The sequence below is a fragment of the Aquarana catesbeiana genome, linkage group LG04 (genome assembly GCF_042186555.1).
Source record: "Aquarana catesbeiana isolate 2022-GZ linkage group LG04, ASM4218655v1, whole genome shotgun sequence".
NCBI lineage: Eukaryota > Metazoa > Chordata > Amphibia > Anura > Ranidae > Aquarana > Aquarana catesbeiana.
Window position 1 is genome coordinate 421,127,991 of NC_133327.1, and position 144,179 is coordinate 421,272,169.

The following is a 144,179-nucleotide window of genomic DNA, read 5'->3' on the forward strand; positions in this document are numbered from 1 at the left end:
CTGAAGGCAAATTTCACATATCACTGGAAAACCACTTCCTTGAAATATCTAGGGGTACATATCACTACAAAATTCAACACTTTATACCAGGAAAACTTTCCCCCCATATACCGTTCCGTCAGAGCCCTGCTTACATCTTGGAAAAAACACCACATTTCCCTGCTAGGTCGGATCGCGTCGATTAAGATGACAATCCTCCTGAAACTGCTCTACCTTTTCCAAACACTACCCATCCCGGTCCCCCGCAGCCACCTGAGTAAACTGCAATCTGACCTTTTTAAATTCACCTGGAACTACAAAAGACATAGGGTTCCTCAATCGGTAATGATGGCGGCGCGCTCAGATGGCGGTCTCGCGTTCCCCAACCTCATTAAATATTACCAAGCCACCCAACTACGAGCTATAGCCTCCTGGTTCACTCAGAGGTCCTATAATAGGTGGACAGAGATTGAAAAAATATGGTTAGCCCCAACCCACCCAAATAACCTACTATTGAACGCGAGGGCGGAGGTCCCCCCTGAGCGCTTACTGGGAGCCATGTCCCATCTTCGCCAATTGTGGAACAAACTATCACACTTACATGAGTTGTCCTCAGAAAAATCGGTCCTAACGTCCTTTATCTGCAACCCCAAAATCCCAGATAGCCTCACTCGCCAGATGTCTCATCCATGGTCGTCACGGAACCTTTTCCACTACGGACACATAGTAGAACCTAGAACCCGCAGGCTACTGCCCTATTCTGATCTCCAGACCAAATATGACCTTCCGCATCAAGCCTTCTATAGCTACCTGCAAATACGCCATTATGCCCTGTCCATAGCGTCTGACCTACAGTTCTCCCCTCCAACGCCTTTTGAAAACCTAATTATGGGGGGCACGGCCCAGAAGGGCCTAATCTCTGATATTTACAAAATAATAAATGCCCACCCATTAGAAACTAAAGGTAAACATGCTTACATGATCAAGTGGGAAAAAGCCCTCGAGGAGGAACTTCCCATGGAGCAGTGGCAGACGATATGGACCCAGGCGGCAAAAAGCTCCCTCTGTACCCTATACAAAGAAAACACTTATAAAATCCTCCTATACTGGTATATGACTCCGAACACCCTCCACGCCATATACCCCTCCAGCTCCGACCGCTGCTGGCGCTGTCAGAAAGAAAGAGGCACACTCCTCCATATATATTGGAGCTGTCCATTGATTACTCCTTACTGGGCTGCGGTCCACCAATTGCTGACCGGTCTTTTGGAAGTACAGATCCCCGTGATTCCCAAGTCCTTTCTTCTAGGAGTCCTACAACTAAAAATCCCTAAGCCATACAAAAAATTAATGCGTCATATTCTCACAGCGGCACGCTGTCTTATTGCCCTACATTGGAAAAAAACTTCCCCCCCCACTCCTGAAGCCCTATACGCCAGGATTAAAGATGTGGAGTTGATGGAGAAGATGACGGCCAGAATACAGGATAGGCTGGAAGCGCATAATAAAGTATGGGAGCTGTGGCATCTTTGGGAGGACCCACCTTGAACAAGTAAACAAGTTACTATAACAACCACCTCCCCCCCCTCCTTCTCTTTCTTTATTCTCTTCTCCCCCCTCTTTCTTTCTCTTTGCATTGAATGTTTTAATGACCTGTATGGTTTTGAACAGTGACATGGGAGGGATGAGGAGAAGTATTAAATACATGTCTTTTGTTGCATGCTTCCCTTCCTCCCTTTTTCCTCCCCTTTTTCATTTATGTTATTCACTGCATATTATGTACTCTTGTAATACAAATATTACAATAAAATGTTATTTGAAGAAAAAAAAAAAATTGTAATTACACGCCCCTGTTAAACAGAAGCTGAAAAATTGGGCCTTGGGCACTGGTGCCACAACACTGCAACCCCTCACAGATACTCTACTTAGAACGCAGGAACGAGCCCTGCTGCAAAGAATTGCATCAAAAATTATAATTACATGCCCCTGTTAAACAGGGGCTTAAAAATTGGGCCTTAGGCACTGGTGCCACAACACTGCAACCCCTCACAGATACTCTAGTTGGAGCGCAGGAACGAGCCCTGCTGCAAAGAATTGCATCAAAAATTGTAATTACACGCCCCTGTTAAACAGGGGCTGAAAAATTGGGCCTTAGCCACTTGTGGCGGCGCCCAGAAACAAAAATATTCTTACAAGCTATCAGCATGATCATTGAGAACGAAGAGGATAGTCACTCAGCATAACAGGATAGTCACCCAGCATCAGCATAGGCAGTCTTGAAGGGATCTGACATTTCAAAAAAAAAATTATTCGGGTACATCAGCATCAAGTGCTTGGTATCTGGTGTTGATCCAAGACTGATTCATTTTTATAAAGGTCAGTCAATCGACCGAGTCAGGCGCACCTTGTGATTGGTTACAAAGCCTGCAGCAGCACTAAATGTGCGTTCCAAAAGAACGCTGGATGCAGGACAGGCCAGTAGCTCAATTGCATACTGTGCAAGCTCTGGCCAGTGATCCATCCTCAAGACTCAGTAACCCAGAGGATTTTCGGTGGGAAAGGTGTCCAAGTCAGATCTTGCCCCTAGGTATTCCTGCACCATGTAAAACAGACGCTGGCGATGGCTGCTGGAACCGATCATACCTGGGGCTGCGGACTAAAAAATTGTCTGAACGCATCAGTCAGACGGCCACCTTCTCCATCGCTTCTTCTTTGACTGACCGAAGCCTCGGCAACACGTTGTCCAGGAACAGGAGTTTGTAACCTCGCAGTCTCTGGGAACGCATTGCACAGACCTTTCTGCAAGGCCTCCTGAAGATGTTTCATCCTCTGCTCCCTCTGCGATGGCAAGATAAGGTCTGCAACCTTACTCTTGTAAGGTGGATCAAGGAGGGTTGCCAGCCAGTATTGATCCCTCTCCTTGATACCACGAATATGAGGATCCACAGGCTTTGCAGGATCAGGGAGGCCATGCAGCGTAGGTTTGCTGAGGCATTTGGTCCGGAGTCCTCTGGGTCACTAAGGACGGCATGATCCGCAGCCACCTCCTCCCAGCCACGTACAAGTCCATGGGTTTCTTGGGACTGTAAATGATCCCTTAAAGACTGCTGCTGATGCTGAGTGCCAGGCTCCACCTCCATGCTGACACAATCCTCCTCCTCCTCCTCCTCTTCCTGTGTGATCGGCAAGCACCCAGGAACACTGTCTGGATAAAGGGGGCCTTGAGAGCTAAGGAAGTCCTCCTCTTCCTGCCTCTGTTCTGCCTCAAGTGCCCTGTCCATTATTCCATGCAGCATGTGCTCCAACAGGTGGACAAAGGGGACAGTGTCACTGATGCATGCACTGTCACTGCTCACCATCCTCGTGGCCTCCTCAAATGGTGACAGGACAGTGCATGCATCCCTGATCATAGCCCACTGGTGTGGGGGAAAAAAACAAGCTCTCCTGACCCTGTCCTGGTGCCATAGTTGCACAGGTACTCATTGATGGCCCTGTGCTGCGTGTGCAGCTGCTGCAGCATGGCCAACGTTGAGTTCCACCTGGCGGGCATGTCACAAATTAGGCGGTTCTTGGGCAGGTTAAATTCCTTTTGGAAGTCTGCCAGCTGATCACTGGCATTATATGACCGGCGGAAATGCACACAGACTTTCCTGGCCTGCCTCAGGACATCCTGTAAGCCCGGGTACCTGCCCAAGAACTGCTGCACCACCAAGTTAAGGACGTGAGCCAAACAGGGCACATGGGTCCGTTGTCCCTGTCAGAGGGCGGAGAGGAGGTTGGTGCCATTTACGCATGTGTGGCTTCTTTCCCCCAAGCACACCAGCTCAAGCACTGCATGGCATCTTTTGGCCTGCGTACTTGCGTAGCCCTTTGAACGCCTACAGAGCACTGCTGGTTCTGAGGACAAAGCACAGGAAGAGGCCATGGAGGAAGAAGAAGAGGAGGGGGTGGAGGAGAGAGATGTGTCAGAATCACCAGCAGTGACATTTTGGAGGCGTGGTGGTGGAACAACCTCCAACACTACGGCACCTTGTCCTGCATCCTTCCCAGCTGCCAGCAGAGTCACCCAATGTGCCATGAAACTTAGGTAACTTTCCTGTCCATGCCTGCTGGACCATGAGTCAGCGGTAATGTGCACCTTAACACTGACCGCCCTGTCCAGCGAGGCCAAGACATTGCCTTCCACATGCCGGTAGAGAGCCAGAAACGCCTACCGTGAGAAAAAGTGGCGTTTGGGACCCTGCCACTGAGGAACCGCACAATCCACAAACTCACGGAAGGGGGCAGAGTCTACCAACTGAAAAGGTAGCAGTTGAAGTGCTAGCAATTTTGCCAAGCTAGCATTCAACCGCTGGGCATGTGGATGGCTGGGAGCGAACTTCTTTGTGCGGTGCAGCAGCCGGGGCAGGGAAATTTGCCTGGTACAATCTGACGTCGGTGTACCGATAGCAGATTGCCCACAAGTACTTGGCTGTGACACACCTAATTCTACACCTTCATTCCTCTCAGTGCAGGTCTCAGAGAGGACTTAAGGTATAGTGGGGTTGGAGATCCCAGCTGATGAGGAGCAAGGAGAGGTCCTCTTTGTTCTTTGGTATGGGTCTTTTAGGTATGCTTGCCAACGAACTGCATGGCAGGTCAACATATGTCTGGTCAAGCATGTGGTGCCCAAATAGGAGGTGTTTTGGCCACGCGAGATACGCTTGAGACATATGTTGCAAATAGCAGCGGTGGGATCTGATGCACTCATCTCAAAAAAGGCCCACACCAAACAACTTTTGGAATAACACGCAGAGACAGCAGCGCCCTGCACATGCGGAGCTCTGCGGTGTGATGCAGTCAGTGTGCTGCCCTTAGGCTGACCCCTGGAGGGCATCCTGCCTCATTGGTGATGTGCCTCCTCCTCCTCTCTCCTATCAGGCACCCACGTGGAGTCAGTGACCTCATCATCCCCTCCCTCCTCATCACTGGAGAAAACCTGGCAGTATGCTGCAGCATTGGGAACATGACTGCCAGATTGCTGTCCTTCTTGGGCACCCCCTCTGTCTGGGCTCACGTTACTGCCTTCCTCTAGCTGAGTACCATCATCGGAGCCCTCAAAATGCTGGGCATCCTCCTGGAGCATGTACCCAACACTGTGGTCAAACAGTTCGGGGGACTCCTCAGGAGGACATGGTGGGGCTAGGGAAGGAGTCACTGATGCCATTGAGCCGAGGGAAGAGGCCGAGTTGGCAGCTGCACTTGCCAGACCCTGAGCCTGGGTGAGAGAGGATGAGGAGGATGAGGACGGCTTGGTTATCCACACGACCAAGTCTTCCACATGTTGCGACTCAACACGGCCAACTGCCGAAAAAAAGGCCAAGCATGTCCCACGGCCACGTGCTGATGAGGATGCACCGTGTCCACGACCAGCACTGTTGCCTCTAGACACAGAGCCTGCTTGCCCTCTTTTATTGGCTTGTGACTGTCTGCCTCTCCTTGTTGGCCTTCAAGACATACTAATGGCCTGCAGTGAGATGTAACTGCACAAAACTGAGATGTATATATATACCAATTATACTGCAGCTAGCAGAATCAACTGCCTGCCTGTAGTATTATTAGTATGAAAACACCTGCACTTGTCTTCAGGTAGCTACACTGTAGGTGCAACTGTGCGGGGTACACAGTACAGTAACTGGAAATACGTCAAGAGTCTACACAAGCACCTGGCGTCAGGTAGTTATACTGTGGTGGCAAACTGTGCAGGGTACACAGTGCAGTAACTGGAAATACGTCAAGAGCCCACACAAGCACCTGGATTCAGGTAGTTATACTGTACGTGCAACTGTGCAGGGTACACAGTACAGTAACTGGAAATACGTCAAGAGCCTACACAAGCACCTGGCATCAGGTAGTTATACTGTAGGTGCAACTGTGCAGGGTACACAGTACAGTAACTGGAAATACATCAAGAGCCTACACAAGCACCTGGCTTCAGGTAGCTATACTGTAGGTGCAACTGTGCAGGGTACACAGTACAGTAACTGGAAATACGTCAAGAGCCTACACAAGCACCTGGCTTCAGGTAGCTATACTGTAGGTGCAACTGTGCAGGGTACACAGTACAGTAACTGGAAATACGTCAAGAGCCTACACAAGCGCCTGGCTTCAGGTAGCTATACTGTAGGTGCAACTGTGCAGGGTACACAGTACAGTAACTGGAAATACTTCAAGAGCCTACACAAGCAACTGGCTTCAGGTAGCTATACTGTAGGTGAAACTGTGCAGGATACACAGTACAGTAACTGGAAATACGTCAAGAGCCTACACAAGCGCCTGGCTTCAGGTAGCTATACTGTAGGTGCAACTGTGCAGGGTACACAGTACAGTAACTGGAAATACTTCAAGAGCCTACACAAGCAACTGGCTTCAGGTAGCTATACTGTAGGTGCAACTGTGCAGGGTACACAGTACAGTAACTGGAAATACGTCAAGAGCCTACACAAGCACCTGGCTTCAGGTAGTTATACTGTAGGTGCAACTGTGCAGGGTACACAGTACAGCAACTGGAAATACGTCAAGGTAGCTTCAGGTAGCTATACTGTAGGTGCAACTGTGCAGGGTACACAGTACAGTAACCGGAAATACTGTAAAAACACCTGCCTGCCTGTCAGTATATTAGGAAGAGAAGAACAGGATCTAGCTAAACTGAATACAGTGTGTGTATATATATATATATACACACACACACACACACACACACACACACAACACCTGGGATGCATATATATACACAATACACTGCAAGTACAGCTAACTGACTCAACCTGCCTACTCTATCTAACTTAAATCAAATGACACTGTCTCTCTGTCTATCTATCTCTCTCCACCGCAACACACTACACAGGGCCGACGTGCAGGTGGCCTTATATAGTGTGGGGCGTGTACTAAACCCCCTGAGCCATAATTGGCCAAAGCCTTCCTGGCTTTGGCCAATTACGGCTCTCCGTACACACGGCGCTGTAATTGGCCAAGCATGCGGGTCATAGTGCATGCTTGGCCAATCAGCCAGCAATGCACTGCGATACCGCAGTGAATTATGGGCCGTGATGCACCACTCGAACTTGGCGCGAACGGCCCATAACGTTCGTAATTCGGCGAACAACTGAACACATGATGTTCGAGTCGAACATGCATTCGACTCGAACACGAAGCTCATCCCCAGTGTTGAGGACAAAGTCAATCCAGACTTGGAAAAAGTTTTCAGGCATTATTCTCACCCTGAATAAAAGGGTGAGGAGAAAAAAATTTAGGATAGATGTGAGTTATGTACCACCGCATCAGGGTGGCAAATTATCCTTGACTCTCTTGGGTTTGGCCATACCCCATAGTGGGGAAGTGGGACTTGGTGGGGTATGGCGTTTAGCAGATCCCTGCTGTGTATTAGACGTATCCATCGCTGATTCTTGGGTGATGAGCTTAGGGTCCAGCAGCAGATGCTCACCCTCTGGGGCCCACCCTTTGTAGGAGAATTTCAGGGCAAATGGGAATGCCCAGCGGTATTTGATGTCCTTCCTGGTGAGAACAAGGAGGGGTTTCAATGATCTCCTATTTTGAATGGTGAACGGGGAAATGTCTGCAAATATTTGGATGGCTTGTCCCTGAAACTGTATCTGGTCTTGTTGGCAGGAGCGTTTCATCACTTCTTCCTTAATGGAGTAATAGTGTGGTTTCACTACAATGTCCCTTGGAGATCCATCTTTTCTGGGAGGGCCAAGGGACCTGTGGGCCCTATCCAGTTCCAATTTATGTACCGGGACCGATGGGATTAGGGATTTGATAACGTCCTGTACCACAGACTGGACATCATTAATGGATTCTGGTAACCCTCTGATCCGAAAGTTGTCCCTCCTCGAACGATTCTCGAGATCATCGATCCGGGCCTGAGCAGTGTCAAGCTGCTCCTACATGAAGTGTAAATGGTCAGTGTTCTGATTCGCCCTGGAGATGGTGATGTCCAGCTTATGCTCTATATGTTTAATTCTGGTGCTCAAATTCTGAAAATCTGCTCTGATTTCCCCTGTGATCCTGTCAGCAGCTTGGGTCAAACCTTTGTCCAGCAGCTCTGAGATTTTGGAGAATAAGTCAAATACATTGAAGGTTACATCAAGAGCCTGTGCAGATTGTGCTGGTATGGAGTCTGAGTGAGTGGGGGTAACTTCCAGTGAGGACAGTCCAAAAGACCCCATAGAGCGCTCTATTAGGGACACGGTGGATGCTGGAGAAGGGGTGGCAAGAGTGGGGTCAAGGCCCAGTATCTGAGGGGCGTATGCGAGGGTTGCAGGGTGCAAGACTTGCCTGGCTGCTGTGGATGTATCCTCCGTGGCCTGGTCTCGTGGCTGAGACGCGGCCGCCATCTTGGAAATGACCCGACCTTCCATGATCTCCAACTGTGGCCCCAGGGCTCGTCTGGCGTGTCTGCCCGGCATATACCGGTGCCTGTTTGTGTCCCGTGGCCTAGGGAGCTCCTGGTAGCCGGTTCCCACGGCTATCTGTGCTGTGTGGCCAGCACTGTGCGGAGCTTCGGGCTTATGCCACCATCTTGGGAGACTCAGCGCATGCGCTCCCTGTCTTTATATTTATTAGCTTGACTTCTATCTGGGTTTGCTAGCTTGACTTGGAACAGCAGAGTGCGTTATATACATATAAAAATAAATGAACCAATTCGGGTAAAATGTTTAAAGTGAGATAGCATACCAACAGTGATGAGAGGGATAAAATGACTCAAAGAACACCGTCTACACACACACACACACACACACTCACATATAAAGATATAATGACTGTGATTACATAAACTCAAAAGATAGAATGGGGTAGCATTTAAAACAGTGTATTTTAGCACAATTCTTTACCTTACCTTCTTTACCTTGTAGTGACATTTGACATCCCTTAATGATTTCCACTTGACAGCAAAATAATCATTGATTAATCAAATTTTTGATAACCTATGTTACCATAGTGCACAATGAAATCAATGAAGATTGCTGCCCTCTTAGCGCCCCATAATCTGTTACTTTATTTATATAATGCAAAGCATCATATTTTCCTTTGATTGCAGACATTAGTTTCAGTCGATTTAACAGCGTTTATTAAAATTGGCTGTCGGTAGGTGTGATAAAGGAACACAGCACAACACTTCTACAGCATGGTGACATAGGATCATAGTAAGAGTGCACAGCTTTAGGCTATACAGTTAGACTAATATAATGAAAGCATGCTAATGTGTATACTCTGGGTTCTGCAGCATGTTAATATCATTAATAATGAATCAAGGCTTGTGCACCGGTGTGTGTCAGAATGTACTTAATTTGGGATTAATATTTGTTCTGCAACACTGATACATTCAAATAAAATAATTACTGTATACAATAAGCAATGTAAAAGTGAAACTCTTGTCAAACAACTATAAATACACATATGAAATAAATACTGGAAAGTTGTTTTACTTGCCAAAGGTACTGTATGTGTACTGTATTGAGACCTGATATTTACACAATTCTGCCACACAAGCACAGTCCTGTTTGACAGGGGAAGGGATCTAATTTATCTCTGCTGCAGTTTTATTTTCACTTACAGGTCTCTCCACTACCATGTGATTTGACTAGGGGGAAAGCAGAAGATGCAGAAATACTCACTCATCTCTCTGCCGCTCTCCTCTCTTCTTCAGTGAACATGCTCCTTCCATTGCAGCACACCTGATTGTCTTCTTGTGTTGCTTCTCCTGCCCTCTCTCTGAGCTCTGGTGTAGAGGGACTGCAAGAGGCCGATACCAGGTTAAAGCTTAACCCCTGCTCTAGCAGGATCTGGCACTGCCCTCTTCTCTCCAAAGCTATGGGCTGTGAGGAGTCTCTTAGAATAGTCACATAATTACTACAAGGCTAATAATCCTGCACCATACCTAGCAACCCTGCACTGTATGTGGAGGAGGCCGGAGAGTGCCTTAGAGAGGGCTCAGTGATAGGGTGACCACATTTCCAAACTGCCATTCAGGGAGGACACCCCGCCCACCTAAAAAAGATGGTTTTTGATTGCTTTTTTCCCCAAAAATTGGCAAAAAAAGTAACAGTAGTAACCAGTTTAGACAGGTGGTATGCAATGTGCGGGGGACAGGAGCAGAACGGAGAGGGAGTGTGGGGGACAGCAGCAGAATGGAGGGGGGTGGGGAACAGCAGCAGAACGGAGGGGGAGTGTGGGGGACAGCAGCAGAACGGAGGGGGGAGGGGGACAGCAGCAGATCTGAGGGGGAGTGTGGGGGACAGCAGCAGAATGGAGGGGGGTGGGGAACAGCAGCAGAACGGAGGGGGAGTGTGGGGGACAGCAGCAGAACGGAGGGGGAGTGTGGGGGACAGCAGCAGAACGGGGGGGAGCATGGGGGACAGCAGCAGAACGGAGGTGGGTGGGGGACAGCAGCAGATCTGAGGGGGAGTGTGGGGGACAGCAGCAGAACAGAGGGGGAGTGTGCGGGACAGCAGCAGAATGGAGGGGGGTGGGGGACAGCAGCAGAACGGAGGGGGGTGGGGGACAGCAGCAGAACGGAGGGGGAGTGTGGGGGACAGCAGCAGAACGGAGGGGGAGTGTGGGGGATAGCAGCAGAACGGAGGGGGGTGGGGGACAGCAGCAGAACGGAGGGGGGTGGGGGACAGCAGCAGAACGGAGGGGGAGTGTGGGGGACAGCAGCAGAACGGAGGGGGAGTGTGGGGGACAGCAGCAGAACGGAGGGGGAGTGTGGGGGACAGCAGCAGAACGGAGGGGGAGTGTGGGGGACAGCAGCAGAACGGAGGGGGAGTGTGGGGGACAGCAGCAGAACGGAGGGGGGTGGGGGACAGCAGCAGATCTGAAGGGAAGTGTGGGGGACAGCAGCAGAACGGAGGGGGAGTGTGGGGGACAGCAGCAAAACGGAGGGGGAGTGTGGGGGACAGCAGCAGAACGGAGGAGAAGTGTGGGGGACAGCAGCAGAACGGAGGAGGAGTGTGGGGGACAGCAGCAGAATGGAGGGGGAGTGTGGGGGACAGCAGCAGAACGGAGGGGGGTGGGGGACAGCAGCAGAACGAAGAGGGAGTGTGCATTGCTCACTGTAATAAAGAAGTGTAAAGTTACACTAACCTGGAAGTTTGTCAAGTTTGTCTGGCGGCGGCAAACTCACGGACCTCGTGGGTGGGAGGGAGGGAGGACTCGGACGATCTGATCGGAGAGAAGTTGAACTGTGGACTGGAGAAGTCGAAGTCGGAGTCGGGTTGCGCAGCGCTGCTGGCAATGTGCTGCTGCTCTCTGCTGCACCGTCTCCGGCTGCTGGAGTAGTCGGCGGCCCTGGGACTGGCACTGACTGGGCACAGGCTAGTAAGTGTGGCTGGCTGCCTGGGCCAGGCTGGCGGCTGCTCTCTCTATCTCTCGGAGCAGAGGACAGAGGCGCGCTGCTCAGCTGTAGCCATAGGTGCGGGTGCCCAGTGCCCACAATGTGCCTGACTGCCTACGTGACGACGTACGGTGTCAGCTGACGTCACTAGTTGCTAGACGCGGGGCGGGCGGCCCTAGCCTAGCAACCAGTTAAGCATATGATGTGTGTGTTTTACGGTTACACAGTGTATGATTATAAGGGTGGCGGAGTCGGATTGGTGCCGGCGGTGTTTTTTTTTTTTTCATTCCGGGACACTGTATTGTCCCTAATGAAGGTGCCCGGGACACGGGACAAAAATCTGAAATAAGGGACAATCCCGGGCAATCCAGGACACGTGGGCACCCTAGTCAGTGACGGATCAGTCCCCTGTATGGAAGGAGCCTGCTGGAGCGGGCAGTAAGGTAAGTATTAGTCCTGATACCAGCACCCCTAGACTCATTGAGCAGAAAACCTAATCAGTGGCCCTACTGCAAGGATACATTTTGCTAAATTCCTGGAGTCCAGATTTAAACTTAGGTGCTTACGCTGCTCGAATTAAAAAATACATTTAATGATGTATGATGATCACAGAGCTGCATTAATGTGTGCATTTTATAGCTACCTGGAGTATAGCTTTAATAGTTTTTGTACAGCTCTTGTAAATTTCCAGCACATTTTAGGTTTAAGTGTCTTTGATAAAAATTGATTGATTGATAAAAATTTACACAGCACTTATTTGAATCGCCTGAGGAACATTTTGATAAAAAAATTTCAGCTTTACTAAACTCCTTTACAGGCAAATACAAAGTCTGGTTGGAGCTGATTCTGAAACAAACGCTAAAGGTAGAATAGCTAATTACATGTATTTGAGTCAACCAGTCTCTGTTCACAGGATAAATTCCAACAGTGTAGCCAGATTCCAGGAAACACAGTGTCACTCAGTAGTAGTCTTCCCAAGACTGCATTTAAGTTGCGATAGAGCATAGTTGCACTCTCCTTTTTCTTGTATAACCAACAATCCATTTTCAGGCATTATGGCACATTCTTTACTAATATAGAAACACAGTTCTTGCTATAGAACTGGACATTTCTCTGATAAGAACAGAGCAAAACTGTAGCACAAACTAGGTAACACGACCACATTAGGGATACCATGCAGAGCTCTTAAAAGGGTAAAGCCCACTTCACATTTTAGAAGCCTGATTTCTTTAATAATGCATATTAAGTACTCTTTTTTTTTAATCTTTTCTTAAATCTGTGATGGGTGCACAAAAATGAAACAACAGTAAGTGAGCCAAAAAAGTGCAAAAAGGGTGTGTCGCTGGTCAGGGCCGTCTTTAAGGCAGAGCAAAAGGGACAGCCGCCCTGGGCCCCATCATTGTTGTGTGGCCCAAAGCATCTGCCTTATACTTGCCAACTATCCCAGTTTATATACTCTTGTCCCTTGAAGTTTTAGTCCTGTGCTGTGTCCCGATATCTCACTGTGAAGTTCTGTCACTAATGCTGCCCAGCTCTGGCCTATTGCTGTGTACAGATGACTCACCTGCAGACCCTGTGTTTACATGTAAATAACCTGCATTGATATGTAAATAGCCACGGCCCGACGCCATTGATATGTAAATAGAGGGAGCATTCATATGTATATCATGCCCCCCTGAGGTCGTATCCACCAACTCTTCTGTTGAATGCTGCCCATTGGGGAGGAAAAGGGTCATGCTTGAAAGTCCTGCCTACAACTGTGGTCATTAAGCCTAACATCAGCCTGTTCTGGAAAGGTAGGCAAATTGGAGGCGGAACCCTTTTTCAAAATAGCATGGTGCCACAGCACCCTGAATTTTGGTGCATGTGAATACACACATCTCAGCAGATGCACGAGGGTGTCATTAACAGATAATGGCACTGATGTGTATCTGCTAAAGGGTAGCATGTTTCTGTGGTGTCAGGAAAGCAATTTTGCATGCGTTCACACAAAGAAATGTGAACGCAGACTAAATGTCTCAGTTACATTGGTGGTCAGTGTAAATCTTCTCATTACATTGGGGCTTGGTGTACTATCCTTTCATTCACACTAATGGCCAGCGTGATGGTCCCCCTTACCATGGTTGTCAGTGTACATTTCCCTTTACATTGGTGGTAAGTGCAGAATTGCCCTTACATTGATAGTCAGTGTAAATCCCCCTAACATGGGTGGTCAGTGTAGAAGTGTCACTTTACATTGGTGGTCAGTACAAATCTCCTCGACAATGGTTGTCAGTGTAAATTCCCCCCTACATGGAGGTCATTGTATATTCCCCCCTTACACTCGTGGTTGGTGTAAATGCTCTTATTACATAGGTGTCAGTGTAGAAATCCCTCTTTATATTGGTGGGTGGCGTAAAATCCCCCGGTACATGGTAGTCAGTGCAAATTCCCTTGCACATTGGTGGTCAGTACAAATCCCCCCTCACATTGGTGGTCAGTGTAAATCCCCCCTCACATTGGTGGTCAGTGTAAATCCTCCCTAACATTGGTGGTCAGTGTAGAATCCCCCATTATATACTTTCCAAAGATTTCCAGATTTGCTCTAAAGGATTCAGAATTTGCCACAGTGTACTGCCTCCTAAATAATCCCATCCCCCCACTACTGCCACTGATGCCATCAACCCCACCAGCATTGCTACTGATCACACTCCTCTTCCCCCAGCATTGCCACTGATCCCAGGAGTCCTAGGAGTTTTCTATCTATTGATGGGTCCCCTCACCTCCCCAGTCCATGGTGTACAGGCAATGAGGAGATGATGTGCTATAACCTTTAGCAACCAATCCATGAGCAGTAATGATGTGCAATCATTGACCAGTAAGGTTATGCAGCAACCTCTAGCAACCAATCAGTGAGCATTAGGGATGGGCTATATGTTCGAGTTGAACATGAGTTCGACTTGAACATTGGCTGTTCGCCCGTTCGCCGAACAATTTGGGGTGTTCGCGGCAAATTCGAAAAGCCGTGGAACAACCTTTAAAATTCTATGGGAGAAATCAAAAGTGCTAATTTTAAAGGTTAATATGCAAGTTATTGTCATAAAAAGTGTTTGGGGACCTGGGTCCTGCCCCAGGGGACATGTATCAATGCAAAAAAAAGTTTTAAAAACGGCAGTTTTTTCGGGAGCAGTGATTTTAATAATGCTTAAAGTGAAACAATAAAAGTGAAATATTCCTTTAAATTTCGTAAAGTAGCGCGGGTTTCCCATGTTTATAACAGTCCGAGAGCAAAATTACATTTCTAAAGGAAAAAAAAAGTCATTTAAAAGTGCTAGCACTAGTTCCGGCTATTAATAAATTTTCGGTCCCGACAATACACATAAAAGTCATTGAAAGTCATTGAAAACTAAAAAAAAAAAAATGCGTGGGGGTTCCCCAAAATTCCATTACCAGGCCCTTCAGGTCTGGTATGGATTTTAAGGGGAACTCCGTGGCAAAATTTTTTAAAAAATTGCGTGGGGTTCCCCCAAAAATACACACCAGATCCTTATCCGAAAACGCAACCTGGCAGGCCGCAGGAAAAGAGGGGGGACGAGAGAGCGTTCCCCCCCCTGAACCGTACCAGGCCACATGCCCTCAACATGGGGAGGATGTCCCCATGTTGATGGGAACAAGGGCCTCATCCCCAGAACCCTTGTCCGGTGGTTGTGGGGGTCTGCGGGGGGGGTTATCAGAATCTGGAAGCCCCCTTTAACAAAGATGACACCCAGATCCCGGCCCCCCCTATGTGAATTGGTAAGGGGTACATCGTACCCCTACCATTTCACAAAAAGAAAGTGTCAAAATGTTAAAAAACCACAGGAGAAGGCTTGGGACAAGTCCTTTATTAAAAATAAAAAATAAAAAAGAGATACCAGCGATATAATCTAATAAATCCCATGCTCCTACTCCAGCGATGTAATCCAATTCTCGATCTCCAGCGATGGATGATCTCCAGCGACTCCAGCGAGGAACATGCACAGGATCCTGCCTCCACCGGATGCACCCAGCCAATGACACGGCGCTAGCTTGACAGCTCAGCTTATGTAGCTGAGGGCGGGGCCACCCGTCACGTGACCCCATTCCCCTCTGACAAGGGAAAACGCTGGGGTTTCCCAGTGAGGTGTACGGGTGACCCTGCCCCCCTCTGATGCAATGGGAATCCTGCGTTGCATCAGAGGGGGCGGGGTCACCCGTACACGTCACTGGGAAACCCCGGCGTTTCCCCTTGTCAGAGGGGGGCGGGGTCACGTGACGGGTGGCCCCGCCCTCAGCTACATAAGAGCTGTCAAGCTAGCGCCGCATCATTGGTTTGGTGCCTCCGGTGGTGGCAGGATCCTGTGCATATTCCTCGCTGGAGTCGCTGGAGATCATCCATCGCTGGAGATCATCCATCGCTGGAGATCGAGAATTGGATTACATCTCTGGAGTAGGAGCATGGATTTGTTGGATTACATCGCTGGAATCTCTTTTTTATCTTTTTATTTTTAATAAAGGACTTGTCCCAAGCCGTCTCCTGTGGTTTTTTAACATTTTGACACTTTCTTTTTGTGAAATGGTAGGGGTACAATGTACCCCTTACCAATTCACATGGGGGGGGCCGGGATCTGTGTGTCCCCTTTGTTAAAGGGGGCTTCCAGATTCCGATAAGCCCCCCGCATGCAGACCCCCACAACCACCGGGCAAGGGTTGTGGGGATGAAGCCCTTGTCCCCATCAACATGGGGACATCCTCCCCACGTTGAGGGCATTTGGCCTGGCACGGTTCAGGAGGGGGGGCGCTCTCTCGTCCCCCCTCTTTTCCTGTGGCTTGCCAGGTTGCGTGCTCGGATAAGGGTCTGGTGTGGATTTTTGGGGGAAACCCACGCCATTTAAAAAAAAAAATTTGGCGCGGAGTTCCCCTTAATATCCATACCAGACCTGAAGGGCCTGGTAATGGAATTTTGAGGGACTCCCCACGCATTTTTTTTTGTTTAATTTTTCAATGACTTTCAATGACTTTTATGTGTATTGTCGGAACCGACAATTCATTAATAGCCGGCACTAGCGCTAATGCCCCATACACACGGTCGGATTTTCCGATGGAAAATGTCCGATCGGAGCGTGTTGTCGGAAATTCCGACCGTGTGTGGGCTCCATCGGACATTTTCCATCGGATTTTCCGACACACAAAGTTGGAGAGCAGGAGATAAAATTTTCCGACAACAAAATCCGTTGTCGGAAATTCCGATCGTGTGTATACAAATCCGACGGACAAAGTGCCACGCATGCTCAGAATAAATAAAGAGATGAAAGCTATTGGCCACTGCCCCGTTTATAGTCCCGACGTACATGTTTTACGTCACCGCGTTTAAAACGATCAGATTTTCCGACAACTTTGTGTGACCGTGTGTATGCAAGACAAGTTTGAGCCAACATCCGTCAGAAAATATCCTAGGATTTTGTTGTCGGAATGTCAGAACAAAGTCCGACCGTGTGTACGGGGCATCACACTTTTAAATGACTTTTTTTTCCTTTAGAAATGTAATTTTGCTCTCGGACTGTTATAAACATGGGAAACATGCGCTACTTTACAGGGATACTATAGGCACCCCCCAGTTACGAAATTTAAAGGAATATTTCATTTTTATTGTTTCATTTTAAGCATTATTAAAATCACTGCTCCCGAAAAAACTGCCGTTTTTAACACTTTTTTTTGCATTGATATATGTCCCCTGGGGCAGGACCCAGGTCCCCAAACACTTTTTATGACAATAACTTGCATATTAACCTTTAAAATTAGCACTTTTGATTTTTCATGTTCGTGTCCCATAGACTTTAACGGTGTTTGTGTGTTTGAACAAATTTTTTGCCTGTTCGCATGTTCTGGATGCGAACTGAACAGGGGGGTGTTCGGCCCATCCCTAGTGAGCAGTAATAATATTCAGTGATCTCTAGCAACCAATTCGTAAGGATGTCCAGTAACCTCTAGCAACCAATCAGTGAGCAGTATTGATGTACATTAATCTCTAACAACCAATCAACAAGCAGAAGTCATGTGCTGTAACCTCAAATAATCAGTGAGCCATAATGTGTGCTGTAACCTCTAGCAGCCAGTCAGTGAGGGGTAATGATACACTGTAGCCTCTGGCAATCAATCACAATCGCATCCTGATCTAATTTAATAAACTAATTTTGAGTCTAGCTGCTATTTATTGGTTTATTGTATGTCTCAAAGCATGTGGAGAGCGAAATTGCATAGAAGAGGGGGCCCAAGAATATATTTGCCCAGGGTCCAATCGTTATTAAAGATGGCTCCCGAAGAAGTAGGACCTCTCCCTGACCCTTTGGGGCATAAGGCTTCTGATGGGGGTGCATGCTATATTCGATTTCCTTGCCCATTGGGAAGATACCTCAGGACCCTTATCATACCAGCATGAGGAATATACAAAGAGCCATCTCATCCCTACCCTGAGGACAGAATAACGATGAAGCACCCCTACTGGAGATTGATATGAACAGATACTACACTTGATCTTAGCCAAGTAATTGCATAGGGTTCCCTCCCACTTATCGGAAAAGTAGTAGGATTACTTTGTAGTACTGAACCAAACTCCTGAACAGGTCCCAGCTCGTAGCGATGAGTTAAATTTGAAGGAACACCATGGAAAACTTTTCTCAAATGAATGAATTTCTAACAGTGTATGTGTTTCTTTGTTTAGTAAAGTCCATCAATTCCAAAATCAAATGCTAAAAAATGCTAGGAAATTTTGAACTACTTTAAAATGACATTCATCAATGTTCATTCAAAAATCAACTAGTGTATACCTGGCCTATTTCACAATGTCTCTATACTGATGGGTTTCCTACTAAAAACTGTCCTTTTCCCAACTGTGTTGATTGTTGTGCAGCAGCAAACCAATGGATAGCTTTTAGCTTGGTTGGATGTATGCCCAGCCATGGGTTCTGGAGCCATCTGGAGTGATTTTAACTCTATGGTATGATTACTTTCCACTCAACATTATCACACATCAAACTAATGGATTCCAGGTATTTCCAGTTGTACTTGTGACTTGTAGAGATAAGGTGTCCGATCTGTCCGAAACCAGGTTCAGACTAATTTTGCTTGTTCAACTTCCCTTCAGGCTGGTTGTTAGGAAGCCAATCTGTGTTCCAACAGCCATGAGTCATCTTAACTCAGCCCATTCAGCTGTCAGCTTGGAATTCTAGATCTGTTATGAATTTCAATAAGGGAACCCATGCAAAATCAAAAAAAGGTATGTGATCCAGCAGTAAGGGGACCCCAGATACCAGCTCTTCCTCAGGTTAATGAGTAAAGGGGTACCCCTAGAAAAAGGAAACATAATTTTTTATGTATCCATCACCAATTACATCATCCAGCAATGCAAATCCATGTCAAACATGAAAAATGGCAGCTGCAGAAATAAAACTGTCGCTGGTTTCACGTATTCAAACCGAACAAAATCTCCCATGGCTAAAAATAAACAAAGAGGGAGGATCTGTTAGGTGATACCATTAACCAAAAAGGACATATTTAGTCAGTCATGGCATGGGGATCTCTGGCAAGGTACCTTCCCATGTAGAGGGTATGTGGCCTGGTATGGTTGGGGGGACACACCCTTTCTTTGTAAATGTCAGTTTTGCTGTAGTAGCTTGTATACATTGTACAGATGTGCCAGGTTACGGGCATCTACCGGGCATGTTATTTAAAGAAATTTAGCATTCATTTTTTTTTTGCTTTGGTACATGTTAGAGAGGGGCAGTGCCTAACCACCCATGCCAGTTGTTAGACAATCCTTTCTCTACTGGCCTAGAAAACGGCCATTCATTTTTAACTTTTAACTCCCACTGACTTCAATGGTGTTTGGATCTGGCTCCCAAAAGTAAGTGATGTTCACCAACCCATCTTGAACGGAACACAGGTACACTTGGCTCTTCCCTAGTGACTAGCTTTCCCACTATCTCATGAGTCTGTGGCTATTTAAACTGTATGCAAATATCCCCTTCTCACTGAGAAGATGATGGTGTGAACTGCATGCTAAAAGAGGTTCTTCAGCAGACCTACCATTCTGACCCACTCTAATAGGTACAGTACATAACACACTGCTCCTGATCATCCTTCTGTGTTTCTGTTTTTCACTCAATTGACGTTTAAGCAAACAAAAATGTATTGACTAAGCTCAAGAGGTTAGCAATTGGTAAAGTACAAAAATGGTTAGGAAAGAAACAGATAATGATCATCAGCAGGATTTGTACCTCCTGGAGTGCATTTTGTTACAAGGTCTATGAAATCTGCTAAAAATGTAAAAATAAACAAAATTGTATTGGGGTTTATTGTCAATGTCACTATTCCACTGCTACTGATTACAGTTCTGTATTAGCTGCTATTGTGTCCCATCTTTTATTTATTTTGCTGTGAATACATTGAACCACATTATGTTATTGATGTTCTGATGTATACTGTCATCTAGTGCTATTTCCTAATTCACCACCACTACAACTTGTTTATCTCCTGTATTTGATATCTCCTTCTGTTCACCCTTCCTGTTCAATGCTAGTTAGTTCAGTCGCAGCTAGATCTTCCCTGCCTCTTCCATGTAGGAGAAGGTATTTAAAGTAATTGTCTTCTTACACTTTAAAATACTGTAAAAGCATCCCCTGTACTGCACTTATCTGCAGTAAAACTAAATTGTATTCAACTTCTGTGTCTTATTGAGGAGTTAAGCTGCCTGTAGATTGTGGCAAGTGAGCACGTGACCATATTGTCTTCACAGACTGCATCTAAGGAGGTATGTCAATGCATACTGTATATTAGCATTTGAAACAGAACAGCTATTGTTTATCTTACTTACTGGGCCTATAGAATATGATTTTGTGTCTTTTGACTGTGTTTTTTGTATGGTTTACTGCATTGTCCTACCCATATGTAATTTCCCTGTGCTAGTTTGAAATGAATTTGTGTGACTGTAATTTTTTCCCTTTGTGACTGTGTTTGTGGTTGACTTCCAGGGAAAAAAAGTGTCAATAAAAAAAAACACACTACACAGGTTTTTAAAGTAATTTATTGGGCAGCTCCGGGTATCTTCTTCCAACTTCGGGGGTCTCTTCCAACTTCTCCGCTCTCTCCGGCCTCTTCTCCTGGTGTCCGGTTCTTCTCCCGCTCTCCAGTTCTTCTGCCGGGCTACTCCGCTATCTTCTGCTCTTTTGCCGCTCTTTTGCTAGCGGTGGCCCGGTCTTCTCAGTCGTCTTTTTCCCTCTTCTCACACGAGAAGACTGGGCCACTGTTAGCAAAAGAGCGGCAAAAGAGCAGAAGATAGCGGAGGAGCCCGGCAGAAGAACCGGAGAGCGGGAGAAGAACCGGACACTGGGAGAAGAGGCTGGAGAGAGCGGAGAAGAGGCCGGAAAGAGAGTGAAGTCGGAAGAGACCTCCGAAGTCGGAAGAAGACCCCCGGAGCTGCCTAAAAAATTACTTTAAAAACCTGTGTAGTGTGTATTTTTTATTGACACTTTTTCCCCCCAGGTGAATGGGTAGGGGTACGATGTACCCCATACTCATTCACATAGGGTGGGGGTCCGGATTCCGATAAGCCCCCCGCCCGCAGACCCCAACAACCAATGGCTAGGGTTGTCGGGAAGAGCCCCTTGTCCTCATCAACATGGGGACAAGGTGCTTTGGGGCGCCCCCCTTCCCCAAAGCACCAACCCCCCATGTTGAGGGACTGCGGCCTGGTACGGTTCAGGAGGGGGGGCGCTCTCTCATCCCCACCCCCCTTTCTGACCAGCCAGGCTGCGTGCTCGGATAAGGGTCTGGTATGGATTTTGGGGGGACCCCCATGCCGTTTTTTCGGCATAGGGGGTTCCCCTTAAAATCCATACCAGACCAAAGGGCCTGGTATGCTCTTGAAGGGGAACCCATGCTGGTTTTTTATTTAAAATTTGGAGTGGAGTTCCCCCTCATGATTCATACCAAACACATGTCACTATTGCTTGTTGCTCATTGGGAAAGGAAAAAACAAATTTTTCCTTTCCCAATGAGCGAGCCAGCTCGGCGCTGGCTTATTGCGGTCACTCTTCCTGGGTAAATTCTTTTCTTTTTCCTGTAAAGTTGCCTCACTATGAACGGGGATCCGACTTGGAGGCGACTTCCATTGAAATCAATGGGTACAAGTCCCCTAGAAGTCTGATTGAAGTAGTACTGGAACCTTTTCGGAGCGACTGCAGTAGTGTGCATTAAGACGGATCCATCCACTTGCATTGATTTTTTCATGTAGCGCGACTTGAGGGGACTAGGGGCGGCTTGGGGCGACTTGAAGTCGGATCCAAAGTTGCCCCTGTGTGAATGGAGTCTAACTGTAACTATGCTATGAATACTTTCAATAATCATGTTATTAGACCTATAGCAGCTTTGAAAACAAACATGTATTTGCATAATTTTCAGATAACGAGGAGAGTAGTACCTTGTTAAGTTGCTCCTTAGTGACGGCTTTCATACAGTGGCCACATTTATACAATCCAAGACAATAAATGCAAAGTTTCACATCAGCCAGCTCTGTTGTCTTTGTGTCTGATTAGGTTAGAATAACAGATATTAATGTCATTGCTGTCTGTATTTTTGGCAGTGCTGCCCACACTTTTACTTCAGCATTTAGGCTTCATGCACACAGGGCGTTTGCCCAGCTCTACTAAATGCTTTTCCTGTTGGCATCAGTGTTTTAGCAGAAAAAACATTTGACATGTGTAAACCCATCTAGATGCATTTAGGTGCCTCAACTGCTTGGGCATTTATTCATTTCATTGGCCGTAAAAAATAATTTTTTCTGGGCGTTGAAATTAATTAATGATCAATCGCTTGACATGCCTAGTGTTAGCGTGCATTTCAACGTGTTTACACATTACAAGAGTTTTTTCTGCTAAGACACTGCTGCTCCTGGATGGGCTGGCAGTGGGGGTTTTTCTGCATCTAAACAGCTCTTAACACCTATGTGTGCATGGACACATAGGCTAAAATAGAGGGGCGTTTAGAGGCAGAAAATAAAAATGCCAAATGTCCCTAAAAGTAGCATTTTTGATGCTCAGTATTCATGAGGCCTTAAAGCGGCGTTCCAGTCATTTTTGTGTTTATTAAAAGTCAGCAGCTACAAAAAGTGTGTGATGCTGCCGCCTGAACCCTCGGTCCTCTCCCTCGTCTCTCCCCCGCGCCAGCGTCACAAGTGTGGTGGGCACCTGGCTGTGACAGCTTACGGCTTCACAGCCGGGTGCGCACTGCGCATGTCACGCTGCGCCTCCTCAGTGGCCAGGCAATCTTCTGGGACCTGTGAGGTGTCCCAGAAGATTGCAGCGAGGGAGGGGGAGAGGAGAAATTCCACTTAAGTCGTCTAGGTGGCCCAAGCGGACGTGGGAGCTGGGTACTTGTCAAAACTAGGTACCCACTCCCCCCCAAAAAAATTACATGCCAAATGTGGCATGTAAGGGGCTGAGGAGTCCTTAAAGTGGAAGTTCCACTTTTGGGTGGAACTCCACTTTAACACTGAGAATTACAAACAGGTATTAACATTCCTGGTGACAGGGGCTCTTTAACAGAGGACAAAGAAGAGACCTGTATTACAAGTAATTTGCTCAGTTTTCCTAGTTCTATACTACTTCAGCAAACTCTTTTTGAGAAATGTAAATTCCTCCACTTATACATGTTATGCATTTTAATAATGGTTACATTTAAATGTGCTAAACTGTGCTAAACAAGCTTTTTGTATTGAAGTATGAAACAAAAGAAAAAGAGAAGAAAAAAAAAACAGCAACAATATCTCCAATTGGGCAAACTCTCTTTAAAGCTGGCCTGAAACCTGTAGATTTTCATTCAAAGGTTTGGATGAGAAAGAATCTAAATCATTTGCCTGAACGTTTGATGGTGCTTTCATGGACTCACCTAATTTCGAGCAATTTTCTATTCAAGTACCACGGCAATGTCTTGATTTTTGGTTGACATTATGGATTAACTTTAATAAATACATGCAAAACACACTAAAGGAATTTTTTGGATCTTTTGTTGGGAGTGCAGCCATTCGAGTTTCTTGCTCTTTTGGATTACTACAGCTGCCACGGGGTGTGCACCCCACTCCAGAGACCATACAGCTATGCCGGCTCACCTTTGAGCAGTGGGACTATGTCTACATGCAAAAAACACTAGTTATGTTTTCTCCTCTTTTGAAAGTGATTCTCAAATTGTCCACTTTAACTTTTAGATAATCAAAAGATGTCATGGTTATGCAATAGAGTTTGTCAGCTTACCTATCACCATGTGTTCATCTCTAGAGACCAGCTGACTCTCACCTGACTGCTTTTATAATCTCTCCTCTAGCATGGATCCACCCCATCTTCTATCAGAGAACTCTATATTAACCTGTGCACTGCAGGCCAGCCCTGCTGATCAACCTTTGTGTGTTTGGCTTCCTGTTTCCTGCTTGCCGTGTGCTCTACGTTTGTTTTCTGTTACCGACCTTGGCGTGTTCTCAACTATTCCTGTCTGCTCGTGACCCTGACCTTTTAGCGTGTCCCCGACTATTCCTTTTTGCCTGTGACCCTGAACCTTTGGCATGTCTCTGTTGTCCTTGTCTGCTTGTGGCCCCGACCTTGGCTTATTCCCTTACTATCTCTATCCTCCTGTTTCCTACTGTGGGCATGAGCTAGGGGACCCTAGGGGTCATGACCTGGAGCCAGTTGCAGCCCAGTCCATTCTCATCACTAGAGGCTCTGGTGAACACCTGCTGGCTCTTAGGCTCCGTGCCCTAGGGAATCTTACGCTCTAACCCCGGTAAGATCTGTGTTGGTATTCCAGTGGCCCTGCCTTCCTTACCACTCTGACTTTCATCCGCAGCAGTTAGCCGTAGGGTCCATTACCTTGCGGTGCACCCCTGATCCCAACGGTGTGCATCTGTCACCTAGCCTCAGGTGACCTGACAAAAGAATGTTCCAAAAAATGGAAATGCCCAATTAACGCTTCCTTATTTTTTTAAATACCATTGTTATTGTACAGTTTCCAGTTTGATATGTTAAAGGAAATCAATGGTCACACTATGCACTTTCATTTTCTAACATCAGCATTAATACATACAATAGTTATTTTCTTTCATGTTGTGAGTTTTACCTGTCTGCTGGCTATCTCTTTCCACAACTTCCTGAACTCCCTGAATGCTTTGCAGCTTCTCTTCTGCTGTTTACTTTCCACATATCCAATGGTACCTTGCTGCCTGCAAGCAGTGATACCTGTACCGATGCCGACATCCTGAAACTCCCTCTTCCCAGCACGAATCTTTGCCCCCAATTTCCCCTCCCAGCTCAAATCCCCCCCCCCCAACCTCCATCCTAGCACAAATCCCTCCTCCCCTCAAAAATCATCACTCCTAGCACAACCTCTCTACCTCTCAAATTACCGCTCCAAGCTCAAACCCCTCCTCTCCAAATCCCCCCTCCAAGTACAAATCCCCCCTCCCAGTACAAATCCCTCCCCTTAAATCCTTCCTCCTAAAACAAATCCCCCCCAAAATCTCCCCTTCTAGCACAATCCCCCCCAATCTCCTCCATTAGCACAAATCTTCTCTCTCCCCAAAATCTCGTCTATTAGCACAAATTCACCTCCCCAAATCCAAATCCCATATCCTAGCACAGATCTTCTCCCTCCTCCCCAATTTTCCTCTCCTGGCACAACCCCCTCAATCCCCCCTCCTAGCACAAATCCTCTTCCCCATCCCCGCTTCCAGTATAAATCTCCACAAATCACCCTTCCTAGCACATTCTCCTCCAAAGATGAATCTTTACGGCCATCGCCCCCCAAATTGCCCCCTCCCAGTACAAATCCTCTACCTTACAATCCCCCCCTCCTAGCACAAATACTCTCATCCCTAGCACAAAGGTTTGTTACTCTGCCCCCCCTATTTGTGTCCCCAGTATAATTTCCCCCTCCCTCAGACACACAAACCTCAGATGCAGCACAGCAAATGGCTGTGGAATGTGTTTCCTCCCAGGCTCCTCCTAATCTTGGCACGTCAAAGCTGAGAAGGAGCCTAGGGGAACTTTCCCTCAGCTTTGACTTTTTAACACTTTTGACAAGCTTCTGCAGGGGTATGGTATTGTGCTGTCGAAGACACCACTGACTGTCAGATTAGGACTTTTAGGGTTTGCTTATTCCCCCCTAGGCAGCTTAGAAAGAAGATAGGAGGTGTCAAGAAAACCCTGCACAGCCCGGATCTGAGAGTCCCGATACAGGAGCTCAGCAGTGGCAGGAGGTAGATGGGGGGGGGCATAGCTTGCACAGCCTCCCAGCTCCTTCCTCTTCTAGTAGTAATACTGCTGTAATTACTTCTGTCAGCTTGTAGCGTCAAGAACTTGCCAAGGGGTGCCTGCCCTCACATGATTCCACTGCACCTGGGGCAGCTGCCCCTCCTGCCCCCCCCCCTTCCCTTATGCATTAGGTAAAAAAATCTTCCAGTTACTGTTCCTCCCCCCTCCCTAAATACTTAACTGAGTCCTTTATTGATTCAGCGCTGTGTCCGTCTCCCCTCCCTCTGCTCTTACAAACTTAGCTGATAGCAGTGGGAGTAATTGTCGCCTGCTGCAGTCAGTAAAATCCTGTGAGAAAAGAGGTATAAATACCACAGTGCAAACAAGCCTAAAAGGATATAATAAAGTGCAAATCCTGTGCATAGAATACAAGTGCAAAAAAAAAACTCAAATAGTGCAAATATACAAATTGCTATCAAACATGTAGCCAGTGAAAGTTCAAACTATTGTGCAAATAAACATATATGAAGTTCAAATTGAAAAGTTCCTTTCACTAGTGTTGCTGTGCTGAAAAATCATAAGATGCTGCAAACAGGTGAAAACAGGATCCACCCCCCCACCCCCCCCCCCCATGGTGGAACTCACCAGATCCAATGGACCCTCAAGCAGTACTGCATTGCGGGTCAAACAAGCTTAGTATGGTAAGCAGGGTGATGAGATGCCAACTCCGGGGTGCGATCCTTCCTGGGGTGTTTCAGCCTCGGATATAAGGAGAAAGAGTCCGCATAGTAAAGTATGTCTTGTTTATTCAATAAAAGTGAAGTTTACAATGTTCCATAGTAGAGGGAAAACAGATAAGACATCAAATAACAGTCCAATCGTTCCAGGAAGCAACAGGTTCTCTCACAACCTAATCTGCGTTTCAGCTTGCATCGGATGTGATGTCACTGCGGTGCCGTAGTCTGCGACTGACGCATTTCGCCCTTCCCACAGGACGTTATCAAAGACAAAATACTCACGGCATCACTGTCATTTATATAGCCAAGTACGTGCCTCACCCACTCACATGACCATGACATAATTTTCTCCTGGGTTTACACGGCCTTGTGTACACCCAAGCAGGAACACTTCCTCATTGACATAAAATGCCATGCGCGGGCTTAACCCGCTCAAATAACCATACCTCATTTCCTCTGGCTGTACTCGGCTTCAAATACACCCATAAAGGAAACTTCCTCTCATAAAAAAACACTCCCAAGCATGAATGTCTGAATTCCCTGACGGGTCCATAGTTCGAAGACACTAATCTACTAAAAACACATGGACATTGAATGCTTAAGAATAAAAAGGAAGAAAATAAAAATAATATAGAAATTAAATAAAAAAATAAAAATAAATGAAAATAAATAAGAAATAAAAATAAAAATAAGAAATAAAAAAAAAATAAAAATGAAATTGAAAATAATAAAAATAAAATTCGAAATTAAATAAAATAAAAAAAAAATTAAAATGAAGAATAAACACTAAACCTATAAAAACTAGAATACACATAATAAATTAAATCACCAGCTGGATAAGAAACAATTAAAGTCTAATTCTACGTTTAACCCCTTTGGGTTCAAGGTAATAAAGGGGTTGTATGGGTTCATTTTTTTCTTTTTTTAAAAATAACAAACATGTTATACTTACCTCCACTATGCAGTTCGTTTTGCACAGAGTGGCCCCGATCCTCCTGTTCCGGGGTCCCTCAACGGCTGTCTCGGCTCCCTCTGGGAAGCTCTATCCCGAGGGGGTTAGCTTGCGGGCGTGCTCCCTGTCATACACGCTGCGTCCATAGACACAGCGTGTATGACTCGGTCCCACCCCCCGGTGGGCCGTGTCATTGGATGTGATTGACAGCAGCGCGAGCCAATGGCTGCGCTGCTAACAATCTATCCAATGAAGAGACGAGAAGACCGGAGAAGCTCGGGCAACGATTGAGAGCGGGATCGAGCGAATGACTTTCGAGGGCTCAGGTAAGTAAACCAGGGGGCTGGGGGGCTGGTAATCATCAGATGTTTTTTCACCTTAATGCATAGGATGCATTAGGGGGAAAAAACATGAACATTTACAACCCCTTTAAGCCAATAAATCCATTTGGTTTCATTTTGTGAAATGCCCTTAGTAAGGTTACCCCCCTCCAATGGGTGAGCACCCTATCTATACTGTAAAACTTCAAAGATGTGGGGTCTCGATTATGAACCAATCTATAGTGCCTGGATAAAATGTGGTTGACAAACCCCTTTTTTATGTTGTTGACATGTTCACATAGCCTAATCCAAAGCTTCCTAGTGGTTCTCCCTACATATTGGAGCTTGCATGGGCATTCCAATAGGTAGGTCACATGTGTATTATCACACAAGATGAACTTGTCTACCTCAAATGATGTACCTCTAGAAGTTGACTCAAAGTGGGTGGTTTTCCTGGGTCTATGTTTGATAGTTCAACATTGCACATATCTTCCACATGTGAAGAAACCGACCTGATCCAGAAAGGTGCCTGCCCTTTGCAGAGGGTCGACAACATTCCTGGCAAGTTTGTTCCTCAAAGAGGGAGGCTTGGTGTAAGTGAATTGGGGTTTGCTAAGTAAAATTGTAGTTAGTACGTGATCCTTCAGAAGTAATGGCTAATGTTTGGATATTATGCTGTCAACCCTGCTTATATTGTCTTGTAAACCAGTCATGAAGGCCAACCCATAGTTGTTAGTCCTTTTTTCCTTATCTTGTAACATTACATCTATATTCGGTTGTAGAACTTCCTGTTGTGTCCTAACTAATTCTTTGGGCCTATACCCTTTCTCTTGGAATCTGTTTATAATTATTTGTGCTTGGCTATTGCACTCTGCAATATTATCACAATTTCTACGTATTCTCATATCCTGACTCTTAGGTACGCCATTAAGCCATCTAGGGTGATGGCAACTTCCTTTCGGAATGTAGCCATTCCGATCTACCTCCTTAAAAAAAAAGAATGTGTGTTTAATTTGCCATTGTTCTTGAAAATAACCAAATCTAGGTAGTTGACAGCCAATTTGTACTATGTTTCCGTAAATGAAATTCCGTAGGAAATATTATTGATATCATGTAAGAATTCCAGAAAAGACTCTTGTGTTCCCGCCCACACAATGAGAATATTATCGATATTCAATTCTGGTCTTAATTCCCCATGTATGGCCTCGTGTTCCCATTTACTCATAAAAATGTTTGGCACTAAGGGTGCTTATTTGGCCCCCATGGCTACTCCCTTCCTCTGCCTATAATGACCACCATCATGCCAGAAGAAGTTTTCTCTCATGGCCAGATCCAGTGCTTTAATCAAAAATTCTTTGTTTCCTTTTTAAATTGGTGTAGATTTGTGATCTACCATCTGATAGGTAAATTTAGTATATTGCTCGTTAGGGGAAGTTAGTTTTGCCTCTGTTCCAGCTTGGTTGACGTTGCATGTGTTTCCATACTGGGCCGGTGGGTGTCGTTGTTACTATCGGCTAGTGTTGGAAAGGCAACGTGTCAAAGCGTATGGATGCTCTTCTGTCCCGGAGACAACTCGGTGGAGGTGGTCCTCCAAGTGGGATTCTGGGAGAGGGTATTTATGGGACAGATGCCATGTTTTAGGTAGGATGGAAGGATCATGCAGAGTGCTGGTCTGGAGAGGGGCCTGGTGACTCGGTTGGAGGACGTATCCTAAAGTAAATTTACAGCATAGTGTTGCCGGGTTTGGCTTAAAGGTTCAAGCACTGTGACTGACATTCACCACAAAACCAATACATCCTGTGGCAGAGGATCGTACAGGTTTATCCCAAGCAAGTCTGTGGCAGAGACTTTTGTTGGTGCTACGTACTGGCTGCTAGGCAAGTGAGAGAGGCCTATCCAGGCGAGCAAAGAGTGTTTCCCACGAGGGGAGCGCATTCTATTGTAATATTCAACTCTAAAGGACATTTGTCAAGAATCCTACAGAAAGGTATTTGAGCTTTCCCTGCAGTTTCCCTTCTGCCTCTTTCCTGCTACTTCCTTCGTTAATTGTTCAATAAAGCATTGAAAATGTACTCAAGTGTTGGCGCTTGTATCGTCCGGAGGTAAACTCAACGGAACCCTAGAACTGGTGCCGGTGAAACAGAGGGAAGGAGAGTGAAGGTAACAAGCCCACTTAAACCAGCAGATCCACTGAGAGTTATTGCTACATGTGGGGGCGTCGTCCGGGATTTGTTGACCGTCAATTCTTGCAACCCAGAGAAGTGTTGCACCGGGAGTTTACGGTGAGAGCTGGACTTTGTCAAAATTTTGCAGGAAGAGAAGGGGTTAAAACTGCAGGACTTTATTTCTGAGTGCGTAGGCGGCGGGCGCCAGTGAAAGCCCGGGAGCTACGTGATCATAGGAACAAGTGGGAGGAGCCTACCCTACTTGATACCGCGTGGGACGCGTGTATGTGTTTGGCGTCAGAGGAAAAGAGAAGCCTCGTGATCGTCCCGAGAAGATCAGAGTGTGGCTATGTCTTTTCCGGCGATGCAGCCAATTATGGGACCGAGAATGTTCCCTGCAAACACCGTGTTGAATACTGTGCTGACCGAAACCCTGCTTACGGATACTGGAGTTCGTTTGAAGCCGCAGGGGAGGTTTGTTCTGTATACCTCAGGAGATATTGAGGGACTAGGCATGATCTGCCATCGATGTGAAGGACCGGCCGTGCATCTTCGTCCGTTTGGCCGATGTCCGCAATGTGGAGAGTACTTGTTTGTGGTGGAGCAACCTACCACGTCGCCCCGTGCTTATCGGATGGATTGGGCAACAGGTATCGCCACAGTAGAAGCTGCTACTACTACAGAGAGAGAATGGCAGGCCACCACTTTGCCTGTTGTTGCTGAGAATGTTCCGGAGAGAGACACTGCTGTTGCCGTTTCATCAGGGGACATTACTGTGATTTCTGCGTCCACTACACCTACTCCTGTTGTGCCTGTTCAGAGGAAGGTGGGATATGTGAAGGCTTCCCGCGGCCGTGGTCGAGGCCTACCTCAGAGGTTGCCTGAACCGGAGCTACCAAGGTCCACGTCAGGAATGGGTAAGCCACTGATGGGGAATGTATCTGGGACTGTAAATAAGTATCTGCCAGCGGAAGAGTTGGGAGATTCGGAAATAGAATCCATGTCGGATCTTTCTGGTGATGATGACCTATTTGAGACTATGTCGCAAGAACTGTTGTGGTCACAAGGCGAAGACGTCACCTCTGCTATGACTTTCCCTGAATGGACAGCCCTGAGTTCTGGGAAGACGTCACCCTGTGTGGAGCCGCACAGTACTGTTACTGAAACTTTATCGAAAGTTGCTAGTTCACTACAGACACTGGCTGGGTCTATGGTGAGCAAATCATTGGATTCCTGTGTGCCTCCTGGTATAGGGAAAGACAGATCTTTGCCCAAACTTGCACGTTTGCAGAGAATGTTAAACAAGCGTGTGGCTGCAGAGTATGGTTTGGAATTCCCCTATGTGCCCCAGGACATAATGCAAGTGATTGAACTTAACCGGGAACTTTGGTACAGTGAAGCTGTTTGGGACTATTTGTCTGTGCCTAAGCCTTTACCAAAGACTGGATGTTCTGTTAAAATGGATGAACGTCTTAGTGGATGTTTTATGCACTGGAACTTTGGTCGGCACATCCATGCTGACAAAGTGGTCATCTGCAGGCCCGGAAAAGATGACGTTGTCTATTTCATTACCACAGTGGATAAAACGGGAAAGACACTGACCTTGCCAGATCCCCGGTTTTATTGGTGATTATGGACAAAAGAACTTTGAAGTTAGATAGTTAGTTAGTGTCAGTATAAAGAGATCTTCGTGGTCAAGATCTGCATATTCTGTTCAGTGTTTCAAATCCAAGGACTTCTTTTTTGCTAGCCGGATTTCCTTCAAAGAAATTATTATGCAGGGATGGACTCCTTAAGATTATTTTGATATAGGTAAAAAGGAAGAGAGGCTCATTTAAAAAAAAAAAATGAGGCTTTGCTCCTGATATTGTACAGTATATGTGTGTGTTTAATATGTTTTCCTTTTCAGGAACTATTGGATCTCCTATCAAGCTGGGAGGCTTTTCAGCTAGATTATAGATTATAGATATGTACAGTCATAGGATGGTTTTGTTTACGGACGTGAACATAATGTTTTGTAGATGTAAGTCTTATAATGTCTTTCCACTGTCTTTCTCTCTTCTCTGACTATCCAAGTTATTTTAAAGCTCAAATACCCACTCCAGGCTTGGGAGTTACTGTCATTGTTTTTGGACAGACGTTGGGGACAACGTCTACTGTAGTGGGGGGAGTATGTAGCGCTGGTAGATTTGCGATCTACCATCTGATAGGTAAATTTAGTAAATTGCTCGTTAGGGGAAGTTAGATTTGCCTCTGTTCCAGCTTGGTTGACGTTGCATGTGTTTCCATACTGGGCCGGTGGGTGTCGTTGTTACTATCGGCTAGTGTTGGAAAGGCAACGTGTCAAAGCGTATGGATGCTCTTCTGTCCCGGAGACAACTCGGCGGAGGTGGTCCTCCTAGTGGGATTCTGGGAGAGGGTATTTATGGGACAGACGCCATGTTTTAGGGTTGTTTTACAACCACCTGCTGGCCCTCCTGGCTGACAGGTATGCGTTAGAGTGCTACCTCTTGGTCCTCCGTTCCGGAGGCCCGTGCCGCTGCGGCGCATGGGTGGGCCCAGAAGCTTGTCTGGGGCCTACCACAGCAGCCGAGGAATGGTCCTGAGCTGTCTATCCAGAGTGAAGAAGCTGGACAACCGAGGAGATCCCAGGGGGGGACCCGTCATGGAAGGATCATGCAGAGTGCTGGTCTGGAGAGGGGCCTGGTGACTCGGTTGGAGGACGTATCCTAAAGTAAATTTACAGCATAGTGTTGCCGGGTTTGGCTTAAAGGTTCAAGCACTGTGACTGACATTCACCACAAAACCAATACATCCTGTGGCAGAGGATCGTACGGGTTTATCCCAAGCAAGTCTGTGGCAGAGACTTTTGTTCGTGCTACATACTGGCTGCTAGGCAAGTGAGAGAGGCCTATCCAGGTGAGCAAAGAGTGTGTCCCATGAGGGGAGCGCATTCTATTGTAATATTCAACTCTAAAGGACATTTGTCAAGAATCCTACAGAAAGGTATTTGAGCTTTCCCTGCAGTTTCCCTTCTGCCTCTTTCCTGCTACTTCCTTCGTTAATTGTTCAATAAAGCATTGAAAACGTACTCAAGTGTTGGCGCTTGTATCGTCCGGAGGTAAACTCAACGGAACCCTAGAACTGGTGCCGGTGAAACAGAGGGAAGGAGAGTGAAGGTAACAAGCCCGCTTAAACCAGCAGCTCCACCGAGAGTTATTGCTACATTGGTCTTTTGTAAGGCCCATGATACTGCCTCCAAGGCGAAACTTTGTTTAATGTTAGTGTAAAGCGAATTAACATTGATACTTGCCAAAATGAAATCATCTGATACTTCCACCTCTTTAAGCATGTTGATCAGCTCCTTGCTATCTCTCAAGTAGGCTGGTAAATCCTGGGCCAACGGTTAAAGAAAACAATCCAAATATTCTCCCAGCCTACTAAAGAGAGAGTCAATACCACTTATTATTGGTCTCCCCAAGGGTTTGGTCATACACTTGTGGATTTTAGGTATTTGATAAATAACCGGCATACAAGGGGCATCATCTATTAGATATCTTGCTTCTTTTTTATTAATAAGATCTTCTCTGTATGATTTATTAACCACTCCCGGACCACCCGCTGCAGTTTTACTGCGGCAGGTTGGCTCGGCTGGGCAAATCGATGTTACTTTACGTCACTTTTCCTTTTGGCCACTAGGGGCTCGCAGGCGCGATCGCTCGTGACAGAGTGAGAACCAGGATCTGTGTGTGTAAACACACAAATTCCGGTTCTTTCAGGGGGGTAGAGACAGATCGTGTGTTCATACTAAGCATAAACACCAATCTCTCTCTCCTCCTAGACAGCCCCATCCCCCCTACAGTTAGAACACACCTAGGGGAACACAGTTAACCCCTTGATCGCCCCCTAGTGTTAACCTCTTCCCTGCCCATGACATTTACACAGTAATCAGTGCATTTTTATAGCACTGATCGCTGTATAATTGTCAAGGGTCCCAAAAATATGTCAAAAGTGTCTAAATTGTCCGCCGCAATATCGAAGTCCCGATAAAAATTGCAGATCGCCGCCATTACTAGTAAAAAAGAAAATAATAATAAAAATAATAATATTTTATTTGTTTAATATTTGTTTGTGGGTTCCCCTTTAGTTTTTCATAAGTCTCTTGGTCATCTATCAGTCTATTGAGTTCTGCCATATACTGTCCTTTGTTTAAGATCACCAGTCCCACTCCTTTATCGGCTGGTCTTATGACCACCTCTTTGTTTTTTTCTAACAATCTAAGACCTTGTTCTATGTCATTTTTATGCTTTCCTGGTGCAATATTACGTTTATAAAGATCCTGCTCGACCAGGGTCCTAAAAACCTCACTAAAATGGTTGTTGGGTACTTTGGGGTTAAACACAGACCTATTTCCTTGTCCTACGTCTCTCTTTTTCTTTTTCCTCTGCCCTCCTCTACATCCTCTGGTCCTCGGTTTCTTTCTTCTCTGCCATTGTTTTGGGGTGGCGTATTGTAATTGTCCATTCCTTCTATATTCTCACTGGTGGAACATATTCTCCCCCTCTCCCCCTGAAGTGGGCTTTCTCCTCCCTCTCCAAGGGGGACCTCCATAACCTCTCTTTGGAAAACCCCCTCTGGAGTTATTGGAATTTCCAGGGTGATGGTTATGATTCCAGGGTGGTCTCCCTCACCCTCTTCCTCCTACTCTATTCCCAGGATGATAGTCATTCCTCAAAGGTTCAAATTTATTGTGAACAGGAACCTGGTACTGAGGATAGCTGAGCATAGCTGTCCTCATATTGCGGACAAGGTGATTCCCTAACGCCTCTCTCCTCGTAACTGATAGGTTGGGGGTTCCTAATAGGTCTGGGGGTGACAGCTCCTCTGGTCTGAGCTAGTTCTCTCTCCTCTGTAGAGGCCTTAGACTGACTTGCTCCATTTTCATTGTCCTTCTGCCATTTATAGACTTTATATATTTATAGTCAAATCCTGTGAGAAGGTAGCAGTGGGCGAGGCCGAGGCACACTGTATGCGTTTATGGAGGTGTGTCCCCATAAGAATCAGCTTCCTATGGTGGCGCACAGAGTAGAGGCACTATGGAGACCACCAGCGGGTGACCCCAGAAGAGGAGGTTTAGGGCTGCTTTTTGCAATACGCTTACACAGAGCAGGCAAGTATCACTTTTTATTTTAGTTAAAAAAAATACAACCACTTTAGGTGCCCAATGACTGACAGATATTTTTCAGTATACTAGAAAATCTTCAGTATTGTTGCTACAAATCTTCCTAAAGATTAACCATGGTGGAAAAGCTGTCACATAAACACTAGGGGGTCGATTTATAAATGTTTTCACACAAGATTCATACATTGTTCATCCAAGTTTCACACATTTTTAGTTTGATTCAAATTGAAAAATCTGTGAATCCTGGATGAAAGTTGTGTGAATCTTTTATAAACAGATCCCTTTATATTGATAGCACAGATTATGTAGATAACATAAATGACAACAATAACAAAACAACCAGCATTGCATAAAATATTTATTAAGGGTATATTTCATTACAAAATAGTGAACAAAAAAAATACATTTTTTCGTAAAAACGCGTCCCTTTTTTTTTTCAGCTAAGAAATCTAATTTGATAAACTTTTTACACAATTACAATCGACTTACACATAAGGGTCTTTTTATCAAATATTTTGGATAGATGTCAAATATATTGCTGCACGAGTTGTGGCTGTAATTTCTCTAATAGAGTAAACCCCCGGACTGTTAGCTTCATCTAGTGGCCAAAATGCATTATATTTTCTCATTGAGGTATTTGAAAAAAAATATCTATACCGCATTTTGGCCACTAGATGAAGCTAACAATCAAAATTACAGCCTCAAGTCGCGCAGCATGGAAAAACATGTGTGACATTACATGCTCATTCTTCCAAAGTCTTCAGCGCTAGCAGCCCCCCCCCCCCCCCATGATTTTGGTCTTTCCAGCCCCCAGGACCAGTAGCGTCAGCAGGGTGGGCCCTGTAATAAGGGAATGAAGCCCAGCCCAACCACTGCAGTGCACATAGCCACAAGATTAAAATTAAAATATGTTGAACCCCCAGATCAGACAAAATACATCAGGCCCTGCCTCAGGCAGTAATCACTGAAGAGAACATCAGAAGCTGCATACAGTAAGCTGTCTTCATACAAATTTATATTTACACCTATCGCATATGATTTCAGGTAACCCACTGCAGAAAATACATCTCATTGCTGTTAAGCTGGCCATACACTAGTAGATTTGCGCACAAACATTTGTACGAACATGTGTAAGAAAATTCTCAATACATTCAATCATTGGATGAATGCCATTCAAAAGTATTTACATTTTGTTTGCTTTTAACATTTAACTTTGGAATGAAAGAAAACCACATTCATTGTTATGCCCCGTACACACGGTCGGATTTTCCAACGGAAAATGTGTGATAGGACCTTGTTGTCGGAAATTCCGACCGTGTGTAGGCTCTATCACACATTTTCCATCGGATTTTCTGACACACAAAGTTTGAGAGCAGGATATAAAATTTTCCTTCAACAAAATCCATTGTCGGAAATTCCGATCGTGTGTACACAAATCCGTCGGACAAAGTGCCACGCATGCTCAGAATAAATAAAGAGATGAAAGCTATTGGCCACTGCCCCGTTTATAGTCCCGACGTACGTGATTTTTACGTCACCGCATTTAGAACAATAGGATTTTCCGACAACTTTGTGTGACCGTGTGTATGCAAGACAAGTTTGAGCCAATATCCGTCGGAAAAAAATCCTAGGATTTTGTTGTCGGAATGTCCGAACAAAGTCCGACCGTGTGTACGGGGCATTAGAATAGAAATTTGTTCTCATCACTGCGGTCAAAAACGGCCACCAATTTGAACCTACTAACAATTAGAAAATTTAACGAAACATCTTAAAATGAATAATTTCAAACAAAACTCAAATAGAGTATATGCCCAGCTCTGGTCCTGCTGTGCATAATGCTGAATAGACTGCGGCGCAGACAGACAGGATGTAAACAAAGTGATGTTTTTACTAGCTTGAGTCAGTTGTCTGCCAATTCTGACAGCTCTCAGAGCCAGAAATGGCAGACATGAGAGGTTATATTTGCAGACTTGCTTGGTTGTTCCTTAAATGTGCATGCTTTTTAGTAATTTTTTTTTTGTGCAAGTGGACCATTCTCAAACAGCCTAATGGTTTGTATATTAAAGTGGTTGTAAACCCTTTACAACCACTTTTTGCTACAGGTAAGCCTATAATATTGCCCCATACACACGGTCGATGTGAGCTTGTAGTCGGAAATTCCGACCGTGTGTAGGCTCCATCGGACATTTTCCATCGGAATTTCCGTCACACAAAATTTGAGATCTGGATCTCAAATCTTCCGACAACAAAATCCGTCGTAAATTCCGATCATGTGTACACAATTCCGACGCACAAAATTCCACGCATGCTCGGAATCAAGCAGAAGAGCCGCACTGGCTATTGAACTTCATTTTTCTCGGCTCGTCATACGTGTTGTACGTCACCGCGTTCTTGACGTTCGAAATTTCCGACAAGATTTGTGTGACCGTGTGTATGCAAGACAAGTTTGAGCCAACGTCCGGTGGAAAAAATCCATAAATTTTGTTGTCGGAATGTCCGATCGTGTGTACACGGTATAAGGCTTACCTGTAGCTACCCCGGATATCTCCTGTATCAGCATGTGCCGACGTCATTGGCACATGCGCACTGAAGCAATGGCACGTCCGTGCCGTTGCTTCAGCTAGTGTGCCGTTATCGGTGGCTCCCGTGCGGGAGTGACGTCATCGCAGCTACGGCCAATCACAGCACCGGACCCCATGATACCCGGAAGTAACTCCCGTGAGCGATGTACGAGGACTGCTGCGACACTATGCATACTAGCTCATTATGCCTTTGTCTTGCAGTTTTTTTTGTTTTTGTTTTTTAAGTGGGTTTACAGCACAGTGTGTAGTCAACAGCCATAAACCTGGTGCATTTCACACTCAAAGTGCTAAGTCACAGAATATATCCAATATACTGATTAATTTACAGCTATGGTATCTGAGATACCCTGGTGGTTAATCAGAGCAGCTCCCAGAGACAGAGTACTCTGATTGGGCAGAGAAGCCATCCAACCCAGTAGTGTACATAAAACACGTGGTCTCTAGCACTGCATCCCTCTACTGTTTCTAGGATGGGTAGAAAGAGCGAGACAAAGTGGTGTCCCACTTTAAGTAAAAAATTGTTAAGTGTAAAAAAAATAAATATAAAATTATATATACACTATATAGACGCATAGGAGTTGATGTGCTAAAGGCAAATAGTCTGCTCACTTTGCAAGGGAACCATCCAATCATATGCAAGCAAAAAAATATATATATATTTTTATTTTACTTGCACTTGATTGGTTATTCATTTCAAAGTACATTTTTACCATATTCACAAAGCTAAGGGACAATTCCTTTGCAAAGTAAATGGCCTATTTGCCTTTAGTACACAATGGGGTTTATTTACTAAAGCTGGAAAGTGCAAAATCAGGCTCACTTCTGCATAGAAATCAATACGCTTCCAGGTTTTATTACCAAAGCTTAATTGAACAAGCTGGGGTTAGAAACTCATTGGTTTCTATGAAGAAGTGAGCCTGATTTTGCACTTTCCAGCTATAGTAAATAAACCCCATTGTGTACTTAAAAGTGGGGTATGCCTGTAAATGAACCCCACAGACATGCTTGACCTCTTTGTTTAGACTCTGTCACCAATAAAATTGGGGACATCACAATGTTGTATAGGCTATTCGTGACACCACCCTCCAAATTATCCTCATTATCAGATAGCTTGGTAAAAAAGATCTTAGCGTGGAAATTGAGGAAGAGGATTGGTGAGCCTGGAATACTTGTATCCATAAAGGTATCGTGAACGTGGCCTTGTTCAAAGCAGGGTACAAAGTCTACTGCAAATGATATTTGGCATCTGTGCCACTTTCAAAAATATATTTGGGCCCCCCTCTTGCTTTTGGGGGTGTGGGCAGGTGGTAACACTTTTGCATGAATGGTGGACCTGCCCCAAGGTCAGGCATTTTTGGATGCGAATCCACTCTTTAAAATATTCAGTGACTATGGTCAATATTGCCAAAGATGTTCGGGTTGCGCTTTTAAATGACCCAGTGGAGAACATCCCAAGACATACACAAACCCTATTTTATGTTTTTGGCAGCCAAGATTACGATTGCCAAAGCTTAGAAAAATCCTGTGGTTAATTTAGCTTTACTAAAGCGTAAATTGACATGGATTATGTTAAATGAGAAAAAATGTGAGTATACTGCGTGACAAACGGGTGATGTCTGACAAAATTTGGAACCTCTGGCTTTCCTATTTGCAGGTGCCAGGTTGTTAGAGGCCAACGTGTAGGTGGGTGGCAATGTATAAGTGGCCAGGCACTTCTCTTCCCCTTCTTCCTCTTTTTTTTCTCTCTTATACCTCTTTCATTCTGTTTCCTATTTTCTATTCTTTCTTTCCCTTTTTTCTCTAGGTGAATTCTTGATTTTATTGGAAAGACTTTATAGGCAGTTCTTGTGCTCATAACTATGTCCTGCTGTTGTACACCAAGTTCCAATTTCTAATGTTAAATTTAGCAGCTTTGATTTTGACCCTATAGGTCATAAGGCTTACTACTGTAACTCAGAAAATTTAGATTTGTTTAATTCCTCCATTTTTGTACAATTACTTCCCTTTCATTTTCTTTGGAGGTGGCAGGATATTACGAGCTGTTAGATGAATGTTTGATTTTCTACAGCGCACTGGATTTTTGTACTTATTGCTTGTTAATATACTCTGTAATATTGGATTATTGAGCGCATTTTGGGGTGTCTGGTACTCACCCACCCCCATCTTATACTTTTGCTTATCTTTGGTTTGAATGTTATGTGATACATTAATAGTGCATTCTTTTTCTCATTTTTGTGCTTTTTTGAAAATTCTATAAAAACAATTGAAAAGAAAAGTTAATTTATACTGATGCAGTATAAAACCGTGTGCACAAAACAACTATAGCAATTGCTAGTTATTTGCAGAAAACTGAAGGGAGATCATCAAGCTTCCCACACTAACTGACCCTCTATAGTCATTCATTCCTCATAGGATAAGGGGATGGGGAAAGTCATCACACTGACACTATTTACATAGCAAAAATAGAGCGGTAAATTTATAAAATAAAAGTAAAAAGCCCCCCAAAAAAAACGTTTTTGCTGGAAAACTTCTGCAGATATGTCTCTTACCAGTCAAAATTTTGCTGGACACCTAGCTATGCCCTTCTTGTTTTAATGGAAAAAAACAGACACAGAGAAAAGAAATTACATCATAATCATGTAGTTTCACTAGGAAGAATAATGCTACCACCTAGTGGGCAGAATTGGCAATCACAGTATGATATATGAGATGTTTTTTTCAGGAAAACAAAGGGGTTGATTTACTAAAACTGGAGTGTGCAAAATCTTGTGAAGATCTGCATGGTAGCCATTCAGCTTTTAACTTCAGCTCAATTAAGTTTTAACAAAAAAAGAACTGGAAGCTGATTGGTTTCTATGCAGAGCTGCACCAGATTTTGCACTCTCCAGTTTTAGTAAATCAACCCCAAAGAATTCATCATTACAATGTCTAAATATGTATGCAGATGAAGAGTTCAACCCTTGACCCATCATGATGTGGTAATTCCACTCTAATTGTTTCAGACAATGGATAGAGATCAGCAAATGTTTTTAAAAATGTTAGCAACCTAGCTTTGAAAACATTCTATTCAGTGCAAACCTTTGCTCATCTCTAGTACATTTTTAAACCAGACTAACTGGTTTGGCCAGCTCTCTATCTGATATGAGTAATATGGTCAAAGAGGACACATCTTACATATAATCTTGAACAAATAGACTTGTCTTACAGGAACAGTAAAATGTTATTTCATCTTTTCCTGCGTTTACTAAAATCTCTCCTTGAGGGCCGTTTCACACCACAAAAACGCACTCCAGATCCATTCCGGATGCATTTCTGCATGAGCGGATTTAACGTTTTTGACACGTTTCTGGATGCAGTCCAGGTGCTTTTTTTCTTTTTTTTCCCTGTTGTTTTTCACTATACTAGGGTCCAGTGCGTTTTTGATGCATTCCAGTGCATTTTTGATGCGTTTTATTGTGTTCCTGTAAAGTCCAGTGCAGGAAAAATGCAGAATTTTCTACTTTTTTCCTGGAACTGAAAAGCCCCAGAACTGACTGCACCGGTATGAACTATGCCATTGGAAACCATTTAACCTTTTTTCCACGTGTTTTTGATGCAGAACAAAAACGAACTGGACTGCATGTGGTGTGAACTGGCCCTTAAACAAAGTTAGTACTAATTTCTTTAATAGAGTAAATAGACAAAAGGAAAGGCTGGTTTTAGAAGTTAGGTATCGCCAGAAATATTGGTGTAGGCCCGAAATTGTTCATTCATGTACAAACAATGTGATTTTTCTTCCTGATTGAAATATGGCTGACTTGGCTTATTACATCCCTGCTTAAATGATGTTAGGTCATTATAGTAATCGTATTCATTGCAAATGTGTCCATAATGAAGACATTCTTTGGCCTTCGTATACCTTGCTTCAGGTGGAATCCAAATGCTTGGATAGTCCAGGTGACAGTCCTGTGCAGCATTTGCCCCATATGTGGAATTTCTAAGTTCCACCGTTTTGCTTAAAGGAAAATTAGGATCAGTGTATTTTTGCCTGAAGTTAACATAGCCTGTTCTCCAAGTTTCAGTCGAGACATATCGTTTATTTTGAGGATGTTCTTCATGGTCATCAGAGTCTAGTGTGTGTTTACCAAATTCCATACCTTCAAATACTGAGGGAGCCAAAAACGCTTCATCAGATTTGTAATCGCTGGCACTTGATTTTGCTTTTACATCATTAATATTCTATTGAAAACAGAAATTTATAGACAAAGATTAAAAATATATTGTAAAATAACTACCACATTAAAGTCAAACAGCTATGTACACAAATGACATACAGTAATTAAGGAGTTGTTTTACTTGCCAAATGGATTTGTTTTTCTGTCCATCCAATCCTAACATTTACACAGTTTTACCACACAGCATAATTCTGCCTGACAGGGCAGAAGACCTGATCTTTCTCTGCTGCAGTTTCACTTACGGGTATCTTTCCTATCCACACCACATGACTGGGCAGTGAAAGGAGAAGCAGCACACTCATGACAGCAAATCTCTGTCATTCTGCTCCCTCCTCCTAACAGAAGGCTTCTTGCATTACAACTCACCTGACTGGCTGCTTGTACTGCTTCTCCCTCCTCCTCTTGGAGTTCTACTGTACAAAAGCTGTAAAGATGCTGATTTCTAGTCAAATTAACTAGTTACGTTAATTAATGCAAAAATTAAAATCGAAAAACAGCATCTGAAGGAATTAGCCCAATAGTGTAGTGGTTTAACTAAACAATAAAAACACCTAAACCAGTGATGACACTTGCTAATTTACATATGTGACAATAATGGATAATATGCTCAAACAGGTGAATGATGAATGTTAAATAAAATAAATAGTGAACAATAAGTCTATATATGATGATAGTGACTAATGAAAAAAATTATTTAAAAAAAGTCCATGCACAATATATAAATGGCTTCACGGTGACATAAGATCCAGACAACCCGGAAACTGTGAAGAAATAGGAAAGTGCCTCTACCTAAGCACCTTATATTTGTTCCTGAAAATATGCATGTAATAAACAAATTTTCAACTATCATATTTTTATTCTACAGGACCTCTGCTTTCAGAAAATATATAATGTGCTGGGGGTTTAAGTAATTTTATTGCCAAAAGTGAAGAATTTTACATGTGTCCAAAAAAAATGAAATAAATTGTTTTAGAGCTGAAATGGTTAAGGTATTTGCACTGATTGGATTTACAATTTAAATACATTTAAGCCCTGGTTCACAATGATGCGATTTGGCATGTCCGGCAATGGCAGTGTCCAAATCGGCCCCGCACCGGTTCCCCAAAGTAATTTCTGTACTACTTTTGGCGATTTTGGGGTGCGATTTCCATTGACATCTGTGCAGAAACCCGCACAGATGTCTCTGAAATCTCCCCCGAAGTCAGGACTGACATGCAAGAATGAAATTGTGCAAGTTCAACTGAACTCACATAATTTCATTCCCGCAGTCAGTGTGAACCTGGGCTCAAGGAACATTTTATTGAACACAAGCTGCATTCTTTAGTATCTTTTATATCTGCCTGGAATTCAGTTTGAAGTTCAATGAACTTGACAATCAGAGGACAGTTGGCAGGCAGCTAGGAAGGGATATGTTGCCTCCTTGCCACAAAGAATGTAATATATGCAGCCACCCAGAGAAGCCTACTACCCAGACCAGCTACATGCCTAGCATTGATATACCAACCCACACTACCAGGTACACTTGTTGGACAATCAGGTTTGCTTGAGAAAGTATGCAGTAGAAAGCAATAAGCTTCACTGTGAGAATATACATGAAATATCCTGAAAAATGTTTGTCTTTATTTGAAAAGCTGTGACAACTTAAACATAAAAAAGTTAAAAAAAAAAAATGTAAAAAATTGCATTTTGAGAACAGTAATGTCATTACCCTTAATGGCACTATACATTTCCCAAGGGACGTTTAGGGCCAAAATGTGTAAACCAAAATCATCAAAATTAAAAATACAACAATCTTTATTTACACTGTTTGTTAATAGATGTAAAATATGTAACGACTGGTGTACTCAACAATGCAATAGTGCAGTTTCTTCAGAGCTTCATAAATGAGGGTAAGCTCTGCTGAATTCCATCATCCAATCATGTGCAAGCAAAAATGCTGTTTTTTTTATTTGTCATGCACGTGATTGGGTATTCTTTGCAAAGTGAAGCTTCACCTCATTTACTAAGCTCTGGAGCAACTGCACTTGCAAAGTGCACAGTCTATTTCATCCTAGTAAATCAACCCCGATATGTCATAGAAGACCAAAAAAGTCCCTGATTGGGGAATAAATAGAGTATTTCCATAGTGCTTGGCATATCTGCACTGGTCCCTGTACAAGGACTGACCCCTTATTCAGGAACCAGTGCGGATATTCCAAGCACTGTGGAAATACTATAATAATTCCCTGATTAGGGACTTTTGGGGTATTCTATGACAACATAATGGGGGTTATTTACGAAAGGCAACTCCACTTTGCACTACAAATGCAAACTACAAGTGCAAAGTCCACTTGAAATTGCACCAAAAGTGCACTTGGAAGTGCAGTCACTGTAAATCTGAGGGGTAGATCTGAAATGAGGGGAAGACTTGCTGATTTTATTATCCAATCATGTGCGAGCTAAAATGCTGTTTTTTTATTTTCCTTGCATGTCCCCCTTGGATCTACAGCAACTGCACTTCCAAGTGCACTTTCAGTGCAATTTCAAGTGCACTTTGCACTTGTAGTTTGCACTTGAAGTGCAAAGTGGATTTGCCTTTCGTAAATAACCCCCAATGCATTGATTAGTATATGAGCCGTTATGCACTTTGTATCTTTTAATGAACATTGTAAATATAAATTGTAATATCTTTCATTTTGATGATTTTGGTTTACACATTTTGGCCCTAAAAAGTCCCATGGGGAATGTATAGTGTTATTGTGTATTCGATTAGGGATGTTGGCCACATCTACTAACACATTCTATCTGCCAGGATTGTATTTGCAAATAATCACACATTTGCTATATAATGTGTAAAGTAATTGTTGTGCAGACCAAAACCTTCTATTTTTTGTCTAAATATACATGCAGCTTACCAGATTTGATGGAAGATGTAATTTGGGATGTAACATGTGCCGATACACAATAAGGTAAACTGCCAGAATCACAAGTGTTATCAAACAAACACATATGGCAACAGTAGATCCCAAAATGACTTCCTTGGGTGCCAGGTCTGTAGAATAGATAATATTACAGCAAAAGTGTTTATATAATTATTGGTACTAGTTTTCAATACAGTTTTGCATCTTTTGATGTTAAAGGAAAAAACAAGAGGATATCATAAAATTTAAACACCTGAATAAGTTAACATTTTAAAAAAAAAATTACTTACATTAATATTAGAAAAATTTAGCATTTTTAGAATATATTATCACTGATTTTTCTTCTGTTGTGCAGGCTTACAATGACCATAATTTTTTTTTATTGAATACGTTTTGAACTATTCTATGTGCCGAGGTTACTATAGTGTTTAACCCCGTACACACGGTTGGATTTTCGTCCGGGAATTGTGTGATGACAGACTGTTGGCCTAAAATCCGACCGTTAGTACGCTCCATCAGACAATTGTTGGCCAATTTTCCGCCGACAAATGTTGGATAGCAAGCTAGTAAATTTTTCGACGGACAGCGGTCTGTTGTCAGATTTTCCTATCGTCCGTACACAAGTCTATCACACAAAAGTCCAAAGTACAAACACGCATACTCGGAATCAATGCTCACCAAACACGACATTAGCAGAAGGTGCCCAAAGGGTGGCGCTCAAGAGCTGAAATTCCTCGTAGTACGTCACTACGTTTGTGTTTGTTGGCTGACAATTATGTGCTGTTTGTATGCAAGACAAGTTCACGGCACACGCCCTTCAGACAAAAGTCTGGCGCTTTATCTGCAGAAAATCCGATCGTGTGTATGAGGCTTAAGTGTTGTTGGAAACTGTGCAGATATGAGTGTATAATGAACTTTAGAAGCAACAAATTAGAAAAATGAATGCATAGACAGCACAGTAAAAACACTCATGAGTACAGTGTTATTTTGGATGGAATCTTGAGAGATTTTGTACCCCACCCAGAATATTGCATTTCGGTAACATGCATTTTACTGTGTACTGCAACACACCTCGACACTAAGGGGTTGATTTGCTAAAGCAAATCCACTGCGCACTGCAAGAAAATAAACCCCTAATGCCCCGTACACACGGTCGGACATTGATCGGACATTCCGACAACAAAATCCTAGGATTTTTTCCGACGGATGTTGGCTCAAACTTGTCTTGCATACACACGGTCACACAAAGTTGTCGGAAAATCCGATCGTTCTGAACGCGGTGATGTAAAACACGTATGTCGGGACTCTAAACGGGGCAGTAGCCAATAGCTTTCATCTCTTTATTTATTTTGAGCATGCGTGGCACTTTGTGCGTCGGATTTGTGTACACACGATCGGAAATTCCGACAACGGATTTTGTTGTCGGAAAATTTTATAGCCTGCTCTCAAACTTTGTGTGTCGGAAAATCTGATGGAAAATGTGTGATGGAGCCCACACACGGTCGGAATTTCCGACAACAAGGTCCTATCACACATTTTCCGTCGGAAAATCCGACTGTGTGTACGGGGCATAAGTGTTACATTGAAATAACATAGTGCATATTCATACATATTTTTGCTGTGGTGCATTCAATATACAGTAAATAGGCTTCCTTAACACAATACAGGTAATGATTGAAAGACTGTACATTAAAATGTGTGGGGTAACGTTACTCATCGGGCCAGTCTGAATGGGTCCCAGTGAATTATACACTGAAATACACAAGTATTTCAAGTTGAAAATTTATGATCGGGCTTGTGTTTCCAGATATGCTGTTAATCTTAAAACTGAAGTCTAATCTGTTTATATTTTGTTTATATTTTCCCTTTCTGATTCCTCTCTTCCCTCTTCTTAATGATTTTTTTGGAAAAAAACTTTCCATTCCCATTATAAACTTTATTTTAGACCCAGTGATATTATCACTGGATCTCGTGCTTCTCTATGCAATGCAGGCAGATTATGACTGGTGGGAGGGGCCTGTAGAGTGTTGCACATAGCTTTCTGAAACATCACAGTACCCTGCCTCAGTACTCCTCTTAAAGCGGAGTTCCCACTGTTAAAATTTTTTTTTTTTTTAGGATGAATATCTTTTGTTTGAAATGCTTATTTATAGCACTCATGTTTCTGTGCTGAATTGGCCCTCGATTGTCAATTTCGTAGAGGAATATATCTTATATTCCTCTTTCCAGGCAGTTTCCATAGTGCTTGTGGGCATGTGAAGCCCACAAGCACCATCTTCCGGGCTCTGGTGCAGCTGAGCGACCAGCATGCACTGCCCATTCTCACACATGCGCAGTATGTACGGCGCAGCGCTGTACACTTCTGATGTTGCCATCACAACGAGCGTCGTCGTCGGAAGTGCCGCCCCCGTTGTGATGGCAACGAAGCCCTCGCTGCTGCCCAGTGACTCCTGGGAAATGATGAAAAGCATCCCCCAGGAGCACTAGCGAGCATGGGCGCTGAGGGAAATGACGTCAGGCACCTTGGAGAGGAAGAGGCAGATTATGAGGGACCCCCCAGCAACAGACCTGAAAAGGTGAGTAAAAAAAAAAAAATTTTCCCAAAGGTAATGTTCTTTGTATTGAATGCAGCTCAATAATATAAAATTTGTTTTATGACTGGAACTCTGCTTTAAGAGCCTTCAGCCCTGATGCAAATAGTGGGCTGGCCCTTGGGAGGAGTTATGCAATTATCACATTTTCTTAATGGGTGGATGTCAGTCTGGAGGAGTGGCCATTCCTAGGTAGGCTTTATCTGCATGCAGACTGCCCTCAATAAACAGACAAACACGTGTGTAATGTTGAGCCTCCATGAGAGGCTGACAGTGTGCTTTGAAATCAGACTAAGCTATTTTAGTAAAGAAGAGCTTTAAAAAACAATGTCACTTGACCCTTTGCAATAAAAGAAAACATCAGCAATCTTCCAGATGTCATACATATTCTATGACCCAGACATAAAAATTGACTGTATTTACCATTCAGGTTCACACACACTTTTGGACTTAGATTACTTGTTCTTTCCTCAAACTTCATCTGTACACTGATGCAGTAATGGTCAGGTGCTAGGTGTGTTGTTTTCCATACATTCTGATGTGTGACCTCAGTAAACAGCAACTAGAAGAAATGATACATAATGTTAATAATGTACCAGAATATAAAAATAGCTGCCAGCCATCTTGTTTTGAACCAAATACCAATGTACCTCTTTCCTTCTTAATAACATTAGGTACCAGATGTGTCATATTAACCTCTATTCACCAGAAACCCTTCTCTGTGTGATTAAGTTTCAATTTGCCTTTAGTATTTGACTTCTGAGCTAAACGGTAACCAAGTTGTACACTCCTGTCCAATTTGGGAGCATCAGTGACCGTTGAACAATGTGCAGGAAGGTGAGTGAGCTCCCCCTAGTAGCAATGTCCCTAGTTTTAAAATAAATCAGAGGGGTGCATAGAGGAGGTTTTTGCAGCCTGCGTTTGTGCAGGCATTGAAGCCCATTCAAATGAATAGGCTCCTGTGCCTGTGTTTCTGGAAAAAAAAGTGCAAGCACCTTTTCAAAAATGTGGTCGCAGGGAAATTGCATGGTCTTTTTGACCATGCGATTTCCCTGCGGTTCCCACACCCACAAACACACCTGCACCCCACACCTGCGTGCTGAGATGCCTGGGGATGCCATTCAGAATTAATGGCAGCCCCAAGCATCTCCTAAGAGCAGCGCAATTTAGCTGCAGGTGGTTGAACCTAGCGTTAAGCTTAAGTTTAGATAAAAAAGTCGCTTATCTGTAATGAATAATGTTCCCATTGGATCCTGGAGAAATGCCCCATCCTCCTCCAGCCTCTGAACTTCCAGCATTGTAAGGGTAACAGCTTCAGGTCTTTAGGCAGAACAGCAATACAGATGATCCAACACGGCATGCCCCCTCCTCCCTTTTTCTCCAACGATAAAAGTTCTTTCATAGATTAACAGCTTGTAACATGATCTGTGAATAGTAGAGGAAACCCTTTGACTGTACAGACTCTCCTTCATTCATAGATCATGTTACAGGACTGGTCATGTCTTCTTTGGACCATCTGTACTTAGGGTTGCCACCTCATCCTTTTAAAACCAAACACATATGAATTACACAGGTTCTGTGGCTGATTAAGGTGGTAATGAAACTCACTCTGTGCCTTATCTGCATTAAATTAGCCTCAGAACCTGTGTAATTCATATGTGTTCGGGTTTAAAGGGATGAGGTGGCACCCCTATCTGTACTGCTGTTCTGCTTGAAGCTGTTAACCATTGCAGCACCAGACGTTCAGAGCCAGGATCCAGCACAATGTGGGACATTGAAAAATCGAAGGCACACCAGCCTAGTGCATTATCACAAAAAACTTTAATAAATAATAGTAAAACACTCCATTATACTCAGAAAGAGAGAATATTCACAGGCATAAACACAAAGCACCACCAGACGAGTGTCAAATAGGTGCAGCTGATGGGTTTCGAGGGACTTGCCCTCTTCCTCTAAATCCATTTGACGGACACAGGTCTGGTGGTGCTTTGTGTTTTTGCCTGTGAACATTCTCTTTGTGAGCAAAATAGAGTGTTTTACTACGATTTAATAAAGTTTTTTACGAAAATGCACTAGGCCTTCTTGCAATTTTTCAATTTTCGTTTGGTGTCCCTGTACTGAGGGCAGCAAAGCCATTGTGCATCCATTTGCAATCACAGTTGTTGATGATCCTAGGTGGTCCCATTCGGTGGTGCATGGTGGAAGCTCTATCCTTTTTTGGTTCCCAGGGAGACAGGACCGTCACGAAGAGTATCTCACCTTAGCGCAGGCTTTGGTGCTATTTACAGTGTGGGACATACTTCATTACAGGCAAGTGACATGACTAAAGCTGTGTGGATTTTTTTTTTTTTTTACTTTAGCTAAACTTCAGCTTTACAAAGCAAATATTTGCTATGTTATAGAGAACATTAACAAATGTTGACTATGTTTAAGCAGTATAAGTAAAAATATATCTGCGCTAGTCTGGTATGGAACTGCTGCAACTCAAATCTGATGTGGTAATGAATAAAATAAATTGAATAAACAAAATATCTACCTAAGTGTTCAAACATAAAGTGTGTGTGTGAACAATATGATAGCAACTTAGTGATGCAAATAACAGGTGTCATAACAAATGCATTAATCAAAATGTCAATGTGCAAAAAATTGCAAAAAATTCCAGTGTCTAAAAAAATTAGGTTACACTGAAAAAGTTCAAGTCCATCAGAAAATCCATACACTTAATAAAGGGTGTGACAAGTGAAAATGGTATTCGACTCCGTGGCTACCAGCGTTCAAGAAAAACGGCAAAGTGTTTCATCCACAAGAATAGAGAGCAGATCTGATGGATCCTTATTACAGAGATCAAGGAAGCTTATGCCGGAATGATCACAGGTGCGGAGATTTCAAACAGCGTGTCTTGATACACTTGCAGGCATGAGCTCCATGTGTTCAAAGATCATAAATGAAAAGGGAAAAGCCTCATAGTGTAAAAAAGCCAATTTTATTTTTAAAAAATAAAATAGATGAACTTACATAAAGGTTAAAAAAATTCCAGCATGAATGATATCTCTAGTGGCGGTGTCAGTTTGCCGACTAGATAGAATAGCGTTGCAAGTACTCTCCGATCCGACGCATTACCACATAACTGTCGTCTACTGGGAAATGGAGACTATCCTGCAACGCCAGCCAAAGGCTTATAAAGAAAAGGTGACACCGGAAGTAGATTCAAAACTACTTCCATGTTTCTAGATGAGCAAAAATATGTCTGCTTGCAATGATTCAACATCACAAATGTTGAATCATTGCAAGCAGACACACTTGTAGTGCAAAGTGGATTTGCCTTTAGAAAATAAAATGTGTACAATTGTCATGTGATCTGCTGTGATTGGTCACAGCGATGACATGGTACCAGCAGTGACCAATCACAGTCCATCTGTACCATGTGATTAGCTGTAGCCAACAGCTAACACAGCGGGTAACAGATCGCTCCCGGAAATGTGAATATCCCGCCCAGCCGTCATTTGTCTATAGGCCAGGTGGGAACTGGTTAAGAAAACATGTCTTGAGCATCCCCCTGTATGTAAGCCCTGCATTACGATTCTGCCTAAAGTACAACGGCAAAACTTATTTTTTGTTTTGGATAGCATGCAGAGGGATTAGAACAATGGTCAGGTTTTAATGCTGTCTTTGCTTCCATTAGGAAGATTCACCCTCTCTATTTGTCCTGTTTACTGTTATAAATGAAAGTGAAAGAAAAAGCTGAATTTCAGGTTCATCCTAGAACAGGGATAGAGGGGAAATCTTCCAATGGGTTCAGTAGTTCTGATGACCCTGGTGACAACCAGGAATTCCCTCACTTTGGATGGATTTCCTCTCACTTCCTGTTTTGCCTTTTGAACAGGAAGTGAAGGGAAATCCCCCAAATGGGACACTTTGACAGAGGTTTTTCCCTTAGCTCTACTATAACCCTTTGCCACACCTGCCTCCCGACCCTTTAAGAGGTTCTAAATGCCCAGAGACGGAGGCAGGCATTCAGATCATGTGACAGATGTGATTGGCTGTCACAGCAGTCCCATGATTGGAAAGCTCCTGATCACAAGCAGGCATCGGGGGCTTTCCGGTACCCGCGGGTAACTGTGCTGGGAGCAGGCAGGGCATGCGCTTTCAGCACAGAAATGTTTACATAAGAGATGCATATATGCATCCTGTCTGTGTTAAAGCCAGCAAGCCAAGAGGCCGCATATATGTGTATGGCCGGCGGGAAGAGGTTAAGAATGGTATACATAAGTGTCCTGTTGTATAGAACTGAACTTTGGAGGAAGAAAATTGCATTATTGTAACTGCTGATTACTCTGCATAAAATAGCTAAATGGAGAAGTTTTTTTTGCCTGTTCCCTTTAAATCTCTGCCACCTGGTTTCCCTCCACCTACATATACATATTTGCCTATGCTAACCATCATATAGTATGTAGGCAAGTAAACACAGGGAGATGTGTATTTGCATAATGAAACATGTTTATCATTTTTATTTCCTATACAAATTTTTAAAAAAATGGGATCTGTTTGAGATGTTATATTTGTATGTCGGTTTTAACGATCTGAAATTTTGGAGACTCACATTTACTTTACTTCCGCATTTCAATTATCTTCAGCTTACCTATCAATAGGAATCCTGCTACTCCTGCTATCTAAGTTATCATGGCTTTTTGGTCAATATGTGAAGAGTAGGACGGCACTACTCTATATAATGAAAGATCTCTCACCATTAGCTAAGATAGGGTGAAAGAAAAGCGATAAAAGGTATATAGCAAACATATTTTAACATATAGGCTTAGGCTCCCTCTGCTGGTCACTGAACTAATGTGCAAACATTGCTTATTCATTTTAGGGAAGTTCAGTAACTCAAAAATTACATTTTGGGTTACTGCAGTCAAGATAAAGATGACATTTTATTGGCTGCCATGGCTTAGTAAAATGTAGCCTCACCTTTCTGATAATGTAATATTGTAAATCAGGGCATTAAAGTAATACATTTTGCAAGTAGTGTTGCTAACCTGTCTGTTTTCCTTGGGCTGTAAAAAAAAAACAAAAACAATGTGCTCCTAAGCACAGTATCGGGGCCTTCTTTCTTGCTTGTGTCAGTATTAATAAACAGTATGTGGAATATGGAAAAAATGTTATTGCACTTCCTAGCACCTCTTCTTGCACTTCTTAGCTGCCAGGGTTTCTTGAAGAAGCCCAGCCTACCCAAAAGGCATACACTGGGGCATGCTGTTCAAATGAGTGATGGGACTGCATTACTAACTGATCTGTTAAAGTATATGTGAACCCTTAGAACTCATTCACATTAGTGGTTGCGGAGTGGTAAAACCCTGGAGGTTGAGCTGCACTTTTACTGCATCCCCCCAACCACTACCCCCTTTAGCTGCAGAGGCAGCAGCATGGGGTGTACACATGCTACTGCAGGAATTATATCCCCTGTCACTTTCAGCAGATGCTACTTTCCGTTGAATGTGACCTATTCAAATGAATGGGGCTGTTCTGAAAGGGCCAATGCACACAGTGGCGCCAAGCTAGTGTGGGCTTCAAGGGGTTAAAGAAGGAGGTGGGGAGGCAATATAAAGCCTCTTGTTAAATACTATTCAGAGAGCTTTTCAGAGAGCTTTTCAGAGAGCAAAGCTAGCATGAAAGAGAGCTTACTAAATGTTTTGCTTAAAGCAACTTTTAGTCTTAATCAGCTAAACATAAAACTTGCATCAAAACAAAAGCTGTGCAAAGTCTTACAGTTTGTTTTCTTTTGAAAGCAAGAGCAGCAGAGTTCCCTCTGCAGAGGTTCGGCATGTCCCCTGCTGCATCAGTCCTATAGCTTCTCAATCAACAGGGAGATCTAGCTCTGACTCAAAGGGAGCATGTTGGACCTCTGCAGAGAGACTGCTGCTCAACTGCAGCAATAGCAGTAATCCAATATTAGACTGTAAGCGATTGTGCTTCTGTTCTGTTCCTCTCCTTTTACTGTTGTATAGCTATCCTGACTTCCTCATTTACTGCATTTCCCCTTTTCAGCTAGTCTGTGTACAAAACATTCACAAAATTCTAATCTCCTGCTTTTCTCAGACATCTGCATCGAAGATGCAAACAGTAATCAAAAGGAGTTTCATTTTGTATAATTTCCAAAGTTGAATCCGTTTCCATACAGTTTAAAGAAGAAGAAGTATCACTGCAAATGAAAATCAATTTTTGAATTCTCCAATGGACCTAGTTACGGGGGGTGGCAACCCATCGATGGCGAGCTACCCATCAACTGTCGACAGGTGATGGGTAGCGAGCAAAAACAACCCAGTGTTGCTGACCCGGTCTTCTCCTGAGAGCTCTGGAGTGGCACAAGGGGATGCTCACCCAATCATAGGATGCAGAAGCAGACCCCACCTCTGGAATAGCTCAGGAGAGTTTGGGCTCTTCTCCAAAGTCACCCAAGCTCTTCCTCTTCCGCGCTCATCCCCACCAGCCCTCCTCCTGGATCCATGGGGCTTGTGGGTGATACCAGGCAGAAAGGTGGGAGAGGATTGCCAGCAGGGATCAGCGCCAGGACATGTAGATTCGCCACTGCACCTTCCCTGCGTCACTTTCTTGACTAGTTTCATTTTGTGCCCTCCTGATGCTCCATCACCATGCCCTCCTGACACCACAGTACCATTCTCTTATGCCCCCCCCAAATACCATACCCTCCTGACCCCCAGCACCATGCAATCCTGACACCCCAGCCCTCCTGATCCCCCAATACCATACCCTTCTGCCCCCCCCAGTACCATGCCCTCTAGACACCCTGCCATCCTGATCCCCCTGTACTGTGCCCTCCTAATATCCCAGTACTATACCCTCCTGACCTTCCAGTACCATAACCCCCTGACCTTCCAGTACCATACTCTCCTGACCCCCCAGTACCGTGCCCTCCTGACCCCCCCTGCACAATGCCCTCCTGACCCCCGCCCCCCTGCAGAATGCCCTCCTGACCCCCCCCTGTACCGTACCCTTCTGATCCCCCCATACCTTGCCCTCCTGAACCCAGCACTACATACTAATGACGTCTGTACACTGCCCTATATGGTGGGGACCTCTGTAAGCTGCCCTATATGCTAGTGACCTCTGTATGCTGCCCTACATTATACTGACCTCTGTATGCTGCTCTACCTACTACTGACCTCTGTACGCTGCTCTACATACTACTGCCCTTTGTACATTACTCTACCTACTACTGACCTCTGTACACTGCCCTACCTACTACTGACCTCTGTATGCTGCCCAACATCCTACTGACTTCTACGCTGCCTGATATCCTACTGACCTCTACGCTGTCCAACATCCTACTGACCTCTGTACACTGCCCTACCTGCTACTGAGCCCTGGACACTGCCCTATCTACTACTTACACTGGGCAGAAATCAGAGCAGACAGCCAGGCCTGAAACTAGTCAAGAAAATCAGCCTGCAGTACCAGATGTTCTGCTTTCATATTGAACTTCGGCATCAGACTTGTGGGCGTGACCAACTCCCCAGGCATGAAACCCACAGGCTGCAGCGAGCGAGTGAGGAAAAAGGGGGGGTTTGGGACTTTGAATGAAGCCAATGGTTTGCAAGCCGACACATAACGGTGGATCAAATAAATTTTATTTCATATTCATACACACAATGGTATCAAAACAATGTCAAAATAAACATTTGGTAAAATGTTAGCATTGATAACCACAGATCAATGTAAGGATCATTAGCATTGTTATCAAAGGTATAACTGGTAACAGAAGTGATAACATGAGTATGAGCCATATTACTAGATAAAAACAGGGATCACCAGGTGTCAGGAAAAATAGATACTTAAAACAAGGTAATGTCTGCCTGATATCTGGCCTTGAATTCCTGTTGAAAGGTAATAGCCTGTATAACATGGGTTAAGACAATGAAGGGGAACTGGTAGCTCGACGCGTTTCGTGGTTCGCGACCACTCATCAGGAGCAGACATGTCATATGACAGTCTCCTCCCTTGCACCTTGACTCATCTGCCACTTTTATCTTTAGGGTGCCTCGTGGCTCCTCATCGCCTCCCGGGGGGGTGCCTGTTTTTGGTCGCCGCGGCGGGGATGCCTGCCTCAGCTCCCGGTTGGCATTAGTTCTGGACGGCTTGCCGTACCTGGCCACTCACCGTCAACCCATGCCTATTGTGAGTACCTCTACTGTTTGGGGGATTATCAGCCCTCATGTACCCACCTTTTGACTCATGATATCACTTTAAATTCCAGAAATATGACATGTCTGCTCCTGATGAGTGGTCGCGAACCACGAAACGCGTCGAGCTACCAGTTCCCCTTCATTGTCTCAACCCATGTTATACAGGCTATTACCTTTCAACAGGAATTCGAGGCCAGATATCAGGCAGACATTACCTTGTTTTAAGTATCTATTTTTCCTGACATCTGGTGATCCCTGTTTTTATCTAGTAATATGGCTCATACTCATGTTATCACTTCTGTTACCAGTTATACCTTTGATAACAATGCTAATGATCCTTACGTTGATCTGTGGTTATCAATGCTAACATTTTACCAAATGTTTATTTTGACATTGTTTTGATACCATTGTGTGTATGAATATGAAATAAAATTTATTTGATCCACCGTTATGTGTCGGCTTGCAAACCATTGGCTTCATTCAAAGTCCTAAACCCCCCCTTTTTCCTCACTCGCTCGCTGCAGCCTGTGGGTTTCATGCCTGGGGAGTTGGTCACGCCCACAAGTCTGATGCCGAAGTTCAATATGAAAGCAGAACATCTGGTACTGCAGGCTGATTTTCTTGACTAGTTTCAGGCCTGGCTGTCTGCTCTGATTTCTGCCCAGTGTAAGTAGTAGATAGGGCAGTGTCCAGGGCTCAGTAGCAGGTAGGGCAGTGTACAGAGGTCAGTAGGATGTTGGACAGCGTAGAGGTCAGTAGGATATCAGGCAGCGTAGAAGTCAGTAGGATGTTGGGCAGCATACAGAGGTCAGTAGTTTATTTGATCCACCGTTATGTGTCGGCTTGCAAACCATTGGCTTCATTCAAAGTCCCAAACCCCCCCTTTTTCCTCACTCGCTTGCTGCAGCCTGTGGGTTTTATGTATTGTAGTCATAGGGATGGAAACGTGCGACCTTACCCGGCGCCATTTCATTTAAAGTCCCAATTCCCCTCCCCCATTTGGTCCCCAGGCATGAAAAAAAAAATGTGAATAAAAGTGAATGCCGAAATTCTCACTGAAGCTAAATTTTAAGTTAGGCTAAGTTGAAATTTTTACAGTGACATTAGTTCTAGTAGATTTTTCTAGGTTTTCTTCATGCCATCTTTAAGTTAATTTGTTTTTTTTTAAAGGGGGCGGCGCTGCACCCCAGTTATCTTAGATCTCTTCAATGTTGTCCAGGTAGATCACCATTTCTCAAAGGTTGCCTACCCCTGACCTAGTACGTGGAGCACTTGGTCCCATTCCAATAGTGCTGTGGTTGCTGAGCCGCGTCGGACAGTCTGTCCTCTTCCCTACCATGGCTGTCTGCCTATACTGCTAGCAAGAAGATGGACTTTATGCATGATGGCACTCATATCTGTCAGTAGGAACACTCTGGAGAAAAGCACTGTCATTCACCAAAGCAGGTGGAAGGGATTCTGTGTATGAAGCTAGTGTTAATGTTATTATCATTTATTTTTTTATTATTATTATTATTATTATTATTATTATGAATATTATTATTATCATTATTATCACCATTATCATGAATACCAACATTGTCAGTGGTGATGCATCATGGCTTTGCATCATTTGGCTTTGCATCATTTTGCGGGGCCACTGCATCACATCACACCAATATTGAACTTCATTACAGAATGTATACCTTTTATCCTCATTATTAAATACACAGACACGCCTCATGTAAAGTCCCACCAATCCTCTTCTCTCTTTGTTTGATATATTACATATACAAGGATGGAGGCGTGTAGGTGCTGGCTGTGACCGGTCACACCTGTTCTCCAGTAGAGGACATGTAGGCAGGTGCAGTCTATTTTCTACACTGTAGATGGCAATAGGCTGCAGTGGCATTGGAGTTGGAGGAGTCAAGAGGAACATTGCTCCTCTATGCATTCCTGGGGAAGCTATCCAATTAGATGTTGCTGCTCCATGTGACTCTGGCAGCCATATTGGGTCAGGCAGAGCCTGATTAAGGCCCTGGCTCCCAGGCTTGGCATGCATTTCGCATGTGGCTAGTGTAAGGAAAGGTCACTTGTCAGACAGGGACAGTGATTAGCGGCAGGGAGAAGCTCCAGATGAGTAGGTAAGGAGAAGGACATGCCAACCTTCCCGGAACCTCCCCCTTTGGGTACGGATCGGCCAGGCTGCATTCTGCTCCTCAAGATAGACGCTGTTGACACAACCGCAACTTGCTCTCCTACACATCAGTGTTGTATTCTGTTAGTGTTACTGGTCAGGCGCCTTCCTGTCGGGCTTGTTGTAAACTGCTTAAATTTTACATTTATAGCAACTCTGTTCTTTGCAACTGGACTCTGAGGGTTTGCTGCTGCCGCACCATGCTGCACCTTCCCACACTTGGCATAGTCAGCAGTATATGTCCCTTTTTTCAGCGGGTGTGAACGCAGGAGCAGGTACCATCATGGCACCACTAGGATTGGCTCTGCCTCTGATTCCCATGGCTGAGTGGGAGGAGAGACTTGAAAGTACTGCACACCTGTATAAGGTTCTCACCTAGCTGATCACAGAGATGGTGGCTATTTTGGACATGTAAGAAAGAACTGTGGCGAGCCTAAATTCAAAAACTCATGCAGACCACTGTTAAACTTGTGGCTCCCGGGGCCCCCCTCAAGACAGTCAACACAAGTTCCCAGCAAACCAGAGTCTAGGGTTGCGCCAGGTCCGGTGGTGGCTGCCCTCATGAATGGACAAGAGGTCCCATGCCTGACCGACACAAGTTCCAAGGTCACTGTCATGGAATATGACTTTTACACCCAGCAGTTTGGGGCAAGAGACCAATTGGATCCCTGCTGGCTATGCCTTAAGGTGGCAAACAATTTGCCCATTCTGGTAGAAGGTGTCGCTTGGGTGAGGATCCAGATTGACGATCGAGTCGTGGACCAAAAAGCGGTAGTGGTGACTCGCCGTCCAGTAAGCTCAGCAGTGACTATTGTTCTGGGCATGAATGTGGTGAAAAGACTTGGACTTGCTCCGCTTGCTGGCCAAGTTTGAACATCAGAACTGATGTGCGGGGGACTGTGGTCTGTGAGCTGTGTGGTTCAACATGATACAGCCTACGAAGCTCACCAGAGGACAGCGAGGAAACAACCTGAACAGGTGGGCATTTTCCGTACACCCCCCACCATAAACAAAAGCTACTCCTTGCACCCCTCCAAGAGGTAGTCTGGTCTCTTCCAATCAGGCCCATAAGAAGCTTCAAGGGGTCACAATACTGGTGGAACCCCACAAGGACACAGTGGTGCCAGGGGAGTGGCTAGTCACACGCACTTTGTCCAGGGTCCAAAAAGGAAAAGTTCTGGTGCAGCTCATCAACCTGGGGACAACCCCGGTTTCACTCCCCAACCATGCTACCTTTGCAGACCTGTACGTTGTGCCCTATTACTGGTTCCCGGAAGCTCAACCTTGGGTAGAGTCCATTTGTGCCCCACTATAAGAAGCCATGTCTTTGTTGGACAAGACACAATACAAGTTACTGTTGGAACAGCTGGACATTCCCTTCCCAGAATACCCTCTACCGCAACAAAGGCTGTTTCATAAAGTGCTTGAAAAGTATCTACTGGCTTTTGCCACCATCCTGTTAGACTATGGCTACACTGATGCCATTGATTACCCAATCAATATGGGGGTTGCTCCACCTATTCTGGAGCAATAATGTCCTATTCCCCAAGTTTCATGCCAGGGAGTCAAGGACTCATTCTGCAACATGCTGCGGAACAGAGTGATTCGAGCAAGTTGTAGCCCATGGGCTGCTCCCGTGGTTTTGGTGTGAAAGAGAGTCGGGAGTCTGCCATTTTGTATAAACTTCCACAAATGACATGCCTGTACCCACTGGGATGGTTACCCGTTACCCCGGGTAGAGGAATCACTTATGGTATTGGGTCAAGCCAAGTACTTCTCCACCCTTGACTTGTCAATAGTCTACTGGCAAGTCCCAGTGAGAAATCAAGATTGCGGCAAGACTGCCTTTGTCACACCCCTGGGACTGTTTGCATTTAACCGTATGCCCTTTGGGCTGAATAACGCCCCCAGCATGTCTCAATGCTTAATAGATAGATACCAGGGGGTCTTCAGCTTTGAGACCGTGCTAGTCTACTTGGATGATATCATTTTCTCAAAGACCTTTGAGGATCATATCAAGCATACCAATCCCATTAAGAGATGTTTACATCACAACCTGCTGAGACCCTGTGTGCTAAGTGGCAACTGTTCTGCCAAACCAGCTGGAGACTGAGAAGTATTTGACCCTATGGACGTCCCACCAGTAAAGGAAGTTCCCGTCAAATGGTCACCCTTTGTGGTCTAACCGTGGGCAGCTTCCCTCAAGATACTCTGATTATGTTGTTTGAACTTTTTTCCTGTTGTGCTTCAATTATATTCATTACATTTCTCATGTTGTTTGTTACTGTGTTGTGATGCTAAGGACAGCAAAGAGGGGGTAAGTGTAGGTAGGTGCAGTCTATTTTCACCACTGTAGGTGGTGCTTGGCCGCAGCAGTCACATTTTGTATTTAGTGGTTTTGTTGAAGGGCAGGGTTGCTTTAAAGTAGTTTTAAACCCCCAGCATTTTTAGGCCTAACCCATTGAGCACACTAAAATAAGCCAGTTTGGTTAAAATTCTTAGCCCCAGCGCTTGGCGTTTACAACTTTTAATGGTGCTGGCTCCTGCTTTCTCTTAGTGCTGCTTTCCTGAACTTTCAGTCTTCATAAGAAAGGGTTAATAGTGGACAGCGCAGTCTCAAGTCAGTCTGATAGCTCGGAGAAGGGAGAGAAGAGGAGAAGAGAGGAGCAGGAGAGTGTCCTGCCATTCTAGGATTTGGGGCTGTGTTTGTTTCTGTTGATGCTCACAGTGTATGGAGACTAGGGATGAGCTTTGAGTTCGAGTCGAATCCATGCTCGACTCGAACATCACCTGTTTGACCGTTCATCGAATTGCGAATGTTATGGGCCGTTCGCGCCAAATTCGAGTGGCGCGTCACGGCTCATATATATTTATATATATATACACTGTAATCAGTTTAGCTAGATCCGTTCCTGTTATTCTTTTCCTACTGATAGGCAGGCAGGTGTTTTTACAGTATTTACAGCTACCTGAAGAAAATTGGTGGTGTTCTTCTGATCCTATTAGTACCACAGGCAGGCAGCTACAGTATTTACAGTTAGTGTACTGTGTCCTCTGCACAGTGTGCACCTAAAGCTACCTGAAGAAAATTGGTGGTGTTCTTCTGATCCTATTAGTACCACAGGCAGGCAGCTGCAGTATTTACAGTTAGTGTAGTGCGTCCTCTGCACAGTGTGCACCTAAAGCTACCTGAAGACAATTGCTGTTGTTCTAATCCTATTAATACCACAGGCAGGCAGCTGCAGTATTTACAGTTAGTGTAGTGCATCCTTTGCACAGTGTGCACCTAAAGCTACCTGAAGACAATTGCTGTTGTTCTGATCCTATTAATACCACAGGCAGGCAGCTGCAGTATTTACAGTTAGTGTACTGTGTCCTCTGCACAACGTGTACCTAAAGCTACCTGAAGAAAATTGGTGCTGTTCTTCTGATCCCATTAGTACCACAGGCAGGCAGCTGCAGTGTTTACAGTTAGTGTAGTGCGTCCCCTGCACAGTGTGCACCTAAAGCTATCTGAAGACAATTGCTGTTGTTCTGATCCTATTAATACCACAGGCAGGCAGCTGCAGTATTCACAGTTATGCCATGTACACACGATAGGATTTTCCCATGGAAAATGTGTGATAGGACCTTGTTGTCGGAAATTCCAACCGCGTGTAGGCTCCATCACACATTTTCCATAGGAAATTCCACATAAAGTTTGAGAGCTTGCTATAAAATTTTCTGACAACAAAATCTGTTGTCGGAAATTCCGATCGTGTGTACACAAATACGACGCACAAATTGCCGCGCATGCTCAGAATAAATTAAGAGACGAAAGCTATTGGCTACTGTCCCACTTATAGTCCCCAAGTACGTGTTTTACGTCAAAGCTTTCAGAACAATCGGATTTTCCGACAACTTTGTGCGACCGTGTGTATGCAAGACAAGTTTGAGCCAACATCCATCGGAAAAAATCCATGGATTTTGTTGTCGGAATGTCCGATCAATGTCCGACTGTGTGCCCTGTACACACGGTCGGACTTTCCGATGGAATATGTGCGATCGGAGCTTGTTGTCGGAAATTCCGACCGTGTGTGGGCTCCACTGGACTTTTTCCATCGGAATTTCCGACACACAAAGTTTGAGAGCATGCTATAAAATTTTCCGACAACAAAATCCGATCCTTTCAATTCCGATCGTGTTTAGACAAATCCGACGGACAAAGTGCCACGCATGCTCAGAATAAATTAAGAGACGAAATCTATTGGCTATTGCCCCGTTTATAGTCCCGACGTACGTGTTTTAAGTCAGCACGTTCAGAACGATTGGATTTTCCGACAACTTTGTGCGGCCGTGTGTATGCAAGACAAGTTTGAGCCAACATCCGTCGGAAAAAAACGATGGATTTTGTTGTACAGGGCATTAGTGTGCTGTGTCCTCTGCACAGTGTGCACCTAAAGCTACCTGAAGAAAATTGGTGGTGTTCTTCTAATCCTATTAGTACCACAGGCAGGCAACTGCAGTATGTGCAGTTAGTGTAGTGCGTCCTCTTCATAGTGTGCACCTGAAGCTACCTGAAGACAATTGCTGTTGTTCTGATCCTATTAAAACCACAGGCAGGCAGCTGCAGTATTTACAGTTAGTGTACTGTGTCCTCTGCACAGTGTGCACCTAAAGCTACCTGAAGACAATTGCTGTTGTTCTGATCCTATTAATACCACAGGCAGGCAGTTGCAGTATTTACAGTTAGTGCACTGTGTCCTCTGCACAGTGTGCACCTAAAACTACCTGAGGACAACTGTGCAGCTACATCTCACTGCAGACCATTAGTATGTCTGGAAGGCCAATAAGGAGAGGCAGACAGTCACAAGCCAATAAAAGGGGGCAAGCAGGCTCTGTGTCTAGAGGCAACAGTGCTGGTCGTGGAGACGGTGCATCCTCATCAGCACGTGGCCATGGGACACGCTTGTCCTTTTTTTCAGCAGCTGGCCATGTTGAGCTGCAACATGCGGAAGACTTGGTAGAGTGGATGACCAAGCCGTCCTCATTCTCCTCATCCTCTCTCACCCAGGCTCAGGGTAATTTGTCTGGCAAAGCAGCTGCCAACGTGGCCTCTTCCCTCGGCTCAATGGCATCAGTCACTCCTTCCCTAGCCCCACCATGTCCTCCTGAGGAGTCCCCCGAACTGTTTGACCACAGTAATGGGTACATGCTCCAGGAGGATGCCCAGCGTTTTGAAGGCTCCGATGATGGTACCCAGCTAGAGGAAGGCAGTAACCTGAGCCCAAAGAGAGGGGGTGCCCAAGAAGGACAGCAATCTGGCAGTCATATTCCCCCAGCTGCAGCATACTGCCAGGTTTGCTCCAGTGATGAGGAGGGAGGGGATGAGGAGGTCACTGACTCCACGTGGGTGCCTGATAGGAGAGAGGAGGAGGAAGAGGCACATCTCCAATGAGGCAGGATGCCCTCCAGGGGCCAGCTTAAGGGCAGCACACTGACTGCATCACACTGCAGAGCTCTGCATGTGCAGGGCGCTGCTGTCTCTGCGCGTTATTCCAAAAGTTCTTTGGTGTGGGGCTTTTTTGAGATGAGTGCATCAGATCCAACTGCTGCTATTTGCAACATATGTCTCAAGCATATCTTGCGTTTCCAAAACATCACCCGCTTGGGCACCACATGCTTGACAAGACATATGTCGACCTGCCATGCAGTTCGTTGGCAAGTGTACCTAAAAGACCTACACCAAAGAACAAAGCGGACCTCTCCTTGCTCCTCATCAGCTGGGATCTCCAACTCCACTATACCTTCAGTCCTCTCTGAAACCTGCACTGAGAGGAATGAAGGTGTAGAATTAGGTGTGTCACAGCCAAGTACTTGCGGGCAATCTGCTATCGGTACACCGATGTCAGATTGTACCAGGCAAATTTCCCTGCCCCAGCTGCTGCACCGCCGAAGAAGTTCGCTTCCAGCCATTCACATGCCCAGCGGTTGAATGCTAGCTTGGCTAAATTGCTAGCACTTAAACTGCTGCCTTTTCAGTTGGTAGACTCTGCCCCCTTCTGCGAGTTTGTGGAATGTGCGGTTCTCAGTGGCAGGTTTCCAAATGCCACTTTTTCTCACGGAAGGTGATTCCGGCTCTCTACTGGCATGTGGAAGGCAATGTCTTGGCCTCGCTGGACAGGGCGGTCAGCGGTAAGGTGCATATTACCGCTGGCTCATGGTCCAGCAGGCATGGACAGGGACGTTACCTATCTTTCACCGCGCACTGGGTGACTCTTCTGGCAGCTGGGAAGGATGCAGGACAGGGTGCAGTAGTGTTGGAGGTTGTTCAACCACCATGCCTCCAAAATTCTACTAGTGGTGAGTCTACCACACCTCTCTCCTCCACCCCCTCCCCTTCTTCTTTATCCATGGCCTCTTCCTATGCTGATTTGTCCTCAGAACCAGCGGTGCTCCGTAGGCGTTCAAGGGGATACTCAAGCACGCAGGCAAAAAGATGCCATGCAGTGCTTGAGCTGGTGTGCTTGGGGGACAGGAGCCACACTGGGGCAGAGATTCTGTCAGCTCTGCAGGGGCAGGTTCAGAGGTGGTTAATGCCTCGCCAACTTAAGTCAGGTATAGTGGTTTGCGACAATGGCACCAACTTCCTCTCTGCCCTCCGACAAGGACAACTGACCCATGTGCCCTGTTTGGCTCACATCCTTAACTTGGTGGTTCAGCGGTTCTTGGGCTGGTACCTGGGCTTACAGGATGTCCTGAGCCAGGCCAGGAAAGTCTGTGTGCATTTCCACAGGTAATATAATGCAAGTGCTTGGCTGGCTGACCTCCAAAAGGAATTTAACCTGCCCAAGAACCGCCTAATCTGTGACATGCCCACCAGGTGGAACTCAACGTTGGCCATGCTGCAGCGGCTGCACATGTAGCAGAGGGCCATCGATGAGTACCTATGAGACTATGGCACCAGGACAGGGTCAGGGGAGCTTGGTTTTTTTCCCCATGCCAGCGGGCTATGATCAGGGATGCATGCACTGTCCTGTCACCATTTAAGGAGGCCATGAGGATGGTGAGCAGTGACAGTGCATGCATCAGTGACACTGTCCCTCTTGTCCACCTGTTGGAGCACACGCTGTGTGGAATAATGGACAGGGCACTTGAGGCAGAACAGAGGGAGGAAGAGGAGGACTTCCTTACCTCTCAAGGCCCCCTTTATCCAGACAGTGTTCCTGCGTGCCCGCCGATCACACAGGAAGAGGACGAGGAGGAGGATTGTGTCAGCATGGAGGTGGAGCCTGGCACTCAGCATCAGCAGCAGTCTTCAAGAGATCATTTACAGTCCGAAGAAACCCATGGACTTGTATGTGGCTGGGAGGAGGTGGCTGCGGATCATGTCGTCCTTAGTGACCCAGAGGACTCTGAACCGAATGCCTCAGCAAACCTACGCTGCATTGCCTCCCTGATCCTGCAAAGACTGCGGAAGGATGCTCGTATTCGTGGTATCAAGGGGAGGGATGATTACTGGCTGGCAACCCTCCTTGATCCACATTACAAGGGTAAGGTTGCGGACCTATTCTTTCCATGACAGAGGGAGCAGAGGATGAAATATCTTCAGGAGGCCTTGCAGAAAGGTTTGTGCAACGCGTTTCCAGAGCCTGGGAGGATACAATTTCCTGGTCCTCCTGGACAACGTGTTGCTGAGGCTTCGGTCAGTCACAGAAGGAACGGTGGAGAAGGTGGCCGTCTGACCAATGCGTTCAGACAATTTTTTTTGTCCGCAGCCCCAAGGTCTGATCGGTTCCAGCAACCATCGCCAGCGTCTGATTCACATGGTGCAGGATTATCTAGGGACAAGATCAGACTTGGACACCTTTCCCACCGAAAATCCTCTGGGTTACTGGGTCTTGAGAATGAATCACTGGCCAGAGCTTGCACAGTATGCAATTGAGCTACTGGCCTGTCCTGCATCCAGCATTCTTTCCGAACGCACATTCAGTGCTGCTGGAAGCTTTGTAACCGATCACAGGGTGCGCCTGTCCACCGAATCGGTCGATCGGCTGACCTTCATAAAAATGAATCAGTCTTGGATCACCAGCTACCAAGCACCTGATGCTGATGTCACCGATTGATTTTTTTTTTTAATGTGAGATCCCTTCAAGACTGCCTATGCTGATGCTGAGTGACTATCCTGTTATGTGGAGTGACAATCCTCTTCCTCCTCAATTTTCATACTGATAGCTGGTAAGAACCTTTTTGGTTCTGGGCACCGCCACCAGTGGCGAAGGCCCAATTTTTCAGCCCCTGTTTAACAGGGGTGTGTAATTCCAATTTTTGATGCAATACTTTGCAGCAGGGCTCATTCCTGCACTCCAACTATAGCATCTGTGAGGGGTTGCAGTGTTGTGGCAGCAGTGGCTAAGGCCCAATTTTTCTGCCCCTGTTTAACAGGGGCGTGTAATTACAATTTTTGATGCAATACTTTGCAGCAGGGCTCATTCCTGCGCTCCAACTAGAGTATCTGTGAGGGGTTGCAGTGTTGTGGCACCAGCACCAGTGCCCAAGGCCCAAATTTTCAGCCCCTGTTGAACAGGGGCATATAATTACAATTTTTGATGCAATACTTTGCAGCAGGGCTCATTCCTGCGCTCCAACTATAGCATCTGTGAGGGGCTGCAGTGTTGTGGCACCACCACCAAAGGCCCAATTTTTCTGCCCCTGTTCAACAGGTGCATGTAATTACAATTCTTGATATAATGTTTCACAGCAGGACCCGTTCCAACGCCCACCAAGAGTAACTGTGAGGACATACAGTGTTGTGGCACCAGCACCACCACCAAAGGTCCAATATTTCTACCACTGTTCAACAATGGCATGTAATTACAATTCTTGATCTAATATTTCACAGCACAGCCCGTTCCTGCACCCACCAAGAGTAACTGTGAGGGCTTACAGTGTTGTGGCAACACCAACACCTAAGGCCCCAATTTCTGCAGAGTATATAGGGCAGGCCCCTACTTTCAAACATCCAACTTACAAACGACTCCTACTTGCAAACGGAAGGAGACAACAGGAAGTGAGATGAAATCTACCCCTAGGAAGGGAAATTCTCTCCTGTAAGAGTTAATATGGAAAAAATACGTCTCCTCTTTACTGATGCTTTATCACCAATCCTTGTTTCACTAAAAACCCCAAATTTTCAAAAAACATTTTTCATTTTGACAGAAAGTGAGGTGAAATCTTCTGAAGATGTGCACAGACAGCAAAACAAATGTTACAAGGGGTGATAACCAGGGCCGTCTTTTCCACTGGGCACGCTGGGCAGCTGCCCAGGGGCCCCACTTGCCTGGGGGGCCCCATCTGCCCAGCGACCCCAGCTAAGCATCTATGTGTCACCCTCGCTCCAATTTTCTGTGACCGTGCGCCAGTCTCAGGCCGGCCCCTGGCACCCTGTGATTGGGCAAAAGGGGTCATGTGTGGCAGGTGGGCTGGCCTGTCCTCAATCACGGGAGAGCAGGGCTGGCCTTCGCTGTGAGCTGTGGCTGCTGTCTTCTCCTCCTCCCCCTCTCTGGGTCATAGATCATGTCCCCACCAGGGCTTGCAGTCTGTGCCCCATGTCTTCTCCTCCTCTCCGGGTCACCGGTCATGTCCCCGCCGGGGCATGCAGTCTGGCAGTGTGACAAGCTGCGGCACAGAGGCAGAGCAGATCATGAAAGAAAAAAAGGTAAGAGACTCACTCGTGAGTTTTGTTGCTGGCACGGGGGGGGGGAGTAGATATGGGCTGGGGAGAGGGAGCAGCCATAAAGTCAGTGTATAGTGTATTGTGTGTGTGTGTGTGTGGTGTGTAATGTATTGTGTGTGTGTGGTGTATAATGTATTGTATGTAGTGTATTGGTCTGTGGGTAGAGTATTGTGTAGCACATTGTGTGTTAGTATGTAGTGTATTGTGTAGTGGTCAGTGGATAATGTAGTTTGTGTAGTAGTGGTCAGTATAGAAATCAGGTAGGGTGGTGTGGTGTGCAGTGGTCAGTGTGTAGTGTAGTGATCAGTATAGGGATCAGGTAGGGTGGTGTGGTGTGTAGTGTAGTGGTCGGTGTGGTGTGGTGTGTAGTGGTCAGTGTGGTGTGGTGTGTAGTGTAGTGGTCGGTGTAGTGTGTAGTGTAGTGGTCGGTGTGGTGTGTAGTGTAGTGGTCGGTGTGGTGTGTAGTGTTGTGGTCGGTGTGGTGTGTAGTGTTGTGGTCGGTGTGGTGTGTAGTGTTGTGGTCGGTGTGGTGTGTAGTGTAGACAGGGCCCCAGTGCACTGTATTGCCCGGGGGCCTATAATGCTCTCAAGATGGCCCTGGTGATAACCCTTCCCTATGTTTTCCAAAAAGCTTAAAAATAGATTTTTTCGCTGGAGCTACACTTTAAAAATGTACCAGTTCAAAATTATAAACAGATTCTACTTAACAACAAACCTACAGGCCCTGTCTTGTTTGTACCTCCTGTATACTGCTGTTCAGAGTATATACTGCCTGGGGGCCCCACACCTTTTCTTTTTTTTAATTTGGGTGTGGGGTTCCCCTTAATATCCATACAAGACCCAAAGGGCCTGGTAATGGACTGGGGGGGGGGGGGTGTACCCATGCTCTTTGTCTCACTGATTTTCATCCATATTGCCGGGTCCCGACATTACATTAAAGCCGTAAGCTGCTTTAAATGACTTTTATTCCTTTAAAAATGTCATTTTGTGCAGGGACTGTTCTAAGCACGGGAAACATTCGCCACTTTACAGGCATACTATAGACACCCCCCAGGTACAATATTGAAAGGAATATTTCACTTTTTTTCCACTTTAAGCATCATTAAAAAATCACTGCTCACTGCAAAACTTTTTTTTGCATTGATACATGTCCCCTGGGGCAGGACCCGGGTCCCCAAACCCTTTTTAGGACAATAACTTGCATATTAGCCTTTAAAATGAGCACTTTTGATTTTGAGTCCCATAGACTTTAATGGGGTTCTAAAGTTTGTGCAAATTTTTGGTCCGTCCGCAGGTTCTGGTGCGAACCGAACCAGGGGGTGTTTGGCTCATCCCTAATGGAGCCACAACTCCAGTCCCTGCATGCAAGGGTGGCTCCACAGGATGCTGGAAGAGAAAGGAGCCACCTGGAAATAGGGAGCCTGGGCCAGCATTTATGGCACCAACTTACACAGGAACAGTACAAGATGAAAAAGCTGCATACTCAGTAAGTAATTAAATCAGATGCTGAAAGTGCTTAAAAAAACAAGGGTTTATTATCACTTTAACATCTGTGGGTATAAACCCTGCTGATAGCAGAACTGAAGCAATTCAAAACATGCCAACACCAAAGGACAAATGGATCGAATGCACTTATTAGACATAACAAGCTACCCATTGAGCTGATTTGTTTCCATTAGGCACATTTGGCATGTAGTTGGCAGAACTATTATTGTGGGTCAATGACAGGCTTGAAATATTAAAGCACTGGCTGTCATAATAACAGAGACCTGGAACATTCCTAAAGAAGCCATCAAACACTATTAGATTGGCTAACAAAGTAAATTAATGTTTTACTGCAAATGGAAACCATACCTCTTACTGATTTTCAATAAAGATATTGAATAAACATGTTTACAATCATTTTAAATATAATCATTACTCAAAATCTATAAACCTGGTATAGGTTTTGTTATTTCCATTTCTGCCTGTGTATTTTTATCCCAGGGTTTTGTAATAAATCACGAAAATACACTTTAACTCCCAATGTTAGGTAAACACAGTTATCTTATCTTTTTGAGCGCCATATACCAGATGACAAGCCAGTTATTGCTAAACGTCTGCAAATCATCAATCTGTGTTAGTGGTTAATGAAAGCAAATACTTCCCTAAATTCACTGTAAATATTAGTGGCATGCTTCCTACATTTTGTCAGGGCTGGTTAAGACATAAATGGGTTCAGGACAAAGGATCACCCTAGTTAACTAGTAGCCAAACATGAAAAGAACAATGGAAAATATGCTTTCATATGTAATTTTGGATAGGAAATAACAGATCTCTTTTGAAGAATGGCTCTCTGGAATTAAGACTTCTAGGACTTAAACTGACCATACCCAGCTACAAATTTGTTAAAAAAAAATGATTTTGGAAAATTCTAACAGTAAATGCGGTTTTCTTTCTGAAAATTCCATTCATTCCAAAATCGAATGTTAAAAGCGTACAAAATTTTGAAGTACTTTTGAACAACATTTTTCAAGTCTTTGATGGGATTATTGAATGCCGTGATTTTTCATGCAAACGAAAATCTAACAGCCTGTGACCATCTTTAAAGTAACCTGATATAAATATAAATATATAATAAAGGTATTTAAACTAATGGCATCCATTATAACCATTTATATCTTTCCAGCGGTCCATGTCTTCATACTCTGGCACTTTGCTGCAGGTATTTAACACTTCTGAGTGAGGGAACACCTGCTCCCCCTGCCACATGCTGTGGTTTGGTTAATGGTAACCCCGCAGAATCCGGCAGATCTTCAGCTAGCACTTAAAGTATGATGGATGGAATAATCCTTGATGGTAGAGCAGAGCAGATTTAGCTGATATGAGATTAACCTTTGAAAATGCAGACTTTCCTGTATGACCTAAGCACACGTGGTCACCTTATATGTTGTTTTAATAGTGTTGTATCCAGTAGGACTACAGATGACAAGTGTCAGGATCACTTAAGTGCTCCTGCTCCTCGATCCAGCATCCAGACATTGGCTGTTTCATTCTCCCTGTTTGTGTCCACCTGCTGAGTGATTGATATAGTCAGTCACCTGTTATAACCAAGTCAAACGCTCTGTCCATTGCTTGTGATAGTGAATGATACCTGTTGTTCCTGATCGAGTTCCCAGTCTGTCTGCCCTGCTTCACTAGTTTGGATTTCCCTGTGTATGACCTGGATTGGATATTGGACTATTCCCTGAACTCAGCCTGCCTTTTACCTGGACTGTCATTGGATCGGATATTGGACTATTCCCCAAACTCAGCCTGCCTTTTACCTAGACTGTCAAAGAACCATGCTATCTGTCTGCTACTTGCAAGTAGTCTGTTTGTTTGCTCTGTTCGCATCTGCCCTGGCGTGGTGGCCAGGCACTATAGCATTGTGTATAAGTCCTGGGGGCAACCAAGTACCGGTAGGCCTGCTTGCCTTAAGGGAAAGGGGGCTGCTATAGGTGAAGCACACAGTAGCTAGCTATAGTGTCTGACCACCTGCGTTGGGGTAGACGTGACAACAGGGATGTGAGCAAAGCACAGATGTCTGCATACAGTGTCTATGGGAGTGAATGAACCTGCATCTATTAGCACTACAAGTATCAGAAATTTGGCTAGAGACAATGATGTGTTGGGGTAGACGTGACATTATCACAAGCCTTTAAGCCTTTAACACAAACATTTTCTGTCAAGATGGACTCTACACAGGCTCGCTTGTTTGCTGAGGAAATTTGCAAACTGAAACGCCAAGTCCAGGAACTGTCTTCGCGTATAGATGCACCTCCAGCAGTTACGCTGGAGCCAGAGCCCAAAGTTAACCCGCCTGACCATTTCTCTGATGACCCCCATATGTTTTCCAACTTTAAAAATAGTTGTATGCTATACTTTAAGCTTAAACCACACTCTTCTGGTTCTGAAACACAGCGGGTCAGCCTGATTATTACGTGGTTGCAGGGGGATCCCCAGTCTTGGGCGTTTAGTCTCCCCACAGATTACCCAGTCAGAGGGTCAGTTGAAGCCTTTTTCAAAGCTTTAAGTTTACTATATGATGATCCTGACCATGCCCATTCAGCTGAAGCTAACCTTAGGTCATTACATCAGGATAAATGCACCGCTGAACAATACTGTTCTGATTTGCGCCGCTGGGCACCTGACTCTGGGTGGAATGACCCAGCTCTAAGAAGTCAGTTCAGGTTAGGCTTATCAGACTCCATCAAAGACTTCTTGGTACACTACCCTGAACCAAAGTCGATGAATGAAACCTCTCAGCTTTCATAGATTCTGGTGCTGATAGCAATTTCATTGTTAGGGACCTAGCACACCGTCTACAGATTCCGGTGACTAAGGTGCACAGATCCCTCTGAGTCTTAGCCGTTGATAACTCTCCCTTGTCCATGGGCCTGGTGACCTTGTGCACTGTACCTATTACCCTGACCATTGGGTAATTTCATAAGGAGACAATCAGCTTCTACTTGATCTCATCTCCTGCTTATCCCCTCATCTTAGGGTATCCCTGGCTTAAACTTCACAACCTGCACATAGTCTGGGCTGCAGAGGAGATTGGGTCCTGGTCTCAAACCTGCATCCAGAGTTGCATTAAAACTGCAGACCAGTTGCCCATTTATAACTCTTGTGTGGCCAGTACCAGTCATGTACCTTTATTACAGTCCTATTCAGATCCTGATCATGACAATGTTTCCAAAGGTGACTCCAGTTTGCATAACCATGTGCCTTTATATGACTCTGTTATAGCAAAATACGCTGACAAGTCTATTGAATTCTCTAGAAGTCATCTCTCCAGCCAATTGCCACAGCCTGAATCCTCTCCTCCTAGGATCCAAACTTATACGTTGTCTCGCAGCCTTGAGCCCTGTTTGGAAAAGTCCTCAGAAGTCAAGTCTCCTGGATTACCCCTCCCTTGGATGCACAGCCAGGCTAACTTGTCCGCAAGTTCCACAGTCAGTACACCTGGTGATACGATTCAGACAGTCGCTACACCTGGTGATGCGATTCAGACAGTCGCTATGCCTAGCAATGCGATTCGGACAGTCGCTACACCTGGTGATGCGATTCAGACAGACGCTACGCCTGGCGATGCAGCCCAGTTGGCCACTGCATCAGTTATGCCAGTCCAGCCCATGCCCATTGAGCTTCCTGCTTTTTTCTTATTCCGGCCTTTCTGTAACCTGGCCTCACCCTACCTTTACTACACCCATTCTAACCGGTCTAAGAGGTCATCTCTCCAGCCAATTGCCACAGCCTGAATCCTCTCCTCCTAGGATCCAAACTTATACGTTGTCTCGCAGCCTTGAGCCCTGTTTGGAAAAGTCCTCAGAAGTCAAGCCTCCTGTATTACCCCTCCCTTGGATGCACAGCCAGGCTAACTTGTCCGCAAGTTCCACAGTCAGTACAGCTGGTGATACAATTCAGACAGTCGCTACACCTGGTGATGCGATTCAGACAATCGATACGCCTAGCAATGCAATTCAGACAGTCGCTACACCTGGTGATATGATTCAGACAGCCGCTAGGCCTGGCGATGCGATTCAGACAGACGCTACGCCTGGCGATGCGGCCCAGTTGGCCACTGCATCAGTTATGCCAGTCCAGCCATGCCCATTGAGCTTCCTGCTTTTTCTTATTCCGGCCTTTCTGTAACCTGGCCTCACCCTACCTTTACTACACCCATTCTAACCGGTCTAAGAGGTTCAATCCATCCTTTGGATAAATTGCCTCATTCGGCCAGGTGGGGCTTTCAACCTTTTTTTCAGGGCTCTCTGCATTCTGTTTGTGTTTCAGCTATCAGGCTGGACTCCTGTGACATGTCCCCTGCTAACCAACCTGACTTCACGGATCCACTGGCCTCTGCCCAGTCTGCTGGTTCTGTGCTGGATGTCCAGCTTGTCTTTGAGGGTCCGGGGGGCCCCTCCTCAGAGGGGGGTGGGGGTAATGTCAGGATCATTTAAGTCAAACGCTCTGTCCTTTGCTTGTGATAGCGAATGATACCTGTTGTTCCTGATCAAGCTCTCTGTCTGTCTGCCCTGTTTCACTAGTTTGGATTTCCCTGTGTATGACCTGGATTGGATATTGGACTATTCCCTGAACTCAGCCTGTCTTTCACCTGGATTGTCATTGGATCGGATATTGGACTATTCCCCGAATGCAGCCTGCCTTTTACCTGGACTGTCATAGAACCACGGTATCTGTTAACTGCAAGTAGTCTGTTTATTTGCTCTGTTCACATCTGCCCTGGCGTGGTGGCCAAGCACCATAGCATTGTGTATAAGTCCTGGGGGCAACCAAGTACCAGTAGGCCTGCTTGCCTTAAGGGAAAGGGGGCTGCTATAGGTGAAACAAACAGTAGCTAGCTATAGTGTCTGACCACCTGCGTTGGGGTAGACGTGACAACAGGGATGTGAGCAGGCCCGGATTTACTCCCTTTGCCGCCCCGAGGCCGGGTCCTTCAATGCCGCCCCCCCCCCCACACACACACACACACACACACACACACACACACCACGTCCTTTATCGATGACTTCTACAATAGATCAATTAAAAACATATCTCCACACACGAGAACACATAGACACAAATAACTGGCTTTAATTGTACAGACTAAAAATACTTCAGGGTAAGCGCGCGAGGGGTAAGGATTTTTCGCAGGCAAATTTTCAAGGCAATGGCTGGTGTTAGTGCTTCAATCATCCCCGGCACCATGGTTGTTGATTGAAACACATTATTTCTATCAATATATTGTAATATAAACTGAAATAGTTCAACTCACCATAATGCAGAATCATTGGGAGCCCTGAGCGTGTCACTTGCCACCATCTCTTGTCACTTGCCACTATGCCTGCCACCAGATGGGGATGTCACTTGCCACTATGCCTGCCACCAGATGGGGATATCACTTGCCATGCTGCCTGCCACCAGATGGGGATATCACTTGCCACGCTGCCTGCCACCAGATGGGGATGTCACTTGCCACGCTGCCTGCCACCAGATCGGGATGTCACTTGCCACGCTGCCTGCCACCAGATGGGGATGTCACTTGCCACGCTGCCTGCCACCAGATGGGGATGTCACTTGCTACGCTGCCTGCCACCAGATGGGGATGTCACTTGCCACGCTGCCTGCCACCAGATGGGGATGTCACTTGCTACGCTGCCTGCCACCAGATGGGGATGTCACTTGCCACGCTGCCTGCCACCAGATGGGGATGTCACTTGCTACGCTGCCTGCCACCAGATGGGGATGTCACTTGCCACCATGCCTGCCACCAGATGGGGATGTCACTTGCCACCATGCCTGCCACCAGATGGGGATGTCACTTGCCACCATGCCTGCCACCAGATGGGGATGTCACTTGCCACCAGATGGGGATGTCACTTGCCACCATGCCTGCCACCAGATGGGGATGTCACTTGCCACCATGCCTGCCACCAGATGGGGATGTCACTTGCTACGCTGCCTGCCACCAGATGGGGATGTCACTTGCCACGCTGCCTGCCACCAGATGGGGATGTCACTTGCCACCATGCCTGCCACCAGATGGGGATGTCACTTGCCACCATGCCTGCCACCAGATGGGGATGTCACTTGCCACCATGCCTGCCACCAGATGGGGATGTCACTTGCCACCATGCCTGCCACCAGATGGGGATGTCACTTGCCACCAGATGGGGATGTCACTTGCCACCATGCCTGCCACCAGATGGGGATGTCACTTGCCACCAGATGGGGATGTCACTTGCCACCAGATATGGATGTCACTTGCCACCATGCCTGCCACCAGATGGGGATGTCACTTGCCACCAGATTGGGATGTCACTTGCCACCAGATTGGGATGTCCCTTGCCATGCTGCCTGCCACCAGAAGGAGGAGGGCGGAACAGCGGTGCGGGCAATGAGAGATGTCATCTTTCTCCCCCGCCGCCGCACCGCTGATATTACTTGCTACTCTTTAAATTTTTTCAAAAATGGCGCCGGGCGGCGCAATCACGCTACTGCGCATGCGCCGCCCGGCCGAGCGCTTACGAGCTTTCCCGAGCCCGGCCGGCTTCGGAACGGCGCATGCGCAGTTTCGTGGTCGGCTCGCGGCCATCTTTTCTATGGGCACTGGTGCCCATAAGACTGTAATCGGCAGCACGAAAGGGGGGGCGGCCGCGAAGTCGCTGCAGGAGCGGCGCCGCCCCTACACCACTGCCGCCCCGAGGCCTGGCCTCGGTGGCCTTGTGGCTAATCCGGCCCTGGATGTGAGCAAAGCACAGATGTCTGCATACAGTGTCTATGGGAGTGAATGAACCTGCATCTATTAGCACTACAAGTATCAGAAATTTGGCTGATGATGGTGATGAACCATGATGATGGTTCTTTCAGGATCTCCCTCTGGGTCCTGACTCAGGGGATGGCTTCTGACCTCTGTCATATTGCGCCGCAGCCCACCCTTTTCTGAAGTGCAAGTAGTTCAAAGGATCAGGAACAACCTCCGGACTGCTGTAGATAGGAAGCGATGCTGTCTGCAGATGTCCCTCTGGATGCCGCTGTATAACTCTCTCCTATGCAGGCCGTGACTCGGCTGCAGCTCACAGTACCACAGATTACCTGCTGGCAGATCCAGGCTGGGGTCCCAAGAGATCGATCTAGGCCTCAACCAGCCCCTTTATGTCCTCTCCCAGCAGTCTGTTCTTCTCTCACAGCCATCTGATGGTTGTAGTTCAGGCCAGTCCTGCTGGAATTGAAACCCCAGCATTTGGATACACACATCCCACGATGCTTTGCTCTGCTCTGTCTTTAGGAAATGAAACATGGAGTCTAAGCCAACACTAGAGGGAAACAGCTCCACATCAACAGCATTGCATACTGTCCCTGAATTGCAGGCAACAATAGCCAACTCCTGGCTACAAGTTTCTCTTACCAGTCTCTACAAGACATACAAGCTGGGGGGAAGAACCTTAATGTGCAGTAGGTATTTGCCACACCTGGTAGTGTAGAATATTTGCAGTGGCCAGGGAGAAGCAAAGCATGGGAGTTTAACCACTTGCGGACTGTCCCATGCACATATACAACGGTGAGGCGGCTGCTCTGCACCAGATTACGTTCACGTACCTGACCCAGCATTTCCAGGTAGGGGGCGCCCCATCTGTGCTGTGATTCGCTACAGCACAAGTCAGTTAGCAGGTCCTAGCCAATGATTTATGGCCAAGACCTGCTGATCAGCTTAGTAAATCACAGTACAGAGCCCTGTGTTTACGAACAAAACAGGGTTCTGTATTGTACGCGGAGCAGAGATGTGGCTGTTTTTCCCCCCTGCAAAGCAGGGAGAAAAATCAGCCACATCTATTAGTAAAAGCAGCACATATTGCACACATTATACTTGGTAGGCATACAGTTAACTCTTTCATTGCCCCAAGATATTAGCCTCTTCCCAACCAGTGTCATTAGTACAGTGACAGTGTATAGTATTTGCACTGATCACAGTATCATGCAGCGTACACACGGTCAGACTTTTCGACCGGACTGGTCCGACGGACGCCGACGGACCAAATCCAGCGGACAATCCGATCGTGTGTGGGCTTCACCGGACCTTCAGTGGACTTTTCCAGTCGCAAATCTGACGGACTTTAGATTTGGAACATGCTTCAAATCTTTACGTCGTAACTCCGCCGGACCCAGAAATCCGCTCGTCTGTATGCTAGTCCGACGGACAAAAAACAACGCTAAGGCAGCTATTGGCTACTGGCTATCAACTTCCTTATTTTAGTCCGGTGTACATCATCACGTAAGAATCCGTTGGACTTTGGTGTGATCGTGTGTAGGCAAGTCAAAATTAAAATTCATCATAATTCATTCATAAAAAGTCCATTGGAAGTCCATCAAAAGTCCCTCGAAAGTCCGTCGGAAAGTCTGTCGGACCAGTCTGGTCGAAAAGTCCGCCCGTGTGTACGCGGCATTAGTGTCACTGGTGATGTCAGTGGCAGTTAGTCAGTTCCCACCCAGTGTCAGTTAGTGTCACATTTCCTGCTACACTATCACCGTCCTAAGTCACTGATCACCCCCCCATCACTAGTATTAAAAAAAAAAAATTCCTGAGAATATATACCATAGTTTGTAGACACTATAACTTTCAGGCAAAAGAATCAATATACACTTATTGAGATTTTTTTTTAAAACAAAGACATGTAGCAGAATACATTTGGCCTAAATTTATGAAGAAATGTAATTTTTTTAAATTTTTTATTGGATGTGTTTTATAGCAGAAAGTAAATAAATTGTTTTTTTAAATTAGATTTTTGAAAAAAATGTATATAATAAAAATTAAAAAGCCCAGTGGTGATCAAATACCACCAAAAGAAAGCTCTATCTATGTGAAAAAAATTCTATAAATTTAGTTTGAGTACCACATTGCATGACCGCAGAATTACCAGTTAAAGTAGCGCAGTGCTAAATATAAAAAATGGCCTGGTCATTAAGGGGATAAAACCTTCCAGAGCTGAAGTGATTAAAAACGAAGTATGGCCAAAGCTTCTGGGTCACAGGAGTGCGGAAATAAGGCTGCTACCATGTAGACATATCATTGTAAATTATATATGCACTTGCAGTATTTCTTATTCACTGCCCTAAAATAGGAAATATTTAAAAATTGTATTTTATATCCTGCCCTTATATATACAATTTATTACACATTCTTTTTAACATGACATTGTCCTTATTGAACTAAAGTATAGTTGAAGGCAAAACTTTTTTTTTAAAGTTTTGACTACAGTGGAGATTAATTAAAACTGGTCGGGTTCTTGCTGTCTGTGTCCCCATTAGGGAGATTCACTCTCTTTATTTGTCCTTTTTACCATTATTACTGAAAGGAATAGAAATAGAACATAAGGGAATAGAAGGTAAATATTCCAATGGGGACACTAGTTCTGGTGATCGTGAATGCAACAAGGGAATCTCTCACTTTGGAGGAATTTCCTCTTACATCCTGTTTTGGGGACAGGAAGTGAAAGAAAATCTCCACAATGAGACACAGAAGGCAAAAAAACTGCCAAGAATTATAACCCTTCATTATGCTATCCAAAATGAAAAAAAAAAGTTTTGCCTTTAGTTCTACATTAATTCTAGGGAAAAGAGCTGGAGGACCTGAAAGTTAAAGCACGCAAATGTATTTATCAGTGTGAAAAGTCTTACCTTTGACATATTTGAAATGGCAATGATATATGAGAATTTCTGCTCTCTTTCTTCAGTATAGTTGTTGACATATAATAATGGTGGAACAGTAGATATATATACCACTATGGAGTTTGCAGAGGGAGAAAGGATGACTCCTGGAACACTTATATTCGCTAAAAGACAAAATATATATATAAATTTACCACGTAAGTTAATTTAATTTCATCATGATTGTCAATTAACAGTTTTATCTTTTAAGAGGTATAGAAGCTATGATTGAATTTATTATTTTGAAGAGCCAGTATAAAGGAAAATTATTGGTAAAAAAAGCACTTCTGGGTTTAAGTAATAATTTCTTGTATACTACAGTATATTTTTGTGGTCCATGTCACAGGCATTGGCAGGACTATGCTTTGCTTGCATGCTTTTCTTCTTCTTCTGGTGTTTTTTTCTCAAAGTTATATTCCACAGGAAGCACAAGATACATTTATTCAACTTACTGTTACGTATGGGCACAAACCACTTGCTCTTTGCCGAAGTCACGTTCCCTGTTGCATTTGCCTTTACTTTTGCCATTATCTTTTCCTTAGCATTCTCTAATGTTTCTTTAGTCATATCACAGAACTTCTGTGTTCCAAAACAATCTGGCTTATTTGTCCATGTCTCGTCTCCATATCTATAATTTGAAAACAAAAACATATTTCTATGTCTTAAATAAACAATATATGGTATGGAGCTAAATAAATTAAAAAAGTACAATAAAAGTTCAGAAAGTGGATAATTGATCACAAGAGTGCTAGACGCTCACCAGAACATAGATTCAACTAGCAGTGTATAACATCCAACAGGATCCACCAAAGCTTGTGAGAAAAATCCAGTGCACGTGAGCCTCCACCCAAGCTATGCACTCACCAGAATTAGGATATAAAACATCTCCAATTAATATCCTTTAGTAGTCACTCCTCATCACTGCATATGGACACTGTGATCTCCTTCCCCCAAGGCTCCACGAGGTGCATGTAAAGAACTCACCAAGCAGGAGCTCCTGTTCCAAACAAAGAGCGTACAGGAATACTCAATTCAATAAAACCATGTTTTATTGAATCTTTTATGGGTACCTTTCAGGAAACTAGTCAGACTCTCCATGTATCTAATGTCATCTATCTTGTGGAACCATTGTTGAGGAGAAGGTGGATCCAACGATTTCCACATGGGCAGAATGCACACCCGAGCAGCATTGACATAATGTCTTACTACTGTTTTTTTTTTTATAAGCTGACAATGAGACCTTATTATGGTGCAGTAGAAAAAAGGAGAGTATGATTTGCATTGGTCTGTTGGTAAACATTTGTGTTATGGCATCTACCCAAGTCCAGAAAATGTGGAGAATTAGGCATGACTAGAATATGTGTAACATGTCGTCCCTGTCTGCACTACACCGCCAATACATCTCAGAAACAGAGGGGTACATATAATGTAGGAGTGTTGGGGTACAGTAACACTGGGTTACAATTTTATAGCTGGGTTCTTGATATTTATAGGACAAAGTTAGACTCTTACTGTGCACTGCAGGTGTCCAGCACATTTGGAGTTTCCTTTCCCACTTGTTTAAAAAGTTAGATTGCCAGGTTGCAGCGAGCAGTAGTTTGTAAGTAAGAGAAAGGGCATGCCTAGTAGTTCTGTCAGCACTGCACTCATGTTCAAGTCAGTGGTCAATGGTCAGGTAAACAAGGAAGTTTTAGGTAGGGACCTCAGGAAGAGAGAGTTGTGTTTAAATTAAAACATCCCAGGTTGCAAGAGGTTTGATCTTGACACATCTGGGAGACAGTAGGCCACTTGGAATTCCATCCTAATGTAGTGTATGGCAGAATGAATGCCCTGGTGACAGGAAGGTGACTTTTAATAGGCCAAAAGTAAATTCAGGATTACCAGGAACCAGGTAACATGGAGAAGGGGTCGAGGAGATACCATAAGTGTGAAAGGCAATAGAGCACATCCACCATGATTTTGCACACAGAAGCCCGGATCCTTCTCTTCTGGGGTCCCCCGCCAACACTTCTGGCTCCTCCCCCCCTGACGATTGCCCCCATAGCAAGCCGCTGGTTGCATTGCAGCGCAGTTGGTTTGCGACCAGACCGGGTGATGTCCTCAGAGGAAGGATGGCGATTGTTCCATCGCTGCCTGATGTGCCCACAAACTAGGAAAACTAAGGTAACATTTTCCTATTGAAGTAAACCCCCCTTCAAGGGCTAAACTTTGGTGTATGTTGGGTGTTGCTCCTCCTGGGGAGTAATCTTAGGCACTGTCTGGATTTAAATTTCCCAGCATCTTTAAGGACCTTTATACTGTGGGATACCATCTGCATGCACAAAAATCGTGGAAGAAGCACTTTTTCTATGGGACCTTAACTAGTAGATGGCCAATGGATATGGATTAAAGTATAGAAACCGATGTGATATATGTGTGGGCCAGAAGAGGGAAGTTATGTGGGCGCATGTGTATATATGTATATGTATGTGTACGTATATGCATGTATGTTTATATGTATTAATATGGTTACACAGTTGAATGTATTACTATTATGTTCTGGTATTGCCCAGCATGCTTGTGGGTCACCCCCACTGTAAAGATTTTATCACTCCCATTCTTGTTGCAAAGGGGCTTGTAATTTCCTGAACAACTCCTTGTAAGTAACTATCCATATTATTTTGATTGTAATATAATACTAGAGAGTGGCTTACTTTGTTAGTATCATGTCCCCCATTAGCTGAATGCTCCCCTGCACTCATACAGGGATCCATGTTGCGGTCTGGTGTGGGTTCTCCCCTTTGACCCTTGAAGCAGGTGCATCAGCAAGTATGTTTTAATATGGACCTATGGTGAATTATTAAAATTATATGAATTCTAAATTAAGTATGATGTTTTTGTAACCATTTGTGTATTTATCAAGTCTATATTTCTCCCCAAATAGATTCACTATTGGCTCCTGGAGACATATAGAGCTAACCATGCTGGTGTAAGAAAACCCTAGCACCTGGAGGAATTTGAAGCACGTGGCTTACATCTTGACAAGCCTCCTGTTGTGTGGTATATGTGCATTATACCACGTGTGAATCACATAGTGCCTAATAGTGTTTTAGTAGTTTTTATATTTTTTGATGGATATTTTGTATGAAAGCTTTTAACGTTATTCAATAATAAATGATGAAATTATTTTTAAGAAATTGATTGGTGTATGTGCCTTAAAAGTCCATATTTTTGCTTTCTCCAAATCATGCACAATTCTGGGACGTGGCACTGATTAAGATTATGAGTGCTCATGGTACCACTCAGTGGGCACTATACCTAAAGCTGTGCTCATAAGTTTACATACCCTGGCAGAATTTATGATTTCTTGGCCATTTTTCAGAGAATATGAATGATAACACAAAACTTTTCTTTCACTCATGGTCAGTGTTTGGCTGAAGCCATTTATTATCAATTAACTGTGTTTACTCTTTTTAAATCACAATGGCAACAGAAACTACCCAAATGACCCTGATCAAAAGTTTACATACCCCGGTGAGTTTGGCCTGATAACATGTACACAAGTTGACACAAAGGGTTTGAATGGCTATTACAGGTAACCATCCTCACCTGTGATCTGTTTGCTTGTAATTAGTGGGTGTGTATAAAAGGTCAATGAGTTTCTGGACTCCTGACAGACCCTTGCATCTTTCAGTTTATGCAAGACAGCCCAAGAATTTACAGGAACTGGAGGCTTTTGCCAAGAGGAATGGGCAGCTTTACCATCTGAGAAGACAAGAGCCTCATCCACAAATACCACAAAAGACTTCAAGCTGTCATTGATGTTAAAGGGGGCAATACAGGATATTAAGAACTGGGGTATGTAAACTTTTGATCAGGGTCATTTGGGTAGTTTCTGTTGCCATTATGATTTAAAAAGAGTAAACATAGTTGATTTATAATAAAAGGCTTCAGCCAAACACTAACCATGAGTGAGAGAAAAGTTTTTGTGTTATCATTCATATTCTCTGAAAAATGGCCAAGAAATCATACATTCTTCCAGGGTATGTAAACTTATGAGCACAAATGTATATAGATATCAACTTTAACATACGCAAACATGAATAGTGGTATAGCTAAGGAATAAGCAGTGGTTTGAGGCAAATCCTGAAGGTCAAGCCCTAGGTGATCATAGTAACCAGCAAGTGACTTAAGATATTTACAAAGCTATGAAAATGATATAACTATAAAGGCTAATATTTTTTTACATCCCTATGAACAATAAAGTCATATGTAAGAGATGCTTGCTGAGTAAAGCTGAAAGTGTTTGAGAGCGCAGTTTAGAAATAATCACACAAAAAAAAATGGTGGTGGAATGTTCCTTGCCCTTCTAATTTCCATTTCTATATATTCAACTAAGCCTGGCCAATGATAATTTTAGGTCATCACATACACTATTTTGTCTAAAGTATTGGGACGCCTATCTTTACACGCACATGAACTTTAATGGCATCCAAGTCTTAGTCCGTAGGGTTCAATATTGAGTTGGCCCACCCTTTGCAGCTCTAAAAGCTTCAGCTCTTCTGAGAAGGCTGTCCACAAGGTTTAGGAGTGTGTCTATGGGAATGTTTGACCATTCTTCCAGAAGTGCATTTGTGAGGTCAGGCACTGATGTTGGACGGGAAGGCCTGGCTCACAGTCTCCACTCATTCCAATCCACTCATTCCAATCCAATTCATCCCAAAGGTGTTCTATCGGGGTGAGGTTAGGACTCTTTGCAGGCCAGTAAAGTTCCTCCACCCCAAACTTCTTGTGCGTTTAAAGACAGGTGTCCCAATACTTTTGCCTAGAAAGAAAAAGCTGAATAGGAATCAGGTTTAGTATTAGGCTCTGTTCACATATATGCAAAGTGGATGCATTTTGAACTGGAGCTGATTCACACATATGTGGTGCAGCGACTGTGCAAATTTGCAGCACATTTAAAAAGAGTCATGTGCGTTTTCTGAACACTGTGGTGCAATTCAGATGTGAATTCCAGACTCAGTGCCTTCTATGGGAACGCACCTGAATTGGCCATCTGATCAGTTTTGAACGAGTCCCCCCCCTCCCCAAATCGGTACCAGGCCCTTTCGGGTAGGGTACGGATTGTAAGGGGAGCCCCACGCTAAAAGGATTAAAATAAAAAAAGGTGAAAAATAGGTTTGTGTTTTGTCTGTGTCTCCGTTGTAGAAATTTCCAAAAATTTCCACTCCTGAAAGGGAAATCTACCTAACAGGGAGAGAGATGTCAATAAAAGCTGACAGGGCTCTAGCCATTCCGAGTCTAGCACCCTCCTAGTTAGACTGATATCATGTTAGGTAAATTTAGTTATTTTTGGCTGCTCTGTAATCATTGGAGCAACTATTGATTTCCTTGGACTTTTCTGGATCTCACAGGCTGCAGGTTTAATTGCTTCCCTCTGCCATCTAGAGGCTTCTAGAATATAGGGGGCTGGGAGAGTCAAATGGGCAGCTTGAATATTTATTGTGCTGCAGCCAATCCTTGGTGAGGTGCGCCCAGTTGGTGACTGGAGGGGAACATAAATAGTCTAGGGTCTGAAGCAGCCTTGTTCTTGTTCTGTTGGAGAAGTCCCCAACCTCAGGGGCTGCTGCCCCTTTTGAGGTAGCTGGTTGGAGTTGAAAATGACATGGACATTCACTGTACTGTTCATTTAAGCACAAGAGACTCCATTTTGTTCTCTTTGTTGAAATATGTTCTGTAACCTTCACCTAACACACAGACACATTTCCTACTAAACGCTCTCTACTCCCCCCTCCCTTCTCAAGGTTTTACTTTTGCAATTGTTCTATTCGCTAGCTTTTAATAATATATTTCTATTTGTTAGCTTTCAATAACATCTCACACCACCTCTTTCTTATCTATGTATAAAATAACATGTAATAATACATTTTGACACTGAACGGACATTTTAAACACAGTGATTGAGTCCTGTGAATCTGTTCCTGCAGCTGCAGTATTAACTTTGTTTTAGAGTCCCAATCAGAAATTAGTCATAACAGTTTTGGCGAGCCAGCCAGGAGTTTGGCAGAGTCTTCAGAAGGAACCGTGCTTTGATCGGGATCATCGGGAAACGCAGACCTCAAATGCCGGCTAGGTAAGCTGCCCTTAAGCTTGCTATATTTCTGCCTTTCCTATGTATCCTATCTGTTGGTTCTCAAGGAAACCAGACCACTCTCTGACCTTTCTGGTTGGGTAACGTGTGTGTGTGAATGTGTTTGTGTCCCCCTTCACGGGTTGGACTATGTGTGGATAGGGAAAATCCTCTGCAGTTCCCTGCGTTGACTCTTTATGGGCGACCTCGGTCAGAGGCGCATGGTAGGGTCAGATAAAACTCACAGAGAAGAGAAGAAACGAGGAGGGTCTCTTAATGAGTGTTTTGTCTATTGTCATAAACCCCTTCTATCCACGTAGATAAGTGGAGACTATTCTTGTAAATCTGCAGATTTGCTGTACTATTTGTTTTAGAGGCAAGAGGGTATAGGCACAAGTAGAGAGGACTGGCCAGTCATTATGGGCATTAAATTAATTAAGGGAATGAAGGGTGAGAGGCCTTCAGAAAATGCCCAGCGCAAGATGAGCGCTAGAGAATATAAGAACCGAAGGTACGGTTCCACCTATACTGAGCCCCTAGATAAATGGGTAGAATGGACAAAGGGAATAGCTAAACCTTTAAAATCTGAAGGGACTTTTGATTTGCAAGTATGGCAAACTTTTCTGCACGATTATGGCTAACTACTGTGCAGTGAAAGAATGTGGAGAATAGCTTGCACATGGGAGACAGAAGCTAAAGTAACAAATCAAACTGGCTTGAAGGAGATGTTTAATAAAAGTACTGCCCAAATTTACTATGTTTGGCCAGAAGACTCTGTAGAGGAGGACCCCCCACCTTATGTGGCTGCCAGTTTGGCTTTAAGGGGTCCACGCACAAAAGCAAAATAATTAGATTACATGGAACACACAAAAGATTAGCTGGGCAATATAGTAGAGAGTAGAGGTTTAACAGCCCCATATCAACCTACAAAGAGGGTTTTGGCTTGTATCCTAGAAACAGATGATTGGCATAAATCAAAAGGCACATATGCAAAACTAGATTTCTCTGAACTTAAGGCTTTGGCCAGAGAAAGAGAGATAAGAGTCTGAACTTCCAGAACAAACCATAATTTCCAAACTGTGGCAGCAAGATGAAGAGGGAAGGAAGGGAGATGCCACCCCTTCTGCCCCTGGCACAGAGCAATCTGTTGCAGTTTATCCTGTCAGAACCCAATTACCGTATTTATCGGCGTATAACACGCACTTTTTTCCCCTTAAAATCAGGGGAAAATCGCAGGTGCGTTATACGCCGATCCCCTGCGATCCCGAGCTGTCACAACTTCAAAATCGCCGACCGCGATTTGAAAATGGCGCCGCCGGCGCCGAAATACACAGAGCCGGTCCTCGGCTCTTCTCGGCGGCTCTCGTTCACTTTGGGCTCCACTCGTAGTCCTGAGCTGAGCTATCCGAACCTACTCGGCTAGGTTCGGATAGCTCCGCTCGGGACTACGAGTGGAGCCGAAAGTGAACGAGAGCCGCCGGGAAGAGCCGAGGACCGGGTCTGTGTATTTTGGCGCCGGCGGCGCCATTTTCAAATCGCGGTCGGTGATTTTGAAGCCCAGGATGGCAGGGACAGAGGATCGAAGGCTGCACTGGGGCAAGGCTGCACTGGGGAAGGCTGCACTGGGGAAGGCTGCACTGACAAGGCTGCACTGGGGAAGGCTGCACTGACAAGGCTGCACTGGGGAAGGCTGCACTGACAAGGCTGCACTGGGGAAGGCTGCACTGGGGAAGGCTGCACTGACATGGCTGCACTGACATGGCTGCACTGACATGGCTGCACTGACATGGCTGCACTCACAAGGCTGCACTCACAAGGCTGCACTCACAAGGCTGCACTCACAAGGCTGCACTCACAAGGCTGCACTGACATGGCTGCACTGGGGCAAGGCTGCACTGAGAAGGCTGCAATGATGGGCATTTAAATGTAATTTTTTTTCCCTTCAACTTCCCTCCTAAAAGTTTTTTGTTCCTTAAAATTCCCTCCTAAATTGGGGTGCGTGTTATACGCCGATAAATACGGTAGTTTTTGAAGGTAATGCTGTTGACAGTAAGTCTCAAATTAAATGGCATGTACCTTTTAGTCCCCAAGATATGAGAGCCATATTAGAGGGATTGGGAGATCCTAGAAAGAATCCAATTGGGTTTGCAAACAAACTTAGCGCTGCACAGGAAGCATATGAGGCTTCTGCTACTGACATTCATCAGCTTCTTATTAAAGCAGTGGGAAGCAACATGTCTGGCTATATACTTAAAGAATGTGGTGTAGACGTCAAAAATCTAGGTAAGATGGTTAGTGGACAGGAGGTTTGTGAGAAATTGAAGGAAAAATTGCCCCAAATATATGGACAAACCAGACATGCTGAATTTTGAATGCTAAGCAAGGGAAAGAGGAAGCAGCAGGGGCTTATTGGAGGTGGTTAAGCAATATGGCTGAGGAAGCAGGCATTAAAATAGAGGAAGAGAAGGCAGGAGAAACTGCAAGTCCATCTACACAACTGGTGAAACAAAGGTTTCTTGATGGTTTAATACCCCAGTTGAAAGAAAAGTTGTTCACAGCAAGGCCTGAGGCAGGCAATATGTGCATTCGAGAAGTCCTGCATATCCTGTTATCCATGGAAAACAGGGTTAACCAAAAAGACAGCAAACCCAAGGTTACATGGGGAAGCAGAGAGGAAGAGGAAGAGGCAAATGCAATTTCAGAAATCATGGCAATCGAGGACCAATCATATGCTACAATTGTAATGGGGAAGGACACATAGCCAAACTCTGCCATCTTCCTGACTGTAGACTGGAAAAGATCTTAGAGGCACCTCATGCTGATCCCAGTTCTCTGCCAAAAGCAGTGGATCATGCATAGGAAAATGGCATGCCAGTATCAATCATGTTAAATAGGGGAGACAATGGTCCCGAGGCCAGAGTAAAAGTATTTTTACAAGAACTCCCCTATCCTGGAGGAGAAACAGAATTAACCTGTTTAATCGATACTGGTGCAAGCCAAAGTGTTTTCAATATAGAGGACTTATCTCCAGGATTATTATCTACAAATGTTATCTCTGGTGTTGGCCTAACCGGGACCTCTACTGATTTGGTTGAGTCCAAGCCACCTAAACTCAGGCTAGGACAGCAAACAGAAATTGTCACTAAAGTGTTAGTTGCAGACACAGTACCAATCTTTTGGGCGCTGACATTTTGAACCAAATTTTAGCAAACATAGACTAAACTCCTACAGGAGTCCAAGTGGTCTGTAGTCTGTCAGGAGAAGTTTTAAATTCTACCTGTGGAGTATTTTTAATCCAAGACTCTCCCCCGACATTTCCACCGGAATTGAAAGTGATTCCCGCTGAATTATGGGCCAGCAGCAAATATGATGTAGGTCTGCTGGATTGTACCCCAGTCATGATAAAAATTTAACCAGGAGCCCATCTCCCACAGATTAAACAGTACCCACTGAGTATTGCTCAGACTGAGGGGATAAAGGATCAAATCACTCAACTGAAAGCAGCATGGGTTGTTGTACCAATTAAGTCCCAAGTCAATACAACCCTGTTCCCAATTGCAAAGAAGCCAGACAAGAAAGGTGGGCAGGTGGCATACCGCATGGTGAATTATATGAGAGGCATTAACAATATAATTGAGGCAGATACCCGATCGTGCCCAACCCCCGCACTTTACTAAGTGGAATACCTGCCTCCAGCACCTACTTTACAGTGATTGATCTCGCAGATGCTTTCTTTTCGGTGCCCCTGCACCCAGATTGCTGGCACCTTTTTTCATTTACCCATGATGCTCAAAAGTTAGCATGGACAAGATTGCCCCAAGGCTGTGTGAGTAGCCCCTCTGAATATAATACTGCGTTAAAGCAAGTATTGAACCAATGGTCCCCCTCACACCCAAACACAGTTCTGCTTCAGTACATAGACGATTTGCTTATTTGTTCTGATACAAAGGACATTTGTAGCAGAGAAACAGTAAGCCTTCTCATGTTTCTCTATAACAGTAACAACAAAGTTAGCAAACATAAGCTACAATACTGCCAAGAGAAAGTGATCTTCCTGGGTCACTGCATTTCACATGGATTCCGTCACCTAACCCCAGATCGAGTTAAAACTCTACAAAACTTTGAAAAGCCAAGAAATGTACGGCAACTACGTGCCTTCCTGGGGTTAGTGGGATATTGTAGGGACTGGATTCCAAATGCATCAGAACTTATGGCTCCTCTACATGAGGCTACCACTAGAAACCCTTTCAAACTCACATGGGACAATGAATTGCAGATGAAGGAGCTTATTAAAATTTTGTCTGAAGCTCCCGCTATTGGACTTCCTGCCTATACTAAGACTTACTCGTTGTTCTGTCATGAAGTCAATGGATTTGCTGCAGGTGTACTCACCCAGCTACATGGAGACAGAGGCATGTGATGTATCAGCCTCATTAGACCCTGTCCTCAAAGGCTCCCCCAGTTGTAGGCGAGCCATAGCAGCCTGCATTTTGCTGCTAGACAAATTAACTGAGCTTGTACTAGATTCTGCTCTGATCCTGTATGTGCCACATGCAGTACAGGAAATCATGAATCAAGTAAATACCAGACATGTGTCTGCCAGTAGATTTGACAAGTACCAGTCTGCTCTTTTTGCTCCATCGAATTTAACAATCAAACGATGTATTACTTTAAATCTGGCTACTGTTCTTCCTATAATTGATGAGGAAGATGCAACAAATGGTACTGATGTAGAACCTGAGAGTTTTTCTCATGATTGTATGGCTCTGATGGAGGTAGAAAGGGCCTCTGTCACACCAGCAAAAGATGAGTCTTTATCAGATTGTGACACACACTTATTCGTAGATGGTTCCAGATTTTATACTGATGATGGTCAGCCAAACACAGGGTTTGCTGTAACCACTACAGACACCATTTTACATCAGGAAGCATTGACACCCCAGATGTCAGCACAGGAAGCGGAATTGTGTGCTGTAGTCAAAGCATGTCATCTCCTAGGGAATCAAAGGGGAAGCATTTACACTGACAGCAGATATGCTTTTGGAATAGTCCACGATTTTGGACCTATTTGGAAAGCTGGGAACTTCCTGACTAGTGCAGGGAAGCCGGTGAGACATGCAAAACTCATAGAACAGCTATTTTTGGCCTTTCAGAAACCACCAGAAGTTACCATCTTGAAGGTAAAAGGACATGCAAGGGGAAATGACATGACAGCCAGAGGAAATGCTTTAGCGGACCAAGTGGCAAAGGATGCTGCCCTTATGGCATTTGGAGTCATACCCACTGTAGGGGTCGCCCAGGTAGCGGGGACAGATTCCCCTCATCAAGAGCAGTGGGATGTAGAAACTCTAATTCAGTTGCAGAACCAGGCCCCTGATGAAGAGAAGGATAAGTGGATCAAATGTAATGCTACCCAAAATCAGCAGGGCCTGTGGAGCGCTGACAACAGGTGGTGTCTACCCAGGAGTTTGTACCCAGTTTTAGCACAACTGGCATATGGCGTCAGTCATCTTGCTAAGGGCGAGATGGTGGCACTTACTGACTGCTATTGGATAGCACCTGGATTTAGTGCATTTGCAGCCAGGTTTTGTGCTTCATGTCTCACTTGTGCTCTGTACAATACAGGGAGGCCTGTCCATGTTCCCCAAAAGCATTCTCCTAAGCCAGATTTCCCTTTCCAAAGAATTCAAATAGACTACATTCAGATGCCCAGAAGAGGCACCTATGAGTACGCTTTAGTGTGTGTTGACATGTTCTCAAGTTGGCCGAGTGCTGGCCGGTAGCTAAAGCAAACGCAAAAACAACAGCAAGGAAAATTTTAAATGAAATAGTTTGTAGATATGGAGTTCCTGAAACTATTGAGAGTGACAGAGGAACCAATTTTACTGGGGAAGTAATGAAAGAGGAAATGGAAGCCCTTCACATACAGCAAGCTTTCCATACACCTTATCATCCACAAAGTAGTGGTAAAGTTGAGAGACTTAATGCAATTTTGAAAAACAGATGTGCAAAAATTAAAGCAGATACAGGAAAAGATGGGTGGAAGCTTTGCCATTAGCCCTATATTCTGTACAAACAACCCCTAAACAACCACATGGGCCGTCCCCTATGAGATTTTATTTGGAGGGCCACCCAAAACAGGGCTATATTTTCCCCAACAGTTGCAGGCTTCTCACTCTAATCTATTAGAATATGTTCAGATTTTGCAAAGAACATTGAATAAAATACATGAAGGTGTTTTTAAATCTATCCCTGACCCAGATTCTGTTTCAGGTATTCACAGAATCCAACCAGGTGACTGGGTGGTGGTCAAGCGACATGTCAGAAAGCCGCTAGAACCAAAATTTGAAGGACCACATTTGGTGCTTTTGACAACCGGTTTTCGCTGTCAAGTTGGAAGGAAAGCCCACCTGGATTCACGCCAGTCACTGCAAGAAAATCCTGAAGTGATGATATCCTTTGAAAAAATTATGATGATGTTTCTTTTCTTTTTGTTGTTTGTGAGGACTGAGACATGGAAAAATAACCCTTTCATCCAAATGTTAAAATTGTATGCAACCCATAGCAACACTAGTAACTGCTGGGTGTGTTCTCACATCCCCAAACAGGGACAATACCCATGATAGCAATGCCTCTCAACTCTGATCTAAACAGGACCAGAATAAATGGCTCATACATAGTCGCCACAGCTAATGAGCACAGATCAGTAACTTTGATGGTTTCAAAACAGATAAAAAAGAAACGTGAAAATAACTGCGCATCAAAAAGGTAATTATAAGTAAATTATAAAAAACAAGCTGCGAAATCCTATATGTGACACAAACACAAAACGTAAACAATAATAAACTGGTGACTCGCGCTTTTGACAAAACACAGTGAATATAAATGTAAAGGTGGTCAGACATCACCTAAAAAATTCAAATATGCATATAATCATATATCCAAAAAAAAGGGCATGTGCAAAAAATACTAGCAGCAAAGGCTGCAATATGTTGTGCAACAATATTTTAGAAGGTTGTGAGTAATAGTCCATATAAGAACACCCGAGTATGGTGTAAAACTCCAGTGAAAGTCCAGTTATATGGAAACATAAGTGCTTGGGTCCACCACCATAAATAGAGTGCCTGGCCGCTTACCAGAAACCCATGACCCCCCGTTACAGAGGGTCTGAGTAAGCTGTTAAATCCTACTGCCCTGGACCACCATAAAGCCAAGATGGAAGCTGGAATGGGACATCAGGGACTGTGGTACAGATGGATGGATCCACAGGAAAAAACTTTGCCCTCAGCGGAGTGGTATAACCATAAAAAGAGAAGGGGAGGGCTCCAATGGTGTAAAATCATAAGGCTTTATTAAAACAAAATATAGTATACACTCACATGTAAATCAGGGAAAAACTTTCTCTGGAAAAGAACAGTCTGTGGCACCGGCCGGATGCTCACAGACAGCCCGTCCTGCTGGTCTTCGCAACAACAGTGGGAGGTGACGCGATGACGCCGCTCAGCCCTACGCTGCGTTTCGTAAACAGATTACGTCTTCCGGGGGCACGTGGAGGGGCTTCCCCTTCTCTTTTTATGGTTATACCACTCTGCTGAGGGCAAAGTTTTTTCCTGTGGATCCATCCATCTGTACCACAGTCTCTGATGTCCCATTCCAGCTTCCATCTTGGCTTTATGGTGGTCCGGAGCAGTAGGATTTAACAGCTTACTCAGATGCTCTGTAACGGGGGGTCATGGGTTTCTGGTAAGCGGCCAGGCACTCTATTTATGGTGGTGGACCCAAGCACTTATGTTTCCATATAGCTGGACTTTCACTGGAGTTTTACACCATACTCGGGTGTTCTTATATGGACTATTACTCACAACCTTCTAAAATATTGTTGCACAACATATTGCAGCCTTTGCTGCTAGTATTTTTTGCACATGCCCTTTTTTTTTGGATATATGATTATATGCATATTTGAATTTTTTAGGTGATGTCTGACCACCTTTACATTTATATTCACTGTGTTTTGTCAAAAGCGCGAGTCACCAGTTTATTATTATTCAAAACAGATAAACACTCCACAGATTTGTTTAAACATTACATGCCCATTTAACACTAAATGTACACGGTTGGGCAATTCAGATTGCACAGGAGCAAAAATTACAGTTTATGGAGGAAACTATGGTCAATATTATTATATCCCAGATCCAGAACTAAATAGAACCCTTTATAGTACAAATTGCTCACAGTTCCCAATATGTGAAAATATCGGTTACCTGAGATTCTGTGTTATTGCTTCCAGTTTTTTAGGAGCAGGCATACCATCCATACGTAGAGGGTTATATTATATATGTGGAAATAAAGCTTACGCCTGGCTTCCTACTAATGTTACAGGTATATGTTATATTGGGAAGTTAGCACCTGCTTTGGCTGTTCGCAAAGATACAGTGCGACCAGATCAAAGTCCAGAATACCCTTTAGTGTTCAAAAGAGAACTGTTCACTGAAGGTGACATGGCATGGTCATGGTTCCCTTCCTGGACAGGATGGGGAATTGAAGCAATGAAAAGAATAAATAATTACACTAGGATTGTAGATGAGATTATTAACCTTACTACCACTGATATAGGTTTATTAAGTGAAGAAATGGCTCAGCTTAAAAAAGTAGTATTAGAGTACAGATTAACGCTAAATTATCTCACTGCAGCTCAAGGTGGGATGTGTAAGGTATTTCACACTGACTGTTGTATATACATTTCTGATAACGAGGACATTATTGGGCGGCACAGTGGTGTAGTGGTAGCACTCTCGCCAAGCAGTAAGAAGGGTCGCTGGTTCAAATCCCGACCACGACACTACCTGCCTGGAGTTTGCATGTTCTCCCTGTGTCTGCGTGGGTTTCCTCTGGGTACTCCGGTTTCCTCCCACACTCCAAAGACATGCTGGTAGGTTAATTGGATCCTGTCTAAATTGGCCCTAGTATAGGTATGAATGTGAGTTAGGGACCTTAGATTGTAAGCTCCTTGAGGGTATAGGGACTGATGTGAATGTATAATATATATGTAAAGCGCTGCGTAAATTGACGGCGCTATATAAGTACCTGAAATAATAATAATAATAATTATTAAAGGGAATCTTGCTAAGATAAGAGAACTACAGAATAAGGCCAGAGATATTGCTAAAGATGGATGGAACCCCTTTCAGGGTTTAGGAGGTTTTGATGGCTTTTTATATGGCATAGCAACATGGTTATAGAAACTAGGCGCTTACATTGTGATGTTCCTATTTCTTATATTTGTTATTTACTTCCTCGTCAGGCTATGCCTCTGTGTGACAACCCACTGTACCAACAAATGTACCAGCCCTGATGAACCCATTATTGTGAGAAAGCTAGGAGAGAGCTGAAAAAGACGCCGTCTCTCTGCGCCAATGTAACAGGAGTTACCAGCAATCGGCTGAATGTAACGCGGAGAAGAATGGTGTCAAACAAAAGGAGGGAAATGACATGTACATTCACTGTACTGTTCATTTAAGCACAAGAGACTCCATTTTGTTCTCTCTGTTGAAATGTGTTCTGTAACCTTCACCTAACACACAGACACTTCTCCTACTAAACGCTCTCTACTCCCCCCTCCCTTCTCAAGGTTTTACTTTTGCAATTGTTCTATTCACTAGCTTTTAATAATATATTTCTATTTGTTAGCTTTCAATAACATATTTCTATTTGTTAGTTTTTAATAACATCTCACACCACCCATTTCTTATCTATGTATAAAATAACATGTAATAATACATTTTGACACTGAACGGACATTTTAAACACAGTGATTGAGTCCTGTGAATCTGTTCCTGCAGCTGCAGTATTAACTTTGTTTTAGAGTCCCAATCAGAAATTAGTCATAACAAATAAATCGAGATCCCAGCTGTGGCAGAGCTGGGGGGCCTATTCCTAATCATCTTTGGAGCCAGCCAAGCAGACTCACGAAGACCCCATTCACACAGGGACGACTTGTCAGGCGACCTAGTCGCCTGACAAGTCGCCTCCCGTTCTGTACTATGGAGCCGTTCTAAGGGGAGCGACGCAAGTCGCTCCGACTTAGAAAAAGGTTCCTGTACGACTTCGGGGGCGACTTGGGGCGACTTGCATAGACTTCTATGCAGAAGTCGTTTTGCAAGTCGCCCAGGCATTCGTTTGCAGGTCGCCTCGCTGAGGCGACCTGCAAGTCGTGTTGCCCCTGTGTGAATGGGGTCTAAGGATCTGGTCTGGAAGACTCATTGAAGAGTGCTGGGTGGAAGCTGGAAAGTGGTAGCTGTCCTGTAGCATTGTATTAACCCCTCCCTCACTGAAGAGTGTCTGGTGGAAGTTAAGAACTGAGCAGTTGTCCCGAAGCATAGAGATGCCCGATAGAAATGGGGGGGGGGGGGGGTCCGCTGTCCTGGAGAGACATTGTGAAAACAGACCTGAGCTCAGGATTAAAATGACTGTGTGCTGCTTTTGAAGGATACGCACCAGCAGTAGTTCTTTCTAGGACAGCTCTTACAGGGTCTCAGTTCTGGCCATTTCTATTAATCCTTGGTGGTTCAAAAAAGCCTAAACTAGTCAAGAGTGGCCTCCTGTTACAAGTTAGCAAGTTTTGTAGTATCCCATACCACTCCAATCCCTCTCCCATCCCAAGTTCTACAAGCAATATACTACAAAAAGACAACCCCTAGATTATTTGTTGGCGCCAGAGTGAATGCAATGTTACCTACTGCACTATTTTGGAAAAGAATCTGTTAAAATCATTGTCACCTACAAGTGTAGCACTACACGGACTTGATATAAATTAAATAAAATGTTGGCATTTTATTTTATTGTACAGTGAACAATGGATAGTGCCTTTGTAGAGAAATACTTTTTATATACTGTGGAACATTAAAATGACTTACACTTGGTACTGCACCATATACGTGCATGGCTGTTGTACATCACACACGGCATCCCAGCGCAGTGTGGTATGGAAGTTTACAGAACTAAAATACACGTTCTCCACTTTAACAGCCATATCCACAGCTGAGATATCTATATACAGAAACAAAAATACAACATAAGCTAAGTTGAAAAAAAAAACACAAACACAATAGAAACATTTTCCTCCAGCGTTATATAAGCATTATTAAAAGGTAATACTCAAAGATAATACTGTATATCTGTTACAGGCTAAGAGTCTGTTGGACTGAGCCATTTACTGGGTTTTAAATTTATTGGGAACTCTGTTGGGGAGATATGTCTGACATAGTTACTGTCTACCTCTTGTCACATTCCCCATACCTTGAATGCAGGGGTCTCTCCAATACAGCCCCATAGAAAAGTTGAAAAATAGTTGAGCGGTTTAAGGAAATCTCTACAGAATTGGTAATGCTGTCTCTAATGTCCATACTTTTTGAATTGCTGAAACAAAACAAACTTGTGACTCAATGATCTACATACACTCACCGGGCACTTTATTAGGCCTGTTCAATTGCTTGGTAAAACAAATTGCTAATCAGCCAATCACATGGCAGCAACTCAATGCATTTAGGCATCTAGACATGGTGAAGATGACTTGCTGAAGTTCAAACGGAGTATCAGAATGGGGAAGAAAGGGGATTTAAGTGACTTTGAATGTGGCATGGTTGTTGGTGCCAGACAGGCTGGTCTGAGTATTTCAAAAACTGCTGATCTATTGGGATTTTCATGCACAACCATCTCTAGGGCTTACAGAGAATGGTCCAAAAATATCCAGTGAGCGGCAGTTGTGTGGACAAACATGCCTTGTTGATGTCAGAGGTCAGAGTAGAATGGGCAGACGGGTTCAAGATGATAGAAAGGCAATAGTAACTCAAATACAATTAAGGTATGCAGAATACCATCTCTGAATGCACAAAACATCGAACCTTGAAGCAGATGGGCTACAGCAGCAGAAGACCACACCGGGTTCCACTCCTGTCAGCTAAGAACAGGAAACTGAGGCTACAGTTTGCACAGGCTCACTAGAATTGGACGATAGAAGATTGGAAAAACGTTACCTAGTCTGATGAGTCTCGATTTCAGCCTCAACATTCAGATGGTAGGGTCAGAATTTGGCGTAAACAACATGAAAGTATGGATCCATCCTGCCTTGTATCAACAGTTTAGGATGGTTGTGGTGGTGTAATGGTGTGGGGGATAATTCACATTATGGATGTGCAGCCGACAAATCTGCAGCAACTGTATGATGCTTTCATGTCAATTTGGACCAAAATCTCTGAGGAATGTTTCAAACATCTTGTTGAATTTAGGCCATGAAGAATTAAGACAGTTCTAAAGGCAAAAGGGGGTCCAAACCGGTACTAGCAAGGTGTACCTAATACACCACCCAGATCCGGCAGCCTGTAAAACTCTGAGAGCCTGAAAGCTGCTTCAACTGAACGGGGCTTGGCAGTGCATCAAGTGGTACTAATGTTTAGGGCTCATTCACACCAGAACGCAGTGTGGGAAACCCACGTTCCATGTCCCACGCCTCGTTTAAAACACACAGAGTGTGCAGTCTGCTGCTGGTGTCAATTTATTCCTAAAGACGTCCCAAACGCAGATGGCAAATGCACTGCGTTAGCCTTCACCAGATCTCACGGTACCGCAGATTCCTGCCGCTGTCATTCGCACTGGCACTAATAGCCTTACTTTTTTTCTGATCATTTCGGCCGATTACCCATCCTGTTAAAGGGCACCCACTAATTGTAATCATGTATAGCTTAGATACAACAGTAATCAAAGGGGGGTGATGGCAACCCTGTGGAAAGTAGAAAGCTTTTGCACCCATTCACATTCCATTTGATTCCTCTGTCGTCTGTGTGCAGTGTGATTTTTGAAAAGGTGCAGCATAGTACATTTTTGGACCCATAGATTTTAATAGAGAGCATGAAAAGCGAATGAAAGCCCCATGTACATGCGCTTTTGGTGCATTTTTGGCAGGGTTTTTGTATTTAACAATCAGTCTCCTTACATGAAGTGTGAAAATGCATCAAAAACACACCTGAACCTAGGCTAATTATAATGTAGAAAGCAACAGCATGCAGTTAACAATTAACCAACTGTGAATTCACCATAGAACTGTAACATGAACATTCATTAGGATATTTTTTTGAAAGAATGCAAAAATAACTGGTAGTAGAGAAATGGCAGGCAGTAGGCAGATCCTAAAAAATGCTTTATGATATGTTTTTAATGATAATAGCAATTTTCAATATCTCAACTTTAAATGAAGCTTATTTAAAGCGGAACTTCAGTCATTTTTTTTTATCTTTCCATCTATTAAATCTTCTGTCCTTGCTGTTTTAACTTTGGATAGTAAAACATTTATTTTCTGCCAGTGAATACCTTTTACAGCCCACTTCCTGTTTCTTGTCTGGTCATTAGCCTAGGCTTATGACTTCATGCACAGCTCTCTCTCTCACTCTTGTGAGAGTTTGCCAGGAAGGGGGGGTGAGTCATAAGAGGGCCAATGAGAGCTGCAGAGCTGAAGGTGCGCCTCTGTGTGTCTGTGTAAATCCAGGATATGAACAGGCAGCAGCTTCAGCTGCCCACAGTTAAAATGGTTGCAGGCAGACTTAGTGGAGGGAGATTTCTGCAGCATATTTGTCAAGTACAGAATCACAGTATATATAAAATAATATGCAAAGTGGTTGGAGGGAAGCTTCAGAATGGCAAAGATGTTTTTATTACAAATTATGTGAGCAGACTGCAGTTCCTCTTTAATAAAAAAACGTCAATAAAATTCTAAACAACCCAATAAGCACAACAAAACTTGTAAAGAAGAAAAGCTCTCGTGGCAAAGCAATGAAGTTATTTATCTTTAAACCAAATGGCAGAACTTCAAGGCAATGGCAGTAGCAAGTGTAATTTATGTCATTGCAGCTGTTGAATTTCTGTGTTTAATACACATTTTCACAACCCATTGCACACAACAGAAGCCCTACATAAGCCACAAACCCTATAACTTCCCTGTAAGCAAGAAATTAGAAAGCATTCCCACTTGTAGACAGCCACTGCTGCCACTCTGCAAAGGAAAATGTAAACATTAAGACCCCTTTCACACTGGGGCACTTTTCAGACGTTTTAGCGCTAAAAACAGCGCCTACAAAGTGCCTGAAAAGCACCTCTCATGCCTCCTCAGTGTGAAAGCCTGAGTGCTTTCACACTGGGGCAGTGCACTTGCAGGACGGGAAAAAAAATCCAGCAAGGAGCATCTATAGGGCAGTGTGGAAGCAGTGTATACATGGCTCCCAAAACACCCTGCCCATTGAAATGAATGGGCAGCACCACAACACAGGCACTTTTAACCCTTTCTTTGGCTGCTAGCGGGAGTTAAAAGCGCCAAAAAGTGACGCTAAACCGACGGTAAAGCACCGCTAAAACTAGCGCTACCGCCCACACCGCCCCAGTGTGAAAGGGCTCTAAAACGAAATATGTGTGGATAAGTTATACCCAAATTTTTTATAACCCAACATTGCCTGCAATAACCAATAACATTTTACATATATAGCCTATGTTTAAAGCAATTGTCCTAAATTCATTTTAAAATAAGCATTACTTTAGTTGCCAGTTTAGTCCCTTAATTAGTCAATTTACCCTTTACAGCAGTAGTAAACCCCAAAAGAAAAATGTATTATTTTGCAGCTTATCAGCTTTTAGATGTGATGGATGCATGTTATTTTTCTAGGCTTTTTTTCCCTTTAAAAGACCAAAAGTGGCAGTTGGAGGGGTTAGACATATCATTTAATACTGAGTGCTTACAATAATCAGCTTTTAAACATTTATGTAAAACCTTTATACCAAAAGGGAAAATAAAAACTGTTGCTACAACTGCTTAAAAAGTGTCAGCTGGAGTGTGGCTTTAAAGTGAGTCTAAAGCCTAAACATTTTTTACCTTGCTACATTCCTTGCATTAAGGTAAAACATTTTTAGCCACTAGCATCCCCCCCCTTATACTTACCTGAGCCCTCATTCAATCCAGTGCTGTGCACATCTGCAGCTCTTTTCTTCCCTCACTTCCGGGTCTTGCTGGCTTTGCTGGGGCATCGGGAGCCATTGGTTCCAAGTGCTGTCAATCAAAGCCAGTGACGTGCCTGTGTCGATGGACGCAGCAGCGGGGCTTGGGAGTGAGCACGCATGAGGCTTCCCATGGGGGCACGGGACAGAGAGGAGGGGTAGGAGCGGAGGACCTGAGAAGAAGAGGTTTGCGGCTAGCAGGGATGTATAGACATGTTTGTTATTTTTTTCGTTATTTTTTTTTTATGTTATCTTAACTGCTTCCCGACCGCCTCACGCAGATATACTGCGGCAGAAGGGCACGTACAAGCAGATTAACATACCTGTGGCCCTTTAAGAGGCGGCTTGTGGGCGCGCACCGCCGGGGGCTCCGTGACCGTGAGTCTCGTGGACTTGATGTCCGCGGGATTACCGTTCATGGTGAGGAAGAATGGGGAGATGCTAATGTAAACAAGCATCTCCCCATTCTGCCTAGTGACACTGTCACTGATCACAGCTCCCTGTAATCTGGAGCGGTGATCAGTGATCACTCCCACAGTTAGAATCACTCCCTAGGACACACGTAACCCCTACAAAATGCCACCTAGTGGTTAACCCCTTCACTGCCAGTCACATTTACACAGTAATCAATGCATTTTTAATTGTACTGATTGCTGTATAAATGTGAATGGTCCCAAAATAGCGCCAAAAGTGTCCGATGTGTCTGCCATAATGTCGCAGTCATGATAAAAATCGCTGATCGCCGCCATTATTAGTAAAAAAATATTCAATATTATTCAAAAAAAATTATCAATAAAAATGCCATAAAACCATTCCCTATTTTGTAGACGCTATAACTTTTGTGCAAACCAATCAATAAACGCTTATTGCGATTTTTTTACCAAAAATTTGTAGAAGACTACGTATCGGCCTAAACTGAGGAAAAAAATGTTTTTATATATATTTTTTGGGGATATTTATTATAGCAAAAAGTAAAAAATAATGCGTTTTTTTTCAAAATTGTCGCTATTTTTTGTTTTATAGCGCAAAAAATAAAAACCGCAGAGGTGATCAAATACCACCAAAAGAAAGCTCTATTTGTGGGAAAAAAAGGACGTCAGTTTTGTTTGGGAGCCACATCGCACGACCGCGCAATTGTCAGTTAAAGCGACGCAGTGCCGAATTCTAAAAGTGCTCTGGTCAGGAAGGGGGTAAATCCTTCCGGGGCTGAAGTGGTTAACAAGCATTTAATATGTTGGTCAAGTCCATCTACATCTGCTAGTACATCTAACCCTGTCCTCTCACCAGACTGTTGCCCCGTACACACGGTCGGACTTTGTTCGGACATTCCGACAACAAAATCCATGGATTTTTTCCAACGGATGTTGGCTCAAACTTGTCTTGCATACACACGGTCACACAAAGTTGTCGGAAAATCCGATCATTCTGAACGCAGTGACGTAAAACACGTACGTCGGGACTATAAACGGGGCAGTGGCCAATAGCTTTCATCTCTTTATTTATTCTGAGCATGTGTGGCACTTTGTCCGTCGGATTTGTGTACACACGATCGGAATTTCCGACAACGGATTTTGTTGTCGGAAAATTTTATATCCTGCTCTCAAACTTTGTGTGTCGGAAATTCCGATGGAAAATGTGTGATGGAGCCTACACACAGTCGGAATTTCTGACAACAAGATCCTATCACACATTTTCCATCGGAAAATCCTATCGTGTGTACGGGGCATGACAGTGCTGCTGTCCAAAGGTGTCTTCATCGCTCCTCCATCCAGAGTGGAGACACCCTAAGCATGGAGTGTTCTACTGGCTGGATCACCAGGTAAAAATAAAGCTAAAAAATAAATCTAATGCAGCCACCACATCTAAGGATTGGTAAGCTACAATATATTACACTTTTTAATATCACTTGTGGGGGTTTTAATATCACTTGTACTCACACCAAAGACATGCTTGCAGGGTAATTGACATCTGTCCAAATTGTGCGCATGTACAAATGCATGTGAGATAAGACTTTTTAGATTGTAAGCTGCTTGAGGGGAAGGGACTGAGGTAAATGCATAATATGAAAAGGTAAAGTATGTGGAAATTGTTGGGGTTGTATAAATCCCTGTAATAAATAAACTAAAAACTCCTTTATAGTGCATGTCGATTTTGCACTTTTATGTCTACATAGCCATTATTCTACAAGATCGAATAAAGCAGGAATGACAGCTTCTAGTCAGAAGGACATTGAGATGGGCGGCACATCACTACAAGGATAAACAACTTGTATTTTTCTGCTGAGTGTTCAGTGAACATGCTCCTGCAGGTAACAGCAAGTAATGGTAAACTCCATAAAGACAAAGTAAAAGGGACATACCTTTTACATTGAAGGAGTATTCTTTCCTTATGCTTTTTCAGAAACAAACAGAATAAGTTAAATAAGGATAAAATAAGTTCAAAATAGGAAAAATATATTACTTACAGAAAATGCTCAGCAGACAAAGATTCAGAATGAGGACCATCTTTCATCTGTTACACACAGGTGTTTTGCATGGCTATTTGACTTTGCTAACATAGGAAAATACTTCCCCTTTTTCTCAGCAGGTAAAGCAGAAGTTGTGTCCCCTATGGATAAACTTTATTGCCCTCCCCCTTCCATTAATAAAGTGAACCTGACATCATTCTACAACACATCTATAATATTTAAAGAAGTGTATACATAATACATTAAGGGGTTTATTTATCCCCTTCACGCCGACCGTACGCAAATTTGCATTCTCAGCTTGAAGGGGTTATATCAGGGTTTTGCCTGCAGCTGCAGGCATCACCCTGGTATCGTTTTTTAGAGCCAGCGGTTGACTTTTTAGCGATAACAACCAATGTGGCTAAAAGGCCGATCGGCTGTTAGACTAAGGAGCAGGATGGGGGGACGCCTTCCGCGGCTCGCCTGGGTCCCACACGTCCACTGACTGGCCGAAAAACCCGAATGAAGCCTGAATCGGCTCCGATTGGGTGTCCTGTCTAGTAACCCGGAAGCGATGTCGTGACACTTGTGGTTTACTCGGCTGCCAATGGTGCAGATTTTTAAAAATCCCTAGGTATTCCAAAACACAGATTTTGAATACTTTTAAGTACAAACGAGGGATTTGGGGTCTTATAGACCCCAGATCTCCCCATAAAGAGTAACTGTCACTGACTATTATGCCCCGTACACACGGTCGGACATTGATCGGACATTCCGACAACAAAATCCTAGGATTTTTTCCGACGGATGTTGGCTCAAACTTGTCTTGCATACACACGGTCACACAAAGTTGTCGGAAAATCCGATCATTCTGAACGTGGTGACGTAAAACACGTACGTCGGGACTATAAACGGGGCAGTAGTCAATAGCTTTCATCTCTTTATTTATTCTGAGCATGCGTGGCACTTTGTGTGTCGGATTTGTGTACACACGATCGGAAATTCCGACAACGGATTTTGTTGTCGGAAAATGTTATAGCCTGCTCTCAAACTTTGTGTGTCGGAAATTCCGATGGAAAATGTGTGATGGAGCCTACACACGGTCGGAATTTCCGACAACAAGATCCTATCACACATTTTCCGTCGGAAAATCCTATCGTGTGTACGGGGCATTACTTTAACAAGGGATGTTTACATTCCTTGTGACAGCAATAAAAATGATCAGAATTTTTTTTTTTAAAAACAGTGTAAAAATTTTAAAAATTAAATAAAATAAGTGTGCGCAATTTCAAAACATGACAGGTTAGGCATCTATTTACCCGGTGTAACATCTTTCACATTGTACAAAACAATTGGGGTAACTTTACTGTTTTTTTTTTTTTTTTTTTAATTCATGAAAGTGTCTTTTTTCCCAACAAATTTCATTTGAAAGACTACTGCACAAATACCATAAAAAATTTGCAATAATCGCCATTTTATTCTCTAGGGTCTCTGCCAAAAAAATATAAGTGTCAGAAATAGGCTTAGGCATGAAAGGGTTATTAAAGCTTATGTTAGGGGGAAACTTAAAAAAAAATAATAAGCATAAGGGACGGCGTTTACATTTCGTTAAAAGTGTCGCTCGTGCTGGTGCCAGCTGTCATAGTTGAAATTAATATTGTTATACAGGATTTATATAGTGCCAACAGTATACACAGTGCTTTAGAATATAAAGGGGGACAGAACTGTTACAATACAGAAGGAGTAGGAGGGCCTTGCTCATGGAGCTTACAATCTAAAGAGAGGGGGAGGTGGTACAAAAGGTAATAGCTGCAGGGGATGATCTGATGGAGGTGACACAAGTACAGTTCTTAGGTGGAGGTGGGGTAGGCTTTCTTGAATAAGTCCTCTACTCTTTCACTCCATACCACACATTCATAATCTTCTGTGAAGTAGGGGTTAATAGTTACATAGTTAGTCTGGCTAAAAAAAGACACATCTAGTCCAACCAATAGAGCCAAGGACCTGTCACAGACAATCATCAAGAGTGCAGATTGGGCCATCCAATGAGGAAATAGAGGTCAACAATCTGATTTGATCAGTCCCTTTGGTCAACCTCCCCCCCCCCCCATCCGGCCCCTTCCTACCTATCCCAATCCAACAACCCCCCCTCCTCTCCCCCCCCCCTTTACTCTATCCCTCTTCCCTTCTCTCCCCCCCCCCCTTTCTTCCCTTTCTTCAGTTGCATAATCCCAACAGCAATATTCAGTAAAAGATATATTATGGTTAATAATAAAAATGTTTCCAACTTTTTTGATTTTTTGTTAATTATAATTTTTCTCATCTAGGGCTTCTCTCTTCCTCGCCCTGCTTCCCAGTCCATATATCCCATCCTGGACCCTTAATGTCTTCCACAACCAAAGTAAGTACTAGATACAATTAGATATAGTCAAATTAGTTATAGTTACATTATCCCATCATTGAAGAAGGAGCGCATGCTCCGCAAATGCATCCCCTGCCTACTGACACACTGTCCAACCGGAAGTGATGTCATCCCCTGGCATCCCGTGTGATCGAGGACCAGGAACTGTCGGCATCCACTGGCGCAACCCGCTCCACTGCACCAACGCCCTGCACTGAATGAACTCCCTCCTGGACGGCTGTTATTTCATTTCCAATATGCCTGTTTTTAACATACTCTTGTGAGTACATATGCAACCTTTGCCTATTAAACTGTTCAACTTACTACACTTAGAGTGGCGTCTTGTGCTTCTTTTCCCATCCTTTTCGCCCTCTCCTCCATTTTTGAAAGCTGTACTATAGTTTCCATGCATGAAAAGTGCTCTATGAATAGAGGATGGACAGATGAATGAAAGGTCCACCTCCTCTATTCATAGAGAGCTTTATATTGATGAAAAAATATAGTAAAACTTCTATGAATCTTGAATGGGGAGGCAAAAAGGACAAGCATAGCCAGCACTCTTGATGAATGTCTGTAACAGGTCCCTCTGCTCTATTAACCCTTATAGCTCAGGAAGATTACATCAACAAAATATGGGGGGATAGTGGAGAATTTTCAAATATCCTTCCCCTAAGTAGTTTAATCTTAATTGGACCCTGATTGCAATCCACCTTATGCATAAATAATGATACACTCTATTTTTCATATCTGGTCTCCCTCCTGAGTACCCTTATGCCCTGTACACACGGTCGGATTTTCCGATGGAAAATGTCCGATTGGAGAGTGTTGTCGGAAATTCTGACCGTGTGTAGGCTCCATCACACATTTTCCATCGGATTTTCCCGACACACAAAGTTTGAGAGCAGGCTATAAAATTTTCCGACAACAAAATCCGTTGTTGGAAATTCCGATCGTGTGTACACAAATCCGACGGACAAAGTGCCACGCATGCTCAGAATAAATAAAGAGATGAAAGCTATTGGCCACTGCCCCGTTTATAGTCCCGACGTACGTGTTTTACGTCACCGCGTTTAGAACGATCGGATTTACCAACAACTTTATGTGACCGTGTGTATGCAAGACAAGTTTGAGCCAACATCCGTCGGGAAAAAATCCTAGGATTTCGTTGTTGGAATGTCCGAACAAAGTCCGACCGTGTGTACAGGGCATTAGGTTGTATTTTACAACCTAAATCCTTGCATTCCCTGCTAACCCACTTATTGTTATGTAAACTTATGCTGACTCGAGAATTTCTCATTTGATGCCTGCTCTTCTATAATGCTTTCTATTTAGACTGTTCTTGCACCCATTTGTATTAATGCTGGACTTTTTTCATCGATCCGTGTCTACTGAAGGCTTGTAATTACCACTGTGTTGCTTACATCTTTGTAACTGTTCTTTTGAAACTTTGAAATTTTAATAAAAATATTTGAACAAGAATTTTCAAATATGACTGGCGGCATCAGTGCAAAGGACACTTCAGACTGATTTGCTATTTTTTAAAAAAAAGGTTTTATGTAAACTTAATGTTTTCACCCAATATTCACCAAAACTTGCACCCAAGTCACCCACTTTTTACATAAGATTTCAATAAGATTCATGTGTGAATCTAGGGTGAACACATTGATAAACAGAACCCTAAAGATATTTTATTTGTGAAAAACTGTTTTACTGCTGTGGTAAGTTCACAAGCATCCAGAGGATAGGCACATTTGCCTTAAGACATTAAAGAATGCTCACCTGATTTGATCATTTTTGGTCAGATCATGTTTGTAGGCATCTATATGACTCTGGATGATTGGGCGTCACTATTGTTGGCACCCACATTGCTCACTCTTCCGCAAACAGGCAAACTCACCCAGTGTAATGTCTGTAGAAAGAGTTTTAATTAGACATACTTGCATTAAAGTGGTTGTAAACTTCAGACATGAAATATGAACATGTGTGGTCTGAATCCAACCCCCAATATATGCAAGAATGGATAGTGGCGCTAGCATGAAAAATCACTACTAACAGTGTAAAGTGAGATGATGATGAACTGTGTAAACTAAAATTAATGACTAATGATAATCCATACACAATACAGTATCGTGACTAAACCAGTGTAAATCACCTTGAATTAGTGTTGAAGCATAAGTTAAACTTATCAACATATATGGTGAAATAAAAAAAAAAACATGTGAAAGATTGCCCTGTAGCCACGGCCCGACATGTTTCGTCACTAGGACTTATTCGTGGGAATCAGTCATGGGAATCATGAATAAGTCCTAGTAAGGAAACATGTCGGGGCGTGGCTACACAGCAATCTAACACGTGTGACAGAGGAAGGAGTGACAGGATGCAGAGCGGTGGTTAGTGGAGGAAAGATTCTACGAATGGGTGAGACGATCGGTAGTGTCTATACTCCCTGGGTCCGCCGTGGCCGTTTGCTGCTGTGTCGTAACTACTGCATGAACTGCTGTGATATGAATCGATTACTGTGATATGATTTGCCTACTGTTTTTTATCTACATGTGAGTACAATGGTGTAGGTTTACTTTTTAATAAATTTTTCAATGGTATCACACTATTGGAGCATTCTTTTTATCTCACATGTGGAGCCACTGCTTCAGGGGAAGCGTTCGATTTATACAGCATTGAACACTGGAGATCGCGTGTTAACCCCCATGTGAGTGGGTTGAGGCAATTGTGGCCAAACACGAGAGTGTGAGGCTATAACAGCTGGTGAGTTTGAATTTCAGAAGGGAGTGGAATCACGTCACAGTGGTGTGGTGGATACAAGAATCACAGTGTTTTCTATTGGAGATTTTATCACCCTTGGAACTCTTTTGATCACACTACACGTGGACTGTTGTTTTATTTTATTAGGTTCATGATTGTTGATATAGTGATACCATCATAACACACTTGTCATGAGGTGTAATTATTTTTACATCATTTTATATATATGTTATATATATATATATATATATATATATATATATATATATATATATATATATATATATATATATATATATATATATATTGTTTTCACTTTTATTTTGTGCATTTCAGTAGTGTCAAGCATGTTGCACTATTGCTCATCAATTCACTCGGTTAAGTGATTTTTCATCTCACTAGGTTTTTTATGTATATTTATTCATATCATATAGATCATCTATTTCACTTACGTTTTTTTTTTTTTTTTTTTTTAATTTCACCATATATGTTGATAAGTTTAACTTATGCTTCAACACTAGTTCAAGGTGATTTACACTGGTTTAGTCATGATACTGTATTGTATTAGTCATTAATTTTAGTTTACACAGTTCATCATCATCTCACTTTACGCAGTAGTGATTTTTTGTGCTAGCGCCACTATCCATTCTTACATATATTGGGGGTTGGATTCAGACCACCCACTTTTTCCCAAGTGGCAGCTTGAGTTTTGTCATTTTTTACCATCTAGAGCGCAGTGGTGGGATTACGGGTTTAGGCGGGTATACCTGTATACCAACAGTTTTTATGAAATATGAACAAAACATATCCCTCTGTATAGTGTGTACTTGTCTCAACTAAGTGCACTAAGTGTAATTTCTGTCTGCTACTTCTGTCCTCTACTATCAGCAAGAAAACATTAAAATATTTAGGCTGTCACTTTTTTTTGGGCTAAAAATATAAAATAGGACTGAGGCACTGCAAATGCAAGCCAAGTTTTGGCTCACGGTTGCAGCTCAGCCCAATTGAATAGCTGGGTTTGACAGGCTATGCCACCTGTCAATTCGACATGCCACCTTAAAGTGATTGTAAAGGCTAATTTTTTGTTTTTTTTTTAAATAACAAACATGTTATACTTACCTCCTCTGTGCAGTTGGTTTTGCACAGAGCAGCCTGGATCCTCCTCTTCTCGGGTCCCTCTTTGCTGCTCCTAGCCCCTCCTTCCTTTGAATGCCCCTCAGCCAGCAGCTTGCTAGAGGGGGCACCCAAGCCGAGTGCATCCATTCAGACATAGAGCCCTGACCTGGCCCCGCCCCCTCTCCCCTGATTGGCTGACTAACTTTGATTGACAGCCAAGGGAGTAGTGCCCTGGATGGCTGAGGGGATCGTGGGCACCACTGGAGAAAGATGGGGCTCAGGTAGGTAATTAGGGGGTGCTGGGGGGGGGGCTGCTGCACACAGAAGGTTTTTTATCTTAATGCATAGAATGCATTAAGATAAAAAAACCTTCTCCCTTTACAACTCCTTTAAGTTTCCAGCAGCAATGTAAAGCATTGTGGCTGGGGCAAGTGAACAGACCCCTGTGTTGTGAGCTTCAGTTCGGAGGTCGGGGCTTAACTGCCTGCTTTAGCTGCCCTTCCCACCCCGGCTGCTTCATGTTGTATCTTTGAGACAGAAAGTTAAGAAAATTCTCCCCAACAAAACACAGACAACAAAGAAATTAATAATAGAGGTTCTATCCATCTCCTACACCATCCAAAACAGGATACAAATTGTGTACTTGTATAATTTAAGCTTGCTTGCCTTTTTCAGTAATATATTCTGGTTGCTTAAAAATAATAGTGTCTTAATTCTTACTTGGAGGGAATTTTATGTTAAGTATAGGACTCAGAAATCAACTACATATTGTTCCATGTACAGGCATGTTAAGAATACCTAGTGATAATGATAATGATAATGATAAACACAGAGGCAGTAAAAGCATAGCTTTCCATATAATAAACAATCCAACACCTGTCCTTCCACGAAACACACAGCGCATTGTTTCCAGTGCAAATAAACCATTGCTATGTATTATGTACAAGCTCATACATCTCTCAAATACAATGACACCTCTATTTTCTATTAATTTATGTAGAGAATATTTAAAATAGATGTAAAACCTAACTGAAGGACACTTATTTTGCTAAAGTACGATGTATCATAAACATTTTGATTTTTTTTGTATTATTTAGAAAATATTGTTTTCACTTTTTTCATTTTATTTTTGAGTCCATGTGCTGCTAATCTCCTCTATCAGAATTTCCAGTCTCCTTCCAGCTTGACCTGTTTTAAGGGTGATACTCGCTTCCTCAGATTCTCTGAACAGTGGCCAATGCCTGCTTAATATGTATTGCCACACTCACTCATATGGGTCTATTTAAAAAAACATTAGTTGCGTGAATGTCAGAAGCATTCTTACAAGTTGTAGAAAATATTCTGTATTTTTTCTAAGAGATTAATGCCTGTATTAGCTCCATCTAGTGGCCAAAATGTGTTTTTCTCATTGAGGAATTTTAGAAAACTATACCACATTTTGGCCACCAGATGGGGCAGGGGATGCAGGCATGAATCTCTTGGAAAAAAATAGGACTATTCGTTCAAGTTGTAGAAATGTTTCTGACATTCGTACAACAAACATTTTATAAATAGACCTGGATGTTCATGTGAACAATTGGGAGACATAGCACTGTCAACATAAAATAGAAACCTTTAGGGAAGAATCTCCAGGGACACTTTTAATAAAAGCTGCAGATTTATAGAGACTGGAAAGAACTTGAAATGCCAATAACATAATAAAGATTATCTTTTTTTTAAATCATAAAAGGTTTTATTGCTCATAAGAAAGAACATACTTTACAGTTATATATGCACCATAATCAAAATTTCCTTTTTCCCAAATAGCAGTATAGCCATCAAGAAGGTTTTATATTTTGTATCTTAGAGCTGTCAACATTCGGACTATATGTCCCATCTAATTAAACCAGTAACATATTCTCCATTGCCCACACACCGTCCTCCTCCATCCTCCAATACACACTCTCGGCATCCACCTGTCATATCTTTAAACACTTCTTAGCAGCCTCATCTGTACCAATTCCATGGGGCTTATTCCAGGCACATCCAACCACAGGTCCCACAATCTGTCAAATTTTCCAGGGTTGCCCCTGTGCTGGTAAATATATTTTTCCATTATGAGCGTTTTTCCCATACTTAGTATCCATGTTTTGCTATTAGGTGGCGTAGCAGACTTCCATCCCATCAGTATTACCTTTCTAGCCTGGAACAGTACACGTGCAAAAGCAACTCTCGTCACCTCCTCCGAGATCACCCCCTCCAGAACTCCCAGTAAGCAACACATTGGATCTAGTGGGACATTGACCTGGAACACCTGATTTAGTGTAGCCAGGACCTCAGTCCAATACCTATGGAGTTTGGGGCAACGCCAGAGGAGGTGAATCAAGTCCCCAGACGCCGCCCTGCATCTGCCACACAATGAGTCAGGAGCCTTGCCCATTCTATATAGCTTTACAGGGGTATAATGTACTCTCAGCAAAATATAAAGTTGGGATACCTTCTGCGCCACGTTTAGTGAGCAGGTGTTAACTGCTTGCAGAGCTTCTTCCCATACCTCCCCAGACAAGGGGCCCAAATCCGCCTCCCACTGAGCAGCCGCCCTTGTGGGGTACCCCTCTAACAATGACGCTAATAACATGTTATAGCATTGTGAAATTATACCCTTAGTCTCCGACGCCTCCTGTATTATATGAAAAACCGGTGTGGGGGATTGGGACCAATCTGTTGCATCCCCTTGTGCTTTAATTGCATGCTTCAATTGTAGATAGTAAAACAGCATACTAGTAGGCAAGGAATATTTATCTTGTAAATCCTTAAACGATAACAATGCTCCATTACTGAAAATCTGGTACATGTGTGTGATACCCCTGCATTGCCATCTTTGCCCCTGTTGGAGCTTAGCAAGCTCAACATATGTTTTATTTTCCCATATCGGGCTATACTTAGTAAAGCCCGAAACGTTTTGTAGTTGTTTAGCTTTGTTCCATACCTTCTGCAAAAGTGTATATGTGGGCATTTGTTTATTGGGTCTTTGGAAAAGGTGAGCCTCCAATCCCTCGGGTATTGACTCTGCCCCTGTGCCCACCAGCATAAGATTAGCAGACGAGCCCAGTGGCAGAGGGGCCATGGCACCTATCAGATGCTGCAGTTGCGCCGCTAGATAGTATATCCAAGGGTTGGGTAGGGCAAGGCCCCCTCCCTCCTTTGAGCGCTGCAGCTGTTCTAACCTAATTCTGGGGGGGTTTGGTATGCCACAGCAACAGCCGGAATAAAGAGTTAACCACTCTGAATATCTTTAGCGTAATAACTACCGGCGTGTTATGTAGCATGTATAGAAATTGTGGCATCAGAATCATTTTTATGAGATTCACTTTTCCTGCCAGGGACATCTTAAGTTTATTCCAGACATTTATTCTATCTCTAAACCGCGACATCAGAGGGTAGACATTCAGGCTACAAAAGTCCATAAGTTTGGGTGAGATGTGGATACCTAAATATTTAAAGGTAGAAACTACAGGTATCTGAGTCGGAGGTCTCACATTGGTCATCGGGGAACCGTCTATAAATATTAAGGCAGATTTAGTCCAGTTGATAGTGAGACCTGAAAAGTGGCCAAATTCAGTGATAAGTGACATTGCCTGTTCCAGGGAGCTCTCTGCGTCTTCCAAAAACAAAAGCATATCATCGGCGTAGAGCATGATTTTTTCATGCAATTCACCATATCGGAAACCTCTAATCTGTGGGCACTCTCTCACCCGTGCCGCCAGGGGCTCTATAGCCAGTGCGAAGAGCAGGGGGGACAGAGGGCACCCCTGTCTGGTCCCCCTGCTCAACCCAAAGGCATAAGACATTCGATCTGCCACACGTATAGCCACCTGTGGTGTGTCATACAGCAGCCTAACCCACCCGATGAACCTGGGCCCAAACCCAAACTTGGCCAGAACCGCCCACAGATATCTCCAGCACACGCTGTCAAATGCCTTATTGGCATCAAGAGACAGCAAGGCTCTACGGCCCATCGATTCCGAGGGGGTCTGCATGTTTAAGTATAGGCGTCTAAGGTTGGTCGCCGTAGATGTTCGAGGCATAAAACCTGCTTGATCTGAGTGAACTATTGTTCTAACAATCCTATTAACCCGCATGGCCAGTACTTTCGCTAGTAATTTAATGTCGCTCTGAAGGAGCGATATAGGCCTATAGGAGCCCGGGTCTAAGGGATCCTTACCCATTTTCAACAATAATATAATGTTAGCTTTAGTCATAGTGGTAGGTAGCCTTCCCAATTTAAAGGATGCATTTAATACTTCAAGCAGTTTAGGTAGGATTATTTTGCCATATTGGGTGTAGACCTCCATGGGAAGCCCGTCGTCCCCGGGGGCTTTGCATGTAGGAAAAGAGGCAGCCGCCTCCCTCAGTTCGTCTAGCGAAATTGGCGCCTCCAGTTCCCCCCTCGCCTGGTGGGTCAGAGCTGGAAGCGTTATAGTACCCATATATGTCTGCAGCTCCTCGTCTGTATAACTGTCACATGGCTTATATAACTCTGCGTAAAAAGAGGCTAGCTCCTCTATAATTTTCTCCGGATCATTCACCAGGCGTCCCGAGGAGCTACGTATCGCTCCTATAGCAGGGGACGACTGTTGAGATCTGGCAATTCTAGCCAACAATCTACCAGTTTTTTCACCCTCTTCGTAAAACGCTTGTTTAGTAAAGAACCTTTTGCGTTCCGGGGCGGAGGCCCTCAACCGGTCCAGGGACTCCTGAGCCGATATCCATGCCCCCCTCGCGGACTCTGATGGGTCTAAAATAAAAGCAAGCTCCAATTGCTTCACCCGGTCTTCCACCTGTATCAGTACGGCTGCGGAGTTGTGTTTTACGTCAGCAATTTCAGCTATAAATGTACCTCTCAGGCAAGCCTTAAAGGCATCCCATCTTAATAATAAATCAGTTTGTCTACGGTTGTCAAAAAAGTATTGTTCTATCTGTTTCGCTACTCTATCGTGAGAGGTGAAAAGCTTTAGCCAAAAAGCATTCAGTTTCCACGGTGCTCTCGGCAGTGTGGTCGCCGGTCTAGTGATAAGATAAGCGACCAGAGGAGAGTGATCCGAAACCCCCCGGGGTAAATATTCTACCTTATGCATAACACTCAAGAGTTGAGGGGACCCCACACACAGGTCAATCCGGGAGAGTGACCCATGGGTTTTGGAGAAGCAGGAAAATTGTTTGATATTAGGGTATTTAGCTCTCCACAAGTCTATCCAACCCACCTCTATCAGTAGTCTGCTCAGAATAGTGCCCCTGTTTCCCGAGGGTGGCTGTGCCGGGGGGTGCTTGTCTAGTCTGGGATCTAAGTAACCATTAAAGTCACCCATGATCATTATTGGGACATCAGGTTTGTCAACCAGGTAAGTCAAGAGGAGCTGCAGGATTTCCCTGGAGAACGGAGGAGGTATGTACACAAACACCAATATCAACGTCAATGTATACAACCTGCAGTGTAAAAACACAAATTTACCCATGGAATCAATAACAGCGTCTAATTCCTGGTAGGCCAAGGACTTATGTACCAAGACACTCACCCCGCGAGAGTACGCAGTGTGAGTGGAATGGTAGGCCTTGCCCACCCAGGAATACTGCAGAGAACTGACTGTATCTTTTGTTAGATGAGTCTCCTGGAGGCCCACTATTGCTGGGTGAAATTTTCTCAGACATGTGCTTATCATGATACGTTTCAAGGGATCATGGACCCCTCGGACGTTCCATGTCACAACTGGGGTGTTTGCCATAATTGGTACTGTAAAGTGATAAGTCCTGGGTGAATCTTTTTCTTCGTCTTGTCTTCTGGCCGTAAAGTATCAGTGCCAGTCCCGATGACCCAGACTGTCCTGGTATAGAATTCAGCGTTGTTTTGCAATGACGACCCGAGGCTTCTGTGGAAGAGTGTGCGTGGTGTCTCCATATTCAGAAGTGTCCTTCCTAACTGAAACAGTGTGCTCCGTAGTTTAGAACCTGTTCCCTGGATATGAGCATCTTTCCCACAGTGGTCAGGGGGGGTTCCCCGATCCGTCTGTGCACCTTAAGTTGTGCTTTAAACTGGTGCCAACCGGGCACATTGTAACCAGCCCCTTCAACTGGGCCAAAACTTGAGTGTTCAAAAAAGTTCCTGTGGGTACAACTATCCCACCTTGGTGTTTGACGTTTCTTGATATATCTCTTGTGAACAAAGCCCTTGTCGCGCGTTAACTTTGTAAAATAGTAACATTGTCCCGCAAAATGTGTTGTAGACTATAAAACGTCTAGTAATGACTGACCGACTTCCCAGCTCCGCTTAGTGTTGTTCACTCTCCCATATCAGCCTCTCTCCTCCTCCTTAGATCTTGCTCATTGTGGTCCAACCAGGCAGACGCTTCGGCTGCAGATTCAAAAAATGTGGACTGACCTCTTGCGGTAATGCGTAATTTAGCCGGGTATAACATGGCATACGTGACTTGGATCTTCTGCAATCTTTTCTTTACCTCTGCAAACTTGGCCCTTTTGCGCTGTACCTCGGCCGAGAAGTCAGGATAAAAGGAAATTTTTGTTCCGTTATAGTGCAATAAAGATTATCTAATAAGAACTAATTGATGGCCACAAATTCAAGTTTAAAAATCTCTCATTTGTAGATGAAAGTCAAATAATATCCCCCCTTCCCTTCCAATTACTTGCTGTATTTGTTCCTAAAATAGTCATGAGAGTAATTAAAAGTTGTATTAGTATTGCCAGATTAACAAGATCGATAGTGCTCAGAATCATTTTTGAAGGTGGCCGCTTTCAGTGGCAAGTCATATGGATGATCTGACATGCTGCCATTTTTTTATTGAAAATCTGTACAGAGGGGACAACTTTCTGTTTTAAAATCCCAGAGTACATTCCCCATACTCAACTATATCAACCCAGCACAGTTTATGGAATCCTTTGTTTTTTTTGTTAGTTTATGCACTCTCTTGTCTCCATGTTCCCTGGTCTCAGCATTCAGCAGACTCCGGGCAGCTGACTCCAGCCCACCTCCAGTCCTCCTCCAGACCCTGCACTTTCTGATTCCCAGCTTACCCACAATTTTTCCCATCAGCAGCACAAGGCAAGGGGGGTGCACTGTGATGTAAGTGTTGGTGGGGAGGGGGCTCTTTAAATCTGATATAAGGGGGAGTATCGTGTTTTGGACATCTAGTCTTACAGATACAACCGGCCCTTTGAGGGCAGCCATAATGCTTATGTGGCCCATGATAAAATTGAGTTTAACACCCCTGCTGTAGGTAGTAGTCAAGATAATGGCCAATGGGCCTTCACCATTTTTATTCTTACAAGTTCACTTTAAATGCAAATTCTTACAAAAATTTTGGGAGACTGTTATTATATATTTGTGGAGAGGATCACATTCTCTAAAATGTAAAACATTATACAAATCTGCAATTGCTCTATGTGGTCTGAAACCATATGCATATTCCATCACTGGGGTCAGCATCAACAGCAACAAAATAAATTCAGCCACTGGGGATGAGATTCAGATTCGCCGCTGCGTGCGTTTGAGGTGAATCCTGTCCGCTGCGTGCGTTTGAGGTGAATCCTGTGTGTTTGAGATTTGCGGTCCCAGCATATTTATGTTCAGATTCTCTAGGAAAATTTTTTAAAAACATAATTCACCACATGGCCTTTATACTATGGTCAGCAGGATTAGAAGGGCCAATAAGGGGGCCTGTGGAAAAGCCAACCCCTTCACTATAAAAGGAGGGCACAGGGTAGCCATAGACTCAGTGAATTGGAAGAGGCTGGTGGGAAAGGTTAGAAATGGTGACAAACAGCATAGGAAAAGACTAGGATCATTTAGGAAACTGTACCTTAATTCTTTGGGTAATCAATTCTTTTGCTGCTACTTTATGTTCCTATTATTGAAGGTTTTTTATTTTTTATGGTTACTTTTAGCTGCGGTCTCGTTCATAGTAAACTTTTTTTTGTCATGGCTTCTTTGTCATATTCCCCCAAAATAATACCCCCTGAAAGTCCTTTTTAAGGGCTTTCAGGGGGTATTATTTTGGGGGAATATTGTTTTTTTATTGTATGTTAAGGCCCCCTTTTTTTTTTTTTTTAAGTAGAATGTTGATGATCTTATTTTGCTGCTAGGCTTCTCTTAAAATAAATCCTATCTCTTTGGGATTTATTTTATATTTATAGAGTTTTTTTAAGTTTGAGTGCCCAAAGTGCAGCATTCCTTTGCTACTGACCCTTTGTTCTTGGAGCTACCTTTTGTTTGCAGCGCACAGCTGTATACTTTGAAAGAAAATACTAAGTGTGAGATCAGTGTGTACCTAAACCACTTTACATTATATCACTCACTATCTCCACAGATAATATAAAAGTTAGGCATAGACTTGTTAGACTAAGAACCTCCAATTAAAACTGCCCTACTGCTGGCTAAATGTTCACTGCTGTATCCTGTGCAGTATGTTAATGTTGCAGTAAAGCCCTAGCCTGCATTCTCTGTATAGCTTTGGGCCTAGTTTCTTGCTCCTGGTCAATTTTACACTGTTGTGTCATCTGCAGTCTCTTAATTCTTGTAGTAAAACACATTATATGACTCACTATCTTTACAAATAAAATAAAAGTTAGGCATAGACTTGATAGGCCAAGAACTCCTAATTAAAACTGCCCTACTGCTGGCTAAATTTACACTGCTGTTTCCTTTGCAGTATGTAAATGTTGCAGTAAAGCCCTAGCGCGCTTTCTCTGTATAGCTTTGGGCCTAGTTTCTTGCTACATGCCAAGTATACACTGTTGTGTCAGCGGCAGTCTCTTAATTCTTGCAGTAAAACATCTGCCTACACTTTTTATGTCTACTACATTTCAGGCAATATTCCCTCATGAAAAATATTTTGCTTCTGTTTAGTTTTACACTGCACTATCATTTGTGGTCTCTTATTTCTTAAAGCGTATCTATGGTCAAAATGTAAAATCATATATTCATTTCCACATTGTATTTCAATTGTTTCTAGCCTTCTCCTACTAATCTGAATGTTCTTGAAGTTTATAAATGTACTTCGTAAAGATTCCCGCATATTTACTTCCTTGAATTCTGTGACACGTATTCACTATAACCTGTGAGTAGGCATTGCTGTGTCACACATTTCACAGAGCCTGCTTTCTGAACTACAGAGATGCTGAGAGGAGGAGTCTCTGGAGGTAGAGTCAATATTGTTTGCAGGTGTTCCGTCAGAATCTGCGACCCATCAGATTAGGTAACTGAAGTGATGTTCCGTCACTTCATCGTGATGGCCATCTTGCTACACCCCACACTCGGCCGCAGTAAGCCTGCAGTCAGAAGGCGGCAGCGGACATCTTTTTACACCCACCGAAGTCTTGCATTTCACACTTATTTTTACCAGTTAACTGAGCTTATATAATGAAATACAGTATTCTGAAATCCGTCAGACTGTTTTGATGTTGAATTTTAAAAGCAGCGGTATTCTGTCAGATTAGCTAACCTGTGAGATCAGCAGGCATGCTGCTGCTTTTAAAATTCAACAGTCTGACAGATTTCATTACTGATAAAAATAAGTGTAAAATGCAAGACTTGGCTGCAGTGGCATATCATCCATGTGTGCAGGGTGTGCAGTGAACACGGGCCCATATGGTAGGGGGGCCCACTGTGCCCTCACACACACTGCCCACATGAAGTAAGTAAAAATAGGTCCATAACATTTCCTTGGGCCCCTTGATTTCAATCAGAGGAGTCCAAGAGGTGGTAGCATCGTGGACTTTTTATTTTCGGCTTTCAGGCGGAGGCAGCTAGAGCCGTATTTTCCGATGCTATCAGTATAGTTCTGGCAGCTCCAGGGGGCGGAGCTTTGGTCATGGTGCCATGCTGTAACAATAGTCAGTAGTATGAGTGCTCCCTTCTCCGGGGTGCCCCCTGTACTGTGTGAGATGACTGGATACAGAAGATGTCTTCCTTCACAGGCTTTACCTGAGCTTCGGTTCTCTGTGATCTGTATCTGTCAGCTGGAAACCAGTCTGTGAAGGAAGACTTCCTCTGCTGTGTCCAGCGATCACAGGTATGTGTAGTGAGCAGTGAGCCGTTTAGTTTAATCAGCAGCAGCGCCGCTGAAAGGGGAGATAAGGAGAGAATGTGTGTGTGCAGGCTGCCCACAACTTTACAAACACAGCAGGACAGCAGTCTGAGGAGAAGGAGGGGGGCAATGAATGTATTTGATCCATAGCTCCCTGCTGACTCCTCCCTGACTGTCCACCCTTTCCATCCATGTAGTAAGCTGTAGGGGCGAGCAGTAGGCTGACACTCCGAACAGAGGATTTGTGTTGTAGCAGTTAGTGGTGTGACAGGAGTGACTTTGGGCGGGGGGACCTGTGGAGCCCAGAATCCCTTGGAGAGGTTGGGAAACCCTTGTTTCAGATCCCCATGCACCTTCTATGTCTAAGTCAACCTGTGTCTCTAATAGGGGCACAGGGTGACTGAGAAATCCAGTCTGATCTGTACTAATCGGACTCACTGTACAATCACTCTGGAATGTTGTATATATATATATATATATATACACATGTATATATATATATATATATATATATATATATATATATATATATATATATATACTCTTTGCTGGGTTGTTTAGGGTGTGGCTGTATTCCATTGTGTCTGTCTGCCTTGGATATTATGGGATGTGTAAGTGTGTTTGCTGTGAGGAGGGAGGGGAGGATTCTTCCAACAGCTCTCCCTGCTGATTGGACAGTCTACCCTGCCTGGAATGCAAAGGGGGGATTGTCCCGAGTATTACCTGTGTACCCGTGTTTCAATAAACAGTTCATGTTAAGCAACCGAACGAGTACTGCCTAGTTTGTGGTTGTCAGTGGTTGGAATATCTGATATCTATTTTCAGACTGGGAGGAAGCGGTACATGAGGAAAGCACTCAAGTGGAGTGTGGGACATTTTGTTACACTGGTGGCAAGCAATGGGATGCTTCCTGCAGTCTGGGACATCCAAACCTCCACCTGGATCCAAGATCAGGATAGCAGACTTCGGTCACCCCAACGGAGATATATATATATATATAGAATATTATCTCATTTTGTTGTGTACTCTTTGTTGGGTCGCTTGGGATGTGGATGTATTCCATTGTTCTATTGTGTCTGTCTGTCTTGAATATTATGGGATGTGAAAGTGTGTTTGCTGTGAGGAGGGAGGGGGGATTCCTCTCCAACAGTTGTTGATTGGACAGTCTACCCCACCCAGAATGCAAAGGGGAGATTGTCCCAAGTATTACCTGTGTACCCATGTTTCAATAAACAGTTCATGTTAAGCAACCAAAAAATTACTGCCTAGTTTGTGGTTGTCAGCGGTTGGAATATCTGATATCTATTTTCAGACTGGGAGGAAGCAGTATATGAGGAAAGCACTCAAGCGGAGTGTGGGACGTTTCGTTACAAGTGGGCTATAAGAAGCGGGTCATACACAGCACGTCCTGCTGTACCATCTGTTCAAGCTAGACAGAGCCAGGAGTGGAGAAAAGTCTGTATTGGGGTAATTTAGGGGGAGAGTAGTCTATACTGGGAATGGTGGTTGGGGGGGTTCAATATTTATTGTATACTGGCCAATGTGTTATCTACCTCTGAGCCAGGGAGTATCATTTCTGGGTGCAACATATGCACCGCACCCATGGATGAGATGTGTCAGGGGAATGTCAGAATCAGAGCCTGTCAGTATAGGCATTTCCCCATGCACCTGCATGGTAGAATTGCACATCAGCGCGTACCGTTACACAATCAGCGGGTACGAGCGCGTGTCCCGAAGGGATCAGCTCACGTGGGTGCACGACGCAGCGCATCAGTACGAACGCGTGCGCGCACAATGGGACGTTCCCCTGGCGGGCCTATATAAAGACAGCTATGTCCTGTGTTTGTTGCTGGTTTGTCTTTTCAGCTCCTGTGATCTGTTCCTGAACCTGTGTACCTGTGCCTGCCCGTTGTGACCCGGATCGACCTTGACCTTGCTTGAACCTCTCTTGCGCTTGACCCTCGGCTACCTTCTGGACTTCTCTACCTGCCTGATCTACCCGTGTTTGACGGGTAGATCAGGCCTGCTCGGCCTGCTCCTGGACTTGCCTCTGCCTCATCCTAGTGTGGATCATCTGCCTGCTTGACTACCTGTGTTTGACCCCCGGCCTGCTCTTGGACTTTGTCTCTGCTTCACTCCAGTGTTGGATTATCTGCCTGCTTGACTACCCGTGTTTGACCCCTGGCCTGTTCCTGGACTTCTGCCTTGTGTTTGACCCTCTCCATCCGGTTTCAGCCTTCATCTCCAGATTCCTGCTCAGTCGGCTCCGGTGAGGTGTCAGCCAACCTGCACGGATCCCTTCTCTACCTGAAGAACCTCCCAGCTACTCTACTACCTGCTGGCGACCCGTGCTTCTTCGTGCCCAATACCCACTGTGCCACTCCCAGAGGGTATCGTGCGCCCAGCTATAAGGGGAGCCTCTCTCAGCAACTTGGCCTTGGTGAGTACCTGACAAGATGTGTCAGGCACTACAGTTACGCCTGTCACGAAGTACAACCCCCCAGCAGTGGGACTGGTACCGGTCCATGGCCCCTGCGACTGAAAGAGGCTGCTTGTTTACGCTGTGTCAGATCCTGTGTGCCGGGTCGCCTCTTGTGAGATCAGCGGCGCATTCGATTCTCATAGGAGGGGAACCCTATTGTCAACTGCGCATGTGCCAATTGTAGGGTTCCCTCCTTGAGAATCTAATGCCAGATGATCTGGCTGAGTCTGTAGCACTGGGAAGAGGCTGCATAGCCATACACTGAGAGGTTTTACTGCAGAGAAAACTGTATCTGGTTGCATTCTACGGGTGGCAAGTGACATGCAGCATCTGGTTGCATGCTATGGGTGGCAAGTGACACGCAACATCTGGTGGCAGGCTACGGGTGTCAAGTGACATGCTGCATCTGGTGGTAGGCTATGGGTGGCAAGTGACACCCTGCATCTGGTGGCAGGCAACGATGGCAAGTGGCACACTACATCTGGTAGCTGGCGACGGTGGCAAGAGACACGCATCTGGGCCAGGCGACAGTGGCAAGTGACACCCTCAGTGCTCTCACTGATTCTTCATTATGGTGAGTTGAACTATTTCATTATATATAGTAGTAAAAGAAATAATGTGATTCAATCATCCTGACACCATATTGAGCATGGTGAAATTTGGTGCCGAAAAGGTTGGGGACCACTGACTAAGTACATACAGCGCCGCTAAGTTTAAACACCACCAGCATAGTTGCCAACATTGCAAAAAAAAAAATGTGGGACACTTTTTTGGCTGTAGGCGGAGCCGTACAATAATTAGGGGGCGGGGAATTCGTTTGTAGGCATGGTTTAGCAAAAAAAAAGTGCGGCGCTCTTCGCGCGCCGTGGCAAAAAATGGGCGTGGTTTACGCGGAATAGTGGGCGTGGCACGGGAGGGCGTGGTTAGAGTCTGAGATGAATGAGGGATGGAGAGGGAAAGGGGGAGAGGGAAAGGGGGAAAGGGGGAAAGGGGGAGAGGGGGAGAGGGAAAGGGGGAGAGGGGGAGAGGGAAAGGGGGAAAGGGGGAGAGGGAGAGGGGGAAAGGGGGAGAGGGAGAGGGGGAAAGGGGGAGAGGGAGAGGGGGAAAGGGGGAGAGGGAAAGGGGGAGAGGGAAAGGGGGAAAGGGGAATGACGGGACAGCAGCCCCAGATCCTACACAATAAAAATATGTGTATTCTAGAAAGTTTAACAATCAGCAGATAAAGATACTCCAAACACCTGGTGTTAGCACTTCAATCATCCTGGCACCATGGTTGTTATGGTGTCAGGATGATTGAATCGCATTATTTCTATTATTACATTGTATTATAAAATTAAATCATTCAACTCACCATAATGCAGAATCAGTGGGACCACTGAGCGTGTCCCCTGTTACGTCGCCTGCCACCTGATGCCATCAGGTTCCCCCAGCAGAGTCTGTCCTTACATCAAGTGCCCCCAGCAGAGTCTGTCCTTGCATCAGGTGCCCCAGCAGAGTGCCTCCTTCCATCAGGCATTCCCAGTACAGTACCTCTTACATCAGGTGTCCCCAGCGGAGTGTTGGCTGCAGATGGAGTTTTGGCTACAGTCTAGCTACATCTCCTCAAGAGTGGTGACAAGGGGGGAGAGGTGTGTGGGTGGAGGCATGGTGACTTGGGGTGTTACAGGCTGACTTGGGGAAGGGTGGAGACAGGGTGGTGATTTGGGGATGCAGGCATGATGGTGACCTGGGGGGTGCAGGCATGGTGGTGACTAGGCCAGAGGAGGTGCAGGCATGGTGGTGACTAGGCCGGAGGGGGTGCAGGTATGGTGGTGACTAGGCCGGAGGGGGTGCAGGCATGGTGGTGACTAGGCCGGAGGGGGTGCAGGCATGGGGGGAGGGGTATGCAGGCATGGTGTTGTCATGGGGGGAGGCGGGTGCAGGTATGGTGGTGATATGGGGGGGAGGGGAGGCAGGTATTGTGGTGATATGGGGGAGGGGGCCAGGGCTGGACTGGGACAAAAATGTGGCCCTGGACTTCATCCAGGCCGGCCCAGGGCACAACACATCAGGGTACGGTACATCAGGCCACAAGGCACATCAGGATACAAGGCACATCAGTGCACAGCATATCAGGGTACAGCACACCAGGCCACATCAGGGTACAGGGCACAGCACATCAGGGTACAGAGCCCAGCACATCAGCGTATAGGGCACATCAGGGCACAACACATCAGGGTACAGAGCCCAGCACATCAGCGTATAGGGCACAGCACATCAGGGCACGGAGCACATAGCACATCAGGGCACATCAGGGCATATAGCACATCAGGGCACATAGCACATCAGGGCACGGGGCACATCAGGGCACATTATGGCACATCAGGGCACATGGCACATTATGGGGCACATCAGGGCACATAGCACATCAGGGCATATAGCACATCAGGGCACATCAGGGCATATAGCACATCAGGGCATATAGCACATCAGGGCACGGGGCACATCAGGGCACATGGCACAATATGGGGCACATCAGGGCACATGGCACATTAGGGCACCGGGCACATCAGGGCACATTATGGGGCACATCAGGGCACATGGCACATCAGGGTACAGAGCCCAGCACATCAGCGTATAGGGCACAGCACATCAGGACACAGCACATCAGGGCACACGACATTGAGGCACAGGACATCGGGGCACATCAGGGCACAAGGCACATCAGGTCACGGGGCACATCAGGGCATAGGAGATCGGGGCACAGCACATCAGGGCACGGAGCACATAGCACATCAGGGCACATCAGGGCATATAGCACATCAGGGCACGGGGCACATCAGGGCACATTATGGCACATCAGGGCACATGGCACATTATGGGGCACATCAGGGCACATAGCACATCAGGGCACGGGGCACATCAGGGCACATAGCACATCAGGGAACATGGCACATCAGGGAACATGGCACATTATGGGGCACATCAGGGCACATGGCACATCAGGGCACATAGCACATCACGGCACATGGCACATTATGGGGCACATAGCACATCAGGGCGCAAGGCACATCAGGGCACATTATGGAAAAATCAGGGCACATGGCACATTATGGGGCACATCAGGGCACATAGCACATCAGGGCACATGGCACATTATCGGGCACATAGCACATCAGAGCACGGGGCACATCAGGGCACATTATGGAAAAATCAGGGCACATGGCACATTATGGGGAACATTATGGCACATTATGGGGCACATCAGGGCACATTATGGGGCACAGGGCACATCAGGGCATATAGCACCTCAGGGCACGGGGCACATTATGGGACACATAGCACGTCAGGGCATATAGCACATCAGGGCACATGGCACATTATGGGGCACATCAGGGCACATAGCACATCAGGGCACGGGGCACATCAGGGCACATTAGGGCACAGGGCATGTCAGGGCACATGGCACATTATGGGGCACATCAGGGCACATGGCCAAAAATATTAATAGCAGACTCAGCAAAGTCAGTTCAGTAGGGATGTACAGTTGAATAGGAGATAGGAGACAATTAATATTTTTGGTAATTATCTCCTATCTCCTATTCAACTGTACATCCCTACTGAACTGACTTTGCTGAGTCTGCTATTAATATTTTTGGTAATTGTCTCCTGCTGCCATATCTTTAAACTTCCATATTTACTGCTAGCTCTATAACAAACACACTGCAATAGCAATATTACTGGTGATTGATTCTCAACTCCATGTGGCTTGAGTGATCAAGAGAGGTAGCTTTACGACCCTAGCCTGTGTCTGGCCTGGGCCTGGCCATCTCCTCCCCATATTCAGGTGTCTCACATCAGACCCAATAATGACCAACTGAGAAATGCATCCCAGCTTAGGCTGTCTATAAATTTATGGCAGCTTATGGGGTGGCGCAGACAGGGGCATGGCGCAGACATCATGGCTCTGTTCTGAGTGGCTCTGTCACGAGTGATGCGCAGTTTCACCGACGCAGTTTAACTAAAGCTGCATGAACAACAGGAACTCTGCTCCACTCTGCAAGATGACAAGTAAACCAACTTTAAAATTTATTTTATATTAGGTTAGTTTCCCACTCTCTATCCACTAACATGCTCCTTATTCTCTTCCTTCTCACATTGGTGTCTTCTATCCTCAAATTATCTTTACTCTACCCCTCCTCTCTTCCCTGCAGCATGCACATATCACCCTCACTCCTACCCTCTCCCTACTATGGCACCCATCATCTCCTGCAGTTGCTGCACCCACATGCTGACATAAACACCAGGGCCACTAGACACGTGCGCTCATGCACATCCCACTCCCACCTTGCCTTCCTCACCCTCACCCTCCTCCTTCTCCTAGTCTCAAGTGATATTTCTCCTAATCCTGGTCCGCCATTTTCCAAATGCAAGCCACATATCCAATACCCCTCCCCCTCTGGCAACCACCGCAATCCACTCAGTTTAATTTCTATCCCCCTGCTTCCTCAAAGCACCCCACCAATCTCATGTGCCCTTTGGAACGCCCGCTCCATCTGTAACAAGCTAATATCTGTACATGACCTCTTCATCTCTCATGGCTTGAACATACTCGCCATAACAGAAACCTGGCTGCAAAATTTTGACTCAGCTTCTCCTGCTGCCCTCTCCCATGGTGGTCTCCATTGGACTCACTCCTCCAGACCCAACAGACAGAAAGGAGGTGGAGTTGGCTTCCTTCTGTCCCCACAAAGCACCTTCCAAGTCCTTACTGTCCCTCCCTCTCTATCCCTCTCTTCTTTCGAGATGCACTGTATTCGTCTGTTTTCTCCCATTTCTCTGAGGATTGCAGCAATTTATAGGCCTCCAGGACCGGTATCGCGCTTCATTGATGACTTTGCTGCTTGGCTACCCTACTTTCTCTCCTCTGAAATACCCACCATTATTCTTGGTGACTTTAACATTCCTGTCAATGTCAACAGCCCAACTACAGCTAAACTTCTCAAAACCTCATCTTTTGACCTAACCCAATGGACACATACTTCCACTCACTCCAATGGTAATACCCTTGACCTTGTATTCTCCCATCTCTGCAACCCTGGCAACCTCACCAACACCCCCTTTCCTCTATCTGATCACAACCTCATTACTTTCACTGTATCCTTGCCTCCAACCACCCATCCCTCCAAGCAGCAAACAATTACTTGTAGAAACCTTCGCCACTTTAACCCTTCTCTTCTCTATTCTGCTACTGACAACCTATATGACATAATCTCTCCCCTGTCCTGTCCTGACCTGGCCACTTCTGTCTACAACAGTTCACTCTCATCATCACTAGATGCACTTGCTCCTCTAACCACACGCAGAATTAGGCCCCGACCGTTACAACCCTGGCAAACTGACAACACTAGAAATCTCAAGAGACATTGCCGTGCTCTTGAACGACTGTGGCGTAAAACCAAATGCCTGCAAGACTTCACCCTATATAAATCTGCCCTTCTAAAATACAATTCATGCCTCCATGCTGCCAAACAAGCCTACTTTGTCTCTCTTATTAATTCCTTGTCATCCAGTCCCCGTCGGCTCTTCTCAACCTTTAACTCTCTGCTTCGTCCACCACCCCCTCTACCCACTAACTCACTCACTGCCCAAGAGATTGCCAATCACTTCAAAGACAAGATCGATGCAATTCGTGAGGACATCTCCACTGTGCGTATGTCTTCCCCACCCATCATACCTTGCCCAGCAGCACATTCAACCCTCTCCTCTTTTGAATTGGCTACTACGGAAGAGGTTACAAAAATTTTCTCGGATGCCCACCTAACCAATTGTCTCTTGGATCCTGTTCCCTCACAACTACTACGGTCACCCTCTTCTTCTATCCTATGCTCCCTCACCCACATCTTCAATCTCTCCCTTTCTAGTGGCATTTTCCCCTCTCCTCTAAAACATGCACAGATCACTCCCATTCTTAAAAAGCCCTCACTGGACCCTACTGACCTGAACAACTTAAGACCCATCTCACTACTCCCATTCACCTCTAAACTTCTAGAACGCTTAGTCTACAACCGTCTTAGCTCCTACCTCAATGAAAATAACCTTCTTGACCCCTTACAGTCTGGCTTTCGCTCGCAGCACTCCACGGAAACTACCTTACTAAAACTCACTAACGATTTACTAACTGCTAAAACCAACAGCCAGTACTCCATACTCCTACTACTTGACCTCTCTGCGGCCTTTGATACTGTTGACCACCCGCTCCTTCTCAATAAACTACATTCCCTTGGCCTCCGAGATTCTGCTCTATCCTGGTTCTCTGGCTATTTATCACAGCGCTCCTTCAGTGTCACCTACAACTCTGTCTCCTCCTCTCCATTGCCCCTTTCTGTGGGGGTCCCCCAAGGCTCGGTTCTTGGACCCCTTCTCTTCTCTATCTACACCTCCTCCCTTGGTCACCTAATAACTGCCCATGGCTTCCAATACCACTTATACGCTGATGACACCCAAATCTATCTGTCTACTCCTCACCTCACTCCTTCAGTCTCCTCTCGCATTACTAACTTACTAACTGACATATCAGCATGGATGTCGCACCACTTCCTTAAACTAAATCTCTCTAAAACTGAGCTATTAATATTCCCCCCCGCCCGTGCCCCCCTCCATGACTTTTCCATCAAAATCAACAATGCAACCATCAGTCCCTCCCCTCACGCCAGGGTACTAGGTGTAATCCTAGATTCTGACTTGTCATTTCAGCCTCAAATCCAATCGCTGTCAAAAGTTTGTAGAATTCACCTCCGTAACATCTCTAAAATTCGCCCTTTTTTAACAAATGAAACCACCAAGCTCCTCATTCACTCCCTTGTTATCTCTCGCCTTGACTATTGCAACTCCCTTCTCATTGGCCTACCGCTCCATAGGCTATCCCCTCTTCAGTCTATCATGAATGCTGCTGCCAGACTTATCCACCTTACCAACCGCTCAGTGTCTGCCAACCCTCTACTTCAATCCCTACACTGGCTCCCAATCACCCAGCGAATTAAATTCAAAATTCTAACCACAACATACAAAGCCATTCACAACTCTGCCCCAAGCTACATCACTAATCTTGTCTCCAAATATCACCCAAATCGACCTCTCCGCTCTTCTCAAGACCTCCTGCTTTCAAGCTCTCTCATCTCCTCCTCCCATGCTCGTCTCCAGGATTTCTCCAGAGCCTCTCCCATCCTCTGGAACTCGCTACCTCCATCTATCCGGCTATCCCCTACTCTTGCTACCTTCAGGCAATCCCTGAAAACTCATCTCTTCAGGAAAGCCTATCACGTCTCCAACTAATCTCCTACCACTTCCACCAGCTCATTCCCCACAGTTACAACCTTTTGTACCACCTGCCCCACCTTATTAGATTGTAAGCTCTTCTGAGCAGGGCCCTCTTAATCCTATTGTATTGTATTATAACTGTATTGTCTCCCTTTTATATTGTAAAGCGCTGCGTAAACTGTTGGCGCTATATAAATCCTGAATAATAATAATAATAATAATAATAATAATAATGGCACATCAGGGCACATAGCACATCAGGGCACATGGCACATCAGGGCACGGGGCACATCAGGGCACATTATGGAAAAATCAGGGCACATGGCACATTATGGGGCACATCAGGGCACATTATGGGGCACATCAGGGCACATTATGAGGCACAGGACACATCAGGGCATATAGCACATCAGAGCACGGGGCACGTCAGGGCACATGGCACATTATGGGGCACATCAGGGCACATTATGGAGCACATAGTACGTCAGGGCATATAGCACATCAGGGCACGGGGCACGTCAGGGTACATAGCACATCAGGGCACATGGCACGTCAGGGCACGGGGCACGTCAGAGCACATAGCACGTCAGGGCACATAGCACATCAGGGCACATAGCACATCAGGGCACGGGGCACGTCAGGGCACGGGGCACATCAGGGCACATTATGGGGCACATAGTACGTCAGGGCATATAGCAAATCAGGGCACAGGGCACGTCAGGGTACATAGCACATCAGGGCACATAGCACGTCAGGGCACGGGGCACGTCAGAGCACATAGCACGTCAGGGCACATAGCACGTCAGGGCACGGGGCACGTCAGGGCACGGGGCACGTCAGGGCACGGGGCACGTCAGGGCACGGGGCACGTCAGGGCACGGGGCACGTCAGGGCACATGGCACGTCAGGGCACGGGGCACGTCAGGGCACATAGCACATCAGGGCACGGGGCACGTCAGGGCACATAGCATGTCAGGGCACATAGCACATGAGGGCACATAGCACATCAGGGCACATTATGGGGCACATCAGGGCACATAGCACTCAGGGCATGGGGCACATCAGGGCACATGGCACATTATGGGGCACATCAGGGCACATTATGGGGCACATAGCACATCAGGGCACGGGGCACGTCAGGGCACATAGCACATCAGGGCACATTATGGCACATGGCACATTATGGGGCTCATCGGGGCACATAGCACATTAGGGCAAGGGGCACCTCAGGGGGCACATTACCAACTAGCCAGTATGCAGAGTAGCACAGGAAGCGTGTCTGTAATAAGTTCTCTCATGTTAGTGACTCACGAGCGGCTGCTCCCCGGCGGCCCCCCTCTCTTCTCTTCTATCCCAGATCACTGTCACACATGGGGCAGAGCGGAGAGGGGGGAGGGGTCGCCAATCCCTGTAGCCAATAGGCTTCAGTGTACAATAGAATTTTCTATTTGTACACTGAAGAGAGAAGCCGATTGGCTGCCCCTCTCCCCTGCACTGAACACAAGGGGAAACAACTTATTGACTCACTCATGGGGCGACGGCGGCCATTTTTGTGGAGCCGTTGCCGTTTTTTACAAAAACACTCACGATTTTCTCGGGACAATCCCAAAAATTCAGGAAAACACCCGGGACAAGATTAAATCGGGACGAGGGTCCCAAAATCGAGATTGTCCCGGGAAAATCGGGGCTGTTGGCAACTATGCACCAGCCTGTATTCTCTTCCCTCTACTTCTCCCAGCACTCTCTCTCAATGTGCTCCAATGCTGTCTGTAAAAAGATGTCTACAGGGTGGAGGCAGAGCTGCCATCTGCCACTGACAAGTGCTGGCATGAGTTCCCGCTCAGAGTGATGCCAGCTGCAGGAGTTCATTCTGAGAAAGGGGGAGGGAGAATCTAGGCCGGCTGTGTATCAACTTAGCGACGCTGTATGTATTTAGTGACAGGGTGTATGTGTGGGGGGAGGTAATTTGGCAGGGTTTTGTAAGATATCAGGAGGGATTTGTGTGCAGGAACATGAGGAGGGGGATTGAGATGGCAGGGAGGAGTGAGAGCAATGTCGGCACGGTGGTTGAAGACCAGTACTGCTGCTGTGTGCCTGTAACCAGCGTTAGTTGCTTCATGTATGCCACTGCCCAGTGGCCTGTGTAGTGCTGGAGCAATGACTTAGGACCATATATTTTCCTACCATCTGCACTCCTCTCCCTGCATTAAATACCCACCACCATACAGTCCGCACTCCTCTCCCTGCACATACTACCCACCGCCATATACTTTGCACTCCTCTTCCTGCACACACTGCCCACCTCCGCCATACACGCCACACTCCTCTCCTTTATATACTACCTACGCCATACACTCTGTACCCCTCTCCTTTACATACTACCCACCACCATACACTACACACTCCTCTCCCTGCACATGTTACCCACCTCCATACACTCCACACTCCTCTCCATGCACATACTACCCACCGCCATACACTTGACACTCCTCTCCTGCACAACATACTATCCACCGCCATACACTCTGCACTCCTCTCCCTGCACATACTACCCACTACCGTACACTCGGCCCTGTACATTCCCTATTTAACATTACCACATTCTGCACAATGTAATCATACTCCCTTTAAGCCACACCCAATATTTAGCGCAATTTAAACCACACCCACCGATCGATGCGGAGAGCTGTGCGCGCCAAATTTTTTTTTTCTTCCTGGCAAGGGCCCACTTTTGATCTTGCACAAGGGCCTGCTGATTTCATGATACGTCCCTGCTTGGCTGGGTGTAAAAAGTCGTCCGCTTCAGCCTACTGACTGCAGGCTTACTGTGGAGGAGTGGGGGGGTGTAGCAAGATGGCCGTTGCGGTGTTGTGACGGAACATCGCTTCCGTTACCTATTCTAACGGGTCACCGGTTCTGATGGAACACCGGCAGCAAGATACCATGGGATTAAATTAAAACTATGGGGTTGATTTACTAAAGGCAAATCCACTTTGCACTATAAGTGCACTGCAAGTGCACTTGGAAGTGCAGTCGCTGTAGATCTGACGGGAAGATCTGAAATGAGGGGAAGCTCTGCTGATTTCTATCATCCAATCAAGTACAAACAAAAATGTTTTTTTATTTTCCTTGCATGTCCCCCACAGATCTACAGCGACTGCACTTCCAAGTGTAGTTGCAGTGCACTCGTAGTGCAAAGTAGATTTGCCTTTATTAAATCAACCCCCCGGTGTTACTGCTAAAACTACCTTTAAAAAAAGCTTTAAACTAAAATGAAACAGATGCTAACTGTACATTTTTTTTTTTAAATGACTACATTTCACAGCCAAACATATCCCTGAGCATGTATGCAAAAATTGTTCTGTTTGGTAACACTACATACAGCTTTAAGGCATTCCCCAAGCATGTTATTCTAAAGATTTATGTATTTTCAATGTTGACCCTAAAGTCACATTAAAAGTCCCTCTCCCCACTCTATGGCATTTCTTACAATTTCTTTTTGCATTGGTACGTTCTCCATGGCAGTGCTCAGCTTCCCATGCTTTTTTTATGTACTTTGCTGATTAACTCTAAAAAATTCCAGAATAGCATTCACCCCCTACCAGTGTTTTCAACCTGCCAGATTGAAATTTATTGACATGACACTCAAAATTTACTGGCACAGCCAAGTTTTTACTGGCATTTCCAAAAGTTACAAAATGACAGTTTTAAGTGCAAATTTCAGTATTTAGGTTACAAACAAGTACAATATGCAATTAGCAATGTGAAGGTAGATATGACAAAAAAACATATTTCTTATTTTATTTTGAATATAGTAAGTAGCTCAGGGACAGGACTCAGGAGGGCAAGAAATTAGAATGAGCGACGCACATACACATGAAATTGACTCTCACAGTAACACTGACACACCTCACTGACACGACACGTCCTCTCACGAGTCACAGTGACAGTCTCTCTCCACGCCAGGTGGTCCCTTCAGTCCCCTCCAGTCCAAACAGCACTGACAGTCCCACTCCCGGCTTGCCTTGTTACCGCCCTGCACACAAAGCTCCATGCCGCTCCACTTGGCTTCCCTTGCACCATGACATTACACGACAAGCTCAGGCACCACCTCCACCAGGCCCAACCCCCGCCGGAACCGCCCAAACACACTGTAGCAGGCACTCTGATGGTCTTGCCCGGCTCCAGACCGGAACTGCGCATGCGTCAAAGCCATATTTTTTTACTGGCAAACGTGTCCTCTTACTGGCATTTACTGGCAAGAGAAAAGTGACCATTTTATACTGGCTGCCAGTAAAAATACTGACGGTTGGCAACACTGCCCCCTACCCATATAGACTTCAATGGGATTCAACGGTAAGTTTGGATTTGCTAAATTTCAAACATGATTCGCCGACCCCTGGTGAATTGAACTCAAGCAGATTTGTCCATCCCTACTGCATGTAGATTAGGGGCCTGGCGCATGGATTGGGGGCGGCACCCCTAATGGACAGGCTGCCACTGAGTATACTGCTGGATTGTGGGGGTGTGCTGCCTGCTGTGGAAGCAGAGGATCAAGTAAGTAAAAAGGTTTCTCCTCTCCCCTGGACAAAATAAGCTATTAACCCTTGCAGCGCAGGCACAGCCCCACTGCAAGGGATAATTTTGTTTCTGCCCAGAGTTGGACTTTAACCAACAGGTTATTATGATTGACAAATACCTGCCATTCCGCACCATCCACTGTGCTCTCCAGAGCTGCTGTAATTTTACACATCTGTAGCACGGACCCCCGAAGGAGATGCCGATTTATTTGGGCCTGTACTCTGCTTTACACCCTTTGAATAACTCAGTCCCCCTGACACAGCTGTGGTGTAATAGTGTGCAGTTAGAACGAAATCATAAAGGCAAGTTCACAATACTCAATATTATATACCTGTCTGTAGTTACCCTACCCTCCTCTTGGCTGGTGATGAAGAGGAAAACAACACTCACACAGTTGTACTTGAATAATAACCGTATTTACTGTAGTTGTATTAGAAGGGTTAAACTACAATGGTTGTACTGTCAGACCAACATAGTCAGACAACTAAACTTTACAAAGGTACAATACAGGTGTATAAAATGTCTGAAATAATATATGAGAGGTATAACAAAGTAAATAGGATACCCTCAGAGTGAGTGTATCTCAGTCTAAGCACTGTCCTATTTCCTGCACGCTTAAGGCTATACTAAATCAAATATTGACTTGACTTAGTATAATACAACACTAGGGAGCTCCCTCCTGTAATATCACACCGCCCTGATATAATAAAATAACCCAAGGCCTTATGTGTTAGAGCCCTTTCACACTGGGGCAGTTTGTAGGCGTTATTGCGCTAAAAATACCGCCTGCAAACCGACCCAAAACAGCCTCTACTGTTTGTTCAGTGTGAAAGTCCGAGGGCTTTCACACTGAAGCGGTGCGCTGGCAAAAAAACTCCTGCAAGCCGCATCTTTGGAGCAGTGTATTCACCGCTCCTAAACCGCTCCTGCCCATTGAAATCATGCGGTATAGCCGCGCTATGCGAGCGGTTTTAACCCTTTTTCGGCCACCAGCGGGGGTTAAAACCGCACCGCTAGAGGCCGCATACCGCCGCAAAAACGACGGTAAAACAGCGCTAAAAATAGCGCTGTTTTACCGCCGACGCCCCCACCGCCCCAGTGTGAAAGGGGCCTTACTGAACAGTCCTTCTTTGTCTTCTTTTCTTCTGCTAGCAAACAAGGTAATTTTGTAATCCAAGGGTTAATGATTCCTTATCAAAGTATGCTGAAAAGATGAAAGCCAGGCTCTGGTGTCGTGGCACTTGAACTAACTTTGATGCCAAGGACTCAGTACTAATTCCTCTTTAACCACTTCAATACCAGGCACTTAGACACCTTCCCGCCCAGGCCAATTTTCAGCTTTCAGTGCTGTCGCAATTTGAATGACAATTGCGTGGTCATGCTACACTGTATCCAAACAAATTTTTTATCATTTTGTTCCCACAAATAGAGCTTTCTTTTGGTGGTATTTGATCACCTCTGTGGTTTTTATTTTTTGCGCAACAAATAAAAAAAGTTTTTCTTTGTTTCTGTTAAATTTTTTTGTAAATAAGTACGTTTTCTTCTTCAATGACGGGCACTGATGAGGTGGCACCAATGAGGTGGTACTGATGAGGTGGCACTGATAGGCGGCACTGATGGGCACTGATAGGTGGCACTGGTATGCGGCACTGATGGGCACTGATAGCTCGCACCAATGAGGTGGCACTGATAGGCGGCACTGATAGGTGGCACTGGTATGCGGCACTGATGGGCACTGATAGGTGGCACTGGTATGTGGCACTGATGGGCACTCATAGGTGGCACCGATGGGCACTCATAGGTGGCACTGATGGGCACTCGTAAGTGGCATTGATTGGTACATATGGGTGGCACTGATGGGTACTTATGGGTGGCACTGATGGGCACTGATAGGTGGGAACTGACAGGTGGCACTGATGACACTGATTGGTGGCAATGATAAAACTTATTGGTGGCATTGCTGGGCATACCTGAAACATAATGGTGCCAATCAGTGCCCATTTGTGGGCACCGATTGGCACATATTGGGCACATGTGGATGGCCATGGGGTACATACCTGGCCATCCACATGTTGCCCCTTCCCTGGTGGTCCTAGTGGCAATCCCTGGTGGTCCAGTGTGGTGATCTGAGGGGGGGCTGCGCTGATAAACAATCAGCATAGACCCCCCCTGTCAGGAGAGCCGCCGATTGGCTCTCCTCTACTCGCATCTGTCAGACGCGAGTGAGGAAAAGCCGATCAACGGCTCTTCCTATTGACATTGTGATCAGCCGTGATTGGACACGGCTGATCATGTGGTAAAGAGCCTCCACCGGAGGCTCTTTACCAAGATCGGTGGAACGGTGTGTCAGGCTGACACACCGCTCCACCGATCGCCGCGATGTACGCCCCGCGGGCGCACGGCGGCATGTTATTCTGTTGGACGTCATATTACGCCCAGTCAGGATAACGGAACCACTTCCCAGACGTCAATCCGCTATAGGCCAGGCGAGAAGTGGTTAATCTGCTTGTGGGACTATGGGTCCCAGCAAATCTATCTTGTGTAAACTGATGTATGAAAGTGCGTCAAGAAACTTGTGGGCCTCAGCCCTCTCACCCAACCAGGACAATGCTGTCAGGAGACTCCGCTCTGGTGTGCCGGGTTCTTCCTCCGCAGTATCTCAGTTTGTTCGTTGTGGCCACACCGCCACGCTGTACTACTTCACAGACGACCAGGAGTTCTCGGTTACCTCCTTCAAGGGTCTCTGGATCGATCACACTGCTGCTCCAGCACGCTGTGATCTAAGGCAGGATCGCTGGCTGCTGTTCTGCTCCGCACAGGGTAGGCCGCACTGGACTGGGGACCTCACACAGATCCTCCCAGGCTGGCCATGCGTCTCCAAGAGACTTAAGATGGTTGCTCCCAGCCTTTAAGCCTATAAGCTTCCCACAATGCAGTTCTGCTCCCCAAGGATCATGGGAGTCACTGTGCATTGTGGGCAGGTCAAGTTAATGTCCAGATATAAAGAAACGAAAACTTCCAGGTCAACTTGAAAAGCGAAAAGAAAATAAAGATTCAGTCCTTTTGCACTTTGGCCGCTAGATGGCGCCAGAGGATAAGATATAACATTAAGTTAGATCAAAAATGTGCTCCCGCTACACATCCTTTTATGGACCATCACCAAACATCAATGAACAAATACATGTTGGCAGGTGCAGGCATTCCTCCTACCTATAAATGGCACTGTGTCATTGTTGCAGGAGGAATGGAATCTGGTAAGGGAATTGTCCCCTTATGGGTTCCGCCAGTCTTCTCAGGGAACTCTGTGGTGTCTGCCATTGGTATAGGGTGTGGGGTAGAGGGGGGGAGAGAGAGGGGGTGAGGGTTAGTGATGTGCGAGGTAGGTGAGGATGTAACGGTAAGGTCACTGGAGTTCAACCGATGAGGCTTGGACTGATTTGTCCACAGACCTCTGAAATTCACTAAATCTGTAGAATACGGCACGTGTCTAAAGTGTGCATCCCTAGAGAGGTGGGATCACCCTGCCACACAGCCGTGTGGGGGTTGACTAGCACCAAAGCAGTGAATGAGGACTATAGGTAGGTGATAGTCCGCCGCCACAGGGTATCAGAATGGAATGGAGGAGGTTTAAGTGAACAACTAACCTTATTCAGTTTAAAGGAAGTTTTCAGGACGGAGAGTGGTGCTCAACTAAATGAGAGTATCGGGTTGCAGGCCGAGAATAAAGGGGATAACAAACAATAAAAACATCAGAAGGGTGTTGGGACCGCCACACAGCCCCGACGTGCAGGGGTGTGCACACTTCTGTCTAGGCCGTCCCTTCCAAGTCGGTGGTATCTTCAAAAGAGAGTAGCCGTCTGGGCTGAGTGCTGGTGCCAGAGCAATCAAAGCATTTAAGATTAAAACATTAAACGGTGAAACAGGAACTTAAAGTTACGGAACTATGAGCTCTACGTAAACATATCTGAGCATAATAAGAGGTGGAAGTATACTTCCCTATGATAGTCAGTGGGCTATGGGCCGGCTAACTGTCCTTGCATGGGGTAATACACATCTGGCAGAAGAATCGTAATACTACTGTACTAGCGAGCTGGTTTGAATGTGGTAGGAATGTCAGTGAATGTTCCCCTTCTCTTCCCCAGAGGGATAGTTCAGCCGGTACCTATGGTGAGGCCAGGGGCTGGTTTGGCGGTGTAAGCAGTGTGATCAGGCTGTCAGCCATTCTTGGTAAGGCTTTGTGTCTGGTCCTTGAGTCAAGGTCATGTGTGGATTCAGCAGCTGGGAGGTAGTCACACTGGGTGAAACGTTGTGCGACGCTTGAGGTCCTGTGGTGTGATGAGGTGAGCGCTTGCAGGTAGGTGGTGCGGGGATGGCGTTCTGTGTGAGGCAATCCAAGCCATTGTCAGGGCTAAGGTAGTGGGAGTCTATTAGAGTTCGGAGTGTGCTGAGTTCCGGCAATCCTATTGGTGGGGGCGGGACGCCATGTACGGACTCTCCTCTAGGGGGAGGTCGTGAACCGCAAGGTGTTGTGGGTCTTGTGGTTTCAGCTGCTGAGCGCTGTCTCCGTGCAGAGTTCCATTTGAGAGTGGGCAGCAACAGACAGTGTGGTGTTGAGAATATCAGGTCTGTGACCGGAGTGATGTCTGTACCGTGTGATGGGGGTTTTGGCGCTCGTCTGCTCAGAGTGTATCTTAGGCGATCAGTCTTTGTGAACAGCCGAATAAAAAAGCAAAATAGTCAAAAACAGTCAAAAACAACTGGGCAGAGCCTAACATGGCTAACATGAACTATACAGGAGGGGGATTAGCAGTCTCGGCGGGTTCTCCTGGACTTAGGCAAGTTAGTGGGACCGGTGTCTTGGTGCCCATTGTGGGAGCTGGTGTAGTGTCTGGGGGCAGACGGGGATCTTCTCCTGCGGTACCTGGTGTCCTGTGCGTTCATGGGTTCGTCAGGTGGTGTCTTTCCCCATTACCTTGCGGTGGAATTCCGCATACCAGTTGGGTACATCCACCAGGGGAATGCCCATGGTTCCGCAGAAATCTGGTAGATCTTTGGGCACTTTCAGGAGGGCTGTGCGGTCTTGAGAGGATGCTGAGAGACAGAAAGGAAATTTCCATTTATATTGGATGCCTTTCGTACGGAGGACGTCCAGTAGAGGCCAGTGCTGCAGCGTGATTCCAGAGAGATCCTGAAATATTTGGATAGGTTTCCCATCGTGGAGAATCTGTGGTCTGCCCCTCGCTTGTCTACTAATCTCCTCTTTAAACTTGTAGTCGACAACACAGCAAATGATGTCCCTTGGGGTGTCTGTCTCCATTCCCTTGGGTCTCAGGGCACGGTGGATCCTTTCCATGGCAAAAGGTGTTTGGGGAGGCCTATTGAGGAGGCCATTAAACAGGCCTATCACTGCAGGGGATATTTGCTCTCCCTCAATTGTCTCTGGCAGACCTCAGATCCGGAGGTTGTGGCGCCTGCCTCTGTTGTTGAGGTCCTCCAGGTGGCGTTGCATATCCCTCATTTGCAGTGTGTGGGAGTCAATGCGGGTGGTAGCTTTGTGCAGGACTGTTTCATGGTGGTCTGTCACTCTTTCCACCGTAAGGACTCTGTCATTCAGAGCGCGTAGGTCGAGTCTGAGCTCAGAGATGGTGGCGGCGAGGGTGTCTTTAATATCTTCAGCAATGATCCGCAGATCTTGCATATTTAAGTGGGGTTGGGGAGAGAGTGATGCCGGTTCTGTGCGTCTGGGCGCTTGGAGGTACCGAAGGTGGAGGGTCTGTCAGGGGCAGCGGCAGTTCCTGAGAGTGAGTGTCCATGGCGGGAAGGCGCCATGTTCCCTCTGTTGGTTCTAAACATCTCGGGGATGTTTTGGCTTATACTCCTGTTTTGTTCCCGGGGAGAGCGGGACCGGGAGGCAGCAGAGTTCCGGGAAGCAGTCCCCATCTTTTGAGTGTAGTCTGGGGCAAGATTACCTCTGATTTTAGTCAGTTTTATCCTGTGGCGGCCGGAGCTCAGGGATCAAGCGTCCGTCTTCATGCTAGGTCAGGCCACACCCCATCATCATGTGACTTGTTAGTGTTACAAGGTCTCAGATGTGAATGGGGAGCAGGTGTGCTAAATTTGGTGTTATCGCTCTCACTCTCTCATACTGGTCACTGGAAGTTCAACATGGCACCTCATGGCAAAGAACTCTCTGAGGATCTGAAGAAAAGAATTGTTGCTCTACATAAAGGCCTAGGCTATAAAAAGCCTAGGCTATAAAAAGATTTCCAAGATCCTGAAACTGAGCTACAGCACGGTGGCCAAGACCATACAGTGGTTTAACAGGACAGGTTCCACTCAGAACAGGCCCTGCCATGGTCAACCAAAGAAGTTGAGAGCACATGCTCTGCATCATATCCAGAGGTTGTCTTTGGGAAATAGACGTATGAGTGCTGCCAGCATTGCTGCAGAGGTTGAAGGGTTTGGGGGTCAGCCTGTCAGTGCTCAGACCATACGCCACACACTGCATCAAATTGGTCTGCATGGCTGTCGTCCCAGAAGGAAGCCTCTTCTAAAGATAATGCACAATAAAACCTGCAAACAGTTTGCTGAAGACAAGCAGACTAAGGACATGGGTTAAGGCAGTGCTGGAAAATAATGTTGGCCACACAAAATATTGACATTTTGGGCCCGATTAGGACATTTTCACTTAGGGGTGTATTCACTTTTGTTGCCAGCGGTTTAGACATTATGGCTGTGTGTTGAGTTATTTTGAGGGGACAGCAAATTTACACTATTATACAAGCTGTACACTCACTACTTTACATTGCAGCAAAGTGTTATTTCTTCAGTGTTGTCACATGAAAAGATATAATAAAATATTTACGAAAATGAAAGGGGTGTACTCACTTTTGTGAGATACTGTATATGCCACAGTTTGTGGACTCTATAACTTCCCTACAGACTTAATATACACTGATTTGGGTTATTTTCACCAAAGAAATGTAGCAGAATACATTTTTGCCCAAATTTATAAAGACAGATTATTTATTTACAAAATGTTATAACAGAAACAAAGAAAAACACGTTTTTCAATTTTTTTTTTGCCTTTTTTCGTTTATTTAGCAAAAAAACCCAGCAGTGATTAAATATAACCAAAGCACACAGCACGAGTTTGGCAGCTGATTTCAGCCAATGATTTTGGCTAATCAGCTGTGGCCAATCACTCAGAGTTCTGTGTTTACAAAAACACAGAACTCTCTGTCCTGTGAACAGCAATCTGGCTATTTCTTCTCCCTGAAAAACAGTGAGAAAAAGCAGACAGATTATAAAGTAAAAGCAGCACTAGATGTTAACCCCTTCCCAGCCATTCATTATTATAATGACAGCCTACAGTATTAGCACTGATTACTGTATTAGTGTCACTATTCATGTCAGTGTACCTCCCAGCCACGGTCAGCTAGCGCCAGATTGCCTGCCACACTATTACAGTCCCACTATAAGTCACTGATCACCACCACTACTAGTAGAGTGTCATAGCTGTGTAAATTCTAGTATATATACACCACAGTTTGTAGACACTAACTTTCACACAAACCACTTAGAAATATACTTTTTGTTTTTCTTTTCACCAAAGACATGTAACAGAATACATTTTGGCCTAGATTTATGAAGAAATTCATTTTTTTTTTTATTGTATATGTTCTATAACAGCAAGTAGGAAATATATTTTTTTTCAAAATTTTTATTCTTTTTTTTATTTATATCTCAAAAAATAACAAACCCAGTGATGACCAAATACCACCAAAAGAAAGCACTATTTATGTGAAAAAAATGATATAAATTTTATTTGTGTACAGTGTTGCATCACCATGCAATTGCCAGTTAACCGCTTCAGCCCTGGAAGATTTGGCTGCTGAATGACCGGGCCATTTTTTGTGATTCAGCACTATGTCATTTTAATTGACAATTGCGCGGTCGTGCGACGTTGTACCCCAACAAAATTGACGTCCTCCCACAAATAGAGCTTTCTTTAGGTGGTATTTGATCGCCTCTGCGGTTTATATTTTTTGTGCTATAAACAAAAAGAGAATGACAATTTTGAAAAAAAAACACAATATCTTGTACTTTTTGCTATAATAAATATCCCCATTTTTTTAAAAAAAGCTAATTTTTTCTCAGTTTAGGCCGATATGTATTCTTCTACATATTTTTGGTAATAAAAATCACAAAAAGTGTATATTGATTGGTTTGCGCAAAAGTTATAGCGTCTACAAAATAGGGGATAGATTTATAGCATTTTTATTATTATTTTTTTTTTTTGCTAGTAATGGCGGCGATCTGAGATTTTTATCGTGACTGCGACATTATGGCAGACAAATTGGACAATTTTGACACATTTTTGTGGCCATTGGCATTTATACAGCGATCAGTGCTATAAAAATGCATTGATTACTGTAGAAATGTCACTGGCAGTGAAGGGGTTATCACTAGCGGGCGATAAAGGGGTTAACTGTGTTCCCTAGTGTGTGTTCTAACTGAAGGGGGGATGGGACGGACTGGGGAGATGACAGATCGCTGTTCATACTTTGTACACAGAGATCCTGGTTCTCGCCATGTCACAAGCTATCGCGGGAGCCCGGCGGTCATCGAGACTGCCGGGCCTTCGCATCGGCTCCGGGGGGCGAGCAGCAGGCGTGCGTGCGTCCCTAGTGGCCACTAGAAGAAGCAACGTAACATAACGGCGATTCGCCTGCCCCTGCCATTATGCCGCAGTTAAAACTGCAGCGGCTGGTCGGCAAGCGGTTAAAGTAGCGCAGTGCTGAATAGTAAAAAATTTTCTGGTCATTAAGGAGGTAAAACCTTCAGGAGCTCAAGTGGTTAAACACAGAGGGAAGAGTAATTCAACCAATAAGTCACATAAGATTTTTTACCAATACCTAAAATATATTATTAAACTTTATTATCACTTTTACAGGGCAAAAATGTAAAGAATAAACTAAAATCCTTGGGTATGAACCTTCTAATGAACCAATTAGAAATTTTAGCCTAAAATAATTACATTTCTTTAAATGATTACATAAAACAGTCAAAACTAGTATTCTTTAGCCTAGCTCTTGGATATATATTAACACTTGAAAAACAAGTGTCAGGAGCTATAGCTTTTTGACAGTAGAGACTTTGCATGACTGACAAAAGGGAAAACACACTCTTTCTCCAAGCAATTTTTTGTTTTATATTTGCTGCCTGTGACGCATGTGCAGCGCACACCCCTGGCTTCTAAAAGTGAGCACCATAACATACACCAGCGTGTATGTTATGAAGTAATATCATGATTGGCCTCCCAATGGTTAGAGAGAAGATGCTGGACTCAGAAGATGTACTGAAGAAGATGCAGAAGAGGCAAGGAGGGAATGTGTTGACAGTAATCATGGACCTGCCAGCAATGGAGAAGACTAGACTAGTATGAACATCTTCCATAATGTGCAGGTATGCTGTACATAATTGCACATCAAGGTAAGATCCACTCTAGTTGGTAATACTCTTCTGCTTTAAACAGCAAATTTAGAATTATGCGTTTTAGATATTGTTTTATAAACAAGCATTGCAAACTGATATTAACCCCCTCCCATCTAAGGGTAAAACAAATGTTTATGCTTAAGTTTTTTTTAGGACATATTGGGCTTTTATTTGGTGGTAAATGGTAGAGGATATCTCTTGATTTTTTATTTTATTTTATTATTGTTAGGGAAAACTGGCACAAAATAGTAAAAAAAAAAAAATGTATATTTCTTGCTGCTACCATAACCTTCTACCAAAGAACCTAAAATAAATTCTCCTGCTTCTAACGATCGCAGCGATACCACATACAGTATCTCACAAAAGTGAGTGCACCCCTCACATTTTTGTAAATATTTTATTATATCTTTTCATCTGACAACACTGAAGAAGATACACTTTGCTACAATGTAAAGTAGTGAGTGTACAGCTTGTATAACAGTGTAAATGTGCTGCCCCCTCAAAATAACTCAATACACAGCCATTATTGTCTAAACCGCTGGAACAAAAGTGAGTACACCCCTAAGTGAAAATGTCCAAATTGGGCCCAATTAGCCATTTTCCCTCCCCGATGTCATGTGACATGTTAGTGTTACAAGGTCTCAGGTGTTAATGCAGAAAGAAGTTGAGATAGGCCAACATCCCTATATGCATTATACAGAGAACAAGGTTCCCCCTTGTGGGATTTTAAAGGCCCTAATGGTGATATGACACCAAAAGACAATATGAGTAATAAATATAAAAATGGAAATTTATTATAATGCATACAGCTCAGAAGCAACAAACAATGAATAACTGATAAGAAAAACGTGGCCGATACAGTTACACATCAATATGATACATTGATTAGATGCTGTAAAGGGTCAAAGAACACCATATGGAGTGCAGGCTCCACACCCAATGCATTTCAGAAATTACTTCCTTCTTCAGGGGTGTATAAAGCATCATACTATAAATGAAAATAGACAAAGTTTAGCCAGATACAACCAGGGGCGGATCCAGGGGGGGGGCAACTGCCACCCCCGAGAAATCTGTTGCAGGCCGGGCGGGTGAGCTCCGTGGGCGGCTCCGAGAGCGGGCAGCTCCACCACAGGCGGATAAGAGAGCGGGCAGCTCCTACACGGGCGGAAAAGAGAACGGGCAGCTCCGCGGGAGTGCCGAGCAACTCCGTTTGAGGACGGGCAGGCAGGCGGGAGAGAGAGTGGATTGGCTGGGCTGCCGGGTGGCTCTGTGTGTGGATGGGTGGGTGAGACTGAGCAGGCTAGGTGTGTGTGTGGGGGTGGCTGGCCAATCAGCGAGCCGACGAGCAGGGGAGCAGAGAAATGACATCATCTCTCATCGCCCCCATATCTCTGCATTAACTTCCGCCCTCACTGTGCAGGTAGCGTGGGCAGCAGGGAGATTACATTATATCTCTGCTGCCTGTCTCTGGGACAAGAAAACAAGAGACAAGCAAAACACCACCTTACCTGGCACGTGACAATCCGCATCTAGTGGCAGATGACGTGGCAAGTGACAATCCGCATCTAGTGGCAGATGACGTGGCAAGTGACAATCCGCATCTAGTGGCAGATGACGTGGCAAGTGACAATCCGCATCTAGTGGCAGATGACAATCCGCAATGTGTGGCATATGACATGGCAAGTGACAACCCGCAATGTGTGGCATATGACGTGGCAAGTGACAATCCGCATCTAGTGGCAATTG

General features: G+C 44.8%; 1 protein-coding gene across 1 annotated transcript; it reads right to left on the minus strand.

Moving 5' to 3' along the window:
• Positions 1-38,524: 38,524 nt before the first annotated feature.
• LOC141140314 (uncharacterized) lies at positions 38,525-102,322 on the minus strand. The gene is made up of 7 exons (XM_073627354.1): positions 102,239-102,322; positions 95,655-95,787; positions 79,085-79,260; positions 78,603-78,757; positions 47,732-47,870; positions 44,712-44,848; positions 38,525-41,821 (listed from the first exon to the last, which is right to left on the minus strand). Exons 1-7 carry the CDS (start codon positions 102,276-102,278, stop codon positions 41,309-41,311), a joined length of 1,293 nt encoding a protein of 430 aa, XP_073483455.1. The 5' UTR covers positions 102,279-102,322; the 3' UTR covers positions 38,525-41,308.
• Between the last annotated feature and the right edge of the window lie 41,857 nt (positions 102,323-144,179).

Bases quoted from the DNA above. Each gene is read 5' to 3' on its own strand.
- LOC141140314 (XM_073627354.1), bottom strand. From the start codon at position 102,278: ATGGTCCTCATTCTGAATCTTTGTCTGCTGAGCATTTTCT. The intron at 79,261-95,654 runs GTAAGTCATTTT...TTCAAATTATAG, and splicing joins TATATGGTGCAGTACCAAGT to ATATGGAGACGAGACATGGA. The intron at 78,758-79,084 runs GTAAGTTGAATA...TTTGTCTTTTAG, and splicing joins GTTTGTGCCCATACGTAACA to CGAATATAAGTGTTCCAGGA.